The following is a 144,179-nucleotide window of genomic DNA, read 5'->3' as shown; positions in this document are numbered from 1 at the left end:
GAAATCCTGCCCGATGAAAAAATCTGAAAACATAATTGTTCGAATTCAGTACGAAAATTACATTTAAATTTAGTTTATTTAGTTCTTGTTAGTTCGGTTTTTTTTTGCCACTGTACTTGGTAAGGGCGGACGGACACACAGACAGATAGGGGGACACGACCGTCGCATTAGTTCTTACTGGTTAGTACCGAAAAGGAAGTAAAACAAAGGAACGAACATGACCTTGGTTAGAAGTAACAAACAAATTATATCTAAACCCACTCATATAAATATACAGAGAAAACTTGCCTTGGACATTTCAAACATCATCATAAATATCAACAAACTTGCTTTGATTTTCTAAGATCAATTTGCATTTACTTCTCGTGCACCGAAACGGAAATCTAAGACCCACCTATGAATCAGGTTTTGCAACCGTGAATGTTAAATTAAAAACGTTGAGTACACCAAGTCATGTTCAGGTTGCATTGTGGGAAGAAAACAAATGAATCCGAGGTTCATTTCGGATGCTGCATGCACGGTAGCTCCTTCAATTGCAGACGGCACAATTTGATGAAGGAATTATGGCGCCCCCTCCCGGTACCACCATTACTTATAGCTATAGGTACAGTGAGACTCAAGGAGGACTGCTTGATGTACGAGACGTGCATCTAATCTTTTTCCTTCGCTTACATTCCCGCACCATACGTGATCAAACACACACACGAACTTTTTTTTCCCTATCTAGCGCGACGTGTTAAGTTACGAAGCCTGCAAGAATTATGCATGTGTTTTGGCAAAATCATTCTTCATGTTGGTGGGTCTTGCTTCGGCAGTATGCTAGTCATAACTGGCTGGGCTACTTAATCAGTGTTGCCAGCTGTGGAAGACCGAAGTCGCCAAATCAAATTTATGTCCAGATAGGCTAAAAGGGAAAGGACCTACAGTTCAAAGTGGGATCGAAATAGTGTTGCCCACGAGACGAGACGGGACAGGCTTTTAAAAATTCGAAACGAGACGAGATTGATCATGCGTCCCGAGACAAACGAATATTTTCGAGACGAGACAGCATTTCACAGCATTTCCACGAGACAAGACAGGCCAAAGTCTCGTTTCGTGGGCAACACTAGATCGAAACCACCATGTGTCTCCTCCACTGGCTATCGAGCCCGGGACCTCTTGATCACAAAGAGACTACGTTACCACTACGCCATCGGGGAGGCCCTACTTACTCAGAAATGAAATAAGATAATATTCTGATTTTCTCTTTTCTCAATATTTATAGTTGTTTATATTCATTTTAACATACCAAAATTATTCGATTACAAACTCATTCCGATGACAAGTTCATTTTCGTATAAACCTTATATATATATATATATATACTTTATCCCGGGAATCTGTGAAGCAAGGCCGCGCATAGCGGCAGAGAAGGGGGGTCGAGTGGGCAGAGCGAAACAGTACACGCTGCTGCGAAGGCTGGTAAACGCAGTCACTTTTCCCCCTCCACGCAATCCCGTTCTTTCTCACGTGTTCTTGAGTCACTAATTGCGCACAGATTTGTTTTCGTTCGCTTGCTTCAGAGATACCCAAGACAGAGTATATATATATTTACAGGACCGCCAACTTTCACAGTGCATAAAATAAAGCCGTCGATTCAATTGTCATTGAAACAGAGTCTTTTTCAAAATTTTAAATTAAAAAATCCGTTGGTATTGCGTGTTCAATATAATATATCAAGGAAGATGTGAAAAATATGATGCATCTAAAGTATTAATCGCGCACGAATATGGTATACGAATACGGTACACGACCTTGGTATATGATTATGTGAATGTGAAGAGATGATATGTAAATTCTACTGATTAGTCGGTAAAGAGAACTTGCAAGCAGAAAATTATCTTGTCGTTTTTTGAGAATATCGTCTACAATCGGCATTACAAATCCACCAGATCTAGTGACTTTTGTCTGAAGTTGGCAGCTATGTATTTAACTGCAAAAGCTGGTTCTTGCCTCTGCTCCTCGCCTCTTCTACGTACACAAACACACGCACACACACGCAATAAACAGCACGTTACTCACATACTCCAAAGCGCAAACCTTACGCAATCCCATTAAGAAGAATACGTATCCCAACTCCATTGTATTTGTCCTGGTGTGCAGTTGTGGTAAGTTTTCGAGTGCCGCGCCGAAGTGAGGATTTTGCACTTCCTTGTTTTCTATTCTTCGCATCACTGTTGCCAGACTGTGCAAAAGAAAATCTTTTGTCTATGTCAATAAAATATCTTTGTAACAAGAATCCAGCGGGGAGTGGAAGGCAGTAGTGCTGAAAGTGGGAGGGAACGTGGGGAGATGCTATCCCCCCCAGTTAAGAAAATTCTCCTAAAGCATCTCCCACTTAGAATAATTTTTATAGGCATCCCCACATGAACTGCATTGTCTCCATGTTGATGCATACATGACCAATGATTTGTAAGTGTTCTATCACAGTTTCAGTAGGGCTATTAAATGGTAGCTTAATTTCATTTCTATTTGGAATAATATTTTTAATAAAGAAAATCAATTTTCAGTTCTAAAACATATATATATATATATATATACATATTAAATATCTCGATTTCGGTTATGGAAATTTCCATTAACTTTTATTTTAATTAACGAGTACAGTATGTGTTTTTAAATGTTTGTGTGTTTTGTGTATCACGAGTATTATTAAATCAGAATAATAAACATTTCAATATATATTTTTTTAACTGTTACTAGCCGAATTTTAAATTCTGCGGAGCTATGCTTGAGTGCGCCATATATTAGAATGTATTGCATATTTATTCATGTTGTTACTCGTGGAGCCCTCCGGCACAATAATTAATTATTTTTAATAATCTTGTATTATTTAATATATTAAATGTTTTAAGATCTTATTTCAAAATGTGTAGCTTTATCTTAGATGGATTCATGGCTTACTTAACTCTAATTTTAAAAACAAAATGGCTGCCCCCTAAAAAGGGGCTGGCGCTTGAATTATATTTTTTTCTACCCATGTTTATATGGAAACGATCTTGGTTTTGCACCCATGGATATTGAGAGAGTTTTTGTTTCAATTCTACTGTATCCACAGACAGGCTGATCGGGAGTGGGTCTACAGTTTAAAGTCTTATCTGAACCATTATGTGGATCCACCGGGCATCGAAACCCGATACCCCTTGATTACAAGGCAAAGGCGTTGCTACCAGGCCATCGGAGATGCCTTGGGCTATTGGGAAAGAACATGAGGACATCAAACGACCATAAGGCTCCGTAGAATACAACTGAAGATCGCATTGTTGCGAGTGTTTGCCCGCCCCGATCACGTACCAAGCCCCACCCTGATTATTTTTAGATGATTGTGTAAGTCGGACTAACCTCCTCGCGGTCACCTGACCTGAGGTCCAGTTTGCGCGCCGTTTATCTCGCCAATCCTTTTTCCCCTTTATCGCCCTGGTTGAGGTCATCTCGATCTGCCGACACGTGTGCATTCCAAATCAATCAGCCGCAGAGGAAACACACGGACCAAGGATTCGCGTATCGCCTTCGCAGGTCGTCAATCGCGCTCTACACAACCGCAACGGAGAAATAACTGTCCAGATTGGAAATTTGTAACGTGTGTCCGGTTGCCTACAACAGTACGAATGCATCTGCCGCTATGTTGACTGGAGTACAAGCACTCTTTCGTCAGCTTCTCTTATGTATAAGTAACTTGTTAGTTACATCAAATCTCATTCCTTGTCGAACAGTAACAAACGGTTCAACGCCCTCGAGTTCTCCTATGTCCATTAATATACTTGCTGTTATCACTTGAGTGAATTCTAACGCCTCCTTAACAGACGTTTCATTGCCAATCCCATAAAAACAGGTGTTCAAAGGAAGTGCATCCATCACCTGAAAGTTTCACATTTCTAATTTTTTTTTTAAAGGCAAGTTACAATACGGATATCATACGTTCGAGTTTTCTAGCACATTAATAGTGAAAAGGAAATATCACATCCCTGAATGGCTGTACAAAGACGTATATTGGACTCAGAACTTTGCTGACATTGCATAAAAACAAAACAGTGAAATTAGTAGCACAGTGTGAACAGGCACTGGTGACGCTCGCGGCGCTATACCGGCTGTTGACCTCCATGACTATTTATTTCTGCAATTCGTCTTAGGGTGGTGTGTCTCCTGGTGGGCCTGGAATCTCAGTTGCAAAGTAAAAACTCAAAGAGTAATCAGTTTTGCTTTTTATTCTTCTCTTTCTGTCTTGCACTTTCCATATTTCTCTATTATTTTTCTCTCTCTTCATGTCTCTTTCTTTCTCTTTCTCTCTTTTTTCTCTAATTCTCTACTTCCATTTTCTTTCTTTATTTGTTTCTGTATTTCTCTCTCTTTCTCCCTGTATTTCTTTATCTCTTTCCAACTCTTTCTTTCACTCCTCCCCTAGCTCCAGTATAAACAGGGGCGTAGCAAGAATTTTCGGGGGACCCAATTTCGTTCGTTCTGGAAATTTATTAGGGGTAAATAATACTGAAATACCAACTTGTAAAGTTTGTGTAGCTATGTACTTCAATTATGACTATTCATAAAATGTTACTTTTGCCAGACATTAACTCATTAGGATCTTGGCGCTGTTCTTCATAGAATGTGTGCAAAATTTGAAAATATGCGAACACTAGCAATCACGTAAAATGTAAAATTTGCATTATATCGCGACTTAGAAGGACTAAAAAAAATTTCAACTGTAATGTTATCCACTTGCATTGTGCTCAACAATTTACGTTTTTCAGTGTTGTTGCGATTTCGAAAATGAAGATTCTGACGAACAGAGAATAACTGTTATATTACATTTGCAGGTAGTTTTATTTTCATATTGTTGTGTAACATGTCAACAAGCAAGAGACAATCAACGACAAATAACGCCATTTCCCTAAAACTATTTTAAAATCGCTACCTTTGTCCGTGTTATTTTTGGAAAAATTTCGGAAAGGGCCCGAGCCCACCTCGCCCAGCCAGTGTCTGAAACATATGCTCTTTTCTTTCCTCAAATGTCCATCGAACCTGAACCAAACGGTTGACAAAGCACTGAACACGAAGAACGCGGGAAGTTTGAAATTAGCACATGACTAATACGCATGCGCACTAGCATCGATCACGTCCGCTGTTGCTGCCTTTCTGCCGGCAGATGTCAGCAGAAGCAAGAAGAGGCTCCTCAAGTTTCCTAGACTACCGTAGAGCGTCGCTCTGCTACAGTGCTTAGCTGTCTTATTTCCAGTAGCTGCAGCTCTGTGGGTACTGCGATGTTCAAACTCTCACAAAGAAAATTTTGTGGGATGCGTTTTAAAACTTATGGTATGATTGTGATTTCTAAACTCATTCATTCATGTAAATAAATGTGTTTTTAAAACAAAGTGCTATATTATTTAAAAACTTTCTTTGTTACTTCCCCTAATTATAGTTGTTAGTTTCTTGTAATTTTTTAAATGTTGTTGCTGTGTTAGTTTACGGCGATTAATATTCTATTCCTTTTACCGAATTGAACTACTTATTACAGAGACTTTGATCCTTCCCTAACTGCATATTTAACGTTCTTCTCTTATTAAGAGAGTTACCGGTTCTTTATTTGCATTTAATTGTTTTTATTTAGCGTCGCTTGTGAGTAATCGTAACGATGAGGATGAGGGATGATTAGATGAAATCGAGGAAGGTATTCACAAAGAACACTCAAGCCCACCCCAGGACTTGAACCCGAGAACTGCAGTGGCGTGATCGAAAGTCGACCACTTCACGCCATGGCAGGGTCCGAGTTGAGGCACGTTATAAATTGGTTCAGATTACAGGCACGTATCCAGAAGGGGGACTTAGGGGGCTCGAGCCCTCCCGAAAGTTTTAGGTTTACACTAGATAAAATGAGGTTTTTGGTTTCTTGTGGTGTGAAATAAAATAAATAAAATAAATAAATAAAATAAAATAAAATAAAATAAAATAATTTAAGGAGAGAAATAATTATCGAGGCAAGACGGAGAATGTTCCGTAACCCTGTTATTGATAATAGCACGTATCCAGGATGGGGCACAGGGAGCTCCACCCTCTCCCCAGGAAATTTTTCAGTTTACGTTAGATAAAATTAGGTTTTTGGCTTCTTGAATAATGTGAAAATAATGTAAGGAGAGAAATAATTATCGAGACAAGACGGAGAGTGTTCTATAACCTTATTATTGTCAATAGCACGTATCCAGGGTGGAAATCAGGAGGCTCGAAACCCCCTTCAGGAATTTTTTCTGTTTACACTAGATAAAATTAGGATTTTGGCTTCTTGAATAATGTGATGATAATTTTGGAGAAATAATTATCGAGACAAGATGGAGAATGTTCTATAACCCTGTTATTGTTAATAGCACATATCAAGGTGGGGTTGAGGTGGCTCGAGGCCCCCCCAGGAATTTTTTATTTTACACTAGATAAAATTAGGTTTTTGGCTTTTTGAATAATGTAACGATGATTTAAGGAGATAGACAATTGAAGGGCTCGGTGCAAGAAGGGGCTAACCCTCAAAAAGTTGTTTTCGAGATATTAGCATTTGAAAGTTTGAAAAAATCCATAAATCTGAATTTTGTTTGTATTGTCGTAGTTGATTTCAAAAGCATGTCTGAAGTTTCCAGTTTACATGGACATATTCAAATGTGGTACAATTATTGCAAAGATGATAAAATTATGTTTTTTTTTTAGTTCATTGTTTCCCATTGTTGGTTAGATCCTTATTGCATCACAATCTTCGGTGTCAGTTCTGTGGAATAACAAGAAACAGGAATGCATGACCATTATACTGTGAAAAAAAATATACATAAGAAAGAAAAATCAAAGTTAATTTCGTAGGGAGAAGAAAATGACATACAAGTTTAATTCATATGCAGTGTCAGCCGAAATATTCTCAGCACTGACACCAAATAGTGGCATATGAATGCAGGTCGCACAAACTATTCTGAATTCAACTGATCCAGGCCCTCCTAATGTATCAGTCATCAAGTCCATCCAGAATTTCTGCACTCTCCTCGGCAGCTACTTCTGTCGGAACAAGGCTGAGATAAAAATTATGGTACTTATATTGGAGGGATCCATTCCAACAGGGACATTATGTCTGAATATTTCCGAGCATCTATGGGAATCTGTTCCTTGTATTTGCATGGCAAATCACTTAGGGGTACCTCTGGCAGTGGATGGCCTCTTTTCTTTAAGGTGCACCTAGTCCATACTGGCGCTTCTTTCTGGTATGAATAACTCTCATGCAGAATATGGCGAGTAGCGGATTCCATCATGAACACCGCAGCCTCTTTAAACTTGAAAGGCTCCTTACCATCTGTGGTGGTTTTCTTGGTAATTGATGCCAGAAGTGGTGTGATCCTTGAAGTCGGTTTGCTGCATGCGTCTTACATGAAATTTCTCATTTCTGTTTGCTCTGCTGATCACATCTGCCCATTCATCTGTTGTATATTGTATATTATAGGAAAATGTGAATGACCTCCTGGAAGATTGTCCCTTTGTGTAGGAACGTTTCGTATTCTGAATTCTTGTGAAAAATGAACTCTGCATCCCCCTTAATTTTGTTCCAGCATTTCTTTGGACAAGTACATGGCTCACCTATCTTCCTGGCTGGAAGAACATCCTTTGTGTGCCCGGATGTGTACTGCTCCCATTTATTTCTTCTTCTCTTACGTTTCACTCTCTCCCAGTTATCTTTGTCGCATCGTCTCTGTCTGGCTGGAGGATGTTTCACAGGAGATCGCTCTGTCGTCCTTGTGATGTGAAGGTCATTCTGAAATGGATCAGAGTAACAAATTTATTTGAAAATGTAATCTAGCACTAAGCAATAACAGTCCAATCCACTCGACAAACAGAAATTTCCGAAACACATCATTTTTGCAAATGACAAAACAATTCTGATTATTTATCTTTACATTATTTCTACAATACCTTTCCTGTTGTTTGACTGATTGATTTGTTGTTTAAGTCTACTTTATGCACAGTAAGGCTAATCGGGACTGGACCTACAGTTTAAAGTGGAATCCGAACCACTATGTGCCTCCACCGGGAATTGCACCCGGGACCCCTTGATTACAAGGCGACGACGCTACCATCCCGGAGGCCACCTTTCCTATTCTATACGATTTATCGCAATGTCCTTGATGGTACGTTGTCAGAATTTGTCATTATTAGGGAACCATGTACGTGTATCATGTCGATTTCTTCGTGATTAATCATTTCAGCAATGTGGTGCTAACCTACATTCATTATGTTAGCAGCAGTTGTCATCAGAATAAGTTCATGATTTTACTGTACCAACTTGCAAGAGGCCTGACGAATGCACAGTGAGCTGATTTGCGCATTAACATGCACATCACGACGTACACTTACCAACCGTTTTCACCGTGCCCAAGTCCGAGACAATAAGGTGTTAACCAACATTTTCAAAAAATACCAAAAATAAAAACTTCTTTCTTACCTCAGAGTCGGTGATTTCGCTGCTCGACACTCCACACACATAGTCTGGGTCACCAAAGCTGTTGTCACCGCACAGAGGGCCATTTTCCTCATCAGAATCACAATTATATGAGGAGGTGCTATGCAGACCTTCCTCGTTATCCGACATTTTCCTGTGGCTTAACACCTTGTTGCACAGAACTTTCTGTTCGTACGTTCCTTTCGAAGAAGGGTACCACGTGATTGCGCGTGAATGTGACACAGCACCAGCACCACCTCTTGGTGAATGCAGCAGACGTTCATGCCGCACGTACTGAACGGTGTATCTCAATTTTGACAGAAGTGAGGGTTAGCTCCTTATTGCACCGAGCCCTTCAATTATCGAGGCAAGACGGAGAATGTTCTATAAACCTGTTGTCGATAATATTGCACGTAAACTTTTCTTGCACTTTCGGTGTTGTCGCAACGCACTTGAGCACTATGTAGAGACTTATCAGCATTTGGAAGCTGCACAACAAAGATAACGCCATACGTAGGGCAATTCGTTGTAATTTCTAATCTCTGGAAGGCGGGAGAGGGTACGTTCTTGAATGAGAGAAGGAGGTCAACTACTGGCAATATTAACGAATCGTTTTATCTGCGGAACGTTCTAGAATTTAATGAGGATATAAATATGCGGATTCAATTTTTCGGTTGATCTGTACAAAGAATCGATGGCCGAAGAGATCAAGGCGCGCCTCTCTCTCTCTCTCTCTCTCTCTCTCTCTCTCTCTCTCTCTCTCTCTCTCTCTCTCTCTCTCTCTCTCTCTCTATCTCAAGTGAATATTTCAGCAGTACCGGAATTGGAGTTGTTTATTAAAACAGAAATAAGCTGCATAGATCAACTGAAAATCAAAGTTTTGAGTGATGATTTAGTTTTGCCAGAACTAAATTTCGTATATGCAGTCAGAGAATTTTATGGTATAAAAAAATAATTTGGTTCAAGCCTACTGGGCTCGAAACACATTCAAACACTTAACTACCATAAAGAGACAGCCTAAAATTGTATGTATGTCGAGAAGAGAAAGCAAGAAGATGTTGCATATGTAGACATTTTAGGCGGAAATTGCAGGCTCTACTAGGACCCAAAGCAGGGCTCTACCAACTGAGCCACCTAGCCATCTTTGACTTCAAACGATTATTCGTTAAAATGTTTACAGGAGCATTCCCACCGGTTGAGGAGAATTTTTTTCTGTGGTCAACAAGAGCTACTACTTCGAGGTGACAATGACAGTGGCCTAATAAGGGAGATTTCACACCGTGTCGCCTGAAGATTAGGTTTCTGCGGCCTTTTGTGTTGCTACGGTGTGAAACGTTGCTGTTGATTGGCCCATTCCAATCGACATGTATCGCGTGTCCCTTCGGTCTGAAACCTTCCTAAGTCTTGAAAATCCAAGTCACAAGGATGGAAAATTAGGGCCTTGTTAAGTTTAGGTGTGAAGGCAGGCAGACGACAGCACCCTAAAGGATCATATCCAAACCTGCAGGAAGAATCGCATCTTACTTCAATCTCCAATACGGAATGATAAAAACTTCTGGTGAGTTGATTTTAAAAAATGTGTCCGGTCCGAGATAGAGAGAGGCGTGTCCAGGAATTTCGGAAGGTAGAGGGGTTACGCATACTATTTTTGGTGGTCAGTCCAGATTTTGCCATTTTTTTTTCCTGTCTTCGACGTTCCTCTTTTTTTTCTTTTTTTTAAAAGGAATACTGGGTCAAATGGGGTTATGACCTCACCAACCCTCCCTTGGGCAGGTCACTGGAGATAAATGAGTAAGCATTTGAACATACTGGGAGACGAAACATTAGATGTGTTGGGAACGGAAGGGGTTTTCACTGTGCATTAATTGTTTCGTGATACACCTGTATTCCAGAAGACTTCCTTTGTTTCGTGCCGATATATGACAAGACAGCGGAAACTGTGACAGACATTTTTGAACATTTGTGAGTGCTAAGGCCTGAATCTGAACAATTTGGTGGGTTTCGGCTTTTATAAGAGCTGCAAACATGGGAGGATAAGACACGTTAGTGGTGTTCAGGCTCGAATCGGAGAGAAATAATCGATAGCTGTCTGCGTCCAGTTCGCAGGCCACAATTTGAATGGAATTTGAGTGGATTGTCCATCCAGTGCATGTGTAACAGCTTCGTAAAAACACTCAAAGACACCATAGATGTTTTTATGGCTGATGACAAGAAATGGACAAACACACATACTGAGATGGTTCCGGCACACAATGTTAATGCATGGAAACAGAGGAGTCGAGTGGTAAAAAATGTTCCGATTTCACGTTCTCATTAAAATGACAGCACAGCCTTACAGTGGCGACGATTTAAGGGATAGTTGCTCCCCATTTTTTATTTTCTTGCCTCAACATTATGGCCTCTTAATGTTAAGCCTTGTCTAACAAGAGAAAGTAAACTTTCCTTGAAACGCCCTTCGCACCCCCCGCCGCACCCCCGTTTTGGAACCCAATTGCCACCACTGGTCTAGAACATATAATTGTGAGGTTCTTACTATACCCCTTTAAAAAATGGTGTTGAGTCCCCCCCCCCCGAAAGGAATTCCTGGATACGTGCCTGACCCACTAGTCCCTATAAAAGTGGAATTAAAAGAAACTTTGTACGAGAAATCAAAAGGAGATGTTTGTTAATCTCTTAACTTAAATTTGAATGCATTTTCGAGGACGAAATTATTTCAATTTTGAAGTCGCCATGGTTGTCTTGGGGAAATTCATACATTATTACTGTATTTTTCCATAGTTGAATCTTCCGGCTTAGTACTATTAATGTTATATAAAAATGTTTTGAGTCTTGCTCGCAACAATAAATGAATGCTTTTGCCTTATTTTTAATGAAAATTACACGTATATATTTTTTTATCATTAGCATAAATCTCATTGCATTTATGGTTATGGAAATGAGTGTGTGATTATTATGTATGTTTTAAGTTGTTTCTTTTAACAGTAAGAAAAAATATTGCTTTGCTTTGATATTTTGTGAGGATCTGAGCTATCATGCTAACGTTGCATTGGTCTCCAATGGCGCAGTTGTGACGTCGTCATCTTCATCGTCACTCCTCTTTCTACGTCGATATTCTGCCTCGGGGTTAATTGCGACGGTGAAGATGAACGATTCGATGGATGATAGGAGAAAGAAAATGATATATCCATACCTTACTGAAAGTTCGAACCTGTGACCTCTGGCTTTGTAGCCTATTAAACTGAACACGCTTTCAAGATGTTCGAGCCTCGAAGACACGTTGCCGAGTACTTCGCGTCCACAGCCCCAGTCTCGATTAGCATACCCCAGCATAAAGTAAACTTATGTTTTAACTTTGAAATATTGGGCTAAAACTGCCACTGTGGGCAGAGAAATGAAAATTGCGAAAATATAAAGGAAGTCAATCAATGGGTGACCAAAGCGTGAAGAACAATTTAGAAATATAATACTGGTTTTGCAGAGAGGTTCTATAATTAACACTCTTCTAGAATATATTCATATCAATGCTGATAAATCTCATTCGATAATATTAAATATTTAATTCTATATTATTTAATGCAAAAGAAATGTATGCTAAATGATGTGATGTTCCATAATGCCATTATTAACGTCAGTTTAAAACCAACGTAAGCTCAACAACCAAAGCTGATTTCCGCCATTGTCTCGTTAACAGACCAAATTTCTGTGGTATTTAGAAAGAAACTTGATCCTCTCCGATGGAGTAAGGTAACGTAAGGTACCCCTGTGCATGCCATGAAGGCATGGTGTGATGTGGAGGTATAGAGCTCCACATATTCTTGTTCTCGGCCGTAGTTGGGATGATGTGATCAGCATCACGCTTGGCCGCCTTTACCCCGCAGGGTCGCCCCCAGGTATCCATAGAGACGAGGCTGGGTGGGCCTCAGAGTCGCGCAGATAGAGGTAAATGACTGGAAAAATTTCTGGTCCAGATCACCTGTTCCGGGATTCGAACCCAGGTCTTCGGCGTGGTAACCAAATGCTCTACCAACTGATGGAGTAGACATGTTTTCCTACATTTAAAGTATGATGTATATGTGAGCATTTGCTTACAAGCACATGAAAGATAATTCTAAATAATTTTCGAAAATTGTTCGTTTTTCTTAAATATATTGATTCAAATACTCAAATCATATATATTTTCTTCCTTTCAGGATAATATGATGATATCATTGTTATTTTTACTTTGATGCAGGGGGCGGAAATTTGGGGGGGGGGTAGGAGGGCATCCCCCCACACACACGCACACCTTTTTGCTCCCTCACTGTGAAAACTTATGTTAAGCCTTGTATACAAGAGAAAGTAAACTGTCCTTGGCCCTTTTTCGCGGTTTTGGCATCCAATCGCCGCCACTGCTTTGATGTCGTTATTCTTTGTGCTTGTGAAGAACTGTTACAAATTCGCATGCATACTGCATGTGAAAATATTTATGTAAAGGCAAACGTGATGTAATTAAAACTTATTATTTTAGTTGTTAACCTTGAAACAAGTAAGCCTACATCTTCATCTGTTTTGTACTTCGAATTAGACTACTGTCAGGTAACAAAGAAATCCATAAGTTACAATAATCTCAAACCAGCCAATCTAATACAATAGAACCACCTGAACGACAAAATTGCCATACAATGTTACATAATTTAACCATGTGCAGGAACTGTTACAGGCGTGATATCATCATAGCCTCAAGCTGTGAAGAAAATTATGGAAATATTCCTTGCTATTAATAACCTGAATGGTTGAGCGAGGCTTCATTCTTGGACTGTAGCCTGAAGCACAACAACAATACAGCTTTGTTGGCAATGAAAGTGGGCAACTTTCTTACTCGCCGGTGAAGCACTTCGGCCACAGCGAAAAGTGGGAGACGCATGTTGACTTTAAAGTGTTTATATGTATATGAGAAATTGGAAGCACAAAATTAAATACATTTCCGAAAAGGGAGACAGGAAATATATTAAAGCAGCTCAGAACGAGGAAGGTATCGAAGGATCATAAGTGATTTACCGATTGAAAACTACGTTGATCAAATTTCGCATAGTAGATACTGCTCAAAGAAATCACTCTGCTGATTTATGCACCGAACGGTTGTTCATAGATAGTGTGTGTGTATGTTGAAATGGAAAGCATTAGCTGTTTTCTGTGCAGTGTATTATACCTCGTCATGAAGACACACTGGGTTGTGTAGGTAACAGCCAGTGATGTGCGTCTACGCGTAAACAACGATAGTCTACATTCTACACGTAAACTACTATATACACCAAGGTTATTAGAAGTATAGGTTGGGCCAATCTGTTGTTTACTCGTGGTGACGAAACGACGGTAAGAGGTGAATTTATCCATGAAATGAATTCCAAATCTATGCGCTAGTGTTGCACTATGCAGATAGGAAACTATGCCAGAAACTGGACACACGAAATCGAGTACACAAATGAGCATTTCCACCCATTTACATTTTGTGGCTTCAGACAAATTGAAAATAAATATCGATGGCTAGTTATTGTTATGCGGGACAGAATATTATTGATCGGAACGGTAATTGTTTTTAAATTCCGACATTCGGGACGGAAAATTTCCGAAATTTCCCGAGGCTCTGAAAATCTCAAATTCTACACGTCATTTTCACCTTAAGTGATTGTCTTTGCATATCTGGAATGAAAACTAACAATTTCCCATAAGTTCCAGACACTTGTAATGTAGAAAACGTCAAGAATTAATATCGTTTTAAAATGACCATTCGGTATTTCTCGACTGCTCGGGATCCAGAAAAGTAGGGAAGTCATTTGCTGAATTCGGGATCGGGACGGAATTTTTCTTTCCGATCCCGGTCCCGACTTTTCGAGACACCGCACACCACTTGTTATTATTATTTATTTTAGTTCAGCACAAGATACATCTTCCAAGTACGTTGAACATAATATGCTGTGCATACCAGAAAAGAAAAGTTCAAATGAGCATTTATGTACGCTATATTTACACTAGGCTATGCACTTGTATTTTTTCCTCAGTGCACAACATGTTTGTGCATGTTTATATTTTAACAAATGATGATACTTGCATTCCACTTATGTTTCTGACAAACTGTTAATTGTTATAAAATGTAAAATATATTCACATTCTCATCCTCTAATCATATATTTATGCCGTGCAAATAAGCAATAAATTTGATATTTCATAACTTGAACATTTGAAGCAATGATAGTATCATTCATTTGCATGTCAGAAGTTAAATTTAAGATGATACAAGGTATATTTATTTAAACTCATCCTCATACCTATGTGGGAATTATGAAGAAATTAATGAAAATGAATAGTAGTATTAATCGTGACAATAGATAGCGTGAATAATTAGCGATATGAAGTCTCGCAGCAGCGGTCCTTAACAATCATATGAAATATGAATTGGAGAAAGGTGGATGAATTGTGCTCTCCTAAGGATAATTACTCATAGTCGGGCATGTCATGGAGTTAGTTAAACGAATTGTAAAGAGTAAAGACACATAAATTTTGATTGGAATAATTTCAATCCGTCAATACTTTTTTCTTCAGGGCAGAAATGTAGTTTTCTTGAAACATTAATTTAAAACAAAATTAAAGGCGTACAGCCAACTACAAAGATTAATTCATTGAGTTCTATTCACTTGATCATATAAGTTTCACTATGATATGAGATATGTCAATAATATTAATGTCTAATTTTGAATAGAAGGAAATTAACCTATAGTCTAGTTTTATCTAATAAGTTAGTAAAAACAATAATACTTTAAGAAAGTTAAGAAGTAATGTAGTGTATTTTGTAATAATAAGAAAAAGTTTTAAAGTTAATGTCCATTAATGGAAAATATGACACAAATAATCTTCTATATAACAAATGTTACATTAGCAAGCTCCTTAGTGTGTTTCTAAATTTAGATGTATTTTTATTCTTGAAGAGATAGATAATAGTAGGCAAATTGTTCATCGTTATTTTCATATTTTTTTCTACATCCTGTGTTGTTTTAAATAATGGAAAGCAGATGTTGTCCTCTGCTTATTCCAATTTGTGATCACCAGATTGGGGAAAACAGACTGGAAGAAAATGTTGATGGGCAATTCGCCTACCATTTCTTTTGCCATTGGTGTACAATTCTCTCTCATTTTTCTCTACATATTCACATAAAGCAATAAAAATACAAACTGCTAATTTTTCATTCTATTTTGGTTATTTATTAAACTGTACGTGTTTGCATTTATATTTGATAAATTTACTTTGCTCTTCCGGCCATTGAAGTCAATTGAGATGATGAAGAAGTGATAAAATAGATGAATGTCCAATCACAGTTCCCCTTCCTTATAAGAGCGACTACAAGAAAAAGAACCTTCGTCGAAAAGTCCCCGCGTACGTTCCTCCTCTTCCGTTCAACTCGGGCTATAAGAGAGCTGCTCCACTCTCCCCTCCCCTCCACACTGGAGTACGGTGCACAGGAGTCGCGAGTCTGCACAGGTTTCTTTGCTTGTGGTTCCACTAACTATAATAGTAATATAAAAATGTACACTCACCTCACTTAGTTATCCGGCAGTTTGTTTCTTTATACATCATATTTGGAGAAGATACAATTCAATATATAGTTGTACACTGTATATAATACACCTTATTACTGACTTCCTTGACCCTGGATGTACAGGGACAAGGAATACAAAGAAAAGAACATAATTTTCTCTTCGGAGAAGATGTTGAACCTAAACCAAAAATAACACAAATAATGAACTCGACAATGTAAATTGATGAGATTTAGTAAATCATTTGATGAAGTGTACTAATCCTGAGTGGACTAATCGCAAAGGACATAATCAGCTCAGATCCTATTACTTCTTCATGGTATGTGACGTAAAGTTCCCGCCCAACCGTTTGACGGCGTTAGTGGTTATCGCATCTCCTTTTCCACAGCCTGTAGCATGCCTGTAGTACACATCCTCATCTAGACATTGTTCTTGTTCTGGTGTTTAATATCTGCATACTGCAGCACTGTCGTTCTGTCATTTCACGTGACTTCACATTGAAGTGATGCATTCACTTGGCCGGTCACACGTCATCGCACGCAGAAACTTCAACCGTTACCATGGTTTTGGGCCAGGGCTGATATACACGTAGATTACGTAATCTATGTAAACAACATGGCAAAAGGTGATAACTTACCAAAGGGCGCCGTGGAATTAGAAGATAATTATACTGCGCATCAGTTGCTGATGTGCGAGAAGAACTTTTCATACTCTTTCTTCCAAATTCGAACAATTTCTTACCTAGGAAGAAACCTAATATAGGAAATATTCTAGTGTTTTATGGGAAAAAGACCACTCTTGACTCACGACTGCCATCTGTTGTTGTTTTTTGCATACTATTTATCTTCGGCCATAGCTGATGATAGAAGAGAAGATACATTTTGTTGTAAAAAGGATTAATTTCATTTCGTTAGTAACCAATATAGTTGAAAATGTCACTTTCCTTTCATGAAACCCTTGAAAATTAATTTTAATGCACTTTAGATTGTCTACGTAGTCTATGTAAACTACAATCCAATGTAATCTACACGTAGATTACGAAGAAATATAAATATGCTGACCAAGGCAGTAATTTATTTTATTAAAAACATAAACTAAACGTAACGTTTCAACCTTCTAGCAAGGTCTTCATCAGACTCTGTATCAAGTACAAGACTTTTGTACTTGATACAGAGTCTGATGAAGACCTTGCTAGAAGGTTGAAACGTTACGTTTAGTTTATGTTTTTAATAAAATAAATTACTGCCTTGGTCAGCATATTTATATTTTTTCATAATCATGGAAACAAGGCTTAATGGTGTTATAACGTAGATTACGTGTAGACAACGCATGTAGACGTAAACTTATAGTCTACGGCACATCACTGGTAACAGCTCTACACATTCTCGATCTCTGTCATAGTGGAAGTGATGTGATCAGCACCACAGCCAAGGTAGCTTACAGCCATCCCACACATATAAAATACATGTTGCGTTATTTCGATATGTCGATATCCAGTCGATGTCCTAAAAATATCGACTTCGCTGATTTCTCGTTTCTCGATATTGATATTAACGTATCGCCAATATCAATATCGACGTCAATATTTTCGATACTCGATACATAGACTCGATATCGATATTTAACAGATATCAACCTTACATACAGTCCTATTCGATGATAAGCAACCCCCAGATCTGCTTTATGCGCGATATTAACGGAAAAGAAATATCCACCATGGGATTCGAATCCGAAGCAATATAACACATCCTTTAGTACAATACTGTTTTCCCCCATAACTGGTGGTTAACCTTATCGCCTTTTATTCAATCTTCGCTAAGGATTAATTCCCGATGAAGGAGCAGTTCAGTGATCAAAGATCTCACTTAGATCCACCCAGTCTTGATTATCCTATGTACGAGTATGTATCAAGTTTGGCAAAGAAACAAAAGTACTTTTGGGAGCCAAGTCACTCGTCAGTTCCTGGATATCTTGAAAACTGCTGCAACTGGAAAGATAAATTATCTTGACTGGTACGTTTGTATGCCTGCAAGCATGGGCGTATTTAAGGGGGGGTCCAACGGGTCCAACCCCCCCCCCTCCCCTTCGATTCAGTATAATTACCGGATTACCTGTTCTATCCGCAGAGACTTGTTCGTAAAAAATTCTTCAGACTTATTTTGTTCTCATAAATTACAAGCGTATAGAACGGGATACGGATGGGAAAGAAATTAATTTCACACACCAGATGGGACTGCAAAGCAAATGTCTGCAATTTCCTGATAGTTTCGGAATTTCTCTGGAAAATACTTAGAAAACTCCTGACATTTCACAAATTCTATAATGCCACATGTAATTTCTGCCGAAGTAGCTGCTTGTGAACTTACATTATAATTTTATTAGGAATTGCCCATATGGTTTGTTACCATTCAAGATTTAAGTATTCCTCAGGTTCTAATTTCTTGATACTTTGAAATTTCTGTTTGATAATCCCGAAAGTCGATAAACCATTTTCCAAACTCTAGATCGGAATGCCGGACCCTGTGGCCGAGTGGTTGGCACATCGCGCTGCGACGCCAAGGGTCCCGGGTTCGAATCCCGCTCGGGTTTGGTTGTTTGTGAATGTCCATTCATCAATTTCATCATTTCATCACTCATCCCCATCTTCGCAAATTAGCCAAGAGGCACAAAACGCGAAGTAAAATAAACTAAATCAATCAATCAATCTACATAGATCGGAATGGGAAACTTGTCCCTATTGGAGATTGTAACTGCATCTGGGTTAGCTTCAGCTATTAGTACTTCTACTCTCTCTAGGTTGAGTGGGTGTGGATTTTGAAAAAAAATAGGTGGTGAAGAATATGATGGTGCTGATGCAATGGGTGGTAGAATTAAGGGGGTGAGATAAGTAGATTATTTCAGAGAAGTGTCCAAAAGCATTGTACATTGTTCTGCACATATTTTAACCCTGGCTATTGCCCATTTTGTGGAATTTCTGCGATATTGAGACTGTCAAATCAGTTATATTTTTTTCCTCGAGTCTTCTCAAAGGAGCAACCCCCCGGGGTTAGTACATTCGTGGGTCCCGGGTTCGAAACCCGTCATGGGCGTTTGTGGGTGTCCATTCATCAATTTCATCATATCATCACTCATCCCGATCTTTGGAAATTAGCCAAAAGTGGCACAAAAAGCGAAGTAAAATAAAGCAAGTCAATCAATCAACAATTTACTGTTGTCAATTTTTGGACCATTTTGAACCCAAGTTTCTCTGAACACAGTCAACACATTGAAAAATTGCAACAACTTATTCCAATATGAAATGCCTATTCCTCATTCATTTGAACAGTGTGTCAAAATGTTGGATGGCCTGGTTGATATTTTTTACATTTTCAAATCTGAATGAAAAATGTGGCAAAGAGTAATTGAAAAGACATGTCAAGGGTCTGCATTGTAGGCAGTAGAAAATTGTGACAAGCTCTTGTACTCAAATATGCACAAATTGTTGGTGATCTTGTCTACACTGCCAGTTTCATCTTCAACACCCGAGAGGATGTGTTTAACATTAAGGAGGTTGAAATAATGTCCTCGCAATTCAACAGGATATCCTCGACTAATGAACCCTGTTCTGTTAAGTGTACATACGAATATTAAAATAACACCGATGATGTTATTTTCAATTTTGTAGCAAGGAGGAAAATACTAATTCTAACATTGTAATTCTTATTTAAAGAGAAGCTGGGATTCGCTTTTTCAAAAGCATTTTGTGGTCATTTTATGTGGATAAGTTAGAAGTTCGTAGATAGACTTAATTTAATAAATGTGTGACCTTTTATGTGGTGGCAGAGTGGATTTTGATAGCCAGATCATACCTAGGGACGCTATACGTCCCGGATTTTCAGGGACAATCCCGGAATGGTATAATTTGTCCCGGTGTTCCGAATAGTTTCTTCAGGATGCACTAATGTCTTGGAATCAGGTGGGAAAGAAGAAATGATTAAGACTATACTTTCCGGAACTTTTTTATATTTAAATGCGTGGACGTAATTTTAAGATGCTCATTTTACAAAATAATCTAACTCTACATTGAACCACTCCCTTTCCATAATACAAGAGTTAACGAGGTACAGACGATACTGCAAACATCTTTGACTTCACAATGGCGCCGCCGTCTGCTAGCAGTGCTGAATTTCAGTTACCATTCTCTTTCAATGTATAGTAACATGCTTACTATAAAGAGTCAGTGCTTGGGTGGCTATCTGTTCAGTCCGCAGTTTTCAAATAAAGTTCCCACGCAATGTGTGATGTAAATGACAGTTATGTTGTACATACATACATACAACTTTATTGGTTCCAGACCCCCCCGCTCTCTAACAAGCTACCGGTTAGTAGTGTCCCGGATTTTCACTTATGAAATATGGGAACCCTAATTGACCCAACAGTTGAACCCCTCCCCCTTACGTGAGCTATATATACGCCCATACCTGCAAGACAATGATATCTCACGAACTCTAGCAGTTATGGATTCTCTCTCCCTCTCTGAATCATTTTTCATCTTTCTCTCATTCTCATTCTCATTCTCTACAACTTCTTTCACGTGTCTTTTGACTCTTTTTAGGTATGGTACAGACAGAAAACTAAATGAATGATTTTTTTTTATCCACTAGAAACGCATCGATTGATGCACTAAAGTGTTTTCATTTTTTTTTTTGCCCTTTGCCAAGAATCGAATTTGCAGTTTGATGCATTTTTGTGAGTATGTCTTTCTATGTCGAGCTGCACTTTAATACATCAATTGATGCATTTCTTGATGCATCTTCTGGCAAATTTCTCGAGGATACTTAAACAATTGGTCTGAGCTACAGACTTAATCTATTTTTTTTTTGTTTCAGCTTAAGCATTTACTTCTCTGTTTGTATGGTTGTAAAGCTGCCGCCTTGCAATCTAGGAGTCCCGGATTCGATCACTGGTGGAGGCACACTGACAACTATTTGCTTAACTGGACATAAAGTTAACTTAAAACAAACTTTTCTCTCTGTCCCTCAAAACACTTCTCTCGGCCGATGATACATAAATACGATGTCAGTCTGTTTCTTTGATTGATATTTGTTATTTACGGCCTCCCAATGGCGTAGTGGTAACGTCGTCGCCTTTGTAATCAAGGGGTGGATACCCGGTGGAGGCACATAGTGGTTTGGATGGCACTTTAAACTGTGGGCCCAGTCTCGATTAGCCTTTCTCTTCATAGAGTGCACTTCAAACAATTAGCGTAGCTTTTCTGTCAATTTTGGCAAATCGCGACGATGAGAATAAGTGATGATATGATGAAATTGATGAAGGGACATTCACAAGGAACACCCATGTCCAGTCCGGGATTCGAACCCGGGACTCCTCGATGTCAGCACTTAAGAACACATGTTTTGACTCCAAATTAAAAATATTCTGTGGTGGATGCCTATAGATATGTACACATAATTCTAAGATCCATAGGTCTATCTTTCGTTCATTGGTTGATTTGGTTTATTCTACTTTACTTTCCTACCACTTTCGGTTATTCGCGATGAGGATGAGTGATGATGTGATGAATTTGATGACGAGATATTTACAAAGAACACCCAGGACGGGATTCGAACCAGGGACACCGGGCGTTGTAGGGTGCTGCGCTTAACCACTCCGCCACCGAGGTCAGCATCTATCTTCCGTTGAGAACAAGTACAGTTAGTATGCAACTGTTAGGTAACGAAATGACGAAGCGTGGTATAGAGTTCTCTCAAGCCTTTCTGTACGGAATTATCACAATCTAGATCATTCTTAGCTTTCAAGTAGCTTCGAACGAGTAGTGCAGGAACAGCGTTAGAAAAGAGTTTGGAGGAAAACGCATGCAATAACGAGAAAAGACATAAAATTAATGACTCGGATAGAGTGAGTGTGTGTGTGTGTGTTTGTACATACGTTCCTCGAGCGGCCAGTTGAATTTCTAATGAGTGGAACCTGATATCGTAACTTAAACATCTCCTGCGACCTGAATACGCCACGATGAAGACACATACGCGCGCATACACTCACTCGGCCGCAAACACACAAACACATGCTAATACGTAACGAAGGGCAACAACCATGCGCGCCGTTGTCCAGTGGAATTCCTAAAAGCTGGCCAAATAAATAACAGGAAAAAAAGATTGTTATGTAAAAGGGAAAACGAAAGTGACCATTAATTGCGTTTTGTGCGACACCTGTCCTCCTGTTCTAACGTAAGAGAACAAGAAATGCATACAAATTCTTCTTTGTGCCGTTGGAATTTCCCTTAACTAACTGGACATGCATAATTCTTGCATTTCCAGCAACAATTAATACTTATAAGTTGCATCATTGTTTTCTGTGCATGGTGAATAAAATTTTATTTCATGGTGGTTTTGAGTGCTGTTGGATTAAGTACCAGACGTAATAGTAATACTTCTTCTTGTTATTGTTATTATGTCCATTTCTGGGCCCACATAATTACATTTCATTCAGGGGCGGCGCGAAGGGGAAATCACCTGCTGCCCCACTTCGTCAAAATGCAATAGACAGATTACGTGAAAATAATATGAAAGTGCATAGGTAATGATAAATATGATGAAAGACCTCAGAAGATACGAACCCAGGATCTTTAATTTAGAAACTAGCTCTAGGCAGTGATGAACTTCGTATTGAACACGTGTCTTCTAAAAAAGTGTTTTTAAGCCTCGCTGACTGAATTCCAGTTGCTGGTAATATAATGTGGGCTATAATCTGTGGCGCAGGAAGGGGGGTACAGGGGTGCATTGTACTCCCTACGTTTTTGAAGGTGGTACAGTACCTCCTTAATCCGCAGATCTAAATTGTACCTTTTGAACCCCATCAAATAATTTGTCAGACGTAAGGCGCTGTTGCAAGATCGTATTATCTAATAGCTCAGCGCAAAACGTTTCTTGTATTTACAAACATTATCTTCCTTTCCAGAAGAATTCAAATCGTTGTAAACCTATGCTTCTATTAAGTTCACTTGATCTGTGCTCTTGAATTTTTTTTTTTCAGGAGATGAAAATTGTTTAAAATGTGTGTGAAACGGTTAGTTTAGTTTAGAAAAGTTTAGTTTGAGGATATAACGCTGCAAGCTAATGCCTCTTTGTATAGGGATGAAAACACTTTTCTAATAAGTAGTCGATTGGAAGATAAGATATAAATCTGCTTCAGAAGAGTATATAATCGACGTTCGTCGCATTTGAATTTTCCAAAGGGAATTTTCCGAAAGTAATTATCACCAAAAAAATTGTTGACATCTTTTACTACCTGTGAAATTTAAATCATAACTTTTCATATTCTATAACTGTAAGAAGAATTTTTATATTTCCCCCATTTATACATTAATAAATGTATCGAAATTTCATAATTTTATCAGATACATTAATTGCAGGTATTTCTGTTATCCTACACAGCCCACTATTTTTAACTCGGAATAATGAAAATGTCAGTTATGAGGGACGACCCTTTCTTAGGACTAAGTGCATCTCAAATTCACTGAAAATAATAGTATAATTTCTAGAATCGTAAAATAACAAAATGAAGGATTGAAATACTTCCATGTCGCAGTTTTTCAGAGAGAGGTCGTGCATTATTTTCATAACTTTGTCAGAGAGTGTTCGGGAAAACTATACCTGAACACATATACAGAGAGATTTTGTTGAAAATAAGGATGGCACTAAGACAAGTCTGTTTCCTCTCAAATTTCGAGAAAAGACCGAGATAAATCTATGTAAAAATCAAAACGAGACAATACTTGATCTCGTTCGAAACTTTGCTATCATATTCGAAGAACTTTCTTGAAATAATTTTGCATTACTGTGTGACTTATGCAGACATACGAGGCGGATATCTTGTTCATATTATCTAACAGTCGTATACTCGATCTTAATTGCAAAGTTAATACATTAGTGACAATTGTGAATCTGTGCTGCCTGTTTTCATATATTCGAGGTAAAATTCCTTATTTCGAGGATTTTAAGCGTCGAAGCAAGGAATCAAGCAGAAAAACGGTATTAAGGAAAGTTGTTTGCCTAAATAACATCTATACGTTGTGAAAGTTTGAGTGGTGGTAAGATGTATACATTACTTATACTAAATATTTCGCGGCTCAGGGCGAATTGATAGGATATCTCGCCATATAATCAAGTGGGTTCCACAATGCACAGTGCTTCGAATGCCACTTTAGTATAGATCTTGTCCCAATTAGTCTAACTGAGCACAAAGTGAATCTAGAATAAGTTTTGACAATTTTTTGAGTCGAGACCAAAACGAGAGCACACACGACAAGAACGAGAAGGACCTCAACACACAGAATACGAGACGAGGTTGTAGCAAGTCTCGACTTGTCTTATCTCAATACCATTCCTAGTTGAAATGTAGTAGCGGAGTTTCTTAGACATTAAGGGAGGGTACGATTTGTTATTTTCTGAAAGAGGAAATGAGCTTAGTGGGTTTGCTATCCTTATAAGCTTATAGATGTTTCCCAGTAGTTCCCCAGAAATAGAGGTCTCCATTAATTTAAAACTCACAAGCGTTGTCTTTTTAGCCTAAGGCACCTAAACCCAATATGGCCTAGTACCCAATATGGCCTATTTGCTGTTTCCAAGTAGTTGCAAGGTTAATTCAACAGTTGGCGTTAGTATGTCATTTAGACTGTCCGAATGACATGATTGAACCACAGACAAATGTATTAGGTTAATACATATACAAATACATTTGTCTGTGATTGAACCTTTTGGCTGTAACAAGTACAGTAACCTGAGGATAAAGAAGCAAAATAGCTGAAATTCGTGAATGTGTTCTACGTAATCTAATATTGCACAAGTAAGTTATTAGTACTTACTATATCTTCCAATTGATAGGTGTTTATATCTCTAGTCCATATTTTGATAGCTCATAATTTGTACTTTACAACAGTGTATTTAGTTTAGACTTTAATATAAAGTCCCGTTAATAAAGAAGGAAAAAATAACACTATGTAAGGTGGACTCAGTATGGCCTGCGTAGGAATATATCGTGAAAGACACGCGCAAATGTGACATTTGTTACTTTTATGTTCACTTAGAGTGTGTGAAACTTACTAAGGATGATACGGATCTTTCATTTTCCCAGACTGTGATGTGTAATCCATGGTCTTCTGGTAACAAATTGTGACGTCACTTCCTCGTTTATTTGTTTGTAAACAAAGTTATTTCTTATTTCTTTGTCCAAATCTCATATGTCATTATGTAAATAAAATGTAAGTGTATCAATATACTCATCTACCTATAAAAACGATATTGTGGTACTTTCTTTATAATCTGTTGCATATTTTGAAGTGAAAGAACAAAATACATGACTAGGCTATATTGGTACATATGTACCCAATATGGTCTAAACGCAACTTTTTAATAAAATCTTCCCTGCACCCATGTTATTATTTGGAATTGGCTCCAATTTCACTGTTCTACAAAGGTTTTATTTCTTATGTGAAAATAAGTTTTTCTGAAGGAATTTGGTATGGGAAATTCAAATGCGTAATTAGAATTTCGCTATCAGGGACAGTTTTTTAGTTATATGGAAATAAAGAGTCTTATTTTAATCAGATTCACCGTTCGTGATAAATGCAGTGAATTGTCAGATGAGCAGTTGGCAACATCTGCTTTTGTGCTTCTGTTTCAGATGTTGGCAGTTCTGTTACTAAGCTGCATGATGTACCTGCAAGTTATTGTCAAAATACTAAGCATTGTGTTTTCAGCTTTTGTTTAAGTTGATATACTTTGCCTCTCGAAATCAACCAGGTAGCTTCTGCTACATCTGTGGAGTGGAGAGTTGGCCTTCGCAAGGCAGAAGAAGAGGATTCGATCTATCATGAAGAATTACTACAAACATTACATTGAAATCGACCAATATAATCTCCACCCCAGCACAAACATTACTAAATTTAGGCAAACGAGCCTATTTTGAAACTGACCACCTACCGACTGATCGCAACGACATTAGTGGTTTAATCAACGTTCATACGTTCTTCTGACGTCACAAAGAAACCTGTGAGATATTAGAAGCTAACTAACTAACTCTCTAGCTTCTTAAGCCCAAAGGCTTATGGCTGCAGCAACACAAGCCTTCCATCTGTCCCTATCCTAGGCAAGATCTATCCAATATTTTCCATCCTTATCGATTTCCTTTAGGTCCAGGGATATGAGAAGAAATCCATGGAATATAATGGCATAAGTGGAAGATAATTGGCGACTTCAAGATAGTTGCAATGATATTGGTAATGCAACATGGTTACACAAAGTATACCTGCTTCCTCTGCAAGTCGTATACCCGTGACAGAAGAACCACTGCACAAAAGAGAATTGGTCTCAATGAAATTGTCAAGTGGGAGAAAAATTATACAGTGTGTGATGTTCCTATTTCCCCTCTTCACACTACGCTAGGCCTTACGAAACAATTTGTAAAGGCTATGGACACAACTGGAAGAAGATTTAAGTGCATTTCAAACAAATTGCCTCGTCTTTCACCAGCAAAGCGAAAGAAAGGTACTTTGCGGGACCTCAAATTAGAGAACTTCAGCAAATCCAGAGTTTGAAGCATGTCTAACAGACAAAGGAAAAAGAGCATGGATATAATGTTATATGCAATATAAATTGCAAAAAAAAATATTATATTTTTTGAAAATAAGTATTAGGCTATATAACAATTCTGTGTGCAAATATTGTGTCACATATCACATTTATAACTTCTAAACATAATATACTAGGTTTCGAGAAAGGATGATTAAATTATTCCATGAGTTCACTGAGTATTCACCTTAAAATTGCAAGAATTTTAGATAAAATTAAAATCACGATTACTCGTAAACTATCCCCGACAGAGAAAATCTAAATACAGAATTGAAATCAGCGCAAAATTTGCAATAGGAATCAGAACTTTTTTCTCCAGAAAAAAGAAAAAAGTTTTTTTTTTGTAGAACAGTGTTTTCAGTAAACGTCCAGAAATGTTCTCTCTTTTGAATCTTGCAATTAGTTTTGCCTTTTTGACTTTGTACGCCATTAGAAACAATCGCAAACCTTAGGTAGGTCATATTGACTTCAGATACCTTACATATTAGGTATGCTTATAATTGGACGCTAATTGCTCAAATCTTAATATTGATAGCCCTATCGAATGCAACACAAATCAACACCACTAAAGTCAAAATGTAAGAAAATTCCAGTTGAATGGATGAGATGAATGAGACTGTTACTCCAATTCGTTGATTTGCCAGTTGGTTTGTCAGGGACATTGTAATGCAATTTTCTTTGTTTGAAATGCTTACCTTACAAACTTATGATTTTCCGTTCCATTAAATTCCAAATGAATCCAGAACGAAGTCCAGAGATTCATGTGTTTCGGAATTGTTGCCTGCTCATAAAACCTGCTTTTAAAATAAATTATAAAGAAAATAAAACAAAAATGATTTATGCTAATTAGACTGTCATTTTTCAGATATTCACATTTCATAATATGAAACTGTTTGTATTTCAAACATTTAATGCCTTGCAATTATTCTACTTCATTTCACACATTGTTCACCTGGTAACCCTTAAATTACATGGAACTCTACAGGCAACTTACCAACTCCTTGTGGAAGTTGGGATGCCTAGTATAAAATGTCATTGTCCTGAAACTTTTGGTGAAAACGGTACAGTTTTAACAAAGATTTTTAAAAATCGAGCGAAAGTAAATAATTGAACCCATACTGATATGGAGCTCAAAGTGTGATTTTCAGCAGGTTTCTGTCCACCCCCCTTTGGTGTTTGGACTCGTCCAGTCATCTAGTATTTCAGGGGCTAGTGGTGAAAGTGGTTCAGGTTCTACCGGCACAGAATGAGAAATTCTGTTGCGTGTGCAAAGGGGTTAAACTTTAGTTATTATAAAGTTCCCTTGACAGATGAATCGGGTCTGGCTGTTTCTAGTTAAATTAGTCATGGCAGGAAAATCCAGGAACCTTGCCAGTGGGGAATAGGGGGGTGAGAATCCCTCAAGTGACCAGTTCGCCCCTCACTATCCCCATGTAAAGAAAATAAAGTAGATAAATAAATGCTGTTAATTCTCGATAACCTATAAAAACCCGTTGCTTTTAATAAATATGTCTTCCACTCTCCAGAAAACTTTTCCACCTTTCTGCCTCCTTAATCAGTTCCTTTCTCGTATAACATGAAAATTGTAAGATATATATTCGGAAAGTAAGTACCGAAGAGGTGTAAAAAAGAAAGTAAAATAGTTTCGTACCTTTTTTTATTTTCATTGCATTCTACAGACCTTAAACTGCTTTTCTACGTAGTTTCCACCATTGTTCAGGCATTTGTTGTAACGTGGCACAAGTTTTTGTATCCCATCATCATAGAATGTTCCCGCCTGTGATGAAAGCCATCCATGCACTGCTGCTTCGATCTTGAGCACAATTTTCGGTATTCCTGGCGATCTGTCACAATTTCGTAGAGGACTGTTCTTGAAATTTGTGGAAATTCCATTGAAAGCGAAGATATTGTGAAGCGTCTGTTTTCACGAATTTCCGCGTCGACCGCACGCACCAAATCCTCGGTCACAACAGATGACCGACCGCTCCTTGGTTCATCGTGAACTGTGTCAGACCCATTTCCTCACCATCCCTTCACTCATTGCACTCTCTCCATAGACCTCACACAGTTGACGGTGGATGTCTACCGGTTTCACGTTTCTTGCATTCAGAAAACGAATCACAGACCGGACTTCACAGTCGGCGGGCCAATGATTTTCGTGAACATTTCAAACCTTCAGAAAACTACGAGGAAAAAGCATGACCTGCTCCCACGAGTGCCTGTTGCTTACTAACGGATGAAGGACGTCAGTGAGAACGAACACGGTCACAACTGTAGCGTTACAGCGGCAATATTTGCAAACGGTACTTACTTTACGAATATGCCTCGTATTTGGATCTGATTTTGTACATTACGATTTATGATACGAATAAACACATGCATGTACGCATTATGAAAATGTTTAAAATATTAAGATATTTTTAGTTTATTACTCAAGAAAGGGTAATGATTTTCCCATAATGCCTATTTCTATATTAAATTATCCCAGGATCGTTATTCCAGGTTTTGTGAATGGTGACATGTTACTTTGTGATGTAACCATGTGTATGCGTTAACAGTGAGCTTATGCTGGCATTAGTGTTGCCCACGGGACGAGACGGGACAGACTTTTAAAAATTCGAGACGAGACGAGATTGATCATGTGTCCCGAGACAAACGAATATTTTCGAGACGAGACAGCATTTCACAGCATTTCCACGAGACGAGACAGGCCAAAGTCTCGTCTCGTGGGCAACACTAGCTGGCATATAATCATAGTCGGTACAAGATCGATGACTTTTGAAACAGTGAATAATCCCTGCTCTTCTTTCCTTTCTAGCCCGCTAATTCGTCTAGATTCAAAGCTATATGAATGTCGAAAATTTGAATTCTCAATGTAATTGAATCCGTGACAGTTGAAACGTTATATTATTTTTATTACAAAAAAAACAATTGATGTTGTCACATACGTCAAAGCAACAACAGCAACAAGATATTAACCTGTATTTTGTGAACACTTCGTAATACGTATATGTTATTTTAGTCAGATTTTAAAATATGTGTGTGCAAGTTGGTCAGTTATTGTATTTTACTTCAATTTTTTAAGTGTGTTATAATCATTCATGTTACACCATTTAACTTTAATGTAAAAAATATATGTACTGTTTCTTTTAATTGTCCAGATATGCAGGTGTTAAAGCAGTATAAGGCTTAACCTCGCTCTGTAGTAAATTAGTAAATGGAAATATTTTCTATTCTGTTCTATTTAATAGCCATAACAAAGAGTGTACACTTCAACAATATGAATTAATCAGTTAAATGCAGACATGTTGCTTATTCCTTTTATTCTCATAAGGATGATATTATACCTACAAACAGGAATCGAATGTGTATTTCGCTTCGAATCATTCTCCACCAATGTGTAAAAGATCTCTTTGCAGTAAGGTGTTAGAAACAAGCTATCCACTTAATTTGTTCATAATTTTCCGCAACAGACGGTAATGCTTCCACGTAGTGAGGTCTCCATTGAATTCCATGGTTTTCTTCAAATGGTTTCATCTTGTGCATAACGCTTCCACCGTGGTACTGGCGAATTATAGTCATGTATCTGGAAGCAATGAGAAAAACTGATAAATATAAATTACAGCACTGATAGAATATACATAAAATATCAACCTATATCTTATATATATGTATATATGTGTGTGGGGGGGTGTATGTGTGTTGAATGTAATTATAACAGAAACATCGTACAACAGCATGGATAGTCGTCCTGTTTGGACTAAACCTACGTTTGTCAACAACAGCTTTCTGACGATAGACAGTTTAGTGGTGGAAATTGTACCAAGTTAAAACTTCTGGCCTACACACTGCGATAACACTGATCGAGCGGGTGGCGTGGAATGTATGGTGCTACGTGGGACATACCTTAGCGGGGGTCAATAAACATAATATAGCTTATCAACATGGGCTTGAACAGAGAAAAGCCGCATGCGCACGTGCGTGTACTGTATAATAGTTATACCTGAAAGCTAGTTCATGTATATAATTAAAACTAACTTTAGCTGGCATAATTAGTTCAAGCTAGCTAACTTTCATGTCAAGCTCCAACTTAAACCTAACCAATATGAATGATTGATTTACTTTACTTCGTTTTTCTGCCACTTTTGTCCAATCGCGAAGATGAGGGTGAATGGTGATGAGAGTAAATGGATGAAAGGACAATCACAAACATCTATCGACAGTGCACAAGACATTGTTGGTCTGCAAAATACTTTGGGCAAGGTTCGATCCTTCAACCTTTCCCGCTATCGGAACGCCCTTGCTTATCAACTACAGAAAGAAAAAATCAGTATGATTGACCTTATGAAATGTCACATCCTGTATTGGGGGGATGTTACTCAAGAATAACCAGGAGATTGAATTTAGTTTGGAGTTGCTCAGAGAATTGCCAATTTGAAAAATAGAATGGCATGGTGCGTTCAACATCCAATTTGATACATTTGAAAATAGCTGGTATAGGCAAGTTGCTTCCCTCTTAAGGTACCCACATAAGTTACATCATTTCTGGCGTCATATCGAGAAGTATATATATGTATAAATATGTACACTGCTTTAATGTATTTTGGTCGCCTAGCATGACGTGTTTCTGGATTCAATTCTACGATCAATCAAGCCGACCTCCTACCAGCTTATTATTCTCAAATGACAACAATAAATAAGATTCCGCTTAGAGGAACCTTACGTCAAACCAGCGACGTCACTGTTTTGTGCGTGCCGGGCCCCGTGACTGAGAAAACTCGGAAGATAAAAGAAAGGAAAGAGAAAGAGATTCTATTTTGAACCTTCCCGCTTTCGAGCTCCGCGTATGTATCCGCTTGAATTGGCTGTGACGTCATCAAGAAAAGTTTCTGACGAAAAAAAAAAAGAAGCTGATCGATGAAGTAACGTTACGTAGTTCGATGTAATTCAATTTTCTAGACCAGTGGCACAAAAACTAGCTGTTTTTTCTCCTTTAAATTAGAGACATCCTTCGACGGTGCGATTCTAAATATACGCGGCAACAAAAACGTTTTCATGGTTGGGAAATCTTTTTGTTAGATTTCTCTAGCATCATTCTATTTATACGAAAAGACTGCGTTCTGTTAGAAATGTTTCTATATTCTAAGGAATCTATATGCGAATCTTCCCAAAGCGTAGGTGAGTTTCATGTATGCCTACACCAACGGTATTTCCTCAGTATTTTTTTTAGTGTAACCACAGCTACCAATGATAGTAAAGGTTATATAATCAGAGCTTCTATTTTTCTGGAACCTTGAAGGTCATAAGAAGCACAATTACAGTCCGTGTCCCATCATTTGTTATTTACATTTTTGATCCTTTTGGGATGCTGGTCATTATTTTCAAGTTTTTATTGCATTTTTATACTTCCCTTCCAGATTTATAACTTGATTTTTTCCCCATTTTGTGGAAGACAGACTAGTTAACATTATTTAACATCTCTCTCATTCACTCTCTGCCTCTCTATCTTTCTCTTTTTCTCTCTTTTCCTCTCAGTAACTAAAACCTCTCTCTCTCTCTCTCTCTCTCTCTCTGTATCCAATTGTCTTCTTCCTCTATACCCTCCCTCCTGTTTCTTTCACGCGTGTTTCGTCTCTTTCTCTTACTGTTGGTCTCTAACTTTGTAGACCTCCTCGATTTGATTTGATCTTTTGTTATTTAGCGTTGCTTTTCTGCCACTTTTGGCTAATCACGACGATAAGGAGGATATGATGAAACTGATGAAGGGGTACGAAGAACGCTCATGCCCAGACTGAGATTCGAACCTGGAACGCAGCGCGCTGTGCTAACCACTCCACCACGAAGGTCGGCTCGGCCTCCCCGATGGCGTAGTGGTAACCCCATCGCCTGGGTTCGATACCCGAACGAGGCACATAGTGGGTCGGGCCCCTCTTTAAACTGTAGGTCCAGTCCCGATTATCCTATGTATGTATAAAGTAGACTTAAAACAAAAAAATTAAACTCATTACAGAATTTCCACATGCATCGCACATATATAAGTTCTTGATATGTGATATCACCCTCCCACTCAAAATAGCTATCCCATTGCCCCTCCCCTTTCCCCATTCGCGTTTGCTAAAGAAACCCTCTATACAACTTACTTATCGCCCTCGTAATCCAGAGGAAATATTATTGGTTGAACGGATTTCGTCTTCGGCTTCAGTTGAAGGGGGTTTGTTTTTATTCGGGAGTTCTGACGATCAGCCTAAAAATAATGCATTGTCGGATCTATGTTCTTTTCACCCACACCGTAACAATCAATTTAGAGAGAAATGAATGATTTTTTTTTCTGACAATAGTATCGTCCTCTATTGGAGAATTAGATTTAGAATTGCTCTCTTGTTTCTCAAATAATGCGTCGGCGGTGGCAAATGAGAGAAGTTGTGGTGAGGGGTGATGCCAATTATTTTTGAGCGAGTGGTTTTATTTTCATTGTCATAAATGTACAGCTTTCTGCCACTTATTTTCTCTTCGTTTACAACCGAGAGCCGAGTTGACGCTCTTTCTATTTATAAAAGTTCCCAGGATAGATTCCAGACGTTTGATGTTTGGTTTTATTCGCGAGAGATATTTGATTCCTAACCAGCAGCTACAAAAGTAAAAATTAGTTTTAACAAGTAGGTAAGATGATCAATGCTTTCCAAAAATGTAATTGTTTGCTATTTTTAAAAAGATTGTTACAGTTCGAGATATACCGTGTACTAGAAGTAGTTGCCAGTGGAATTTTCGTAGTAATCCAATCAATGCATCTGATTTGGATAGGGGGTTACCTTTATATATGAAACTGGTAACAGGAGATTGACTTCGGGAGTTCACGTAAATTATATCTGTATTTCCGAGATAAACTAATACAAAGATTTAAAAAGGGAATTAGAATTAATTATTTTCATGACCAAGAAAGCTTCGAGAATCAAGCACTTTAAATACACTATCATTCTAAATTTCCTTCCTGTTCGGGATCCCAAAAATCGGGATATAATTCACTAAAATCGGAAAAAGAGGCGGGAAATTTTTTACCAGATGTCGGTAACAACCCTACAACAATTAGTTTGAAGCATACTGTCTAAAATTGTCTTCATATTTTCTGTTTTTAGTTAGAAAGACGTGTTTTCTTAATATACTGCAAACTATGTAATTTCGCGAAAGTGTAGGGCATTTACGTTTTCTTACAAATTCCTCCAAGATGCTGTACAGTAAAAAAAATGTAAGTCATGTCCAAAGTAAAAAAAAGATGTGTGGTAGCCGGATTGTCAGTTGCTTTCATTTGTAAAAATGGCGGCTCGTAACTGCCTACAAGAAAAATATACTCTTCTTTCCCCCACACCAGTAACCCGTGGTGCCAGTTGATGATTTTGCCGTTTCCTTTGAACGTCTCTTGAACGTTTGTTACCGTCAAACATTACAAAAATACCTTCTGAAATTTGACACGAGAAGCCGCCATCCTTGCAACTAACGCCACCTGGTGGTTAATGATGGAACTACATGCTTCAGTAATAACATCTGGAAAATCTTGCAAGTTTCTCTTTCGCGCTGTGTGCTCAAAAGATGCTGACCACGTCTCATTCCTTCCTCATTAAGTCGGAAACCGCAACTTATCTTCTTAAGGAAATGCTGCAGATTGGTGGTGAGGGGGGGTAACTATTTCCGAATGACGTCACGAACCAGTGGACTCGGTATTTTTCATTTAGTGTGGAGCAGCTATCAAGTTAGCCTCCACGGTTATGATGTAACTATTTGTGATAGCCTACTTTAGGCTAAACACTCTTTGTTATTGATTTTGTATGAGCTATTCAAGACACTGAAGAAGAGGCTAAAACATGTACGATAATTCTGGCTTGATGACAGGTAGTTCGACTACTCATCCCTTAATCTCATTGGTCAGAACTAGCCACTCGATGGAAATGCACAGAATTAAATAGTTATTCAGAAATCTTTCCACATAACTATTATTATTCATATAATGAGGAGAAAAGATATGACAGACGATGGAGGTACCAGGCTGTCTGATAATTTGAATGAAAGGGAGCAGCTTTTTACGGAGCACTTCAAAGGGTGAATCATTAATTCGTTTACCTCCCTTGCAGGTTCCTTGGCACAGACGCCTACGCCTCGAAAACAGTTTCTCTTGCCTCATTCGTCGGGAAATTTGAGGGCGGCTTGTCAGACAAACCCTGCGTGGGACGGTCGTTTCCTTGTTTCTCTTTTTTTTTTAAAGTTATTAGACACAATTTCAGCATGCAGGTATGATCTTAGGAATTGCTACTGATTCAGGGAGGTCGATGACAGACTGTTCGGTTTTTTTGTTTACTTTCATTAATTTATTATGACACCATTGTAACTTTAGCTTTTTCTGTACTCTTCTCTCTTTTTTTCATCATGTTTGTTTCTTGAATTTCCATTCTATTTTTATCATTTCTATTTTCATCTTTTTGTCTGTTGCCTCTTTTCCTTCTTTCCTCATTTTAACGTAATGGAGCCTATTTTTATTCACCTTCCCTTCCTTTAACTTTACTGAATTCTTTCTTTGTTTAAAATCGCTCTTTCCCTTTTGCTTTGCAACCTACTTGCTTTATTTCTCTCTCTCTCTCTCTCTCTCTTTTCGTTCTCTATTTCTCCTTGTCCTCTGTTCCTACTTCCTCTCACTTCTCTCTCTCTCTCTCACACACAAATAAATAAATAAATAAATATATGTACAAGGGCCTTCCCGATGGCATAGTGGTAACGTCGTTGTCTTGTCAGCAAAGAGTCTCGGGTTCGATACCCGGTGTAGGTACATTGCGCAGTGGTTCGGATAACACTTTCAATTGTAGGTCCAGTTCCGATTAGCCTATCTGTGCATATAGTGGACTTTAAACTACAATTCAAATAATATATGAATGGCTTATTGCAGAAAGGGACCTGAGTCACTTTTGCACAATTCTGAGAAAAACAATGAAAAATCGTATAATATTAATAGTGTAAGAAAGAAATGTGCCGTTGTTGGCTCAAATATTCAACATAATGAATAGTTAATTTTGCAACCCTCAATGCACCCCCCTGCAGTATGCTGCTAGACACAGTGGAGATGAAAAAATTAACTCCGATACCTCAAAAATGTGTCCCAGGTCCCTTTCTGCAATAAGCCATTCATATATATATATATATATATATATATATATATATATATATATATATATATATATATATATATATGTATGTATGTATGTATGTGTGGGTGTGGGTGTCCTGATTTGATCTGATTTTCATTTTTTTTATTCCTTTCTGAATGTTTTATTTATCATCTTTTCTTGGTTATTTTAATCTATTTTTTACTGTTATTCTCTTCTAGACCGTCTATTCTTCTTAGTTATCGCTCAGGATGTCTTGCGAATTCGTTGTATTACTTCGCTACTTACTTTACTTAAATTGTCGCAGCCTGCTAAATGTTCCAAATAATCACATTGGTATCAAACGTTCTCATGAGTAATCGTGCAAGTTGAGTGCTCCATTCATGATCTGAATTCGAGTTCTGGCCTCCGCATAGGTGTATCTTTCTGCGTGTTCCCTCGTTAGTTTCTTCAATACTCTAAAAATATATGGTACCGAGTTGCCACCAAAGACTTACTAACAACAACAATGCAAGACCTAATGGAGTGTTAAAGTGTCAATGTTTAACCTCAGTGGTGTTAAAATAACACACACAAATGGTTGTAAGGAACACCATTACAATAACTCTGTGTTTGTCGCAGTAGCCTGGTCCAAAATTTTGCAAAATCCCGGTTTTTTTTTTTTTAGAGGAAAGCAATTGATCTAAAAACACCCCACAACGTGTGAGATCCGAGCGAAATTTTTCAGCCGTGCCCCAAACGTTTATATTTTTCCCATAAGGATAATATGGTAACACTGTTAAGCCTTGCTTCCATGTTAATAAAACATTAAAATTCTGACCAATTCCTTTCCAGACGAAGATTCACAATAAATTGATGAAAGATCCAACCATCATCTTTCATCAATTTATTGTGAATCTTCGTCTGAAGAAGACCCTGTTAGAGGATGGAAACGTTACGTTTTCAGTGTATATTGTTTATACAATAAATGTTGCCTTGGTCAGAATTTTCATGTTTTATTAAGGATAACATGCCTAGAATGTAGGCATCTCCCAGCAAAGGGTGTGACCACTTTATTTTTTATTTTTTACTTGAACTCAAATGTATGCAGGATACACGTGACACACGCCCAACTATGGTAACCCATGGGCCCAACCTGTTTCTATCATGACCAAATGCACCAAGCATAGCTCCTTTACATTTTATAAGGGCTGTTAAAGGACTTTTGACTCACCCTGTACAAAGAATACTACTTTTAAGTGTGTGATATTAGGTATTTGCCTAACAATTGTTAGGTGACTTTAATTAGTTTTCCTAATGTTAAGCAAGTACTTAAGTTGTACTCTTTTTTCTTTAAACATAATATTATAATGTTGAATACAGAAAAATTTCTAATGTAAGGTTTCTGCAATCAATATGCATTCTGTGACTCTTCCATGGCCTTCTGAAATACATTTGAGTTCAAGTTTAAAAGAACATGAAAGTGATAACACCCTTTGAGGGTCATAGAACACGTTCGGCGATGATGTCTACATTCTAGGCATGTTATTTTTACGGGAAAAATAAAAAATGAGTGGGGCACGGTTGAAAAATGTCGCTCGGATCCTAAATCTCGTGTGAAGTGTTTTTAGGTCCAATGTCACCCAACTTGGGGATGACTTGCTAAATTTTCAGATTTTGGGAATTTTGGAGCAGGCTATTGTCCCAGCATCCATTACACGAGTTCATCATTCATTCTCGTCGTCGCGATTAATCCAAGAGATAGAAAAGCGACGTAAAATAACCGAAACAGAAAAACAAAGTCACCGGCTTGTCACCCAGTGACAATCCCGTTGGTAGATCCGTGGTCCTTAAAGGGCTGTTCTGCCACGGAGTTCAGTTTACTTTAAATGTAACGTTTCGTGTAATGCTGCTGCTGAACCTTACTGAGTGAGTGCCTTAGGCCTGTTTTAGACGAAAATATTTTCCTTATCATTTTTCTCAACATTTACGCCATGACCAAAATGCTACCGTGTAAAGTGAAAAATCTTATGGCATATTTCATGGCATTTCTCAAAGATAGGATCGACCGTATTTCCGTGGCATTTTTCGGAGGATAACCAATCAGAAGCGACTTCTAGGTCATGATTGCAGGTGTAATGGCGGCCGCGTTACATGTAAACAATGTATCACTTCACATTTTTAAAACACTATAACTATTCACCCGAGAGGAATATGGTTTCCTATTAAATTGTTTTAGGTACAAAACAATGGCACTGCTTAAATACATGCTTTATAGCGTTTACTGCACACGTATGGATGAAAATTTTAGTTGTTTCAATCGTAAACAACGTGAACTCACCATTGGTGTAACTCGACGTGCCGAGATTTTACATGAAATGCTTCCGTGTAAAGTACTAACTGCTGTAAGATTTTTGGAGGCATTTACGTAGCATTTGTGCTAGCAGAAATGTTAAAGGAAATGATTTCGTCTAAAGCGGGCCTTGAGTCCATTTTCCGAAACGTGCATCGTAAACGAATTCGTGACTCCTGTGTTATATTCGCCAGCAAGGAAGCACTCGAAGAGACTAAACAAAGGTGCGCGACCGAATTGTCTTCAGTTGTGATAAAACAGGAAGTGAAGTACGCCGCAATGCACGACGGGAAGAAGAAAAGAGACCTGCGCGAAGGTAAAAAAATATATATAGAAAAGAAAGCAAAAAAACCGCGAAGAAGATCCACTTTCTCCTCAACCTAGCAGATGCAGTCATAATCCGCATGACATGTACATTACTGGGACAACTTTGCTGTTGGTGAAAGTTTTTTCTTTTCTTTCTTCCCCTCGCCAAATCCGTCATGTATCGCATACATCACCTCGCCCACGACTGCCCGCTTGCGAAGTCGGTAGACTGATCAAACAAACTATAGACAAGAAGTAACTTGTCTAGTAGGTATGTGTGCTGTAGCCCCAGTGTTGCCAAATAAAGGTAAATCGAATAATTTTGTCAGAAATGGGAAAATATAAATTGTATGAGGAAATCTTAATATGTCTTGAAACAATCGTTTCCTTCTTGTTTAAAATATACTTTTCATTTCCTGTTGTTACCAAACAATTATCACATATACAGCTATTTAAAACAGTCCTCTTAGTCATCGAGACGACCTTACAAGTAATCGAGACGATTGATTGGTTGACTTAAAATTGTTGGGTGCGTCGGACCTAACTAGATTTAGTGTCTGGGGACTCACGGTCTTGTTATAGAGTGGTATGGTGTTGAAAATTTTACCTAAAACAAATTTACTTTACTATCCAAGTCGACCTGCTTAGTACAGCGTGCTACGACGCCAGAGATCCTGGATTCGAATCTCAGTCTGAGCTTTTGTGAGTGTCCCTTCATCATAGCATCATGTGCCAAAAGTGGCAGAAAAGCGAAGTAAAATTATTCAACCAACTTTACTAACCAACTACTTCACACATACAAAGTTACATATACCTGATTAATAATTGGAAAGTCATATATTTTGTTTGTAGTAATTTTTTTAAAAAAAATCAATAAATTGGTGCCAATTTGTTCGCCTGCGCCGCGAGTTTGCATATATATTCAGGATAAAATTAAGTTTTTTGAGGGTTCGTAGCGTAGAAATAAAAAACGTTATCAAGAAAAGTTGTTTGTCTTCATGGCCTATATGCGTTGCAAAGGTCTATGCAATGACACGCTGCAGACTCGAGAGGGGACCAGATGGATGTATTATAAATGGATACGAGACGGAGAACGACAAAGGAATTTAGAACTAGAAATGAGACTGACACTTGTCAAATCTCGTCTCGTTTCATTTCTATATCATCCCTAAGACATACACAATCCAAGAAGTGCACATTCTTCAGGTATTGTTTAATTACCTGCCTGAAAAACAAAGGAAATAGGGAGGAGTTCACAGAAGGAATGCAGATATGCTTGAAGTACTCCTCCGCATTTTGTCACCATTTCTACTTCTTTGGGTTAGAACTTTTCGCTTAACTAACTTGTATTGCAACCTTACTATGAATCAAGATGGATTGATTTAAATCAGGTGATTTTTTTAAAAAACAGATTTCAGTTTAAATAAATAATTTATAGAATAATGTACATAAGTAATTTGTAGTTATCAGAATTACTTCTGGTGAAAGTACATTAATCTTGTAATAATTTAATAGCATTTATTAGGCTCTAAGAAAGAAAAAGAAAGGAAACAAAATATATGTACTGATGGTGTGAAGCTCATACGAAAGGAATGTAATGTGCAAACTGTAAACACACTTACATTTCTCTTGATTTAAAAATCAATAATCTTAATGGGCAAAAATAGCAAACATTTTCTGTAGAAAAATATACAAAATACAAGTCATGTTAAACCGTAAATAGTGTCATTATCATTAAACTGTAAATAAAAATGGCAGCTGATATTTCGCAAACTATCATTTAAAAAAATGCCGAAATTCAGCTGCAAAGACTATAAAAATATTTTAAGTTACATTTGTAGAGCACATCCAGAATGTTTTATTTTCACAGGAAGAAGAGTTACTGAAATTATGATAGTTTCATTAACACACTCACTCAACAACATTTCCATAGTAGGTTCATATGTACAGTATCAGAAACAGAAAAATGTATATTTACATGTAATTTTCTTATTTGCTTTAATCAAACTGTTCAAATATTTTACAGGGCCAATTACTAGAAAAGCCGTTCTAAAGAAAAACTATATCTATTAGTATGGTGTCAAAAACCACAGGAGCAATTTTAAGCGTGGTTTTAAAAAAATTGATGTAAATTTAGAAAAACTGATTTAAATCTAAAAAATCATCAAAAATGATTTTTTAAAATAAAAATAATGAATTTTCATTCACCCTGCTATGAATGTAACGTGAGTTTAATTTTAAAATTTCTGCTTTTTGCATGTCCGGTTCATGTGAGCAAGTAAATGACTGTATTGTAATGGGGTATTTATGATTGCATTTCGGGGTTGGTAAAGTTCTTATTGTCGTGCTGATTGGTGTATTCTTTCGTCCGGACACTCAACAATTACATTAGGAATGCTGATATTAAAAACAGAGTAGTGCATTAGTAGGGCATTTCAAATTATAGGGATAGCATTATAGTCAACAGGCGATAACTAGGGGACGGATTAGGCTATACTCCAGTATATCTGGTTTACTTAACCAAAGCTTATGTTACTTTTACGCACACAATTTGCATAATTTGAATTTTTTTTTACACGAACATTATTGTGCAGTGGGTTTTATCTATGTGAATATTATCCTTACAAATACTAGCAAACGACATAAAATCTAAAAGCATGTTAAAATGTTAAAATAGTTAGAAAAATGAAACCAAGTGATGTTGTCCAGTCAAGATGTTCACTCTTAAATGTATAATATAATTGCACAGGAAGACGAAGCTCAGAGATTTATACGGATTTTTCTATCCAGGTAGGGGTGGAAAACTGTAACTCATGTAAGTATGTATTTAGAGGGTTACACGTTCTTTCAGTCAAAAAATCATGATTATTTAACTAAAATACAATATAAATGATCATATGAAGACTCGCAGCATTCACGTGATGCCTCTCTGGGCATGGGCAATATCTCTGTTCGTTCGTTGGTCAAAAAAATCAAAGTCAAGTTTTCACTAGGAGAAAAGAAATATATTTTACTTCTTAGCAAAATAATAATACTTATGTGAATAAATCAATTGAGATAACAGCATCTTACAATTCAGCATAACCACTTCTTATTTTATTTATTTACATTTTACTTGGGATTACCGCTAAGCAGTTTTTCCCATATCTATATAACCACTTCTTAAAACTCCAAACCCGAATTCTTCTTCTTCTTCTTCTTTTTGTCCCTGTCAACATTAACTTGTCGACTTTGGACATCGTTATTGTTTTTTATTTGTTTTAATGTTTTCTTCTAAAGTTGATAGTTAGTCTCACAAACCCGAAACTAAAGACAAAACACAGTCGTAATTCCCATGGCAACAGCTCATACAAGATATGTACATAAAGGTCAATCACTATCCTGACATTATCAGTGATAGGTTTAAATATTAAATACCACAAGAATCACAAAATGAATAACAGAGATTAATAACAATAAACATCTGTACAACGACAAAAGTAATTAGAAAAGAACAATAAACATTTGTACAAGAGAAAAGAACGTGTCAGGGTATTGATGATGTTTTGGGTGGGTGTTGGGGATGTGTGGATAAATCACTAAGTACACAACCATATTAATGTGTTGTTTGTCTTGTGGAAGTCTCTTTTTGGAATCTTGCACTTTTAAATTTTCCCAAGGGTCTTTTTACACCCCTCTTTTAAACTCTTAGGTAAGAATTTTAGATAAGGGGATATTTCCTCGTATGCATTCAAGGATACCAAATAGCCATATGTGTCGAAGCACCCAACAATTTTAATTCAATCAATCATTCATATATCACTGACTGAGCTGATGGAACTCTTTCTAGAAGTTCATATATACATGGAGAGCCAAAAAGATGTTACCACTGAAATGGGTATGTTGAAGATACGGTTAGTATATTTTTAGATATTTATTTTCACTGTAATTTACATATGGTTAGTATATTTTTAGATATTTATTTTCACTGTAATTTACATATGTGTATGTATGTGAATGGCACAAAGTGTATATCAAGGCTGCATTGCAGTTCAGTTCATTCAGTAAACATCACCTTCAAAGTGGACGCCATATAAGTGGTAACATCTTTTTGGCCCTCCCTGTATAAAAATATCATGCAAATGTTAATTTATTAAATAGAAATATATAAATATAAACATTATATAGTATATTCTGTAGACCGAGCAAATTAGTAATATAGTTTTGCAAAATGCTATAACAATTCTCGAAAAATGAAAACGCTGTACAATGAAGACGCAATGAAACAGTGAATGCACGTAAAAGCACTTTATGCTCAGATAGGCGAATCGGGTCTGGACCTACAGTAGGGTGTATCGAAAAAAACTTTTTTTCGAAATGTTAAGGTGGCTAGTGCGGAAAAGTGGCCATTTCTGACGAAAAACACGTCTGATTTTTTTAAGATTTTTTGGAGGTCGTTTAGGTGGCGCGCATCGACCTTGATAGTGATTTGGTTATGCAACACGCACAACAATTTCACAAAAAATGTCATTATTAGGCTATTTCATGTCTTATTTTCTGCATTATGGTCATTTATTGTTTTGTTTATGGCAAATATGTTACATTCGTGCCTTAGGGGTGGTTTCCTATGCTGTTTACGTATGATTTTGCTCAAAAATTGTCAATTTGAGGCTAAAAACTCCATTTTTTCTATTGATGGTTTCCAATTGGTTTCGACTGTGTTTTATTCGAAAGTTTTCCGATATAAAAGACTAAATAAAATATTTTGACTTTCTAATTGCTAAAAGTTCCTCAATTACTGTCCAGCGCTTCGCTTATTTTCATAGCTTATTATGCTTTGAAAATAACCCAGAGCTCACCACGAAGAGGTGGCTGGACTGCGAGCTCCACCCATGTTGGCAAACATAATTTTACTAAGGGGCAGGCCAAGATTTTCTTCTAGTTTTCTCCTTGAACTTTATAGTCACTTTTTGTTCGAAATGTCGGCATATGTTCTCTAGATTCCAATTTCGCTTTGATGTAGCCATCACGTGCGCTGGCGCCGAAAACGGAAGAAGCAGCCTCTGTGATAATTTTCACAAGTCGCTCCACTCCTTGTGTGTGGCAGGGGAAGTCTTGAATTTCCGCTATTTTTTTGTTTTTAATGCAGTCATCTACTTCTTCATTTGTAATATTATTGGTCAACGGAGGCTCGTGGAGGGAGCACGAAGCTCAATCAACCATGTCATAGTATTGGTCTGCATTAAAATTGATGGTTGGTAAAACAAAAGTGCGAATTCTTTTGCCTTTTTTCAATCCTCTTGCTTTCTTAATTCTTTGCCAACCAAGACTTCTTATTTCTGAGTTTTGGTCGGTTATTAAAGCTCCGTCAGTCAAATACTACACAATGAAGGTGTACGCACAGGTGTGGTTTGGGATCAAGAAGGAACCATCGATAACTGATGGAGCCCGACACCTCTAGAATTTTGATCTACTTGTCCCGATTTCTCCCACACCACTTGAGAGATCTGATTCATAGGGTCATTCAACAAAACGCATTCTTCGCCCATCCTGAAAATCTCCTGCTGGCTTTAATAACCGACCAAAACTCAGAAATAAGAAGTTTTGGCTGGCAAAGAATTAAGAAAGCAAGAGGATTGAAAAAAGGCAAAAGAATTCGCACTTTTGTTTTACCAACCATCAATTTTAATGCAGACCAATACTATGACATGGTTGATTGAGCTTCGTGCTCCCTCCACGAGCCTCCGTTGACCAATAATATTACAAATGAAGAAGTAGATGACTACATTAAAAACAAAAAAATAGCGGAAATTCAAGACTTCCCCTGCCACACACAAGGAGTGGAGCGACTTGTGAAAATTATCACAGAGGCTGCTTCTTCCGTTTTCGGCGCCAGCGCACGTGATGGCTACATCAAAGCGAAATTGTAATCTAGAGAACATATGCCGACATTTCGAACAAAAAGTGACTATAAAGTTCAAGGAGAAAACTAGAAGAAAATCTTGGCCTGCCCCTTAGTAAAATTATGTTTGCCAACATGGGTGGAGCTCGCAGTCCAGCCACCTCCTCGTGGTGAGCTCTGGGTTATTTTCAGAGCATAATAAGCTATGAAAATAAGCGAAGCGCTGGATAGTAATTGAGGAACTTTTAGCAATTAGAAAGTCAAAATATTTTATTTAGTCTTTATATCGGAAAACTTTCGAATAAAACACAGTCGAAACCAATTGGAAACCATCAATAGAAAAAATGGAGTTTTTAGCCTCAAATTGACAATTTTTGAGCAAAAGCATACGTAAACAGCATAGGAAACCACCCCTAAGGCACGAATGTAACATATTTGCCATAAACAAAACAATAAATGACCATAATGCAGAAAATAAGACATGAAATAGCCTAATAATGACATTTTTTGTGAAATTGTTGTGCGTGTTGCATAACCAAATCACTATCAAGGTCGATGCGCGCCACCTAAACGACCTCCAAAAAATCTTAAAAAAATCAGACGTGTTTTTCGTCAGAAATGGCCACTTTTCCGCACTAGCCACCTTAACATTTCGAAAAAAAGTTTTTTTCGATACACCCTAACCTACAGTTTATAAAGTGAGATCCAAAGTATTGTGCAACGTGCTTCCACCGGTACTGAAGCCAGGATTCCGTGATTGATTATAAGGCTACAACGCACTGCTCCATCGGGTAATATTTGTACGAGGAAACCAATATGAAGTTTTACATAAAATTTCGAAGTTTTTTCTAGTAACAGTTATTAACAGCAATAATAATAATAATTATTATTATTATCATCATCATCATCATCACATCATTGTTGTTATTATTATATGAACACTAGACAGAACATTGGGTGAGAAGAATTGTCACCTCCCCCACCCCCTCCAAAGCAAATGTTTAAATCTTATACCGGATTCAATGTTCTACACTACCTTTCTCTCAGAAAGCATTGTACAGTCATGGATACTTCTGGGTTGTAACGATTCCATTGAAAGTTAATGGAATTATTATAACCCAGAAGTGTCCGCGACTGTATCACGGCCAGGTTAGTTAATACTAGAAAGGAGGATATGATTGCGGCATTTTTAAAACATAGATTTTCACAAAATATATTATCAGTAAGAGCAACACGGCTATCTTACCTTCAAAGTCAGCCCATTTTCGGTGCCAAAGCGAAGGGAAGAACTCCCGAAAAGACTCCTCCAAGCAGGTCGAGCACATCTTCAAATGTTGCCTGGACTAAGATGGCCGATCCAGTGCGATATATTGATCGCCGGCAGATTTACAGGAAAAGATTCATTATTCATTCCTCTGCCTGTAAAATACAAGAGAAACATGAACATTTCCAGGCTCCAAAAAAACTATCATTATACTTCCACTCTAAAGATAATCCCACTCAAATTAGGATAATGAAAAGTTCGGGACAAGAGCAAAATATGACGTCACGGTCCCAATGTTTTCCTTTCTGACATCATATCTGCAGTGATGACGCCATAGCTGCCTGATCCAATCGACGACTGCAACGTCACGTCAGGTATGTGCTCTCCCCCTCTCCTCCGGAAGTTTTTTGTTTTTGTTCCAGCTCAAATGCAGTTGTTCACCTACGTACGGAAAATATACAAGATACTGGAATATGAGTCAATATTAAACGCCGAAACACACGTAGAGAGGAAACACACGCGTTTAATTAAATCACCTACACATTCTGCCCACACATTGCAGAGAAAGTGTAAATAACTTTACAGCATAAGTCTAGCTTGAAAAGAAAAGACACGTTCAGTAACCAATGTGAAGAGGTTCGACCCTAGGGCGCAGGAAGGAGCGGGAGGTGGCCCGTGGGGAAGTTACCCACTTAACGTCTTTGACGAAGTAGATAAAGTAATGCCCTCCTAGGCCAAATTTGCATTATTATAGTATTTAGATTTATATTAAATGTTATTATCTCCCCCGATCACAGTAAATATATTCCCCAGTCCCCTGCGGCTCATCGATCAAGTTTTACTGGTACAGAACCACCAAAAACTATTGTTTTTGGTACCACAGCAAATTTACTTGAAAAGTATTGAAATATTTGGAATGTTGCTCTCTCTAACCTCTACATGTGTCTTTGTGTATGTGTTCAGTGTTTCAAATCCAACAAGACAATAGACAAAATTATAATTTGCGATATCACTACACACACACACACACATATACAGATACATAGACCAAGGCGCGTTTGATTTCGCAACCGAAGTTGCGATTAGCCAGTAATGACAGAAAATCGACGCTGAATAACAAAAATACAACACATAATACTCGTACATGCATGTATATGTGTGTGAGGGAGAGAAACAGGAAATAGGAAATGTGATGGGGTCGGTTCACGGCCAGTCTATATCAGAAAATAAGGAATTAAAAAGAATGTTCAGCCGACTCCGGTTGATTCTGTAGCAATTCATATGCCCCTTCCTCACTAGCAACCCCGTAACACGTTAAAGTTAAGCGGGTTGCCAATATGTTAGGATATGACAAGTGCTTTGGAGGAAGGATAACGCGCATAGTTACTTCAATGCAGTTCAAACCGTTCTCCAATAATATCAGAACTAACTGTAGAAGTTGTGAATGTCAGTGTTCAATTTGAGCAATGTTCTATACCAGACACGTTTTATGTGTGAAGTTCTTAAACTCACACTGGTCTAAGACAAGCTAAGCATTTGCTATTGAATGCAAGACTATATAAGGGGACTATCACATTAATTTAGTTTATTTTACTTCAGTTTTCTACAACTTTTGCCTAATCGCGAAGATGAAAACCATAGATGATATGATGACCATCGATTAGGGGGACACTCACAAAGAACATGCTAAGGGCAGGATTCGAACCCGGAACCCTTAACGTCGTAGGGTGTTGATGGGGGCTTTTAGACCAAAGTGACACGCGACAAGTGACAAGTCTCGAGTGATACATATCACATCGTAACAAACCTACAGAAATAAATGCAACTTTTCGTACCGAATTGACAACAAAAGCTGCACGTGTCGCTTGTCACTTTCGTGTCTCTCGGATGGCCTGTTTTCTCAATAGCATTGTGTCGCCTCAGTATGCTGGTTACCCATTACTCGCAACTCCGCTAGGCGATATTTGTGTTGCCTAACTCTAAGGCGGTGATAGAAGTTGTCATTGAAAGTTTGCTATTACCACTATCTTTGTTGCTCTCTTCCTTTCTTTTCTCTCTCGCCCTTATTCTGTTTATTTCTTGCTGACACATTCTCTCCCTTTTTCTCTTTTGTTCCTTTCCCCCTTTCGTTCTATTTTTAATATTACTCTGTCTATCTTTCTATCTGTTTCTCTACCTCCTTCTTTCTATATTTTTCTGTACCTCTCCCTCTTTCCGTATCCTATTTCCTTTTTTCCATCTTTTCGGTTTCTTTCTCCTTCTCTCTATATTGTTCTGCTTCTGTCTGTCTTTCCTTCTTTCTATCTTTTCTGTTTCTTTACCTTCTTCCTTCTATATTTTCTGCTTCTCTCTTTCTCTTCCCTTCTTTTCTATTTATAACTTTCCCTCTTTCTATCTTTTATTTTTCTCTTTCTTCTTCTTTCTATATTTTTCTGCTTCTCTCTCTATTTCCTTCTGTTTCTATTTCTATCTTTCTTTCTTTCAATATTCTTTGGTTCAGTCGGTAAGGCGTCTGATTGCCACGTGGTAGACCCATGTTCGATTCCCGAGGTGCGTAGTTACAGGTGGGAATGTTACTTCATGGAACTATTTTGGGGTTTATCCAGAATCTAATGAATCAATTAAAATATTGTCAAAGCCCTGCGGGGGGGGGGGGTAAAGGGGAAAACGTGGTGCTGATCACATCACATCCACAAATGACCGAGATGGGGAACGTGTAGGGCTTTAACTCAACGTCCCCTCATATGCCTTCAAAACATATTGCAATCTGCTTTGCCTTGCCTCTCTCTTTCTTAATATCTCCTTTGTGTGCATCTGCCGCTTTACTATATATAATTTTGAAATTTTATCATTGATTGATTGATTGATTTTGCTTAATTTTATACTTCACTTTTCTGCCATTCTTGGCTAATCGCGAAGATGAGGATGAGTGATGATACCAAGAAATTGATGCAAGGAGACTCACAAAGCAAAGAACACCACTGCCCAAGTCGGGATTCAAACCTGGGATTCCTGGGAAATTTTATCATGCAGACTATTAGGATAGACAAGAAGGTGGATTTAGAATATTTCACTTGGAGGGGGGGGGGGCTGGATAACACTCTGTAACTATCACCACCTTCGCTATTATCGGAATAAATTTGGGTCGCAAAGAGCTTTGTAGACAAATAATAAACGTCCTTTTTGACAAAAGGAGCAATGATAGTGCGCCCAATGGATTATAATTGAAAATGCATTGAATGTTGCCACACTAATCAAGTAATATGTTTACGAAATGCATTTATTCCTCACGCAAAATCAGGCAAGTCGATAATTTTCAAACTCAATTATAAGGACTGCTCTGAGTGAGGAAACGAAGTTGTTCATGCCACCGGAAGTGAAGTTACGTCAGAAGCTTCGCTCTTCCGTCACTAACCAATCAGTGGTTCCTGCGATGCTAACGCACTCTGGGGTTAAAAAAGAAATACAAGCATATGATTCAACGTTAGCACGAATTCCGATTATAATTACAGTGAAATGGCTGTCAATAAGATAACGAAGCTATGCAACGGAAGTGTAGTTTTAACAGATGGCACAGGAAGTCTAGAGCGATGCTGTGATCAACGGAAAGGAAGTTTTTTTTTTTTGTTTTTTTTTGCTTCCATCTTTTAGCCTCTCCATGCTATTGTTTCTTCTTTCGTGAATGAAATATTTTTTTTGTATGTGGACAAATGAAGCAATAGGGGACGGAAATAAGGACATCCTCGATGACATAGCTGTAATACTGTTGTCTTGTTATCAAGGGGCCCTGGGCTCGTTCCTTGGTTGGGGTGGGGGACACATTACACGGTGGTTCAGATCTCACATTTATCTGTGCGCCCAATTTCGATTAGCCTATCTGAGCATGCACCTCGTCGTGCTTCAGATGGTAGCCAAATATTCGTAGTAAATGAAAGACCATTTTTCTTCATTATGAAGTTTCAAATTTCAAAATTAGAACTCAGGGTGTCTATCTACAATTTCATAAAAACAAAACTCCCAAATTTTTCCAGGTATCTTTTTTAGCAGTTCTCTGTCGCGTCCAGAATTTCGAGACAAGGCTAAGATATGCCTCGACTCGGTACCACCCCTTATGCATATCTTAGAAAATATGGTGCGACCGATGTTGGTGGTCTTGTTTTATTTACATTGGATTTTAGAATGTAGCTGTAAAAACTTCTCAATCAATCCAAATATATTTGTAAATTTTAAACTTTAAAGTTAAAAGTATTGTATCGATGCAAGTTTCCCCAAGGTGATTATAAAAAGTGAATAATATCTTACATGCAGGTGCTTGACATCAATAAATTAAAATGTGTGTCGAAATAAATAAATAGTTACTTATATTCGAATTGAAATAAATCAATTTCAACTTTGTAGATTAAAACAATAATTAATATGCCACTGCATTTCCATTGAAAAAAAAATGGCTGTTCGTTATTTCACCGTGGACAAGAGCAAAAGTTAATTGCTTAATAATATTAAATAACTTTTAAGAGGAAGAAAATTCACATTAAAATCAATTATTTAACTGGGTGGTATATTTATGAAAGGAATTGCCTACTTCGCACTTGCTTCCAGTGCCTCTAAAAAAACTGGACGTATCTGAACGACCTTTTAGGAGCATCTACGCAGATGATAATAAAAATCGTATATTCTCAGCATTACTCGCTAAAAACACCTACAGAAGACAGCACGATCGCTCGCTACTTCATAAATTTTGTTTCCAATTGCATTACAAAGCCACCAGCGACTTCACGTTCAAGTTGGCAACTATGCATACTCGAACTACATAGGTATCAACAAAGGCTAGTACGGCAGACACTAGTAAGTCCTTCTATGGTCAGAAAAGGAAGCTTAAAAATAACCTATGGTGATTTCGTCACGGTATTTCTTTTTGACGCTTTTCACAACCTCAGACACAACAATGTGACTCGTCGCCTTCCGCCGGAAGTGGCAAAGGAAGGAACATGATAAACGTCAGAATTCGACGGAAGGAAAAGGGTTAATAAAGATAACTTCTAGCTTTTAAATCCTATTAAGTGAGTCCACAAAACCAGGGAGAACCCCCTTACTCAAATCAAGCAAAATAGCTTTTAAGAAAGAAAAAACAATGTTCTACTGTAAACGGTTTGTTCAGAATCGTTCAATTTATACATAACTGTGACAAAATTAGCAACACAAAATTGTGTATCTAGTTCTGATCGCAGTTTCAAAACCTTCAGTATCATAAGCTGAACTACTATTCTGGAAGCCAATGTGTTTGTGTGTGATTAAAACTGGGAGTTCTTTATTTTATTACATCAGTTTAATTTGTCTTTCATCAATTGAAAGCTGTGCGAATCCAATTCATTCAATACAGGTCATATTGGGCTGAAAGTATTCTTAGGTTTATGAGCATTTATTCACCACCTCCATGCCTGAGGTTCCGGGTTCGAATCAATTTCATAATATCATCACTCATTCTTATCGTCGCAATTAGCCAAAAGTGGCAGAAAAGCGACCTAAAATAACATACTTCAATCAATCAATCAGTTTTTTTCAAAGCGATTTTGTGTTTTCCTGGGAGGCGCCATATTTTGTGGTTAAATATATCAAAATACGGGTTCCGAAAAATCAAGGTAGTGTGAATAGGTTAGTGAGAAATTTAACATTGTGTCGTAACAAATACACGATGTGTTTTGAACATGCTAACACACTACTGCTGAGCTATAAAAATGAACTTCCCCGATAGGTCATGGGTTCGTTTTATGCAAACAACATGGTCTCAGGTTCGATTCCTTCGTAAATGATCAAATATAAATGGCTCGGATATAACTTAATAACAGTTAAACCCTGCTACAGTTAATTTCTGTTGATGGACTTCAACACAACCACTTTTACTTAGCGAAGCATTTTATACCTTGTTCATTTATAAAAAAATAATTGAGTTCCAGAAAAGTAATAACCGAGAAATTATAATCATAGAAAAAGTTGTCGAATCCTCAATTTATTGAGGAAAAGTGGCGAAAAAAAATACATCTGTCAGGTGTGGGGTTCGAACCCACGCTCCCAACCGGGAACCAGAGCTTAAATCTGGCGCCTTAGACCGCTCGGCCAACCTGACTTGGAACGATCGACTAAGACAAATGCACTTTTACACATATCTAGCACTTTCCTGCACTAGGCATTCTAAAAAATATATATATACATGATCACAAGTTATTTATGCACCCTTCTTCTTCTTTACGTAGTTCAGTATAAACATATGGCCTTAACCTTCGTCATAAAAGAGAACTTTTAATACATGGTTTTGGTCTTCGGTGTTTGTGAATAAGGGATTTCAAGGGGCGATCATCCCCTCCTACTCGTTATTATAATGAATTAAAAATAATGTATATATCTCCCAATATAAGGCATCTCTTACAGAATATCTTAATTTATATTGTACAAACAGGTAGTTATTTGCCGTGAATGTGGTTTGTAGTGATTTTTTCCCCCCTCCTTGTTCAGAGGGTTATGTCCCTCTCTTCGGTAAGTGCAAGATACGTTTTGGCGGATGATAATAGCAAAACTGTTGGAGTTGCATGTACCTAGGTACTATGTACCCGCGATAAGCACCATGGGTACCGAGTATGTTGGTACATCTCTCTCTCCCTGTATATTGATTATAGATTTTTAACGAATTGCCCTTGAGGATAATTTACATTATAATTAATTGGAATTTGAATGCGAATTGACTACACAAAATTTTCCTACACAGCTAAACCGAACTAAAGTTCCATAAAAATGGCTATCTTATCGGATTGGTTTGGTTTGATTTGGTGTTTTAAGTCCACTTTATGCACAGTAAGGCTAATCGGGACTGGACCTACAGTTTAAAGTGGGATCCGAACCACTATGTGCCTCCACCGGGTATCGAACCCGGGACCCCTTGATTACAAGGCGACGACGCTACCACTGCGCCATCGGGGAGGCCCTGTATCTTATCGGAATTTTATCAACAAAATATCTACTTTTATTGCCTACGAGAATGTTCTCAATTTTTAACTCACATTGACGGACAGACGGACTGATCTAGCGTGATAATAAATAACCCACTAATCTAGCACTTGGTACTCTCTGAAATCCCGAGTTTATATCTTTGCACCCGTAGTCGTTTTTGAGTAATCGACAGATATAGAATGTTTGCATTGTCGATATTAACAAATTAACAGACTAATCGGGAAAAATTTCACGAAATAGGTTGACACCGTACGCATATATTTCTCTGACACTGTATATATATATCTCCTGGAACGCCTATTTACATGTTTGTAGCTTTATTTAGTCCTGAGCTATCGAAGGTTAAACATATATAGAGTGACTTTCGAATGTTTGACCACCATAGACAGACAGACGGCATGATTAGATCAAGAGGCGTTATATCACGTTAGGTTATTGTTAGGCAGATATTTCTGTCAGCCTAAGTTTATGTTTCTATCTTTTGTAGTTTCCGAGAAGTCTACAAGCATCAGTTGTTTCGATAGGACAGATAAGATGCACAAGATTCAGGGTTCCTTCGCCCCACGAAATTTCATATAGGTCGAATGGTTTCGGATATATCATGGCAATAAAAATATATTCATTGTTGCCTTTGACTTGTTTGACCCCCACAAACAGACGAACGAACAAATCGAATTAATTTAGGACTTCTTGGTGGAAATTTTAGATTTTCACATTTGCTAGTTTCCGAGATATCAACAAGTTTGATCGATTGTTGCGGACAGACTGATGAGTTGGTTTTTGCTTTGTTGAGCTGTTATTTGGTATGTCTTATCAGTTCACCAACTTTTGTATTTGCAGTTTCTGAGATAACCATAGTTGTCAGAAAGAACGGACAGGACTTTTTTGTCATATTTTGCCGATTAGTGCACTGAAACGAGTGGAGAAATGTGAAAATAGGAGAGCAGTGTTGTTTCCTTCAGGAATATGAGAGGATCTTTTTTTCTTATCTCCTATCAATATTGTTAAGTATTGAATGGATTTGTTGCGGCGCTGTCACGATGTGATTATCGTATCGAAAAAGCAGGGGTACACGTTCGAATCCTGATAAAGCATACCATCATCTATTCTTTCACCAGCCAACTCCGTGGCGGAGTGGTTAGCACAGCGCGCTGCGACGCCAGCGGTTCCTGTTTCGAATCCCGGTCTTCGTATGTTTCTTCTTTGTGAGTTTTCCTTCATCAAATTCGTCATATAATTACTCATCCACGTCGTCGCGATCAGCCAAAAGTGGATGAAAAGCGAGGCTAGAAGACTTTAATTCATATTCATCTTCGCGACTAACTGGGAGAGTTAGTGGGGTGACGTAAAATAGTGGTTATCGACGGAGATTTAGAAAACATTTGTTGAAGCTGTACGGACCATTAGTTAATTAAAATTACTCCATCCGCCAGCATTAATAACTAGCAATGAACGGATAGAAGCGAAAACTAAACAAAAACTATGACAGAACATCGTTCGTCCGGCAGTGCAATGGTTTCATTTCACTTTCAGTATTCTTGGTTTCAACTTTCACCCCACACGCACGTCAAGTTTGCATGTTATGGCTTATTTTGTCAAAAATTCAGCTACGAGAATGCACAATAAGATACGCGGCTATTAAAATCGCTGCGAGTGAAATAAAAAAACAAGAAATGCCCTATGTGACAATAAACGTTGACAACATCTGTACTGTCCGTGTTTACACTGGGAGCTTACAAATGCTTGCCGGTTGTTAAGCTCACAGCACGAAATGCTCGGGGCAAGAAAAATCAATACTTGTTACCCGCCCGCAATTGACAATGAATATGCATTTTAGCAACTTAAAGATGAAGAATATATAAAGTATTTCCACCTACCTATTCATTACGGTATTTTTTTCCTTGCTTGACTTTTGCTCTAGGCCTACGAATCTCACCGTGTGCCTAGCTGACAGGCTCTTCCCTACTATTTCCGTTTTAACGTACTGCGCATGCTCCACGTGAAACCTCGACCCCATCCACTCCGCACGCCGACGTTCAAGGTCAGAGCAGAAAAAATCAATAGAACTGCTTCACCTACATTGCTTCTTGCTCTCTCCTTCTCTTACCTGTCTATTTTTACTGTCCTTCAGAGGTGAGATTTCTTCTTCTTCCATTTCTTTGATTTTTAAAGCCATTCTTCTTCCAGTGCAACCGTACTGAGATATGGTTAAGGAAATAGAGTTTAAAAGCGACATATTTGATATTATTAGCTTATTCTGCTTCAATATCAGCGGTATTAATTTAATAGTGTAAATTAAATTATTGTTTGATAAAAGTGTCCGCACGGATAGTGCAAGTAGGTTACAAGCGCTGTAAGTATTGTCTGCAAAACAAATATGGCAATATTGTTTGCATATTTATTATAAGGTCGCTTTTCTTCCTCCCTAGGTTGATCGCGACCGTGAATTCAGCGATGAATTAGCTAAGGATCCAACAACAGGCAACATCCATGCACATTTCAGGATTCGAATCCAGGAACTCGGGCTTCGTAACGTAGCCACGTAAACCAGAAATGAATGGCATGAAACTAGTAAATAAAAGAGAAAGGAAAACCGTTTGCAAATATACAATTGCCGGTAAAGAAATTACATAAAAAGGCGATAGAGAGATGGAATTTCACATGTAGTGACAACTTTTTAATAATAAATCATGATATGGATAATTTTTGCACTAATGGCGATCATTTGGTCACAAATAGAAATAAAGAAAACCCACCTTGCATTTATCTTTCAGTTCACGCACCACTGCGCGCGTGTGAAAGTGTGTGTGTGTTTGTGTGAAGATAGGACAAAATATTTCAGACATAGTGCGAGGCAAGATTGACTGATTGGCGAGAAAGCGAATGATGTAGAGAAAGAGACAAGAAAGTGAATGAGGCGTCCGTGGTCTTCGTTAAACATACCACCCTGGCATTCGAATCTAGTGGGTAACGAAAACCGTGGACTAAACAGTTACGAGTATTGAAACCAGGACTTTCTGAACAATAGAATGTGCGAAGAAATATTGTAATAGAGAATATTTTCTTTTTTTTTAGCATGTCAGTGATACTTTTCCATCTTTCCACGTAATTCAACTTGGATTCTTTTCTCTCTGGTATATTTGGTTTCTAGACGAGGCGAGACTTGGTACGTATAATCCTATCTCGCTCCGTACTTGAGGAGACGTGTCTCTTTCTCGATCTCGCCTTCAGTTAATATACTCCTCTCTCGTTATCATCTCTGGCTCGAAATATGTAGTGTCCACAACACTGCACAAACATCCACAGCATCTAGAGATCATAAAATCAAACAACTTTCTGCAACAACGCGTTTAACGCCTCGTTTTGTGGCTATGAACCCTCGGGGGAAACTGCCTGAATGTATGCAACCACGCTATACATGTTCCCAAACTTTGCAGCTGTGATAAACAAAATGTATTTACAAATAATCAGGTAGATATCCGTTTGGCACATCTGAATAAGAAGCATTATAAAAAAAATTTGCCTCCAAGGAAACTAAAAGTCTTTCACACTTAGCCTCACCCTCATCTCGTATAGGCCTGTCTCGAAAAGTCCCTAAAGGGTTTGGCCACCGTTTTTTTTAAAAGGCTTTTTCGCGCACGTTATCAGAAACTAAAGCTCCGCCCCTGGTCCCAAGAACTGCTTGAATTGAAATTCTAGAATTGAACCTGTAACAGTCTTATTTCAATCAACTGTTGCCTACAACGATGAATGAAATGTATTGTAACTGAAATATAATTACATTTATGAAATGTGCCATTTTTGTCTGACATTCATTTCACACAGGCGGGGGGCTGTAACATTCCCCTCCCCACATGTGGACGCTTATACGAGGAACCATACCATAAAAACAGTTTACAAAAACAGTTTCCGATACCTCATTCACCCTTTACCACTTATGAAGCCGGCCTCATGACGATGTGATTACTAATTACTAATTACTAATCACTGATTAGTGCCACGCGGTACGAAACCAGCGAGATTACCGCTTGAAACCCATCATCCTTTTCATCATTCATCTTCATCTTTGCCTTTGATTCAGGAGGTAGAAAAGCGACATAAAGTGATACACACACACAGAGAAAGAGAAAGAGAGAGAGAGAGAAAATGTGTAGAGCAAAGTGACTTGGTGAATAAACTTTTAACATTACTTTCTCAAATGATACATAATTTGTTAATTAATCATAATGAAGTTTAATCTTTTTGAAGGAGATATTGTTAATAAGTTTTTCATTTCTAGAAAAGTTTAACTTAACCTCTTCGATTCTGGTGCTCCCTACAGGGAGAACTTCCATATTTTGCTGCTGTGTTCATCCATCATGAATCTTATTGGCAGAAATGTTTGAATTGATTATTTTTATTCCCAACGAGTTCATCACTAGATGGAAAAAAAAATTGCCTCTTGTTTCAGTTTGTTGTTCTTTTCTAGAAAAGTTTAACGTTATTTTATGTAACGAAATAGGTAACTTATTGAAATAGGTCTTTAAATAATGATAAGTACTGGTTTTCTTTAAGTTCTGCATAAGAACTCACTAAATGGTATGTGAAGCAATCGACCTGCTTTCGAAGCATTAGGTGCATTGCAGATAGTTTGACGAGACTGCCTCGTCGTCCGATCAAGAGATAAGGATATAGACATGTGCATACCACTTTGTCTGTCCGTACATCCATGGAAAATAACAAATAGGCAACAATGGATTAATCAGAGCCACTGTGGAAAGCAGAAGGTAATTTCGGAGACAACGCTATGGAACAATACTGTCCACAATACTCTTGTGCTGTTTGGCGAGGAAAGGGGCGACGCATTGTTAACGTTATGCGTACATATTTCAATTTCTCTGCCCATTTGCGAGGCGCTAGCTTAGACCACGCATACGTAACTCTTCTTCCCTTGTCCTATTTTTGTTCTGACTCTCTCCATCACACACAACGGAGCCAGCAACCGCGTGAGGCTTAAAACTGAAGTGAATACGCCGCGAATAAGGTAAGGATCGATAATTCTTCCACTCTGTGGCTAAGATTCATGACACTTGCGGTCTGCTTAGGTAAAGTGTTGGTTTCAAGAATAAAACGCAGTGGCCTACCCGTTGAGTAGAGATGGTAGGGAGGAAAGTCTCGTTCTCGTCTCGAATTGCAAGACGAGACCAGGACTTTTATTGCAAAAGTTCACTCGTGTCTTTCAAGTATTGTCAGTGCTTACCTATTGTCACATGTGACGGCTCCAGAGAGGGGGCAAGGGTAGAATACCCCCGTTGAACAGTCCGCCCCCTACAGGACATAAAAATAGATAAATAAATGCACTCTTAGCCGAAATGTGCATTATATACGATATTTGGTTGTCGACTGAATGTGACTATCTCCAAATATCCCCCTTTCTGCCTCCCCATTCATTTCTCTAGCGCCGTCACTGTAAAAACCACGGGCGTTATTAGCAAGGGGACTGAGGGTCCTCCAAGAAATAAGAAAATGTATTGTGTGTAATGTTGGGGTATTGCCCACCAGTCCCCGCAATTACTCAAAGGTAACAGCTCTAATGGTAAACACTGGTTGGGTTTTATGGGTTTATGGGTGACGCATACGTATGTATAGCGGGTTGCCCCAAAATGTTGAAATGGAAAAGTAATTGGGATCCTTGAATCGAACGCTGGAATGTAGACAACGGAAAGACATCCCCCTCCCCCTCCCCTCCTCCCTTCTGAAACTGCTACGTTTTCCAGCTGAACACAGCAGTTACGTGACGTTACATGGACTGATCTCATCGTATCCGGCTTAACATGAGGAGTTTCCCTCCTTGCCGTTACGAATCAGGCAAAACAATTGAGCATAGCTCACACCACATTCTTGTCCACGTGATTTTGCGGCAGTGTTTCCAATCTAGCCGTCGGAGAAGACTCCAACCTTGAACTGCAGTTGCATCGCTTCATGCTTCGATTGAACGTTAACTGCTCGGTGCGGTATCAAGATTCTTGCGTCTTAGTTGACGTCATTACTTCTCGTGTAACAGACGAATACGTGCTGCTGAGATGTCAACTCTTCAGTTACGTCGCGAACAGGTGAGTACACGGTACGAAGTAACCGAGTTCATTGCACACGTACAGGAACAGAAACTGTTCGGTGAGTAAATCCAGATATTCTATGGAAGAGAAAATGATACAATGACAAAAATCTGTAGGAACCACAAATGTAAGCATAAAAGAAGTAATACAATTCCAGGAGATTTGCATATCATAATGAGATTATGAAATAGAGCCGCGGTGGTGTAGTCGGTAGGGCGTCTGTCTGCCACGCGGGAGATACGGGTTCTTTTCCCGGAGTGGGTGATCGGCTCTGGGGCTCACCCAGCCTAAAGTCAATGGATGGGCGGTAAAGACGGCCGGAGCGTGATGTTGATCACATTACCTCCAAAATGGCTGAGATCGAGAACATATGGGTCCCTACCCCCCACATTGTCTAAATGTGCCTTCATGGCACTGTGCTACGATGTACGAGGGATTATGAAATTCCCAGTTGGTAAGCTCAAACCAATCTAAAGTAATACTGTTCTGCCACGTTTGTTAATGTTGCACGTTCTTGAAAATGCAAGGTTTTGACACTTCTATTTTGTTTTTCGATCATTACACAAGTACAAGATGACGAAGTGAATGAAAGGGCTCGATATTTATTACCCAGAATTCGAAATTAGGACAGCTACTTTACTATGCACCAAACTAACCTTTTTTTTACGTATATACAAGAGAAAAAGCCCCTGTCATATTCAAGAACAACTATCAGGAGTTTTATTGAGCACTAATGTATCTTCTGGGCCCTCCCCGATAGACTAGCGTCAGTACTGTTGCTTGGTAACCTGATCAAGACTTCCACCCGGTATCGAATTGACAAAATTTGTTGTTATTCCACTCCATACTTATCAAATCATTCCTGACTTGATCTACAGTTCTATGTAGGATGCAAATAACTGAAATGTGCCTTCAGCGGGGATCGAACAACGGACCCCTTATTTACAAGGTGCCAGCCTTGATTGGAAAAATCAAATTATGCGCTTTCGTAATAAATTATTATATTAATAATACAACGTTTTTAAAAACCAAGGAAAGTGATTCTGTACCTCGAACGATAAACCCCTATATTTTCACACCGAGGAAACGTTATGCTTGGTGCCTATATACCAGGCGGTAGATAGAACATTCATACATATGGAAATTTCGTTATGGAAGATACTGATATCTTCTATCCTCGAACTGAGGAAGTTGTCTTGCTTCGCTTTCGCTGGAAGGGAGAGACTGAGGAAGAAAGAAAGAGAGAGAGAGAGAGTTGAGTGGTGTTTTGAGTCCACTTTATGCACATTAAAGCTAATCGGTACTGGGCCTACAGTTTAAAGTGGGATCCGAACCACTATGTTACTCCACCGTGTATCGAATCCGGGATCCCTTGATTACAAGGCGGCGACGATACCACTACGCCATCAGGGAGGAGAGAGAGTTTGAGAAATAGAAGAGAAGTGAAAAGAAGAGAAGGTAAGAAACAGAACAGAAAAAAGGCAATAGAGGAGAAGAAAAATATGAAAAGAGAAGAGGAAAGGTGTAAAGGAAAGATAATAGAAAGGAAGAGAAGAGAGAAGGGAAGGGAAAATATAAGAATAGAAAATAAAAGAGAAGAGAAGATAAATCAACATAAACTGGAAAGATGTTTCAGGTCGAATCTGCCTTCTGTATGTTCAAATCCTGTATCGGTAATTTCATTGCAGGATTATTAGTCGGTCAGTCAACACGTTCGCTGATCGAGGGTGTTGAATTAGGCCCAGATTTACATGTGGTTATGTATTCTCGGGGAGAACAACAACGTGAGACCATCTATAAACATGTACATAAAGCCACGTTGTGTCACGTGTTTAGTTATTTCTTTTGTCTTGCGTCACGTTAGAATTTCCTCGTGTTCCAGCCATTTTCATAGCTATTTAACCCTTCTCCCAGTCAAGAACTCTTTGTAGATAGGTCTGTAGCTGCAGCCCCCTCTAAATCCAAGCCTAGTTTCACCTGATCGGCAAACGATGTCTTACGTCATAACTAATTGCGACGATAAGGGTGGGTGATAATTGGATGAAAGTGATGAAGGCTTACTCATCCCCTTCCCACGTCGTGACTCTAACCCGGCAACTTCGATGCGAGATCGATTATCAATCGATCATTTAATTGATTGATTGATAGATATCGTTTATTTTACTTGGCTTCCTCGGCCAATTTTTGCTAATCGCGAAGAAGATGATGACACATGATGGAATGAAATTACTGATAGGACAATCACGTGTACCACAGAGGATTATACTGGAGGTAAGTCCCGAAGCCAGAGCCTCGTTACTCTGCAATATGCAGTCCTGGGTGTACAACGCGGAAGGGAGGTTGACTATCGATTGTTTTTTTGTTTTTTTTCAGAACTGTCACTCTTTTCACCAGGGTGCGAAATCGTCGAAGACTGGTAGGTGAGGAGGATCTTATATTAATAATAATAATATATTGTTGTAGGTGTAGATCCGTTAATGGTCTCTTGAAGGAGTGAAAAAGAGATTGATTGATTTGGTTTCTTTTACTGCCAGATACCCAGTGGAGGCACATGGTGGTTCGGATCCACTTTAAACTGTAGGTCCAGTCCCGATTAGCTTTACTGTGCATACAGTGGACTTAAGACACCAATTCAATCAATCAATTTACTGCCACGTTTGACTAATCGCGAAGATGATGATAGGATGAAATTGATCAAAGGAGTAACAAACAACACCCATGCCCCGGCCGGGATTCGAACCCGATATTCTGGCGTCGCAGAGCGCTGTGATAACCACTCTTCCACGGAGACCGGCAAGTGAAACATTCACCGAAGCAAACTAATAAAGTATATTTGAAGTCAAAATCAATTGTTTATCTTTGTTGTTGCAACATCCTCCCTCTGCGAAATTTTTTGGTGGGGGGAATTTTTAGAACAAGATCGTTGATGGGGGGAATCCCCCTGTTCTCCCCAGGGTTTCGCACCTGTCTCACACCACTTAGCACACTCGGCTTCCATACTAGAATCTTCACTAGTTGCAGGTCGGGACGGGTCCTTCCCAATGGGGTAGCAATCGTTTGTCAGATGGAGACTGCATGTCTCGCTCATTTCCCTTCAAGATGGAAATTCATGGTTGCTACTAGCGGTCGATAAATGCCCAAGAACAGTGGCACTGTTTGTAGGATGGAATCCATGCGTAAAACCGCAGCGGCAGCTGCTATCCACCCTCTCTCCTCCTACGCGCTGAATTCTTCCTCAACCCACTGTCTCCGTCTCTCTCTTGTCCGCTAACGCTCTCTCTCGCACAGTGCACCTCTCCCCGCTACCCGGTCAGATCCGCGACGTCATAACTACGGCGTCACAACGGTGACGTCGCGGTAGGCACCCTCCAATGCCGGCGCGGGACGGAGATAGCCGCGCCGCCGATTGGCCGCCGAGTAACGATCTCGCTACAACCATCCACGTCTGTGACGTCACAGAACTCTGACGTCACTCGTGCCTCGTATCGGAGTTTATAGGCTATGGTCTCGAAGCCTTCGCCGGCAGTTGAATGGTGGATCGTGACGTGCTAGGGGGTTAGCATCGTAAGCAAGGTGGCATATACACAGGATCACACCGGCACACGGACGGTCGTGTGGACTGCAAGATAAATTTTCGACCCCCTATGAGGTTCTCGTGGGGTGACACTTTGGTCGTGCTGGATCGCAGACTTACGGACTCGATACCTGAAGACAACGGACACACAGCCTGCAAACCAGGGAGTCCCCAAGACAGCGAACGGGAGTCCCCACCGTCTTTCGTGGTACTACAAGAGACTTCAAACAGTTCAGGTGGGTGTGTGACAGTGTTTAGTTGGTGTTTGTAGACTGTTGTTGTACCCTCATTTAAAAAGAGATTGGAACCTTAATTTCTCGTGGATTTCTTTTTGCAAAAATCAAAGATTGTGTCTCGATTGTGATTGTGTTGGTCGGGAGCTACCAGTGACGGATCGAGGTTACGTGAACGAGATTGGCCACTTCAGTGTACTAACCGCGACGGTGCCAAAACACAGGAAGCATCATCATGCACCACACAAGGAAATGCGAACTCTTCATCCGCCAGTGAACAGACCAACAGGACGAGCTGAATACTATATCAACGCACCATTAAAGGCACACGTGTTCTGTAAGTGTTCTTTTTATATACATACATAGAAAATAATACGGTGGACGGGGTAGCCGTGTCAGAAATACCGTAAGGAACGTCAAAAGTTACCAGTACGAGTTTTTTTTTGTAATTAGTATAATTAGTGAAGTGATTCGGCTCTAAAAAAATCGCCAGTGTTAATTATAGTGAGGATGGTCAGGTCACCTAACCTCCTCCCGTCAGTATGTTTATTTTTTGCCGGAAATTTCATACTCCCAGAACAATCGGGGGTTGTCCTCAAAGTCTGTGCCAATCCCGTGCTCGATTGACGTAAAACGCGTTCCAAGTCGGGAGGCTGTGGACGCACGTGGTCCTTGGCTGCCGTCCCAAAAATCTGGCGGCAAGTCACAAGGTGGTCCCATGACCGGTTCGACCAGACGAATTGGGTAACAGGCACGTGGTTTTGCCTCCAGAATTAAACACCGGAAGATAAATATAAGGGAAAACGGCCACGGCGGGGCCCATTATAGCAGAAGCCTTCTATGTTGACCATGCCCTCGCATTCCCGCAGCCACGCGCTCCGCACCAGATGAGCGCGGATCGTAATCCGCTGACGTCAGCAACCAGTGACGTCACATTTGCGTCATTGCCGTGCGTGACGCCACCAGTCCGCAATTGATTTCGTGCTAGTTCCGATGACGCAACGGAAACAGCCGGAAACATCCCAGTAAAGGCGCGGCTCGTCTGCTTCTTCACCCTCGAGGCAAGGACCGATACTCGCTGTTTTTATGCTCCATTTCGGCATGTGCCGGTCTCCCTTGAAGCCGAGAGATACGTCTTTTCTGCACGTTCACCCCACGGAAGGGTTGAAGACGAGGAAACGTGCGTTCGGGACGGTTTTAAATTTATGCCCGTAACTGAGGAGACGGTCCCCAGAAACGTTTGACGTCATCATTACGTGCAGGGCTCGCGCGCACCGCGACAGGTGGCGAGGGAGAAGGAGGCTTGTGGGAACGTTTAGCAGACACACAGCGGCACATGACCAGCTTTAGCTCTCGGCAAATAAACACTGGTATTCTGAAGGAAAACATAGACTGGTGTAAATCCAACTCTCGCCGGCCATACGCTCCAGAAGGTGTGCTGAAAACCTTTGATCTGTTAGCGACCGTGGCGTTCCATACACCCAAGAGAGATAAATTCGGTGCAGGGCGTACAGTAACTTATTTATTTTGCCCAACTTCACAACTCTCATACAACCCAATTATTTAACGAAAAGGAATTTGTAGGTGATCTAATCAAGATTTGCAATGCTTCTGTATGCGCTGCTTACATTCTTTACGTAGAAATAACTGATTCATATCTTCATCTCTATCAGTCATTTTCGTGTCACTCTCCCGTACGATAAACACACCTTACTCAAAATTAGTAAGATTGTTGACTGTCTTAACATTGTTGTTTTCCATTGTCTTTTAATGAAATTTTGTAATTGTATTAAAATCTCACCACAGCGCATCTAGAAGCGGTTGACGTGGCCGTAAAACGATTTCGTGGTAGTCAATCGATTCTGCTAAGAATTCCAAGAGCCACAAAAGTTTTCAAAAGAAATTTCCCATAATGCACTGAAAGGCTACATGTTTGAGGAGTGTTCATTGAAACTGAAGGCAATTGTCCAAAACCAGTATTAGCCTTTGTTAATTTCACGAATACTGCATTCAGCATACATAATGTCAAACTAATGTTAGTATTTAAATATGACCGGAATAACATGTAGAGGGAGAGGTGATAGGATAGATACAGTGAATTGAATGCATCCAAGCACAACATGGTGCTGTTTTGACCATGCATATCTGCGACTGCGGGCGTGGAAGTCCTTGTACAGACTCGTAATGGCCAATCCTTCAAATCTTCACGGTTCGTGTGCCATTTCTTTCATCAATGTAACCATGAAGAAGGGTGTGAAGGAGTAGAGTCTCCAAAGGGAGGGTTGGTGGCCCACTCTTGACCCAGTATTATTATTATTATTATTAAAAAGAACGCCAAAGGCAGCAAAAGATGGCAAAATGAGGGCTGACTACTAAAAAAGTACACAGTGCCCTCCCTTTCGAAAATCTTGGGCATGCCACTGGTGTGAAGAGAATAAGTAATGACGTATGTTTAGGGAGAACACCAGCTCCGTGTATTTTGTTCCAGAATAATGTTAATACAGTATGCAATTTCAATTCATGATAATCGAACATTCCTATAAGTAAGGGCTTCTAATAAACAAACATATATGGGTAAAGTAGGATTTTATAGCATTTATTGAACACCTCGTGCCATACCATCGGCTATAAAGTCGTCATTTAGACGAAATATGATGATAAACACGAAGACAAGTGAATGCCATTGGCATTAAAGTAGGTGTCAACCAAGTGAAAAGTCATTTACTCGAGTTATTGTTTGAAATGATCAAGAATGTACTTTACACATTCCTAATTTCGATGATTACTAAATTTAAAGGAAACACATTTTCGTTGATATTCAAACAGCCTCAATTACTGTGGTTATCAACAATTGCATGTAACAATGGAATGCTTCGCCCCTGACAAAAGTTGAAGCATTATTATTATAAACCGTGTCCTTTTCCCAACCTGATAAGTATGAGTATGAGAAGTTAGACCTTAAAAGAATTTGACGAACGACCCAGTGGTGCATGCTTCTCTGTTTAATGGTGCAACAGCTCTACTGCTTCTCACTGGAATAGAGAATGTTAAGATTTAAAATACAAGTTGTTTAGTCTTTTATTTACAGTACCTATGTCCATACAATATTTTAATCGTAAGGAGCATAAACATGCAACAAATATATTGTGGACAAAACTGAATTCTACCTTAAATATGACATGCTACCCTTTAACACTAGCCTAAAGCATCTTGAATTAAATCTACTTCACATGCCAACATTATTTGTTTTTGTTTCTTTAAAAAAAAAACATTGAATATTGCTTCTTACGTTCGATGTAGTTTCTTAGTGAATAATTATTACTACTATATCTGTTGACTACTTGACACTTCTCTGTAGAATTATCGACGAGTTCTTTTCTCGGCTTTAGAATCTCAGTTCCACGTAGTTCGAACTTCCTCCACCAGGGCGCAGCACGACTCAGGCCTGGTTGTTGTGTCTGGGATGCGTTAGCGGCAGACAGAAAAGAAAAGTGTTACATAGTTAGGAATCCCGCTTTCTCTTTTGCATTCCCTTCAGAATGGAAGGAGAGGAAGGGGGGGGGGCGAATGAGACAGCATGGCACACACCCGCCTGTTTACATCATATATATTCGGTCCTCTTTTTCCACCAAGAGTCACAAGTTTTTCTCTCTCCGTTTGTTTTGTGCTAGAAAGTTATGAAACCCATTCCCATCCACCTCCTTTAAAGTACCGTTGCGGTTGACTTGGAGGTAGAAATGCCGGACGTAAAACAGCAAAGAAACATATTGAATTCCAAATATTCTTACTGTCAGACCTCAATTAATCGATTATTTTCTGTATAAGTTTTTATATTTAACATGTCCCGTTTGCTATGAAACAAGCTCGACTGCTGTTATAATAGACGCCATTATTCATGAAATAAAACACTACCAACATTGTACTTGTCAACTTGCTTCCATAACACTACCAACATTGTACTTGTCAACTTGCTTCCATACTCTTCCTCTATGCCTGAACTTCATAGTATTATCTTCAAGTAGATGTTAGCTGTATTACTTAATGTTAGAATATTAATTATTATTAACATATTTTTCTTCTTGAACATTTTGTCGTTCGGTTTACCCATGATCGATTTTGTTTATCTAATAATTCTTTCCCCTTCCAAGGTATTTACTAGCTTCCTTCAGTTTCATACCACTGGTTGTTCTCATATCATGGTTATATTATTCCCTTCTATCTTCATATCCGGTTTCGAATCTTGCCCCTTCGTAAATTTCATCATTCATGATTCAGTCATTCTCATCGTCGCGATTAGCTATAGAGATACATAAAACCTCTCTTTTCCTGCACATTGCAACATGCCATTGAGGTTCATATAATTTTAAATTTTGAGCAGCACACAATTATGCTCACGGTCGGTCGTTGTGAATGTGATGTGATAAGCACCATGCTCCGGGCGCTTTCACCCCCTCCGCCCTCAAAGTTATTCGCAAGTACTCATTTCCTTAGAGGCTGGGGGTAACTTATGCAGAGGCATAAATACGATGTCAATTAAGACAAATGAGTTATCTTTATTGTTGAAAAATTGCCATTTTATTCATTTATGTACAATTATGATTTGTACAAAAATTGAAGATCCACATTACCAATATAATCTTGAGTGTGTCCAGGGGAACGAATGCAATACATATTAGGTTGTTATGGAAATAAACCGACAGTGATATTCTCTACTTAATACCTGTTGACTAATTTTTCTTCTGAACAAATTCGCAATGATGGTTTGGGCTGATATTGTACTGTTTCAAGTGCCCAGTCTTGGATTCAAAGCCAGAATCTGCAGTTTCATAAAAGTTGCCAAGGTACTCTTGTACCAATTAGTCATTTGAAAATATATTAATCTGAACCGGATGTTTGATTCCGATAATGGACGAAGGTGTAAAATAATAGTTCATTCTGCAGTGTTAGAATATGTAAAGGAACAACTATCAAAAACGCACCCTAAGTCCGCCCATGGCGTGGTGCTAACGCTGCCACCCTGTAATCAAGGTGTCCCTATAGTTAAAACCCCAGTGTAGGCACATATTGGCCTGATTAGCCTATCTACGCATAAAGTTAACGAACAAGCAAGACCGATTTTACATACACCAGACTCAGGCATTCTAAGGATGCATCAACTTTATATAGATATGAATCGTCCAACTAAACTTAAATGCGTGTGGCACAGTTACCATATGCAAACATTTCCATACTTTATCCCTTTGCAATTACTTATTTAAAAAGAACAAGAAAAAAAATATATTTTGATGTATTCTAAATCTTTTCGTTTAAACCGCAACGCCACTAGAACTTAACTAAAGTTTATTTTAAAAAAGAAAGCGCCATCTGTACCTAGTTCTGCTTCCTGAAGGCACGTGCAAGCTAAAAATCGTGGATCGAGATGGTGTGATTAGCACCATCGCTGTGCATACCTTTACTTCCCTTTGCCAATTCTAATAGGTCTAACAACCTTCTTAACAATCCCAGAGCTTCTGGTACAGTAAAGATTGGTGGGAAATAGAAGCCGAATTAGAAATAATTCAAATTCAATTACAGTGAAAGATCCTGTCCCCTATAAGGTGGCACGTGTATGAACGATGCTGAGTCACATAAGACGTACAATTAATTGTAGTGGAGAAAGGAAGCGGACAATTTGTCGCAACAAAAGATACATTACCTACATGGGCGCCTGCAAGAGGTCAAGTTTGTTTCAGGAGGAAAAATCGTCTACTTAATACCTTCTCCCTTTAATTTGTAAAGAGAGGTTACTTTCGTAGCATCCCTGGCTGTAATGCATTAGTAACTTCGGAGCGAGTCTTTACTTCAGAATCCATCAATCAGCAAGCGAGCCGCTGACGTCATCTCAACCCAGGGCCTATCGCTAGCGTTCTTGCTTACGTTTTAGTCTGTTCATAGGCTCGCTAGCTAGCTAGAATCGTGCAGTGGGCTGGAGATGTAAGGACTATCTCGATTCTGTTTTTCCTTTCCCTTATCATCTTTCTAACTTTCCCCCTTCTTATCTCATTCTTAGTATCTCTCCGTTCGTGTTTACATCCTATTCTCTAAATCATTTATGATTCTAACTTTTCCTTTCCGTTTCTGTTTTCATTGTGAGCGTTCCTTCATTAATTTCATCATATTTTTCTCATTCTCATCGTTGCGATTAGCCAAAAGTGACAAAAAGCGACGCAAAATCAAAAAGTCAAAGCAAATCTATAGTCCTGCCCGTTTTCTCTTGTATTTTCTTCTTATTCTCTCTCTTCTCTCTCTCTTTCCTACTCTCTCTGTTCTTTACGTCTCAGTCTTTCTCACTTCTGAACCTCCTTTTTTAAGTCCTATTCCATTCTCCCATTCTCTGTCTGTCGCATCTTTCATGCTACTTTTCTCTCTGTTTTAAAATATATTGTTCATGATGAAAACCTTAACGTGACGTCAGTATATAAACTTCAGAACACTCTTTTCAATTTTACCCTCTTTTAAAAATTTTCTACGGGCGCCAAGACATAGATACAATTTGTAGATAGATATCGAGGGTATATCCCCAATCAGGGTTTAAATACAATTTCAAAAGATATGTTTAATTTTATGTTAGCCTTTTTCTAGACTCAATGGACAAGCTCTATCTCGACAGAAAATCTGAACGATATATCGATAATAATATAGACTTTAGGAACATGCTTGAAATGTATGTAAATGTTTTAAAGTGCTATTTTGCTTTGTAACATAGCACTGTTTCCTGCAGTTTGGGTAGATATATTCAGTTGCATGTGGTATACGGAAGGTCAATCCAATTGTATTGTAGAATAGATCTTATGGGTGCAAGTTGAAGCATGCTTTCTGGCTGACAAATGAGTTTGCGATTTCTCTTTTCCCGCGTGTTTCGTTGAAAAGTAAATAACTTTTCCCCCCGTTCCCGCCAAAAGCTTCCGCTAGACAGGCGGGGTCAGCGATACGAGGAACTCCGCTCGCCCTCAAGCAGTGGGGCTGGTCCGACACTCGCCCTGCTCTCCACCAATCCCGTTCCACGTAATGGTATTGCCGAGTCGAGACACATGGTGGAGGTTGCAATGCTATCTATAGTCTGTCTCTTCACAGCTTGTTATTTCATACGACCCACATTGCAAGGTAAGCATCGTTTAGAAGACACTGGTCTGAAACATAACTTGGCATATCTACATAACATTTCACCAGGTTTCTTCCTCACCCTCACCCCCCCCCTCTACGTTCATCCACGATTTGATAGTACTACTGACGTCATGTGAGCCCACACATTCTTTTCAAATTATGTGCCCGTATGTAACCTCATGAAACAGGATGATAATGTTTTTTCTAGTTTTTTGTTACTGTACTAAAAAGCCGTCTTTGTACATCATTATCCTATTTAATACTTAAACTGAAGAACATTTGTTTACGTTATGATACTAGTTCAAATTTGCTTGTTTATTATTTTTTTTAAATGTTACTATCCATACTTTAAGATTTAGTGTTTAGTTTTCGTACTGTTTATATTTTATGTGCTTTCCATTTTCATTTTAAAAGTTATTGTTGATATTTCCATGTGTGTATTTTCTTTTCTAAGTTATGTGTGGTAGGAAATAATTTATGTACTGTAACATAGTATTTTATTTTAACACTTAAAGAGCATTGGAACAGTGTTTGTGCAAATCTTTTCACCATATTTCAAATCTTTAAAATAAGAGAAGCGGGTTCAAGATTTGATATATTTATGTTAAATTGTGTCATATTGTGTGGTTCTTTTTATGCCTCCTCAAGGACATCGTAGGCATCGGATTATTTGATTTAGAAGAGTTAAACAAAATATTCATTTTTACCAGAGGTCATTGACCTCAGGAAAAGGTCATTGATCTTACATGCCGAAAGCCTCCCAAGTCGCGATTGTTAACATACTTTTGCAAGGCCCATTAAATTCTCAAGAAGATGTAAGTATCGTTTGTCATGAAGTCGTTCAGTCTTGGGGAACCAGTATGAACATTTAGGCTATAGCTATAGTATAAATAGAAACATTTCCTCTGAAATTACAGTTCTTAAAATTACCATTGTGTGATGGTGCAGTTAGTTTTGTTTTCTGTCCCACTTTTGAAGGTTATTACGTAGTGGGAATAATAAATTACAAACACAAACACACACACACACACACACATGTAATTTATTTTTATTTTGCTTGTGTCACATCTGGAATCTCTACTATTCACTAAATACAAATACAATATTTTTTTACCAGGAAGAATGAACAATGGTTTAGATACGAAAGTTATTGTAATACGAGAGCTAACATTTACATAATTGATTCACACAGTTCAGATTTAAATTTAACCCTTGAATCAAATGTTCTAACCAGTAGAAAACGCAATAACACTACCTTAGTTTAATATTTTGTTAAAGAAGCGAGGAACATCTGTTTGCGACGGTATACTCTAGAATGAAAGTATGACAGGGAAAGTGTCAGTATTTTGAAATGCTAATAATAACTCTGAATGCATAGGTGGTAGGGTGTACGTACAATCATATATGCAAGTAAACTAACAATTAATGGAATTTCAATTTCACACTATTGTATGCTTTGCATATTGTCGTATTTTTCTTATCCGCCCTGTAGCAATTTTGTAAGCTATGAAACATATTGCGGATAAAATACATAAAGTGACACTATATGTAATCAGATTAACGTTAACATTTTTCGAGATTGGACCAATATTTGGAAATTAACTTGACTTGAGCTGGATACATCATATTGAACGACACCACGTAGTGATAGAACAAGTTGTAATAATATATAATAATAATGTCATACTTGTACTTAAACTATTTCGCTTTAAAATTCCCCATTTTTCGTTAGTTGTTATAAAATTTTTTTTGATAATTTGAAACTAATAAATGCATTTCCATACAATAGATTTTGTTTCTACACTTGCCGCCACGGTATATAATTACTTTGGATATTGTATTAGCATGGTGTAGCACAGTGAGATTTCATCAAACAACACAACACATAAAAAGTTATTCACAGGTTAATGAGAACCACGGTTAACATGTCAACTTATTTTGCAATGCGTAATCTTATACTTCATGAACTCATATTGCTTTGGAGTAAACAGTTTTATCTCACATGCTTCTGAATTTCCGTGCAGAGCTTATATCAGTGGTTTCCAACTTCAAAAGGTCTGAGTGCCAAAATTATATCTAGCAGTTGACTGGCGGGCCGCATTTTTTTTTTTTTTTTTTTTTTTGAGGGGGATTAAAAATTACAAAAATTGTAAGTACTGAACTGCAAATATGTAGTACTTTCGCATGACCTAATTTTCTAAAATGCGGCAATAAGAACAATGGAATCACAAATCAAAATTGTATAATTACAATTTATTTCACAAAAAACAAAACAAAAAAAACAATACTTATGGATGAATTGAAAGAAATGAAAAACAGACCATACAAATGAGAATCCTTCATAGTAAGTGTTCAATGTGAAAATTGAGGCCGATAAGCTTCTCTTATTAAAGTTGGAATATCCGCTTCAATATCTGTATTTGAAAGTCTCAGAAGGTGAAGCAGTGAAGAATCTGCCAGTCGGCTTCTGTTGCGGTTCTTGATGAACTTAATTGAAGAACAAACACTTTCAAACGTTCATTCCGCATAGCGAAGGGGTTGAAATGCATGGTGTGAAAATAAAATAATAAAATACATAAAATTAATGTATTTTGCAAACTGGCTTCGCGGGCCGCAAAAGAAGGCATCGCGGGCCGCCAGTTGGAAACACCTGGCTTATATCATCTCTTTGAAGTTTTTTTAAAGTTAATATTCTGCTGCTATCTTTTACTGCCATGTAAGCACAGGTTAAAGAATTATTGTAGTATCAGTTGTCTTTTTTAGATTTAAAGTACTGTACTGTCCTTTGTTAACTGTTCTTTTAAGCCATATTAAGGCGTTATAAATGAAGTTTTTGCTACAACTCAATCCCTCGCTAGTGAACTGGCGATTGTCACTTAAAGTGACCAAAAAGTTAAATTATAAAATTAACAAAGTAAATATAATACTAATTTATAACTTCGGCCATTGAGACAATAGAGAGTATTGTTTAAAAAAAGTAATGCCACAAAGAATTACAAGAGTATACTTTGTGCATTCTTATGACAATTTTAGTCACTTTGCTGCTTCTGTATGTTTACCGAAATGAAATGGATGACACGAAAATATACGTTTGTGACTTAGCAGGGATTCGAACCGTGGATTGGAACTTCCCAGCGTTACGCTAACACCAGCCGCGGCGATAAAGCTCCCTTCCAACAATTAATTAATACCTCAATCATTAAAAAACCTTTGTTCTAACAGTTGGTAATTTTATAAGCGAACATTTAAATTATATAAATTTTTCAATTGATGAAGTTCACAAGTTATGATACTCGGTTTACATAGGGCCCCTTATCTCCGCCACTGGCCAACTTAATTTTCAGTGGTATACGAAACACCCAATATCCCTGATTATATCATTAAGGCATCGTGGAGACCCAAGTTAGACATAGGTACAATGGTTCAAATTTGATGTTTCACTTTTTCAAGCGATAAGTATTCAAATTCATTGATGAAGATGGTCTGAGGTTAGCTTACTATGTAATTGTTGTTAATGTACAGTTGTTACATTATTTTCCCACATAGTTTATGTCTTCACACCCTCTCCCCTCTTTGCTAGTCTCTTTAATACGTAACTCTGTAAGCTGAAAAAGAGGGTGGTGGAAAAAGATGCGTCGGTTGTGGCGATCGAAATGTTACTCATCTTTTTTTTATATTCTTCAATCTGGCCTAAGCGGAAAATAAAAATACAGTAACAACCAGTCAAAAATTCATTGTTGTTCGAAACGGAAGGGGGAGGGACCTCCCCCACCCCCCTCCAACCCTCCACAAGCTAATCTTGCTCCGCCTAATTCGGTTCTGGTCCATAAGCCACGCCGAGCTGAACACAAAGGAACCGCTGGAGTGCAGGAGCTTTCATTATGGCCCCCGACAATATTGAATTCCTCGGCTCGAAATACCACTGATGTAATACAGAGGGGCCTCGTGCCCCCGTGGGACAGCTTTGGTACGGCTATAAATTTGGCACTCGTTCCATCTTTTGCGTTCATTCTTGGTCCGGTGTCATCCCGATTGTTGTCGACGTCTCTACCACGTGGCTCAAAGGCCTCTGCGAGGTTCTAGGATTCGGACGAGTTTTGCCGTTCCTCGTCTGGTAGAAGTGCGTTGTGTAATTAGAGTCGACTGTGCTGTGTCTATTTTCCTCTAGGAATGCTAACTACACCAGAAAGCGGTTAGTATTGTTGTTGTCCTCCATTGCAAACGTTCCTTAATTGTTGTCATTATTTTTCTTCCATTGATTGATTTGGTATTATCGCGAAGATGTCAGTGAATGGATGGAGTTCTGGTTAGTTTTTGTATACAAAGTAACTATAAGCAAATTCAACAACTAAGTTAGAGGAGGTTGACATCATCTATAAAGCAAATCGAAAAAAAAAAAAATAGCCAGCCTCCGTGACGGAGTGGTTAGCACAGCGCGCTACGATGCAAGGGGTCCCGGGTTGGTTCGATTTCATATTTAACATTTCTGTTATTTGGAGTCGTTTTTCTGCCATTTTTGGCTACTTCTGACGGTGAGGATAAGTGATGATGTGAAATTGATGAAGGGACACTCACAAAGAACACCCATGTCCAAGTCGGGATTCGAACCCAGAACCTTCGTGGTGGAGTGGTTATCACAGCGCACTACGGCGCCAGGGTTCCTGGGTTCGAATCACGACCTGGGCATGGGTGTTCTTTGCAAGTGTCCCTTCATCAGTTTCATCTTATCACTCATCCTCATCCTCAACGAAAATTGGAAGGAAAGCGACGCTAAATAATATAAATTTTAAAAGATCAAATCGAACCAATTCGGGACCTCTGGCATCGTAGCGCGCTGTGCTGACCACTCCGTCACGGAGGCTTTTCCTTCGATTTGCTTTATAGAGGATGTCAAGATCCTCTAACTTAGAAGTTGTTGTTGTGTTTGTTCCTAGTAAAGTCTACTTTATGAACAAAACTTAACCTGTACTCCATATATTCACTGTAAAAAGTGCGGTGCAAGAGAGTTGCTTACATTTGATGCAACAGAAACACTCTTTTGGGTGCGAATGTGAAATTGGCATCGTTCTGCACTATCCTTGGTGTCTTGTTACGTCACTGAACTGTTAAACAACACCAAGTATAACTCTCTAATAGGCTTGTGGTGCACTAGTTACGGTTGCTAATAAGCAAACGATAGCAACTCGGTGCGATAGCGTGTGAAAGCTAGGAGTTGAATCCGGAACCCCTTGGTGTCAAGGCGAAGCTAGTTTTTGCCTCTTCTCTGCGTGTTTTCTGTTCATTTCTTCTTTTCTATGCGCGATTCATTTTGTCTCGGGATTGAATTAATTTTACATGTAAGTGCCTACTTTTATCTGTTTCTCTGATCTGGCATCACTGCAGCAACCTTCAAGAACTATTATGCAACTCAGACGCGATCCTGCAGAATTATTATTACCTTTTTTGCGCTTCTTGTTTTAATAATTCGCCCATTACCTTCATGAGAAGCAGTGTAAGGTCGTGATATCAGCGGGGTAAGATCACGCGCACGAAAATATGTGCCTATAGTCTGTATATAACCAAAGCATTGCTTGCGGTAAGTTCTAAAATATAGGCGCCGTAAAGAATTCTCGAGTGAGTGTATTGACTAACGCTGTCGCCTTGTAATCAAGGTCGTCCTGTGTTCGGGTGGAGGGACATTGCTTATGATTTGGTTTCCACTAGTATAAAATGGACTTTAAAAAAAACTGCTTTTACTTATAGCCTATTTTAAATAATTTTTAGTGGTTGGATTGAGGCGGCTCCGTTTGCTGTGATAACAATTCGAAATGCTTTTGTAGTCAAGATATCATGCCAAATGGTTTATAGTGACATTGCCCTCGTTTGAGCGTTTTTTAAAGGCGCTTCATCATACATTTTCTAACACTACATTTCAAGAGACACTCTTCTCTCGTCTTCAGATGAACGAATTTATATTTCCCGGTGGTGGGAGATTGAACCTGCACGGAGAAAAATAGTTTGTAACAGCCATAAAATAGTTTCTCGTTAAGAAATATCCAACAAATGATTCTTCGCAAGAACGAAATTATTTTTAGTGATCGTGCATTATTTACTTAGATTTATCAAAAATTTAGTTAACGCTACAATTTTTTTATTTTGTTTACAGTTACTACAAATATTAACTTAACAAATTTGAGCCGCAATAGCTCAGTCGTTATCGAGCTCCGTGGCGGAGTGTTTAGCATAACGCGCTACGACGCCAGGGGTTCCGGTTAAGACATTGATGTTTGTGTATCCTAAAATGCGAAAACCGATAATTGTGTAAAACTGGGAAACGGGGGAAGCTACCTTATATCTATATATATAAAGGTCGTTAGTACGTCTGACTACCATGCGAGAAACCCGGGTTCAATCCCCGGAGGAGGAGAACCGGGATTTTTACCACCTGTTCAAGCGGTTCCAGCGCTCATATAAAGGGGGTAGGTACCTGGAGGAAACTCTGGGGAAAGGGGGGGGTTAATGACGGCCAGGATCTTGGTGCTGATCACATTACCCCCACATTTGGCCCTGCGGGGCCCTAACTCCACACCCCCTATACGCCTTCATGGCGTGGTGCAAAACACAGGGGTAGGGGGCACTTTACTTTTCTTTTTTACTTTTATACAAATCTTAACCAAACGTGTTTATTGTTAATTCAAACAAGTCCATTTGTGTGTGTGTTCGGCGGGACCGTGCATTTTAGTATAATTCCTTTGTGCTAACCAAATGCAAAGGAGGACATGTTGGTGTCAAACTGAGGACTAAAAGTGGTAAACGTTGTAAGTGCCAAAAGCGAAAGTGTTGGGAAATCGCATCGTTCCGCACATCAGCCCGTAAGAACGTGCACACTAGTGATCTTGTTGCTAGCAGTCAGGCAAATATTGGTCAACAAGAGGCAATGATTCGAGACGTAAGATTTGAAATGCAATTGCATTGTTACATTAATATAATTGTATGCTGTAACAGAAGCTATTTAAAATGTACATGATTCGTTATTCATTTTTTTAATGACTGTTTCCTCCCCTTTCTCCGCGCAGCTCAAGAGGTTCCAAAGGAGGTGACGAGCTCTTCTGACCTAAGTTTGACCAGAGCTGGTGGCGTAGCACCGTTCACTGTCTCTTCAAGTATGCTTCTGCTTCAAACCCAGGTAAGTGTACTTAACATGTGTCCGAGTGAATGTGCCGTTCATTGATTACTTAACTGCGTACATCTTGATTTAAAAAAAACATGTTTACTATTCCGCTTATACTGCAGTCTGGCTTTTGGAGCTGTCTGCTTACTGTGGCTCATGATTTATTCCATCTTCTGTTACTTAGCAGTGCACTAAAGTGGTCATAGGTGGATAAAGCTCAGGGGGTGACAACACCCCTTGCTAAGTTACTCCTTTAGTTCAGCTTGCTAGTATCTGCTCATTGCAAGAACGATTTGATTTGATTTCTTATTTACCAATGCTTTTCTTCCACTTGTGGTTAATCGCGACGATGAGGATGATTGATGATATGATGAAATTGATGAAGGGACACTCGCAAAGAACACTCATGCCTAGGCCGGGATTCGAACCCGGGACTCCTGGCGTCGACACTGCAAGAATGAAATCAATGTAAATAAAACACATGGCTCGTGCAAAGGTATATAGTTGCTTTCCTATTGGTAATTTCTTAACTCAGCTTGTCCATAGTTTAATGCCGTAGGTGTAATATTCATAAAATATAACACCTTTGGACGAAATAAAATATCTCCCTTCTATTTTTCTTTGCCCTTGAACCGTACTCAGTAAATTTAGGTGATGCCACTGCGGAATGATAATTTGTGCACATTTCTAAAAATACCATTATTCAGGAGAAATATCTATAAAGTGGAAGGATATACCATAATGTTCTACATATATATAGAAAAATAGTATTTGTAGATGGTATATGTTTATTTATTGACTTTTTGTTAGTGTATTGCACGTCTTTCTGATCTATTTTTAAATTTATATGTTCAGCTAGAAGATACAAAGTTTAAATTGATTGCATTTTAAGGGTTACGTAATTAATGGACGGCTTATTATAGAAATTTAATATCTACATATTACTAATATTGACACTTGTTTTTATCTGTGCTTCTTAATTTTGCTAAACATGAAAAAACTCACCATCATTAAAATAAAGTATTTTGGTAAAACATGCCATTGTAATATTTAAATGACTTCAAGATCGGCAGAAAAATACAACGTGCACTTGTTCCTTGTATTATCATGCTAGACCAGTTATGTAACGTACTTTCTCTGATAACAAATAACAGCCAATCATGCTTCTTCCGTGCCACACAGTAATCAGTGTTATGTACTGAACGATTCCAAAGAGCTGTCAATTCCTATTGGATATTTAACCGAAGATATCTGCAAAGAAGGTTCGTTCAGGTTAAGTTGGCAAATAACTATCATTGACTTACGGGTGCTAATAATAAAGTTTTAATAGGTATAGCCTACATAAAACTAACAAGTTAATTACATTTTAGCGAGGGCTAAATTCATTTCTAGTACCAAGTCTGGATTTCTAACAATCAGTCAAACACACACGCACATACATATGTGTGTGAGTGTGTGTATTTCAAGTTTTTATTTGACACTTCTTTCCTAATGTGTCATAACAAGATATAGACTATTCCATTAAATTAGCTATTATTCGCTTATATTTTTGCTTTTTTCTTCCGTTGGTATTATTTATGTGCGCGAATATTACACAATTTCTAGATATTAAAATGAAGTCACCTACCTTAATTTTTCAAAATTGTTATATTACACCGAGTCTTAACTATTCCTAACACATAACTCTCTGACATCAACTACGTTATACATAAGATTTCTAACGTAGGTTATTCAATTATTTATTATTTTATCCATTGTTACAGGAGATTGTATGTTCCGTAACAAAAATGTGGTAATTGTTTGCAAAGTTTATCTGTACGCATACGTATTGCTTTTCAAGTAATATATAATTTAGAAAGCAGTGAAATTATTCAAGCTAATAATGTAGGGGAAATGCACATGGGATATATTCAATGTTATCGACCTACATTCTTGTACATGCAAGAAAAATCCAATCTGTTACAAGTTACAATGCCGTTGGATGTGTTCAACAATCATGCCCATTCTTGCATCAACACATCAAGTCTATATATTAAAAAAATAAGTAGAATCCACGCATTTTGTCTTTTGTGGTATAGCTCTTATAGGTCCAGTCTCCGTTGCAACAATTTGGATGATTCATGACAAATTCGTATTTGAAAATAAGTATGTTCAAGTAATCACCCTTCTGTACCTCCTAATGACGTAGTGATAATGTTGTCGCCTCGTAATCAAAGGGTCCAGGGTACAATATCCGGTGGGGGCACATAGTGGTTCGGATCCCACTTTGAACTGTAGGACCAGTCCCAATTAGCCTTTCTGTGCATAAAGTAGACCTAAGACAATAACTGAAGTAAATCACTCTATTCTGCAAGCATATTTTGTAACATAATCGTTGTGCTTCGCGTGGGTTAGAAAGAAAGAGAACATGCAATAACTACACCAATTAAAATAAGATACGCAATAAAAGTTTAAAACAAGAATGCAAGACAAACATAAGTATGAAATTAATTGATTTGCATTACTAATTGAAAGCAAAACTAAATAATGTTCAGAAATGACCGAGGAAAATTAGCTCGCGGCAAAATGGATTGTGTCTTGTCAAAAGTGTCTCTACTGGATGGGCGAGGATGGGCTCTAGCCCACCGTGAATTAATCCTACCCCATCCTTTTGCCCACCCAAATAGTGTATAGTTGAGAAATGTTCAGAATCATTTTCGGTAGAATCATACATGCCTTTAAGGATAAATACAGAGATTCAGAAATAAAGGGAGAGAGAAGTCGAAAATGGAAGAAAAAAGAAAAGAGATAGGGGAGAGAAATAGAGAAATGTAGAAAGACGTGTGTGTGCAGAGGAAAAGAAATAAATGGAGAGTGGGAGAAGAAAATACAGAGTCTAACCATACTTGTTTCATTGTTGTTTGAAAAATCTGAGCGTTACAGCTTAAATCCACTGGTATCTGGTTGTATGCCAACCTTACCTTACCTATTTAGTATTTCTTACACCTCTCTTCGAGAAACAACTGCATGAAAGCCTTAGTTCTATCAAGTAACGTTTTCCCACTAAGCACTTGAAGGCTACCATACTAATAAAAGAAGGTGATACTAAAGTATTTAGGTAACATAGGAACAATTGTACCCCATAACTCATTTAATCATGCCAAACAATAATATATAAATGTCACAAATGTGCGTGTGTGTCTAATTGCTAAATACATATTAGAATACTTAGCTCTTAGGCTGCTTATGGCGAAGCGTTCATTGTTAGGAAAGTGGTTTCAGACTTACAGAGCAAAAATGTATTAATATATATGTCATATTTAAATTGTGATCCTTCAGTTTTGTTTCTGTTGAAGTTACATTTGCATTCATACAAGCTAAGCAGCAGTTTGCTCTTGGTCGAAAATATAACTTAATGAAAATTCTAGCGTTGTTTTAAAAAAATAGATGACCATTAATTTTATTTCACAGTTCAATTAAATATAAATGTTTCATTGTCGTGAGCTATAAATAACGTTTTAACATTAACATTTTTAACAATATTAGAATATTTGGAAGCTGTGATTCCACGAAATCTTCACTCTCTCCAGTGTTACTGTTGCAGTGAATGTGTTTATTTTTGCGCTATACCTTGTTCTGCCGTACCGATACAGGTGGGAAAAATATCTACACCTTAGATTGGGTGTAGAAATGCAGTCACTTTAGACGATCACTAGTCGAATTTTCAACACTGTTCTTTACTTCAATCTGTTGTAAGAGTGAAGTTTGTTTTTGCTTCATGCTTTCTATGTGTCACTAGTTGTAGCCAATTTCAGCATGCTCTGGCTTATTTCGTTTCGGTGTTCGTATAGTTTTTAATGTTTACTTTGTGTCTGCATATACTGAATGTGTTGTGTGTAGTATATTTGTCATATTTCTTTTAACGTCAGGTGTCAGAATTTGTCCGGCATTCATAGTTTTCCCAGAATAAGTCTTACTTTTAAAATGTGACTATTAGGTAACTTATCCTTGTTTTCTTATTTTGAGGCAGATCAGTAAGTTCTGAGTTAAATCCTTTGTCTTATTCTCACCCCATCGGTCTCCAAGTGACTGGGCTTGTTCAGTGTTGAAGGCTTTCCAGAAAATCAGGCATTCTCAGTCATGAGGGTTGAATAATATATTCACCAAACTAAGATAGAAAAATTTTAATCAACGATCAATTAGTTTTTGTTTTATTTTGTATGCAAAATCTCAACTTATGGACCAATTCATCTGGGTAAGTGTTGGCTTAAGACCCGATTGAACATGAATCAACTTTAATGAATTAACTCTGTATAAAGAGAGCATATGCGTGAAATCCGATCTGCTGTATTATTCCACTGGCTACCCGTCATAAATTTTCTTTTTTACCGTGTCACACTGATGTGCAAATGTTGTTTCACAATCAGTTGAAATGTTTCTGCTCGTTTGACGTGTTAATTTACTGCGATGAAAGAAGAAATTCTATCTCGTCCCTTTTATTCAGTCTTCTCCTAGCTTGATTCTCCCCCTCCCATCCTTTCTCTACTCCAACCGCTTCGTGATGCTTCTTTGTTAGTCGGTGATTAATTAGTCACGCTTTGAACCACCATGGCCCTTGTCGCGCTACACAAGGGGGCGAGGAATGAACGTCTCTCTGGGGTCTATCTGGTCCGTCAGTGCCTCTCATCGCACACCCAGCTTTTCTGCACTTCATGAACAATCGGCTGAAAAAATTCCAAGAGGCAATTCGGGCAATTTTCCAAAAGATGATGCTACAAACTCGCGAAGCGATGGTTTCGTCCAGGTTTCCCGAAAAACCCTTCCGTTTCCGTTTACTTTTTCCTCGCCTTTTACATGCAATTTTCCATCTTTTCATCTTGCTGTATTTTTAACGGCGCACTCTCTCCCCTCTCTCTCACACACACAAGAACACACTTCTCTCCTCTAATTGTTTTGGTAGCGACCAAAAATAATCGCTCCCGGTATTTTTCGCTCCAGCGCTCCTGACATTTGGGGAGCGATGAGAAAGATGTCCCACCGGGCGTCATAACTGCTTTGCTACTTGCCCGTCCAAAACGACGCCATGCTGCACGGACGATGGCGCTCGACGCTCCCCAAAGATATTGCTCGGTTCTGTAAGATGACGAGATGGGTACCGTCGTGCGGCGGCGCTGATTGCTTTGTGGCTGTGGGAATTCTAGACAATTCAAGCTTTCTGATGGATGAATTCAAGCACTTTTTCTTTCTATCCTTTAAAAGCTATCGTCAAGAAGATTATTTCGAGAAGGGGGAGGTAGTACCTTGAATTTAATTAACGATGTAAGAACAACCCTCGACAAATGAGAATCGCTTCGTTTCGCACAAGTTTTATCAGGGTGAGTGTGATATGAGAGTCAAATTTCATGAGGGTGTTGAAACTTTTCTGAAATTAATTTTACTAATATCTATTAATCCTTTTTATTATACAATTTGTCAAGCAAGACAATACAGTTACATTTCTCGATGTTGTATTCAAAATACATGTTTCATCTCTGAAAGAAAGATCACCACTTGATACATTAGCTTGTCAGGAAAATACTAAACTCAGGCTCCACGGCGTACTGGTTAGCGTATCACTACTAAAACAGATCCCTTAGGTTCGAATCGTGGGTAAGCTGTGGTTGTTTCATCCTTTCCAATGTTTCGACAATTCACAATTCATCCTCATAGTCGCGATTAACCTAGAGGGGTATGAAAACAAAATTAACCAAAAATACAGGAATTTTTAAAAACATTTTGAAGTTAAGATCCTACCACGCTCATATGTGTAATCTCTGAGACTGACATGCACTTGAAGCACTGCAAAAAGTGTAGATGCTCCCTGCATTTCTCAATTTCAAAATGTCTTCCATATTTCTGGCATAAGTGCCTTATCGAGTCTGTTTTAATGACTTTGTTCCTTACATATTGTACCAAATATCTTAATCTGTTATCAGCTCATAACTCATAATGAAGCCAAACTATGTTCTGCTCACACTGATTACTATTGATCCTGCAAGTTCACAAATTGTAATCGCCCTCCATAACTTCACAGTGATGCTAGTGTGTGAGTTCACGTTGTTCAGTTGTTCCTCCAGTCAACAGCAAGGAATTGATTTGGAACTACCATCAATATTTGTCGAGCTACTATTATATACAATTTTTTTGCGTGCGGTACGGTGAAGTGTTGCATTAATCCTATGTAGTTTGTCTATTGTTAGTATTGAGTGTCAAATTGCAGTTGAATGGGCTTGCTTGTTTTCTTTTTTTGATTACCACACTTTAGTATGGAGAGCATACTCTTAGGTGACGGAGATATGAATGATTCAGTCAGTACTCCCCCGTCTGTTCCTTAGCCACTATGTTGAACATACAAGCATTCTCCCAGCTAAGCTCAAGTGTCCAGCAAACATCCCTCTAGAGCAGGGGTTCTCAATCTTTTTGGGCCTGTGCCCGTCTTTGCGTCCACAAATTAATCCACGCCCCTTCCCTCTAGGCGTAACGAATTATTGATGTACAAAAGTAATTCATGTATATATTTTTCATTGCTCACCACGCCTCCCCTAAAATTCTCCAACGCCTCCCCAGGGGGGCGCGCCCCCCAGGTTGAGAACCCCTGCTCTAGAGCCCGTCTACGTTGGACATGACCACTGACGCAGTGCGCAGGCGCTAACTGGACGAGTCCAGTAGTAAAATAAGTGACGGTACAAAGAGGAACACAGAGTGGAAGCAGGCTTTCTTGAAAATTGTCTTTCTTCCACTTGAAAAATGGCTTGTTACTAATTGTAACATTTAGTATAAGTCACAAATATAAAAAAGCTTGTAATAATGAGCCGAAGACATACAAACAAACTACTGATCTGGAACTCAGCGTAGCTTCGTACATCATGCTCTACGTACCCCCTCTTTAATATTTTGATTCGTCCATTCGAGCTAAGCACGTCATCAACTTCAAGCACCGGTTCATTTATTGTTGTGCATGGTTTAACTCGATCGATTATTGACCATTGTTGAGTTATTTCCTGGAAAGTGCTGTCTAACCCTCATAAGCATATGCAAGATAAAAACAGGGCAGTACAAGGATAGCATCTAACGATGGATACAGAATTTGAAGCCGAAATCGAATATTGTCTGCACATGGATTTAGCCAACAATGACCAAATGTACCAGGTATCAGATATTGTTTCCTGGAAGAGAACCTTTCTTTCTTATTTATCCTATTCAAAATCTGGTTGTTAGTGGAAACAGCAAAGTTTATATCTCTGATGCACGGCAGAGGTTTTTTAATTGTCACGATTGCATTTCAATATGAATTTCTTCTATGTTTGGCGAGATTTTCGAACGAATGAATACGACCATGATTGGATAAAGGGAAGACATGACCAAATTCATTATTTATGAATTATGTAGGCATTAAGAAGCAATGAGTGGAAAATGAGATACATAGTTCATATTCGGAGGAACATAAGAGTGGACATTGATAAATCATGCGTATAAGACAACAATGGAAAGAAATCATTTTTGAAGATGGTAGGACGGGCTTTAAAAAGGGAATTCTTATGAAAATAATGTACACAAGAACAGCTTCTTGACTTTCTAAGATCATATTTCCTCTTGTCCACACAATTCTAGTTTTTCTTTAAAGCATTTCCTTTATTTAAAATTTTAAGTTTGGCCTGTCATTTCTTCTTGTTATTTTTTCATTGCAGCGTAATTCACAGAAACATGTCTTCACAAACAACTACAGAACATCTGGAGTTCATTATGGGACCTTGGTAATTATTAATAACTTTTCCTCTACTCACAGAGTAAGCAAGGGATCTATGCTTTTCTTCAAACATTCTCCTGGGTTGTTTGCGGTGTGCATTCTGTCCTAACTTACTTAGTCTACTCACTCTATACTAACCAGCTACAACGTATCTTCCTTTCAGCACTTTCGATTTCTGTCCACACGTGGTGATTGTGTACATACATCTTTTAAAAAATAGCATTTCATGTAAAACGGTGTCCTGTTTTGTTGTTGTATAAATGTGGGGATGGTGTTCCTCCATCCAAATGTTGATGACCTTGTTTCTCTTTCTTTTGGACCCACTCTTTCTTCAGGATATACGGGATGTCTCGGGAAAGCGTGGAACATATTAGTGTCATAAGGAAGTCAGAAAGTACCAAAGCGGGAATTAAGACATTTGCATGGGTTGCCATCTGAGAATGCTGATATCCGTGATGGAAAGAGAAGATGACAGGCCTTCCGGTTCCGGAAGTAAACTTCCGGCTATAACAGAAGAGACTCGCAATTCTGAATCATCGTCGTCATCGTCTGCTGGGGAAGAACGCTCCTGCCGTCCCAAAATGGTAGGAGAAGGCGCCTCGGGAGTTGGTGGATCCGACCAAAAGAACCGCCGCGATCCAACGCTTATAGCTGCACGTACACTAGAGGAGAGAGACCAGCCACCTTCAGTTTCAAATCAGATACCTTTTTTTTCTTTCTCTCTATCTCTTGGCTACTTATTTTTTGTTTTTTTGTTTTTGCTTTAGAGCCTTATCCGAGATTGTCTCTGTGTTAGTTACTACCTTTGTTATTCCTAACCAAGAATCCATGTGTCTGGCGGATCTAGGTATGACACTTGGGAGGAGTGAATTTTAGTCTCACCGAACCGAACCATTGTTCTATATCAACATTAATTTTCCACATGTTCAACATCTTCTCCAAGATTTCATAAAAGCCTACGTTAAATTTACATTTCTAGCCCCTAAATTGTGATTACATTCCCTAGATTGAAAATTGTTCATGCATATGTGTATATAGGCACTGAGTTGACTTTAGTGGTCTGCAAATAGAACTGTGTCTAGTCCTCCGGGTGTGGTATGGATGTATACTTTCTTTACCATTGCCATTGTCATGATAAATCTAAAAACTAAACTAAATTATATGGTGCCATAGCCCTCTGAGGGCCAGTGCCTGACAGAGCGGCCTATTCATTTCGTGACGCGTGGTCAGCGCATCGAGTCCCATCGCCGCTGTTTTCTGGCTTTCGAGTCGGGAGCCCGCTATACTTCTTTTTCAAGTAGCTCACGACGCTGGGTGAATGCCAAAATTTTGAAGGCTCTCGACGGGAATCGAACCTGGGACTTCTCGCACCAAAGGTGAGAGCGCTAACAATTTGGCTACGCAGGGCTCCTTCATGTTAAATATGCTGCTATAAATAGGCGTTGTGAAACGAAAAAACTAATATACAGTCATTTGTTTTCGAGAATCATGACGCCATAACCTTGACATGTGAAAAAAGAACCATATAGCTCTTGAGTCACCAATGATACTAGACGTATTATATTTAAACAAAACTCTCCCATCGGATCCGCACTTCAACCACACCCAATCCCATAGTAGCTACAGAGCGCTTTCGGCTCTAGTTGCTAGGTCCGCTTGCTATGTTTGCTGTGCTAGGCTCAGTTGTGCAGTCTGAACATTGCTACTTCACTATCCTCGACTGCGAACCGAGTACTCGTTTTGCCTCTTGTCTTGGCTTCGCTGTGTGTGCTGTGCCTACTAATTGTCCTGAGTATGTGCCTGTGTGTGCCTTGGGCTGTGGATTTTGTGCGCTATCCGTTTGAGCTTTACGTGGCTAAAGTGTTTGTGTAGGACGGGTGCCAAATGTATACGGCATTGGCTTTTTACTCACCTGACTTTATCACGCTCCATGTACCCCAGTGAGAATGAAAACTGATTTGTGGCTTTATTCACAAAGCAGTGGGGTAGCCAGTGCCATATAGATTTGTCCGTTGGTATTGGACATTTTCGTCTTAACTTTTTTTCAATAATTGTGTTTGGTTACAATTCTATAGGACTCTTCGTCTGACCAGAAGTTTATCTCAATGCGTGGATCAACACTCTGTCTCAGTGATCTGTGGAGCAAGGCCACGCTCAACGGTAGAAAAGGAGAAAAAGCAGTGTGCGCTGCTGAAAACGGTTGCTAACGGCAGTCGCGTTTTCCCCTCCATGCACTAATTTCCCTTAATTAGTCACTACTTGCGCAAGACTTGTTTTCGTTCGCTTGCTCCAGAGATTACAGGGACAGAGTATAGTAAATATTTCTGCATATTTTTTCTGATCTTTATAGCCTATGTACGTTGACAGAATAATATGCATCTACAGGAACGCAAAGGCAAAACTTAAAAATTTGAGAAATTAGTTACGAAATTGTACTGAGATTTGAATAAATTTTACGCTGATTATTAAAACCAAGTTTGGATTTATCCATATAAATTATGCTTGTGACAGTTTGTGATGTCATAGGAACTCGCATATTTCATTTCAAGCTTCTATAGTATTCATATACTTTAACCCCCTCCCCCCGTCCGGCTTTAATACGATAGGAGTCTCTCGTAAATACGCTGCTTTTTAGTAAGGCTGGGGAAGGTATACGTAACTAACCCACCAATACGTTTTGTGAACATTTGAATGTGATCAATAAATTGAAACAAGAAGACGGAACAAGGAGATACTATACAACATTTTGAAACATTTGAATGTTCAATCTCTTGCCACAAAATGATTAATAATCATTTGTTAAAATGTTATTCTTCTTAAAGCCCCCTTTGTGTTCAAAGGCAAGTGGTATGTAATTATATGTGAAATACACTGCCGTTGGAAAAATAACTTGATTTTTTTTTGTTATTGCAATTATTTCGTTCTTGTCATAGACTAATTGAATCTTTGGAAGAAAGCTGACATAAAACCTAAATAACTAAAAAATATTGAGTTTTATGCAAAATAAAATATAAACGTGAATAAATGGACGAACACTGAAATATATTTGATTTCATTAACAATAAAGATAAAATAATAAATACATAATACCTTGCCTAATTAACATTATTGATTTAAAATATTTGACACAGATTACACGTATTTTAAGTTTTGTTCTGAAGTTATTCTTTTACTTTTATTTTCCATACACTGTATTTCACAACGAAAGTTCAATGTTCTCATATTTTCCTTTCCAGGGAAAGAGAGCACATTGATTTTCGGACGCCCTGTATAATCCTATTAAACAAATTAAAGAAAGGCGCGTTGGAAAATATGTATGAACTTCACATTGTAAGGAATCTTAGAAAATAAAGAGATACGTCACATCGATTTCAGTAACAACATTATTATTTATCTTTTCAATTATTTTTATAATTTTTTACCTTCGTGCTATAAGTGGCAGCTTTTGCTTTAATTTCAGTCTACCAGAAGCTTTGAAATTCTCTACGCACACGTATCAATACATATTTTTATCATTAAACGATCTTTGTTATGGTTGTGACGCAATAATAGTCATATTTAATTGGTTAAAAGTGGGAAGAAGGGAAGGCAAAATGTTAGAAAATATGTATTAATAACAATAATACCAAATGCTGTGCATATAAATGTTTACAATGTCCACTTTAAGATTTTTATGTTGCATCATCACTGAGAACAGAAGTTATAATCAACTAAATAAGTTTCAACGATAATACACACGCTGTATCAAAGTTAAATTTAATACAGATGAACAGATTGATATGGATCAAAATTGGAGAAGTTTACTTGTTCCTCTATTTACTAATTTACCCTATAACTTTAAAGCTTAATAGCTTGTCATCAGTATATTAATTGGACGTACTCCATAACCTCTTAGTGCCCAGAATGTATCAATGTGTGCAAAGAATTACTCATCTATGCACACGTGTATTGTATTTTATGTTTACACATCTGTATTATTATGCCACCTATTCTATATTTGCTGTATATACGCAAGTAATTGTTTTTTAATTGTACAGAAGTACCACTGAAGTGATTAATTTGGAAAGAGGAAAATAGAGGGAGGAATATTTTGAGATTTAGCAAAGAATCCGTATCGTCACATTCAATGAATTTATGACTTTTCTCTTTTCGAAAACATTAACCTAAAATTAAGAACTAATTGCTGGAACAAGAGTGTTGTTTGCATTATTTCTGACAATTTCTCAGGCAGACAAACTGAATTTAACGTCGAGAGCAGAAGATGTATTTTTATTGATATCTCGACCGAAACTCGTTCTTGGTTTGGTCTCGATGTTTTTTGAGATTTGGCAGAAGATTTGTCCTCTGTGCAGTTCCACTTAGGGTATAATATAGATTAAGGATATTCATGCGGTAAGGATAGTTAATAGAATCTCCAATAGATGGCCGTAGTGATGCTCATTAAATATTTCCCGCCTTTTCTCTCCCGAACAGACCACGTTTGGATCCAGCAGTTTCACCGACTTGCTGTCCGCCTCATACGGTCCTTCAGGAGCCTTCGGCGAGGAGAGCCTGTCCGGGAGTGGCCTGGCGGTCGGCTCCCCCGAAGAACCCTTCAAGCTTCCGTCCTTTGGATCTGCCGGGCAGCATCAGCACCTGGAGACGAGCGGAGAGACCACGACGTTCCCCGACGTTTTCCACCCGGAGTATCTTCTGAGCGGCGAGACGGGCGTCACCACATTCTCCGCCACGCCCACTTCTGGTTCCAGCTCTCCCGCGCATGCGAGCGAGTCCCCACTGCCAGCCTGTTCCTCGCCCGGGGTCCAGGCTCCTCCTCCAGGGCCCAGTACGTCCCCTCCGCAATCCGGCCCCGCCCCGTTACCTAGCTTCCAGGAGACATATTCGCCCAGATATCGCAGCGGTAGAGAACCCGTCCCGGACATCTTCTCGTTCAAGATGGACGAGAGCCGAGGCATGGAGTACATCTCTCATCCGCCACCCGCCCATCAACCCTACCCGGGCCCGGCCTCCCAGCAGGGACCCGCCCCGTACGAGTACCCCAGCCAATCTAGCACGGGAGCGCCCTTCTTTGCAAGGAAAGAGATTGGCTACGCTACGGGGTCGACCTCTTACGTAACGACCTCCACATCCCCTTCGCAGCAGGCCTACTCTCAACCCCCGGGCTCTCCCTACTATCCTCCGGGATTGCCCCAAAGTCCCGGGTTCGAACCAATGCAAATATCTCAAGAAACCTACAGCCTTCCTCCGTTCCCCTCAGAGATACAATCGTCGACGGCTTTGCCTTCGCCAGGGCCTCGTCAGCGGAGAGCATCTCTACCTGTCCAGAGATCAACGGAAGTAGCTAGGTAAGTCTTCACCTTGCGTTCTCTATGTAGTAGGGCAGATGCTTATTTAAGTATCTTGCCAGTAATTTGTGGTGTTTACGTAGCTAGATATTCCTTAAGCAAATGAAAACAAAAACCTGTTTTGTCACTTTCCTATAATTAGTTGCAGCGATCAAAATAGAACTGAATTATTTATTGGGGATGCATATAGCTATGCATATGTGATCACCACTCGAACACTGTTGCAACTTCAACCATCAGAAACAAGAGGGGTTGGTGTCAGCGATGCCCCTCTCTCTAATGGCCAGTTTCTTCTGGGAATAAAGAGAGAGGAAGACGAATGCAGAAAAATGACTAAATCTAGCACCAACTCCTACAAAATAGAAGAAATTTTTGTCACGCTACTGGCAACAATCCTTCAGTTACAATGTACTTTTCTGTTCTATTTATATAATCGTTTGGTGTCATAGAGAAATGATAAAAATAGGTTAGTGCTCACATAATATTTAATTTTATGCATTCATCCACCGCCCCTTTTAACAATTAGCATGATGATCGTATTAGGCCTTTTGTAAGTGTTGCGCTAACTACTACTTTGGCGTGTGTGGCTGTTCAGATTGATTGAAATATAAATTCATACGGAATTGAAACAAAATGACACGGAAAATAAATATATTTCTGTATTTCCGTTAGTAATTTTCCATCAAAAATATGTGATGTTTGTATCAAATGATGCAGTAGGCCATGACTTCAATTTAACAGCCAAATCTTTATTCTACTTTTATTCTCGAGTTTACGAATGGACATTTTCTTCTCCTTGAGTCTATTTCACAATCTTGACATGGACGGTTAGATTATAATCGGAACATCTCCAGCTGATTGCGCCTGACTAGTTAGTGAGCCTACGAACAGTGTACAGCAATAGGTGCTGGGGTTTAGATGACTTCAGCGGCTCACTTGTTGATTGCTAATTGCGGGAGTTACGATTCGTTCCCAAGCTACAAATACATAACAGCCACGGATATTATTGAATTAATCTCACTGTGTACAGAACTTACTCGTTCTTATCTCCTATAATATTTCTCCTCTGTAATAATTTCTCATTATTTCTTAAATTTCCCCATTTTCTCTCCCTTGCAATGTCAACGATACTTCGGATATAATTTCAAGAGGGCTTGCATTGCAGATTGCCTACTGATCAGGCGCACGTATTTCTGGGTCTTCCGTCATAGACTCTCATCTTTGCATTTGCTTTCAGAACGTGCTCATATTGCCTTTTCGCTGATCTCCAGAATTTCTGAAAGTAACTATCTTTCTTCGCCTTTGATATTCATTTCTTTCCATATACACCGAGAGAATTCTCATGGGGTTTAATTTTACCTACCTTTTGTAGTTCTGGTATTATGAACCAGTTATTTCCTTCTTTCCTATGTAACACTTATGCGGTATATTTTGGTCACTTTTATCTGAAGAAGCAACTTAGTAAATATTTTGTAATTTCACCTGAGCACTGAGAAATTATTGTTCCTTCGAACCATTCTTTGGAATTTACATTTACTGTACATCCTTGCGGTAAATATATACTGAGTTTTTATTTTAAGTCCACTTTATGCACTGATAGGTTAATGGGGATTGGACCTACAATTTAAAGTGGAATCCGAATGACGATGTGCCTCCACCAGTAAACAGATATAACCAGTGCTTATTTTGAAAGCTGGTACGAAGCTATTTTGACAACAGGAATTACCAGTGGCGGCGATTAGGGGGCGAGAGGGGTAGTTGCCCCCCCCCCACTTGTTGCCATTTTTGTTCCCACACTATGCTAAACCTTATGTATCAAGGAAAAGTAAAGTGTTCTTGTCGCCCAAGTTTTGGAACCCAATCGCCACGATTACTATGAATTCTTCCTGGTATTATGAGTTGCTGAACGGAGCGTTAGCCACTAATAATGCACATAGTAGTCATATGTACCAGAAGTAACAACAAGGTTTCTCTTTCTTTGCAGCAGCGAATCCAAGTTGAGATTGAGCACATCCTCGACCGCATCGACGTCCACCGTGGGAGCCACCCCGACGTCCTCATCAGCATCATCATCGCCAGGAGCCCCCGAGCCCTCGACCTCCAAACCGGCCCCCCAGTCCCCGTCCCAGCTGTGCGCAGTCTGCGGGGACACGGCGGCGTGCCAGCACTACGGGGTGCGGACCTGCGAGGGCTGCAAGGGCTTCTTCAAGCGGACGGTGCAGAAGGGCTCCAAGTACGTCTGCCTGGCGGACAAGAACTGCCCCGTGGACAAGCGGCGGAGGAACAGGTGCCAGTTCTGCCGGTTCCAGAAGTGCCTGATGGTGGGGATGGTCAAGGAGGTGGTGAGGACGGATTCGCTGAAGGGGCGGCGGGGGCGGTTGCCCTCCAAGCCCAAATCTCCTCAGGAGTCGCCGCCGTCCCCTCCCGTGTCCCTCATCACTGCCCTTGTCCGTGCGCACGTGGACACCACACCTGATCTCGCCAACCTCGACTACTCACAGGTAAATAGGCTTTCAAGTGAAGATTGAAGTTCAGTTTGAGTCAACTTAGTGCACATGTACTAGAGTACTGCACGGGACCACTTTCGCTCGCTCGTAATCGTTCTAGTCCCCACCCCTGAGCGTGCTACGATTGGGCGTAACTTGGAGGAGGCAAGGGGGGCACTTACCTTTCAAAAAATGTCATGGTTACTAAATTTAAAACTGACGGATAATTTCCTTAACTATCTGGGGCCTGAAGAGTAAAGTATTGAAGAGTGTGTGTGTATATATATATATATGCGCACAAGTCTAGGATTTTTTGGAAAATAGTACTGGATGCTATTTTTATGGAATGGAAAAATCTGTTCCCGTTAAGTTCACTTAAGTGAAGTTAAGTCCCAATTTTCATTCTGCCCCCAAAGTTAACTCCCAAGTTTTGTCCTTCCCACCGTGATTAGTTAGGTTCCAATTTACGCCCATGGGCGTGTGCAATAGATTATAATTTTAATGGGACAATAATCGTAGAAACATAATGTAGAATATTCAGCCCACAATCATCCATTTCATTTTCACATATCGCTGTGTTGCAGGCACGTATCCAGGAATTCCTTTCGGGGGGGGCTCAACGCCATTTTTAAGGGGTATAGTAAGAACCTCACAATTGTATATTTAAGACCAGTGGTAGCAATTGGGTTCCAAACCGGGGGGGGGGGGGGCGGAGGACGGTGCAAGGAAAGTTTACTTTCTCTTGGTAGACACAGCATAACATTAAGAGGCCATAATGTTAAGGCAAAAAAATTAGGAGCAACTATCCCTTAAATCGTCGCCACTGTAAGGCTGTCGTTTTAATCAGAACGTGAAATCGGAACATTTTTTACCACTCGACTCCTCTGTTTCCATGCATTAACATTGTGTGCCGGAACCTTCTCAGTATGTGTGTTTGTCCATTTCTTCTCATCAGGCATAAAAACATCTATGGTGTCTTTGAGTGTTTTACGAAGCTGTTACACATGCACGGGATGGACAATCCACTCGACAACGCGAGATTCAAATTGTGGGCTGCGAACTGGACGCAGACAGCTCTCGAATGTTTCTCGCTGATTCGAGCCTGAACACCACTAACGTGTCTTGTCCTCCCATGTTTGCAGCTCTGTTAAAAGCCGAAACCCATCAAATTGTTCAGATTCAGGCCTTAGCACTCACAAGTGTTCAAAAATGCCTGTCACAGCTTCCGCTGTCTTGTCATATATCGGCACGAAACAAAGGAAGTCTTCTCGAATACGGCTGGATCACGAAACAATTAATGCACAGTGAAAACCCTTCCGTTCCCAACACATCTAATGTTTCGTCTCCCAGTATGATCAAATGCTTACTCATTTATCTCCTGTGACGTGACCAAGGGAGGGTTGGTGAGGTCATAACCCCATTTGGCCCAGTATTACTTTTTTTTTAAAAAAAAAAAAAGAAGAACGTCAGAGACAGGAAATAAATGACAAAATCAGGACTGACCACCAAAAATAGTATGCGTAACCCCTCTCCCTTCCGAAAATCCTGGGCACGCCACTCTTTATCTTGGACACATTTTTTTTAAAATCAACTCGCCAGAAGTTTTATCATTCCGTATTGGAGATTAAGATGCGTTCTTCCAGCAGGTTTGGATATGATCCTTTAGGGTGTTGTCGTATGCCTGCCTTCACACCTAACCTTAACAAGGCCCTAATTTTCCATCCTTGTGACTTGGATTTTCAAGACTTAGGAAGGTTTCAGACCGAAGGACACGCGATACATGTCGATTGGAATGGGCCAATCAACAGCAACGTTTCACACCGTAGCGACACAAAAGGCTGCACAAACCTAATTCCGACTTGTGAAATCCTCAGGCGACACGGTGTGAAATCTCCCTTATTAGGCCACTGTCATTGTCAGCTCGAAGTAGTAACTCTTGTTGACCACATAAGAAAAAATTTCTCCTCAACCGGTGAGAATGCTCCTCAGTTTTCTTCTCTCCTATATTCTCTGTGCTTGTTCACTATACAAGCAACACCTTACAATTTGATATACACAGGACATGTACTATGTAGACATTTTAACGAAAAATCGGTTGAAGTCAAGGATGGCTAGGTGGCTCAGTTGGTAGAGTCCTGATTCTGGTCCTGGTAGAGCCTGCAATTTCCGCCTAAAATGTCTACATATGCAACACCTTCCTTTCTCTTCTCGACATTCATAAAATTTTCGGCTGTCTCTTTATGGTAGTTAAGTGTTTGAACGTGTTTCGAACCCAGTAGGCTTAAACAAAAGTATTTTTTTTATACCATGAAATTCTCGCATTGCATATACGAAATTTAGTTCTGGCAAAACTAAATCATCACTGAAAACTTTGATTTTCAGTTGATCTATGCAGCTTATTTCTGTTGTAATAAACCACTCCAATATCCGGTACTGCTGAAATATTCCCGAGAGAGAGAGAGAGGCCTTGATCTCTTCGGCCCTCGACCCGAACTAGCACTACACTGAGGCCACGGAAGTTCTACTGTCGTCAGTGTCTTCATTTTCGAATCACTATATCTTATAAAGCAACCAGAGGACGCTGACTGATCACTAATCGACTGTATGAATTGTCACACTTACCTCTGAAATCTCATTAACCGATTCTTTGTACAGATCAACCGAAATATTGAATTCGCGTATTTATATCCTCATTATATTCTAGAACGTTCCGCAGATAAAACGATTCGTTAATATTGCCAGTAGTGGACTCCTTCTCTCATTCAAGAACGTACCCTCTCCCACCTTCCAGAGATTAGAAATTACAACGAATCGCCCTACATGTGGCGCTACTTTTGTCGTGCAGCTTCCAAATGCTGACAAGTCTCTATAGTGCTCAAGTGCGCTGCGACAACACCGAAAGAGCAAGAAAAGTTTACGTTCAATATTATCAACACTCCGTCTTGTCTCGATAATTGTCTATCTCCTTAAATCATCGTCACATTATTCAAAAAGAAACACGTAATTTTATCTAGTGTAAAATAAAAAAAATCCTGGGGGGGGGACTCGAGCCACCTCAACCCCACCTTGGATACATGCTATTAACAATAACATGGTTATAGAACACTCTCCGTCTTGTCTCGATAATTATTTCTCTCAGATTTATAAATTTATTATCTTCACATTATTCAAGACGTCAAAAATCTAATTTTATCTAGTGTAAATTGAAAAATTTCCTGAGGGGGGGGGGCCCTCGAGCAACCTCATCCCTACCTTGGATACGTTCTATTAACAATGACAGGGGTATAAAACATTCTCCATCTTGCCTCGATCATTATTTCTCTCCTTAAATTATTTTCACATTATTCAAGAAGCCAAAAACCTAATTTTATCTAACGTTAACTGAAAAATTTCCTGGGGAGAAGGTTGAGCCCCCTGTGCCCCATCTTGGATACGTGCTATTATCAATAACAGGGTTACGGAAGTTTCTCCGTCTTGCCTCGATAATTATTTCTCTCCTTAAATTATTGACACATTATTTTATTTCACACCACAAGAAACAAAAAACCTCATTTTATCTAGTGTAAACCTAAAACTTTCGGGGGGGGCTCGAGCCCCCTAAGCCCCCCTCTGGATACGTGCCTGCTGTGTTGGTAAGATAGACTAAATTACATTTTAACATGAAGATATAATGACTGTGTTAATTTAAGTTCGTCTTTCACTTCACGATCCATATTCGAGGGCCCACTGCCACAGACAAATGACGGTTAAACGTGTACTACTGGGCTTCGCAGTGAATGCCGCTCGTTTTGCCTGGTCGAGCGTCATTCACTCGTGACGTCATGGCGAGCGAGGAGCTCTCTCTACGCTATCTAGCGTCGTCCGCGCGAACTATTACGCGCTCGCTCTTGCTGCAGCACTTTAACATACCTGCAGTTTAATGTAGGAAATGAACCAGTTTGTGGCTTCACCAGTTATCGAACCCGCCACCTCTTCTTTACAAGGGTTACCACTATACGACAGTTGTTTATTTAAATTTGAATACTTTATCATTCGTAAAGATAGATAATGATTATTAATTATGTTTAATATATTTTTAGCGATTGAGTCATTAAAGTTACATTAATTAGTGGAACTACCTAATGGCCGTTATTACTTCATAAAACGGGTATGGTCATTTTTACGGCAGTTGAAAGGTAACCGAAATTGACGGTCTTATACCGTCATCTCCCAATCAACTTTTTACAGTGTGGCGTTGGCTTAATGTTACATTGATTGTTTGAAATGGGTTACTTTATGTTGCTTTTTTGCCACCTTTGGATAATTGCAACGATGATGATAAATGGTGATGGGATGAGATGGATGAATACACATGGTCGAAACACCATGAAAGTCCTGCAGAAGATTATCCTGAATATAGAACCCAGACACCTGCAAAATGCAGTCCAGAGTGAGATCCTGACATTTGGGTGTTTTCAGAAACGATCACCCATTACACCCCGCGTGGAGATACGTCCAGCTACTTTATATGTACCGTTAGAAATTATAGAGAAATGCAATTTTATTGATTTCTACGTTTTTAAAGTTCCAATTAGACAATAATGATAATTATTATTTTCTTTACAGTACCGTGAACCCACTCCTAACGAGTCACCAATGAGCGAAGCGGAGAAAATTCAGCAGTTCTACAATTTGCTCACGACATCCGTTGACGTCATCAAGTCGTTCGCAGAGAAGATCCCTGGATTCTCAGATCTCTCCAGAGAAGATCAGGATTTATTGTTCCAGTCAGCATCTCTGGAGCTCTTCGTGCTGAGGCTAGCCTATAGGTACGCTATCATAGTCTTTGTGCTAAGGGTTTTGAATCCTCTCAAAATTCAATTCACAATCCGTGGTACTTTTGAGGGACGTAGGAATTCGTAACATCATTTTGAAGATGTTTGAACCATTCATTTGCAAGTAGGGAATTATCCAAAATTTACCATCGACGGGATAGGGGGGTGGGGTTAAATATAAATTTATAGCCAAAATAACAATAAATTTGGCTTTTGGAATAAAAATTAGGTAGGAGGTTGGGGGAAACATGGGAGCATGTTCAGGTGGTGATTTGTTGTTGATTTTTGTTACTTAGCATCACTTTTCTTCCACTTTGCCTAATCGCGACCATGAGGATGAATGATGATTGATTGAATTATGTTATTTACGTCGCTTTTCTGCTACTTTTGCCTAATCGCGAGTTTGAGTTATGATATGATTAAATTGATGAAGGGACACTCACAAAGAACACCTTTGCCCTGTCGTCGTAGCGCGCTGTGCTAACCACTTCGCCACATATGATATGTGTGAGTAAATCACTGTTTGTAAGTTTGGTAATAATACCAAAACACTGGTCACTCTTTATAAATTATAACGAAAGAGACTTCAATATGAAGTTTCACTTGCAGAATCTTCCAGCCATTTTTCATGTTGTGCTGTCCGTGGTTGTATTTGAAAAATAATTACTGTGTGAAAAAATTATTATTACTCCACCTTGTGAAACTTTAGTATCTTGAGGAATAATTCTCATAATAACCTGACCTACGAATTTTCCTTGTTTATCTTAAAAATGCTTGGCTCTCGGGTTAATATAGTAGCTGGTTTCATCATAACTTACCAATCAGTTCACATAACGACCCAAACCCTCCTTCAAGTCATGATGCTTTTATGAAGGGAAAAATGACCAACTTTCCTCATGCTTTATGAAGCATTTTGAGACTCTTCAAAGCTATCAATATTTTAAAGACACACACGCAAGCTTAAATTGAAAACTGAAGAATATACGTCAATTGGAAAGCGTTGGATGCGAAGATAATTGGTCACTCACGCAAAGTGAAATATTTATTAGAGTTTTGTGAGCCTCACGGACGACTTAGGGGAAACATTGGTGCTCTTATTCATTATTAATGTACGTTTCATCACGTGACCTCCAGTAGATAGTCCCTACGTCTTTCTGCAAAGCAAATTTAAGATGGTCTGGAGATCTTGATTAAACTATTTCTCAACTTGTATTTGCAACAAAATACAAACTTGAAGTTTCCATAATGAAATATTACAACAACGAAGTTTGCTTCGATTTAGAGCGAACTTTTACTAATCGCTAGGGAAAGTGTTGATAAATAAGCAAACACTTGTATTAACTTCCTTGATTTTTTCATCCACTGTAATTACCCTCGAAAAAGTAGCTCATAAGTTTAGTTTTTTGTTGCGCACTATTTTCTTTGTTTGGAGACTGGGCCAAACACGTAGTTCGTTTTTTGTAGTGCCTGATATAAGTTGCCACAATAAAATAAATCGTGATCAAAACACGAACAACGATAACTATCTGAATTCCTGTATTGAAATCAAATCTACTTCGCAGATGATTTATAAGTTAGCAATATGATTTCGAGTATGTACATACATCGAAATTTATTTTAGTTTAGCTAGTGTAGAAGATAGCAACATTTTGATAACTTCACATGAAGAATAGCATCGAATTATTTAGACAAACTAGACAAAACTAGGAGAAAAGCAACGTAAATTTATACAGTGTATAAGTATGAGACTATCTGGTGTAATATTGTGCCACACTTGACTGGAGCCCTCTAGTTACTCCACATTACTCAAAGTTATTGTAAATAGTAATTGCCTAACGTGTTAGTTATTGTAACCTAACTGAATTTTAAATGTGTTAAATTAATTACGCACAACATAGCCTAATATATTATGGAGCTGCATAAGTGTTTTGTCTTAGAGAGTTCCATTTCGTTATAAACAATTTGATCAACAGGTTAAGTTGGAAAAGTTTTGAAACGATGAGATAGATAGAATCCTACGTACACATATTATACAATTATGTAAATTAAGGTACAACAACAACATTGATGACATAACTTCTTGAGGGATGGTAGTTTGTACAATAAATACACTTTCGATTGTGTTGAGATGCGTGTTTTGAAGTTTATGATAATTGTAATTTCAGAATCAAGCCAGACGATACGAAGTTAACCTTCTGCAACGGTGTGGTCTTGGACAAACAGCAGTGTCAAAGGAGTTTTGGCGACTGGCTCCACGCTATTCTGGAGTTCTGCCACTCTCTACACGCCATGGAGATTGACATCTCCGCCTTCGCCTGTCTCTGTGCTCTCACACTCATCACAGGTGAGTCAGTGTTATGTGCAACAAAACTATAGTTTAGTTATATCATCACTATATCAACTATATTTAGTTTCCAAAGGAAATGGAGACGCTTATGGTGGAGTCTGAACCCATGACCGTATGATTATACACCGATCTCAAGGTGTAGAACACGAACATGTGTACGTCCAGAATGTTGTCAGTAACGATGTGTGTGTTTGTGTGTGTGTATGTGTGTGTCCATCCTTTACCCACGTTGAACGAAACTCAGAGAATTTACAGGATACCTCTTAGCTGGTATTTATTTCCTTCTTACGTCGCTTTGCTGTCTCTTTTGGCTAATCACTTTAATCACTACGATGAAGATGCTTGGTGATAGGAGCAAGACATAATTAGCCTCGTTTCCTGGAAGAATGTAGTGTCTGGTGTACGACGTTGATATTTGAGTGTGTTCTAATATATCTTAGTTTACACTTCTACCTTTTACATAGAATAGATGTTTAGTTTAGAGACATGACAGCCATATTTAAATTTTGCGATCAAGATAACTGGCGCAAATTTAGAAATATTAGGGGATTTTTAAAGTTGCTATTTATATTTGTTGACATGTCTGGTATTGTATTAAATTAATTTGATTGAAAAGTTTCAAGATGGCGAATGTTCCATATTTGTTTACTAGAAATAGAACGACGACTTGATGAGCATTTCTACAACCAAAATCTGAACTGAACACTAGTAACAACTTATAGTAACAACGGTGCTGTATTAGCATGCAATCATTATTTTTAACCAATTATCCAATGTTGTATTTTTTGCCTACTTCTCAATTGGATACCTGCGTGTAAATTGAGCTACTTTTATACATGATTTTGAGTTGGCATTAAGATAGTCATATGAACCTGTTTAAGTGATTACATCAATTAATAATTGAATCCGCTGTTTTTCTTATTGCAGAAAGGCACGGGTTGAAGGATCCGAAGAAAGTGGAACAACTTCAAATGAAAATAATAGGTTCTTTGAGGGATCACGTGACCTACAATGCAGAGGCGCAGAAGAAGCCTCACTACTTCTCCCGTCTCCTTGGAAAGCTGCCGGAACTCCGGTCCCTCAGCGTCCAGGGTCTGCAGAGGATATTCTACCTGAAGCTCGAGGACCTCGTTCCGGCACCACCTCTAATAGAAAACATGTTTGTCGCCAGCTTACCTTTCTAAAGCGAAAGCATAAGAAGTGCCATCGTAATCCTGAACTTCCCATAACAAAGAAAAAAACTCATTTTTTAAGTTGGCTGTGCAAGTGAAAGAGTGTATATAGTGTTGTCGGGGTACGTTATTCGTGAACTAAGCCCTTCGCATCACTGAAGCCCCCCACCACGATGTCCTATTACTGAGTATTATTCTCTGCCAAAAGTAGCAATAGTAGTTTCTATTACTTGCTATTACTACTATTGTTATATCTTGCCTGACTTTACTGAAGTAGCGGTGGTGTCAAGGGCTTATCTAGAGAAGACTGAAAGATTTAAAATTATGACAGTTGGAACTGTTCTACAAGTGCTAGTCAAGGTAGATACATTTTTATTTCCCCCCTTTATTTTTACGAGTAAAAAATAATATATATTTGTATATACGTACATATAGATATTAGTTATGTAAGAAATTGTAAATATTAAAAAAAATCGTTGAAGAGTTAAGAAAGGGAACTAATGATGAGGCTGATGCAACGTATGTGACTTACAGTGAAGATGTGTACATATGTTTATTTTTAGGTATGTGATTATTGCGCTTAGAAACTGATACGTCCCATCTCTTGTTGAGAGAATGTCCTTCGGTACAGGGCAATTAGCAGCCGGCGTTCTGGTGGTATACATGACAAATGTGTCTGCAAGAAGAAGGCACTAAAACTTTATAAGATTAATTTGATACTTATATCCTGTTTGCTAAAGTGAAGAGTATAGAGTATAACATGAATTTCGTAATCAGAATTTGCCAAAGAATTTAACATTAATTAAAAGGTTTTTAAATAAAAGAAATCACTTTAGCAAAATCTATTCTGCATTTGTTTGATCTGAATAGATGGTTTCCTCGACTGTGTTCGTGCGTAGGGCACACAAAACGAACACTTTCATTGCTAGCCCGTTCTTATGCACGTGTCGTCGTTAGAAGCATTGTTAGGATAGTCACAACAATGAAGAAACTGCTTTCAAAATAATGACAATGGATCATGATAAGTGACGTCATGCGCTGAAGAATAAAAAAAAGACGTATGATTCTGCAGGTCAGAGCGTATTCTATGAAGAATAACTACATCATCATTACACAAATGCAAAGTTTGAACAGTGAACAAGCATGTTCGGTAAATTTCCTTCTATTTTTACATTTTGACAACTTGTGTAGACATCGTTGTGTGATTGTGTATATTTCTGTTTCTGGAGAGGTGTTATTAACACATTCAGTATCAACACTATTCACCATGAACTGGCTGCTTTGCACAAATAATTTTGAAAACAAACAGAATTTTTTAAAAAATAACTTTATAGGTGCTTCGTGACATTTCTCATGTTCTTTGTTGAGAGCACGTCACGTGATTTGTTATTTGCTCTGAGGTGTTAAGAAACCTTCTCGAAGAGTTCGCTGAAATATATATTTTGGCTATGAAGTTGAGAAGTAAAAATACAGATATATATATAGATAGATATAGGTATAAACTTTAAACTTTACTATGCTGCCAGTGCGTGTTTGTTGATTGGAATGTGTGTCCAGCAGAAGTAATGATAATATAGTTATTATTCTTACAAAATATTATTTCCATATCTTCATCATATCATCATTGAAAGTGGAAACTGTGTTTCGGAAGCTGCCTTTTTTAAATATTCATAAATTGTTGGTATGTGCCATTAAGACATCTATGAAATGAGAGGGTACATATTGTTAAAATTTCATACGTGTCACATGAGAAGTGCATATAAGAAAAAAGAAGAAAATATAGATTTGTGTGTGTGAATTCTTCTTCATTTTAATTTTCAAGTCGGTTTGGTGTTTCGTCTTAGTGTTGTGGAAAAATCTTTAAATTAATAGCTATAATTTATGTCATATTTTAATGTACGTGCAAGAGAGAAATTTCTGATAAACCACATTGCTTTTATTGTCATTGTTTATGATATAATACTGTTGTTTCTGTGTAATTTGGTAAGTCTGCACATGTAAAAGAGAAAGAAATGCACGCTCAGTATACAACAGAATGAGATATCCCATGATTTATGTATGTTAACGATATAGCCATGTAATGTGATCTCGAAATGCTTAATCAATTTGAACAATGAAACGCCTGTGTGTACAACTTATATAGAAGAATTTATTTATTTATTATTTGATAGGGATATTATAAATTATCATGTAGGAATATCATTAGAAACGTGAGAAAATCATAAATGAAATATTACATAATGACAAGTGTGTATTTATCCATGATAAATATTTTTTGCATTGGTACTTGATGGTTTTAAGTTAAATTTAATACACTAAAACTATTTCCAATATTTATTCTAAGTTATTTAAATAATCAAAGTCTTTTCACACAAATAAAATTCATCAAGTTTTTACTTTCTAATAAGCAGCAACAAGTCTAGAAATTGATATCAAGTGCATTTCATCATGTTCCGAATTATTATTATTATTTGAATAATGAAAATAGCAGCAAATTTCCCTCCTATTAGCTGCCATTCTGAGTGCCATATTTCTTCAAATGTCTTCACATTAGAAATGCAGATATTAATTACTACTATATTATTTTATAAACTACCAACCAGTTTAGTATTTTTACTTTTGTACTTAATTGTGGCACTGCACATCATGCATTCAACATAATGATGTTATTTTATACTCTATTTTCTGTTCGAAAGGCTTTCTAGGAAACAACTGCTTGCTTTATATTATGTATGTATGGATATGTGTATGTGTGTGTGTGTGTGTGTGTGTGTGTGTAAATATTGTAGTACTGTCGTGTAATATACATATATATATATATATATTGATGGAAATAATTCTCCCCATGTTCCTGTGAAAAATATACACGTACATATAGACAGATAGCATGTGCACAAACCAGCACTTTAAAATATTTGGTGTTGAAGAAACCACGAATTTTATATGAAAATATCAATGGCTTTTTCCCTCGAAAAATTATCTTTTCATTTTTCTACCTGTGTAATGTGTACAAATACAGTAGTTTTTTGCACTTAGATAAAAGAAAGTACATAATTTTACCATTATTGTACGGGTGTTTTACGGAATACTTTTGTGAGTTAGTTCGAAGCAAGTTATTTTGATTATCGTAAATGCAAACAGATTTACCACGAAGGTAAAATGTTTGATATCATGGTAAACACTGTTATTTTATCTCGAATGTGTTCTGTTTTATTTTAATTTTCTACCAATTTATGTACCGGTCATAACTCTGTTTAACACAACAGAAACAATGTCTTCTTTGCACATTCTGTATTTTAGTGCTTCTGTGATAATCATTGTCCTTGTGAGATGTGTCATTGTCCAAGTAAATTGTCCTTTATGACATTTTTTAATATACCAAAGATATGTATAGCGTTTTGTCTGTGTGTGTTTTTCCACTTTATTTGTCGGTCAAAAACAGTAAGTACGTGTAGATTGTAAGACTTAACTCAGTATAATTTATTCTCTTACTATGTAATATAAAATGGGAAGTATTATTTCTTTGAACTTTTGGTCACCATTTTTCTATAGATACATGGGTATTCAAAAACAGTTGGTCGGTCATGTTTTCAACAGTAACAAGATATACAGAATGTCATGCATATATATATGATATATATTTATATGATTAATAATGTTCTTATATACTATTTTACAAACGTGTAGTAGCGTTACTACACATTGTCTCTATACCCTACATGAATGTTCGACTCTTGTTAAGAAAAATAAATAAATAAAAGAGCTTTACATTATGTTAATGATTCTTTTCTTTATACACCTTAAATGTAACACTAGCACTGCTTTATTAAAATTGAAGGTGGGTGTATTTCTGTCGCGTATAGATGATATTGGTTTGGTTTGATTTGGTGTTTTAAGTCCACTTTATGCACAGTAAGGCTAATCGGGACTGGACCTACAGTTTAAAGTGGGATCCGAACCACTTGTGCCTCCACCGGGTATCGAACCCGGGACCCCTCGTATAGATGATATATAGTAAACCAAGTCTTATACCATAACTTTTTATTGCATTATATTTCTCTCCTTTGAGGGTTAAGTCCTATCAAGCAGGTTTCATTCTGTGATCAGCGCATCGACTCCCATTGCCGCTGTTTTCTGGCATACGAGATGGGTGCCAGCACCTTTTCTTTTCTAGTAACTCTCCAGTTTTCTCCCCACACAGAACTCTAAATGCATCAAATTAAAACGTATGCACTTTTGCTGCATCAATTGGCACAGTTAAACGTGTCATTTTCGTTTCTTGGAAATTATTGTCTCTGATCTTCCCAAATGATGCATTTTAGTGCATCACAAGGAAGAGCAGATTATAAAAGTACCCTTTGATGCATTTCTGTGTGTATTAATGAATTTTTGGCAGTTAATGCAGTTTAATATACTACTGCAGTCAACATATTTGTGTCAATTGACATGTTTTGACGCCGATTTTATTTAGCCCCCATCAAGATCCAACCCGTCAGCTTTTGCACTGAAGACGGCGGATCCTATGAAAGAAGTAATTTTTCTATGTTTGTAATAAACATCACCTTGAAGGAACTTAGTTTCGGCGCTATAAGCGCTAGAATCCTAACGTCTATACCAGTGGCATGCGGTGACATTTTTCGTTGGGGAAGCAGATCCCGAAGAATTAAGAAAACCAAGAATTCATTGCTGCTACATGGTACGTTATAATGAAAAAAATAGCACTCTACCTGATACTGTTTCCATAACGTCTAAGGCAGTAGCGGCTTCTGCCTATTCGAACATTCGCACGTGCGCACCCAAATAAATCTGTAATGCAAATCATTATTATTATACTTATTTATTGAACTCTATCTCCTTCGAAACATCAAGTGTTCCCACGCCGCTCCACCAAGAGAGATGGTGGAGATGTCTGTGATCCATGATATCAACACCCGCGTAGGCCAGGCCGCGATCGGGGCACACAATGGTAGTTTCGCTCCCTATGACGCTGTTGCAGCAGTCGCGTAGAGGACGCTGATTGGGTGCTTTGGCTTGAGCGCCGTGTGAGGGGAGGTTGCATCATTTAGGAAGGCTGTGAACGCAGCGATCTGTGTGCGAGGAAATGTAGTGTTGCAAACCCATTCCATTGGAGATCGTGTGACGGAGTCGATGCAACCCATACATCATCGCAAATTAAGGGATTTTCTTTTTATGAAAGGAAAATTTCGATGGTATATTGTCTCGAGCATAACAGGGGAAGAAAAGGAGGAGAGGGCAACTGAAACCAAAACGGGTGTTTTAAGAATGCCTTTGCTTCGTGCATCTTGGTTAAAATAAATGGCATCTGTGGCGCAGTAGCCGAATTATCAACCCGCGATGAGGGAGCGTGCATCAAATAGTCAGCTGTTTCGCATTGTGTGGCTGTTACTGCGTTACAAAATTATTTAACGCTGTCAAAAGGTCTTTCTTGTTTCAGTGCAAAGTGTTTGATTTCATGATTAATAGGAAAACTGTACATAGCGAAAGCAGAATTAACGTTATTGAATTTTTGGAGGGAAGTTAGCTACAAAGCCTGTAGCAACTCCAGTAATATATGGATACGGCGGAAGGGAAGGAAAATTCTGAAGTATGATTACGAAGCAGCGCAGTGTGAACTTAATGAGTACTGTTATTTGCTTTAACATTTATTATTATCTTGGTTTCGCTTGATTTTCTTGGTTTGATCAGTCTGTCATTAGAAATAAACAATAGCTAGATATATTACAACTGATTTCCTCCATGTGGTACTTGGATCGGCTTCTTTGGCATACGCCAATGTTATATTCTCCTTGTTCATTAATATCAACAGAGCGGGGGAAACGTTTTTACGAAATATTTTGCACATCGACATTAGTATTGATATTGTAGATCGGTATCTCTATGTTTTGAGGGATTTTGTCTCAGGTTATCGAATGCTGAATTACATACTGCCCAATAACATCGCTCTTCTCGTGATTTTCTGGATAATTTCCGAAATATTTGAAATTTGTAAAGAAATTCGTGTGAAAAAAATCATGAAATTCGTATAACTCTGTCATAACCCCATTTTCAGTGAAAGGTGATCAAATCTTGGGTTGGCAATATAAGCTTCATTATGTACGCAAAAACGGGTGTGAGTATTTCACAGGGGTGGTATAACACTTCTGAACGATAGACTGCAGTGCACACCCATAGAGCCAGACCACGAGCCGCCACTGGTCTAAGGGAAAGATGAATGTCCTGGCGCAGTTGTTCATTTTTTGGAATTTCAGTTGGTCTGTTGTCAAACGTATTTAATGCAACAGACGATCGCGGATGAGTGAAACAATATTCAAGATTTTCACACATTGCAATATTCACAAATCTACTTTGGCACCACGTAGTTCTTTCCGTAATAAATAGTAAACAATGTCAACACTAAAGTTTTTGAAGCAAACAAATGGAAATTCACCCGCCTGAAAAACAGTAACTTTTAACATCGCAAAGCGCTTGAATAAGTGTGACCGCGGACAGCAAGTTTTACCAACTCTATTTGCGGATGTGCCCATGGACACGTTAGCTGTCTTACTAGACCGAACGCTCAGAAACGTTTATCTTCACATAGAATATATCATCCGTATGTCAGCAGTCATATTTTTGTGTTTCTCCTGTGTTTTGAAACTTTATAGTTTATTTATGAATATAAATTTTAACTAGCTTGGCTTGGTGGATTTGCATCATCGATGACAGCATACAGTACACTTGGACACTTAATCTTGCAGTTCGCAACACTGAGGACATCAGCAGGCTGACCGATGGCACACTCTGCTTTCTTCCAGCCAGGCCCGTACCCAGGGGAGGGGTCACGGGGGCCATGCCCCCCCCTCTAGCTATGATTTTTTTAAAATGTGAACCTATAAAAAGCTAAGAAAATAACATCGACGATTTTTCAAACTTGTAATAATTTCAATTTTGTCCTTGCATAAATGAATGTGTTTCTTGTGTAGAAAGGCAGTCTCCAGAAGTTTGCAGTCTGCAATACTGGGTACTTTTACTTTTATAACCATTGATGCAAGGCTACCAGCAGTGGCGGCGATTGGAGGGCATGGGGACAGTTGCCCCTCTCCACTTTTGCTCCTGCACTATGACCTATTAATGCTAAGCATTGTCTTCCCAGACCCGGTGGAGTCACATAGTGGTCCGGATTCCACTTTAAACTGTTAATCCAGTCCCAATTAGTCTATATGTGAATAAAACTGGACCTAAAACAAAAACCCAAACTCAAACTTGTCTACTAATAGAAATAAAATTGTCCTTGTCCCCATTCTTGGCATCCAATCGCCGCTACTGGCTACCAGGTGAAAATCTATCTCTCTCTCTTTTTCTCTCTCTCTCCTTTTTGGTTAACATTTAGAATTCTTTATTGTAATAATAATTTATAATGCGTATAATTCAATTCATTAATATATTATTTTCTAGACATAGAATTATCGTGGCTGTTCAATGGTTCTGTTATAAGAAAATAAAGGAAATTTGAAAATTTTTTTAATTTTGCGAAACTCAGAACTATCCGAAAACTTATGACCAGTATCGGCGATTCGGTGACAAAACTGGGGAAGGGGAGAGGAGGCAAGGAGAGTTATTTTATCTTTAACGTCGTCGCCTTGTAATCAAGGAGTCCCGGGTTCAATACCCGCTGGGGGGACATAGTGGTTCGGATCCCATTTTAAACCGATTACTCTACGAGTATCTGTGCATAAAGTGGACTTAAAACAAAACTCGAGAATCTATCTCGACTGAGGAGTGTCCTGGAGCCACCCAGGTTGTCGTGTACGTTGGGTGGTCGATTCAGATCATAAAATCAACACAGAAGTTTGCGGATTCGAATCCATGCCTGACTTCTGCTTATCTCTGTACATCAATTTCACGTAAACATAATTATTCGTCATCGTTGCGACAGAAATGCGATGCCAAATACAGATTACAAATACAGGTACTTAGTTGAGTTGAGTTGGTGTTTTAAGTCCACTTTATCGGGACTGGACCTACATTTTAAAGTGGGATCCGAACCACTATGTGCCTCCACCGGGTATCGAACCCAGGAACCCTTGATTACGAGGCCACGACGCTACCACTGCGCCATCTGTTAGGCCCTGCAGGTACTTAGAACTGGCGTGGTACGTAATAGTATTCCCACACCGGAACCTTTTCTCATGTACTTGAAATAAAACTAACAATCCTTGGATAAAAGAAAGGAATGTAGAGAAAAATAGGAAAAAGTATAGGATTATTTATGAATACAAAACAGCCCTATGAGGGCCAGGGTCTGTGAAACAGCATTTTAATTGGGTGATGCGTGGTCAGCGCATCGAGTCCTATCGTCGCTGTTCTTTGGGTTTGGACCTCAGAGCCCGCTCTCCTTCTTATTTTGAAGTAGATTCCTCACGATCCCAAGTCAACAACGAAATGTTGGTGTCCTCACCGAGCATACAACCCGAGACGAGAGCGCTAACCATTTAGCTACGTGGGAGACCTCTAGTACTGTTAAGAAAATCAAACCGAACGCTGTGCATCACTAAAAGTGAAAACAAAGTGTATACCATACAACCTATCATGTTAACAAATAAAGTTAACTCAAAACACAAGTCATTAAGAAAATATCAATGGCACATAATGATTTTTATTTGAGAATTGGTTTTCTTCGCTGTAACAAACCTGCATGTTTAAGGTTTTATGTGTTTCAATTGTTAAGATTTCTTAACTGTTATTACTTCGAAAAATATTAACTATGTCATAGACAATTTTAATTAGAAAATCCGTTTAGTGAACTTATCAGAGTTTTCAATCTCCAAAGAGTGTCACAACCTCCTACCGATGACGTCACATTCCTAACCCGCCAGGCTTAGTGAATGGACTAACCTAGATATTCCAACCTAAAGACGGGTAGTATCTAGGAGCCGAGAATCAATAAGAAGTTTTTGGTTTGCGTTTCTTATTTTTGACAATACGCCAAAGGACAGGACTAATTGCGCACAGAAACTTTCGTGATTTTCGTACGAAATGAATGTTCTTGTGATTTAGTTATTGTGATTGAAATGTTTAAAAAATGTTATTTCTTTCTCTCCAGGCTTTCACTGGCTAAACTTAAGAAACGTTTATATATATCTGCATGATGATTGTAAACTCATTCAAAACTAATAAAAAACAATATATCGCATAAGATAATTTTGAGTTTCTGTTTAAAGTCCACTTTTATGCACAGATAAGCTAATTGGGACTGGACCTACAGTTTATAGTGGGATCCGAACCGCCATGTGCCTCCACCGGGTATGGAACCCTGGACCCCTTGATTGCAAGGCGCGACGTTACCACTACGCCATCAGGGAGGCCCCTATATCTCGCATAAGGTTCCCACGTCCAATGTACTTTAGTACGTTCTCGATCTGATGTAGATCTTCTTCTATTTTTCTTGTTAGTTTATGATTTATCTTGACCAGTCAATTGATTAATTTTATAAACTGTTTTTGAGATAATCTAAAATTCTGCAAAAAAGAATAAATAAATTGGAGATTAAGTCTTGTTCATTCAGCAACCTTTTCTTGGGTGTAGATAAATACCATTTGTCGGTTCCTTTAAACAATATGCAATAGGATCCTAATATAAAATAAGAGAACCGTAACCCTTAAAAGATCGGAACTGCATACGATCCATGAATATATCTTCACTCTAAATTAACGTTTACTGTCGTTATTGACAAAGAAAAAAGTTATTCTTAAAAATTGTTGGGTTCATTATTAGAAAGGGTAGAAGATTTAGAAATACGAGTTTTTAAAGCCTAAGTTATTGTATAATATTATAATGCGCACGAATCTTAAAATTGGTTGTGTCATTAAAAACAGAAATTCTGAAACTTGCTACAGAATTTAGAACTAGTGCTGCCAAAAATGTCCAAACACATGAAATGCGAACTATAAGGAGCTTACTTCAGATTCGTTCTGTGTAGTAATTTAATTCAACAATTCACAGTCTTGATCATAGAAAGTTCCCTGGGTGAGCCTCAGCTACCGGCCGGGTCGCAGGTGGCGGATAGCGAACGGCCACTAGATATGGTGGTTAGCTGCGAATAAGGCAATGTCAAATAAGCAGTCCCGGACCGAGGCGGAAGTGTTACAAGGGTTTGGGGAGGATGATCTCTGGCAGGGCCATCCTCATTAACACCCATAAAAGCTCAATGACAGCACTGTGACATAATGTTCCGCCATCAAATAAGCACTGCCTCTGCTGCCTTGCAGGGAGGGGAGGGATCCCCGAAGGCTAAGGAAAGGATACACTGACAGAAAACCAAAGGGGCAGAGAGGGCTCCGAAGTCGTAGCGAAGCCAGCCTCCCTAGGGGAGTAAAGCGCAACGAAAATGCCTGGGCTTCCAAGCTTGGGGTTTTGGCGTGGGACTGACCATTCTTCCCAGTAAAAAGAAAAGCAGTTGAGAAGTTTTCAAATCAGAGAGCCGGACTGGAATATGCAAGACGAACAGGCAGAAAAAAGGTTATGAGATTAGGAACATTATCTCTATACAGAACTTGAACAACACTAAAAAACCGTATCGAAGAGTTCAATAAATAAAAAGCTTGCTTTACAGGAAGTAAGGTGGACTGGGAAGGATGTGTAGGAGCAGAAAGACACAGCAATATACTATAGCTGTGGAGAGAGACATGAATTTGGAACAGAGTTTTTAATAAAGAAGTAGAAAAATCTTGTAATGGATTTTAAGGCGATAGATGACAGAACCTGTATTTTAAGAGTTAGAAGAGAATTCCATAACTAGAGCTTGGTAACAACCCACGCACCAGATAAACCTGAAGATGAAAAATGATGCCCACTATGATAAATTGGAGAGGGGCTATGATTCCTGCCCTCTATATGATATTAGAATAATTCTCTGAGATCTTAATGCAAAGGTAGGCCAGGAGGGAATCTGACATCACACATACGTTAATATACTTAGTAGAAGAGGAGCCTAAAAAAGTGCGCTGTAGAGTATAACTATGAAACCAGCTGACTGAAGAATTTGAAACCAAACAAGGATTACATCAAGGGGATGCTTTGTCATGTATGCTATTCAATGTTGCATTAGAAGAAGCTGTCGGGGAAGCAGGCATAGAATCTAGTGGAACCATAATAAACAAATCAGTGCAAATTATGGCATATGCAGATGATATAGCCAGAACAAGAAGAGCATTACGTGAAGCTGTAACTAACCTTCTCACTACAGGAAAAAAATGGGCTCGCAACAAATGCAGCTAAAAAAAAGTGTCTACTAACTAATACTGTAACTTTTGAAGTTAACGGGCTCTCTTTTGAGAGTTCAGGAATTTAAACATGTTGACGCATATCGTATAACGGGAAAGGGAGATATTTTTACAGATATTAAAAACAGCATAAGTATGGAAAATAGAAGTTATTTTGGACTCAGACAACATTTGAAGTCCCAGAACAGCAGAACAAAAGTGAAACTATACAAAACGTTAATAAGACTTATTTTAATGTATAAATATTAAACATGGATAATATCCAAGAAAGCTTAGTAAGTGATCGGAAGTTTTGAAAAGAAGATTCCGAGGAGGATCTATGGTCCGATATATGAAAATGGATTATGGAGAAGAAGATGTAATAAGGAACTGTAGTAGCTTTATCAGATATAGAAATTGTGAAGGAAATTAAACTTGCATGGCTAAGGTGGTTAGGGCATATGTATACCGAATGCCAGATAACATGTGTGTAAAAAATATCACATTTACGAATATGGATGGCAGGGGAAAAGTAGGAAGACCAACTTTAAGGTGGGTTGTTTCGGTAGAAGAAGACCTGAGTTTGCTTGGAATTAGGAGCTGGAGAAGGAAGGCTGTGAATAGAGATGGATGGTGGAAGATTCTGAAAGGCGCCAGGGTCTTGGATGGACTGTAGTGCCACCACCACCTGATATGCACGCAACCAACCATGCTTTATTGAGTTTTGGGAAGCCTAACAGTTCAGGATAAACCGGTGCCTTGCATGATTGCATCTCTATAATTCTGGCAGCTTCACAATCGGTATTTCTGCCTTTGTTGGTTGGCTACGTCCTTTCAGAATGTTTAAAACTACAGAACAATCGAACAGAAATGTTGCGTAGAGCAAATTAGTGAATGGACAGTTGAAATTGGAAGTCTCTTTCTTAAGTTTAAATTGCTATTATTTAAAAAGCCGTGTGTCATGAATGTTCGTACAATAATGTTTTTTGGAGCAAAGTAAAGTAACGTGCCTCCCTCTGCTTTGCACCACGTCTTGAAGGGGGTGTAGAGATATGACCCCAAACTTTCTTGATCACGGCCGAAGGCGCCCCTGGCCGTCTTTATCCCCCAGAGTTTCCTACAGGTACCCACTTTATACCACGCTGGGTGGGAGCCGGAGCCGCTTGAAAATGTGAAAAAAAAATCCCTGTTCTCCCCCGCCGGGGATCGAACCCGGGTCTCTCACATGGTAGTCATACACCCTAACGACTGAACTACCGCGGCTATGTTTTTGAAGTTAACTTGTAATTGTTCATATTGCTACTTTGAGCCTGAGTTTTGTTTTACGTCCATTTTTGCACAGATAGGTTAATTGGAAATGGGCGTACATATAGAAGAAAAATCTGAATCACTAGGTGCCTCCATCTGGTATCGAACACTGGACACCTTATTTAGAAGACAACGACGTTACCACTACTCCACAGGGAAGTCCATAATACTGGTGTACAAATCTAAAGCGTTTGGATTTGCTTATCTCGCACTGTTTATGTTGTCGATTTTTGATGGATTGATTTGGTTTCTTTTACTTCGATTTTCTTACACTTTAGACTAATCGCGAAGATCAGGATGATGAAATTTATGATCGTACACTCCCAAAAAAACTCGAAACCGGTACACATGGCGTCGTAGTGCACTGTGTTAACCACTCCGCCACGGAAGTCGGCGGTAGTTGATTTCAATTAGGGAAACTGTGATGTTATCATAATTCCTTACTTGCTGTTTGTCTGCAAGGTCTGAGTTCCACGCTCACTAGAGAAAATTCTTTGATCTTCTCGGCTACTTGGAAACGGTTTGTGACCTGAAGTTACAAAATGACTGAAAATTAAACCCTTCGCTTATCCTTGTCTATCAGCGTTTTTTTCTAAGTACAATTCTGTCTAGGAGAATGGGAGAATGGAACCTTGAATATGAGGCCGTTATTCGATAAAAAAGATTGCTATATGCTGAAGAAACCGTTAATGTGTAATTGTAATAAATACAAATCAGTTTTTACATAAATTTTCCTGCGGATGTTTTGATAAAATATCATATTTCTACTATTATTTCTGTGGACATTATGAAAGTCTCAGGGGTGGGAATAGTTGAAGTACGAGTTTGCACGTTATGTGGATTCTATCCAAAATATCTGCCTTCTGCCGCTTAATTTCCAAGGATATCTTCACGGGTTCTAAAACCTTATTCTTCGTACTCTGCAAAAAGTAATCAATGTAATTTTTACAAAACCGCAATGGTCTTCTGAATGACAGTTGTGTATGAATCTTGCGAGTAGAATTATAGTGTATGCGATAAAACAGGACTGCACATTGACGAGTAAATCATTGTGAGCATATTCAGTTTGTAGCGGTGACCCAATTCCTGTATTCTTCCATTGAGAAAACACTTGGTGAGGAAGGTAGGAGAGGAAGGGATGAATTCCTAGGGTGCAGAAACTTGTGTGATTAATCATATTCGACCGCTGCTCGACCCATTACAGATCAAAGGTTATGTATACCTTGTGGTCCATTTCACACACTTCTACAGGAAGTGATGCATGGTCAGGGGAACTAGGAGGCCCATGGAGGAAACTCATGTTGTGCAGACCAGCAAATCTGATCCTGTGTTGAAGTAATATTGACAAACTATTTTTCAAAATTTGGAGATAAAATTATCAAATTAGTTAAAGTTAAGTGAGGTTTTTTAGTTTCATCTGCAGCTGAGAAAGAGCCCACTACATATCCTATGAAGGTCTTAATTTTCTCTTAGTTTTTGCATGAAACATAATCTATTTTTTTTCCTTTACAATGAACAGAAAACTTTGACTTTGAAAATTCCTTTCTTGCTGTCTGGTCTTTTGAATGACAGTTGTGTATGAATCTTGCGAGTAGGATTATAGTGTATGCGATAAAGTCATACAACTCAACGTAGCTTCTGTATTGAAGTTGTAGTATCTTATATTACGAGCTGTACTATATTCGTGGGCAAAGTAATACAAAGAAAATATCTATATCTCATAAGTCAATTGGTTTTGTTTACATTTACTTCGTTCTTATAGTGGATGGAAAATAGTCAATGAAACAGGAATTTCCAGCACAACCGTGTTGTAGCAAGAATTCATTTTATCTGTTTCATATTCATCTTATCTTTCAACAGTAACAATTTAGCATTAGCCATGAAGCACCCAGACTGGTAAAATTTATATCAATGAATTGCTCTTTGCACCTTGATTATAAAGCGACGGTGTTACCACTACGTCATCGTAGCATGTGTACTTATGAACACACATGCAGCCGACCTCCGTGGCAGAGTGCTTATCACTGCGCGCTACGGTGCCATTGGTTGCGGGTTCGAATCCTGGAGTAGGCGTGAGTGTTCCTTCAATTTCATCACGTCATCACTCACTCCTCCTCACTTCCACACAGTACACCCCGGTAATCGCAGGTTAACAAGCTTCTAGTCTCAGTTGTTGTCCTGTGTTTTGTCTTCATGCGTGCCGAGTGCCTCTTTAGGGCCTCAGGATTTAACGTAGGTAAGGAGACTTTAGTCCTTAGAGACACGTTTTGATTTTAGTTATGTTAGGGAGGTTAAATGTTGCAGGGGCAAATAGCCTAAGTGCCGACACACCCAAGAGTCTTCATTTCAATCGAATCAATCAAGCAAACCACACTCATCCTGCTGATCGCCGTGGCGTAGCGATTGGCACAGGAACTTGGGATGCAAGGTGTTCCGGGTTCGAATCCCAGCCTCGGAATGAGTGTTCTTTATGAGCGTTACTGCATCAATATCATCCTATAATCACTGATCTTTACCGCTAGCCAAAAGTTGCAGAAAAGCGACGTAAAATAACGTCAATCAATCAATCGATACATACATAAGCAAATATGGCAAAAATATAGGACCGACGTCTAAAGAAAGATCCCCTCCCATGGGTCATTATGAGAATCGAAGGCACGCCACTGAACTCTTCGGAGTCAATGCTCCTTAACAGCAAACCACAACCCTTTTTATCATCATTTTTTTCTTTGTTACCGAGCGCCATTAGGCAGACACTAATTAGTTCCCGGACCGTCCCACAGAGGGCTATTTTTCAGAAGTCTTTCACCGCAAGGCCGAGAGCTTAGGAAGATTGGCTGGGAATCCCTTGATGGCCGTTACGTTCCACGCTAGATGGCTCTGTATGCTGCTCTATTGGATACTCGATAGTCGGGAACAGTGGCGCCCTTATTTTTGTTAGCGTGCAGGGGAACATCGGGGAGACATTACGGAAACGCTGTAATGGGGAAGGGGGCTGCAGGAAATGAAGCGTTCACTAAATCCATTTTTCTTTTTCTTTATTTATTGTTTGAAATTTCATTCAGTATGCGCTTTGAGGTGGCAAATGCAGTTGTTTCAGCTTTTGTAATGCACAACAAAGATCCTCAGTCTTAAAGGTCAAATTTAATTATTTTTTATTTGAAATTTGCTGAAAGATTAGTGCGACTGGATTCAGTATAAAATTAGTGTATGATCAGGATGACCATTCACCGGGAATTCGACCACTGCTCGACCCATTACATATCAAAGGTTATGTATACCTTGTAGTTCATAAGATCATTAATGGAAACCTAAGATGCAGCATCGCACTCCACGAACTCTCCCTCAGAGTGCCCAGACACAAAACACGGAGCAAGGAAACTTTCCACACTGCAACTCCAAGTCTCTCACTCATTCAACGTTCACTATTTCATAGGCTGCCAAATCAGTTCAATGTCATCTCAGCTGAACCTCACGCAAACTTTAAGAACGGGAAATTACACCCACAGATGAATTTCGGGAACGTCCCAAGTGCTCAGCCTGCAGAAACACATAGGCGTTGGCGAGCAAGAACCTTGACACTCGTGAGCGGTTTTAAGTGCGCTGTAGATACACATTCTACAGTCGAATTTTACAGCACCTCGTTTTTATTGTTTAGTCCAGCGTGTACTTGTATTGTAGACATTAAATATATGTATATATCGTCTTTGTGCGTCTGTTTCTTAACCAGACACCGTGCAGGAACCGATGAATTTCGGATAATTCGGGTCAGGGTGAAGTTCAGCCAGTTAGCCAAAGTAGAGGGGGGCTTTCTTTATACTGACACTCAATACAATCCATCACAAGTTTCTTGAGTATTCAAAGTTAAATAGTTAAAGGTCTAATTGTAAAACTAACGCCAAAATACATTTTTATGGTGACTCTATGGTATTTATTATGTATAATACGTATTCCTGTGGATGGTTTTTAAACATCACGAACATTCTGAGGACCACAAAACATCATCTGTAGCAGGGGCAAATTATTCTAAGCGTGGGACGTTAGTGACAACGCTAATTAATGATATACATTCAAAGGTGATTCAAGATTTGGTTGGTTGGTTGACTGTTTTTTAAGTTCACTTTATGCACAGTAAGGCTAATGGGGACTGCACCTACAGTTTGCAGTGCCACCACGGAGTATCGAACCCGGGACCAAAGGTGATCCAAGAGAATCAACACTAGATGTCAGTTGTTGTGGATGCATCGCTGTATCTTACTATTCAGGGACTTAATTTTCGAGATGAGTCTGTGGCAAACCTTAACAAAGGGAATTTCTTCAAAATGAGGGGATATTATTCGGAAAAGTATTGACCTTGAACCTAAAATGCAAATTACACTTGCAACTGTCCCCAGTGTGGAGCAATTTGTTGCAATATTTTAAATAAAATTAACTTTCAAATGTTACTTATCACATTAGTATATTAACCAATTTCTACAGTCACTATAGTAACGAATAACAAACAAAATAACATCAACATTGAATAGAGTAGCACAACAGAATTTTCTTCATTCTTTTCAGATTATGCTCAAACCTAAATAACAAAATATGATTGTAAAAATGTCTTTGAATTAAAGAACTGTTGCAATAGCCTCCTCCTCCGGTTGAAAACCTTGACATCATACTTTGATGTAGAAATACGTATATTTTTCAAACTTAACATCTTCAATATATCATCTTCACTTCTTCTTCTACTACTTCTTTGGCAGCAATCTCATTCTTTTTCACATCTTCTTTACAGCCATCTTCAGTAGATTTCTTCTTTACTGCAATCTCATTACCATTACTATTTCATAACCATCTTATATCCATTTAAAGGGTTATATTCTTCATGAGTGCACTTCTTCCCTTTGAAGCTATATGTGCAAATGAAGTCCTTCATTATAATGGCATACCATATTACATTCATTTTATCCTACATTACATATATTCCTTCTTATCGTTCTTCCAGCGAGACACTTTGTATATTTTTTTCTTGGCGCTTTCTGCTTTTATTCGTGTCAAACACTTGTCTTCGATACATTGAAATAAGTCAGACAGTTGTGAGAGGAGAAGCCAAACATAAGTTCTTCCATAAAAGACAATATGATGATCAGCAGAACATAAATAAACAGAACAAATACAATAAATTCATGCTGTTTTACACACGATAATAAGAAACAATGCACTTTCTTGTAACAGCGATGATCAACTCACTGTTCAAATAAACTCACCTAACCTTTCAGATGAAACAGGATTATCCGTTCTAGCATCCGAGTAATTTATCGAATTACGAGAATTATTATAAACATTGTCACTATTCTGATTAGTATTACAATTAAGTGAATACTGACCACTGATATAAGATGATTGTTCATCAACATTTGCATTTCTTCTAACACCAGCACTTCCATTATTATTAGATCTGGATGGATAATCTTCACGTCTGAAGTTAGAATTATTCACGTTATTATTAGCTCTTTCAGACCTTACAAACTGCCTTCTTGAGGGATTGCGTTCAAATCTTCTGGGAAATGGGCGATTATTTACATTGATTCCTGCATTTTCAGTCTGTGTTGTAGAATCATAAGAATTCCGCTCAACATTTACTTGCCTGACGAAGTATTTTGGTCTGTCGAAACTTCTCTTCTTATTAGCCCTGTCATCAGAATCTGTATTATCACCGGGCAAAGATAAACTTTTATTCTTATCACTCGAATACAAATCAATAGTCCTTAATTTCTGCGTCAGTTGCTTAAGATCTGTAATGTTATGGCAGCCCACATTCTTTGAAATTGACTCAGGTAGCTGTTTCAAAATCATTCGTATTACTTCAACTTTGTTTGGAGTTTCCACAAGGTTACAATAAGCAGAGTACGTTTTTAAAGCGTATCCTTCCAATGACAAACCTGAAGCTGGGTTGTATTTTCTAGATCGTAACAATGTCAACTGACTTTCTAATAACTCATTAGATGCAAACTGATCAAGAAATTTATGTACAAAGTCCTCATAAGAAATGAAACTCTTCTTTTCACTGTTGAACCAGTAAGCGCCTACATTATAAAAACACTTACGAATTATACATAATTTATACTTGGAAGGAACACCAATTATGTTTAACATTGTAGTTAGTTGTTCGATAAATTCTCTAGCAGACTGTTTTGAAACATCTCCTCCAAAACGTGGCAATTGACTGAGTTCACTAACTCGTGAAAATCTATTAGAGCATTTATCAGACTGATTATAAGAATTCCATGTAGAATCATTATTAAGCCACATCGGGTTATAAGTACAGTTTGTTCTAGTACAAGGACAATGATTTACATTTAAGTCATCAGGAAACTGATCATGGATTAAGGAATGACATGTACTTTGACGTTGGCAACCACATACTGAAGTTCCAAGACCTGTGAAATTTTGTTTATTATCACAAGCAACATAAGTTCTAGAAGGTATGGAATTTCTGTTAGCTGTAGAACAAATTTGCTTTGATGTGTCTGTAGCACATAAAGAACTAGGTGCATTATTTTCAATATCACAAGTATGTACGTGCTCATTATCATGCAGCAAAGAGTTGTTCGACGAAGAAAGACATGAATGGTTATTTAGTAAACATGTACAATGGATTTTGTCAACAGTAGGATTGCTATTAGTAAATTCAGTATTATCTAGAACACAATGCCGCAATGCATATGTATTTTTGCCTTGTGAAGTGGAAGCTTTACCAAATTTATTTCTACTTTTATTGTGAGCAGATTTGCCCTTGCACAATTTGGTTACATTTTCCTTTGCAGAATTCAGTTCAGCATCAGATGTATCATAGCCAGAAGAACCTGTATGAAATGTTTCGCATTTATTGTGTTCACTAAAAACAACATGCTTTAATTTATAATTTAATCTTGTATCAGTTTGGCATGCTATGTGCCTATGTTCATTAATAAGTGCATCAACATTACTTAATTCTTTATCTGGTTGTAGAACGTCTCTAACCATACTATTACAAATAACATCGCTTTGCTCTAAGCTAATGCATTTCTCATTTAAATCCTTAAGCATAGAATCAAATTCTTGCAACTTTACCTGCGTAGTATTCATATTTGTTTGTAGTGTACTTATAGAAGTTTCATGTTGGCACAACTGGTTTGATAAGTGTTGTTTTAACTCATCATCATGATGGTCTAGTTTTGATTCCAGATCACTGACTTTCGAATTTAATAAAGTTACTTCATCATTTATACGTTCATTTAGTAACCTATTAGCTGATTGACAAGCATCAGAAACCTGCTGCAACTTATTTTCTACATGTTGGAGCCTTTCATTCAGTTTTTCAGTACTTTGCTGCAAACTAACCAATTTTGTGCCCCAAACTTCACAGTTTGTTTGTAAACTTTCGTGCAGCGTTTCAGTGTTCTGATCAAGTCTATCTTGTAACCTATTCTCCAAAGCTTCAGTGTTCTGAAGTAACTTCTCTTGCAACCTATTCTCCAGAGTTTCGGTATTCTGGAGCAACTTCTCTTGCAACCTATTCTCCAGAGTTTCGGTATTCTGGAGCAACTTGTCTTGCAACCTATTCTCCAGAGCTTCAGTATTCTGAAGTAACCTATTCTCCAGCGTTTCGGTATTCTGAAGCAACTTGTCTTGCAACCTATTCTCATGTTGGGCCAAACTCAAGTGAAAAGCAGATAAAATTTGGTCAATATTGGGATTTACTGTATCCAAGTATGATTTTAAAGTGAATGGATTGAATTTTGGATTGCATGTCTTACAGTAATAGTCTTCTTTCATAGAGCTGAATATTACCCAGTGAATAACTGTAAGACCTCTACAATTTACATGTTCCCATTTCTTGCATGACGTGCATTCAATCATGCGAGTGTCAGAAAATCTGTCCTTACAACAGATTAAATCCTCCATTTGCTTACCAGAAATGTCCTCTTCGTTGCTTACTTCAACATCATCACTAAGATCCGGTTGAAGACACACGCTACTTCGAAGGACGTAAGGCACTTCTCTTTTCTTCATTATTGCATTATCAGTTCAGTTCTTATCAACTCACAATTTTCGAATCCTGGCTCTAGGTCGCCAATTTATTGCAACTGTCCCCAGTGTGGAGCAATTTGTTGCAATATTTTAAATAAAATTAACTTTCAAATGTTACTTATCACATTAGTATATTAACCAATTTCTACAGTCACTATAGTAACGAATAACAAACAAAATAACATCAACATTGAATAGAGTAGCACAACAGAATTTTCTTCATTCTTTTCAGATTATGCTCAAACCTAAATAACAAAATATGATTGTAAAAATGTCTTTGAATTAAAGAACTGTTGCACACTCAAAATTCGATTCAAAACAAAATAATCTACGTAATACCCACACTTGTTCTCAGCAAAATAAACCAGGAAGTGGAAGAGGCGAAAGTATTCGCACAGATGTCAGATGAAACAAAAGACATTGAGAGAAAGGAACAGGACAGATATTTGTATCGCAGGCAGGTAAAATAACGCGTTTTTAGGATTTGCTACTCTTCAATCATTAGATGCAGGTTCGCTCTTTCTCGTATACGTATATCGAAATCGAAGAACTTCTTTCCAAGAACTCCATAGGTGCCTGTAATTGTGTAGCACAAACATACTTTGGAGTGGTAGAGTGAGAGGTGCACCAGGATCAGAATATTTCTTGAATTATGGGGAAACTGTTCCATTTTTCAAATTTTTATTCCTGTGATATTTCCATGAAAGGTGAAACGCAGAGTTTGTCCAAAACTCTTCAGCGTTACGAAGATGGAACTAAAGTTGTCAACTTAATGGATTTCTTCGAAATCATAGTAAAGCATAAATTGGCAATTTGGCATTTCACCAGGTTCACATTCTAGTTGTACTCTGTATAACAATTCCAGTTTCCAATGAAGCGTGTAAAAAAAACATTTCGTCTTTGAAACCTTTGAAAAGTATTGCTCGAAACAGGATGCTGGCTGCCAGCTGCCTCATTTGGCTGTCCTTGTTATTTAGAAGAAATGTGAAGCCCTGGACGTACCGAAGGTGGACAATGTATGCTCCAAAGCACATACAGCAGAATTCCCCTACAGGGGAATTGCACTTCACTACATCTTTCGTTGTTTCTAATACTTAAGAAGATTAATTTCTTGCAACGTCATGTTTATTTTGCAAGAAAATTTAAAAAAATATTTTGTCGCCCCCTTCCGCCCCCCCCCTCCCAGTTACTTTTTCCTGGCGCCGTCACTATTTATATTTTTATGTTATAACTTGAATATTTATAGTAGTTTCATCCCAAGAAAGACGATGAATTGTAAAATTATAAATATCTTCCAATGGTGAATTAGGCCACTAGAAGGAACGCAACTTGCGGCAGTTCCCACGAATAAAAAAGAGAATTAATACCTTTAATTAAAGCAAATCATATGGAGATAAACGCGTAATCAAGAAGTAAATTTTGGCAGTAAACGTCCATTCTGAATAACGGACAAACACAAAACACCATACACGAATATAATGATAATAATTACAGTTATTATATATACGTATGTGTGTAGTGTTTTCGGGCATTTTAATGTGACTGCCCCACAACAATATTTTGTCGCCCCCTTCCGCCCCCCCTCCCAATCACTTTTCCCTGGCGCCGTCACTGTTTGCACTTTTTGAAGATGTCGCCAGATCATCTGATAGGTCGGAGTCGACAAAATCGCAATAATCGAAATGTGGAAAGATAAGTGCTTGGACGAGTTTGATTTTAATGCGTATGGGTAGGAAATGTTTAAGCCGGACAAAAGCATGTAAGGCCCCGTTGCTGAAACCCATAATTCAACACATACATAACGTAAGCCGTGGCTATACACCTCTCCTCTAGCCTCTACCTAGCAGTCGTCCATGCGAGCTAATTGCCGCTCTAGGGATAGACGCTCATTACCAGCACTCTAGTACAGTCATGTCAAACTCGCGGGCCGCAGGCCGCATGCCAGCCCCAGCATCCCTTAATGCGGCCCGCCTTGGCCCTGCTTACATATCATGCATGCAGGACTATCTATGCATATGCAGTTGTCATGCTTTTCCTTTTCTCATTAAATGAGCCTTGACTCGTCCGAATTTCACCAGATTTATATATTTTCCCTACTCTTGCATTCCACTTTCTGTCACCTACGAGTCTTGTTTCTTGATTGTGAAAGAGTTTGCCTTGAAGGAAAGTCTGTTTCTGGAAAAGTTTGATAACCTAACCGTGTCGCTGCCTAAGAATTGTGGGAGTAAGAAAAGGACTATAAAAAGCTAAATATGGAATTTTTCAAGTTAAATGGGAGATTGCCTCTTTTCGCTGTGAAATAAAGAGTGAAACGCTTGGAAATGTTGTGCCCTGATAAAGTGAATTCATTCAGAAATATTTATTTGTCACGAAATACAGTTGCCGGCCTCCGTGGCGGAGTGGTTATTACTGTGGTCATCGAATCCAGCCCTTTCAATTGGTGTTCTGTGTCGGTGTCCCTTCATCAGTTTCATTTTATATCTCATGCTCATCGTCGTGATTAGCCAAAAGTGGCTGAAAACCGACGCTAAATAACAAAAATCAAAACAAAGTCCAAGTTCAAAAATCAGAAATACAGTTGAAGAGAAGATTGACGAACAATTGAAAGTAAAAATTGCTGGTTTTGTTACCCTTTCGCTTGCAATAGAACGTAGGGACGTCTGTGGGGTAATTAAGATAGCTTTTATTCATTCGCGAACAATTCTCGTTTCAATGTGACAGAACTCCTTGACATAATTCCTCTCCGTGACAGAACTACAGGAGAAGATATTTTGAAGGAAGTGGAAGCCATTTTGCAAAGGTACAGAAGTTATAATTTTAGTCATTTTCCAACTTTTCTGCAATAACAAAGTTCAATCTGTGAACCCGATTTAAGACTATACTGGTCCAAAGTAAAAATACTGCTTGATGAATTTGAAAACAGGTTTCAAAACTTCAAAGAGTGCGAAGGTTAATTTTCTTGTTCGGTGTCCCCTTTCCTTTTGAAGTCCCAACATTCAAATGGAATTTAGTGACTTACAATGCGACTCAATATTGAAAGAGAAATATCACAATGTGGATGTTCCTGCATTTTTTTTTTTTACACCTCCCAGAGTAGTATCCTCGGATAAGCTATTTTGCTACTGGAATTTTAGCCTTGTTGGGTAGCCCTTAACTTTGTGAACAGCTGTTCTCCATTATGAAGAATAATAAAACATCCCAAGTATCAGAAATGACTGACAGCCGGCCTCCTTGGCTGAACGCGCTACGATGCCAAGGTTCCCTGGTTCGAATCCCGGATTGAGCATGACTATTCCTTGCGAGTATCCCTTCATCAATTTCATCATGTCATCACTCATCCTCATCGTTACGATTAGCAAAAATGCCAGAAAGGCGATGCAAAATAACAAACAGCAAGGTAAAGAATGACTGACAAACACTGACAAATGTTTTCATTAAGAGTTTCCTGCTCACAAAAACATAATGCGGACATTGAGAAGTTGGTTTCTAAAAAATGAAATGTGTCATAATATCTGGGAAACGAAACTAGAATTGTCCATATTCGGGTTTCTTGCCAAAATGTTTGCACAGATGTAACCAATTTATTCTTGAAACAAACATGTAAAATAGTATCCCTGCCTATGAAGAATATTTGTTTTATTTAATTTCAGTAAAACATATGAGCATTATAATTAAACTATTTTCATTGCTGTTATGCACATATGCAATCGTGTAAACTTTCAGTTCTAAGTAAGGTTGTATGTAAAGGGGGTGAGGAGAACTATTGCATCCCATTCCGTTTGCTAAGTTTTGGCACTTGCTCTCTATATAATTTATGTAATTTATGATACTATAAGTCTAATCACTGGAATTTTAGTTTTGGACTTCAAGAAGTTGGGGTTTCGATATGTGCGGCCCGGAGAGTTTTCTTATTATCGTTATGCGGCCCTACTTACGAATTGAGTTTGACATGGCACCCAACGGGAAAGTAAATAGTAGGCGAATTGTTCACCGCCCTTTTAATTCAGTCTGTTTTCCACGATGATGAATGATGATCATGAATTAAAATAAAAACGCCAATAAGCTGGGAACAATATCTGCTTCGCATTAACAGAATTCCATACATTAAAACAACAAAGGATATATAGTCCTGCGGCGGGCGCTGGGGGACTTTCACCCCACAACCACATTTTTTTGCCGTGTCGAGACATGACTGGCGCCACTCTGCCATCCGCTCTTGTATTCTTCCATTGGAGTTTCTGCTACCGACAGAGGAAGGCGCCGTTCTTCTGTTTACCTATCTCTACATACCAGAGGCTTTTTTTCATATCTTTGCATTCTTGTGGTGACTGAGTCACTAACTAACTAACTAAAATTTGAATTATTATTATAATGTTTTATGCTTGCGTTTACATCTATTATTAGTTTTATCCCCGATCACTATTATAGCAATAAAGTTTGATTGTTATTTAATATTTATATCGATTTATCAGGCCATTTATGGGATAAGCAACAACTTCTTATTGTATACGTGAAAATAAATAAAAATACACATTTATATATATTTGTAAACTCAAAGACACAAACATTGTGCGTAAGAACCTTATTATTGTACAAGAGAAAATAAACAAATATAATTAAAATATTTAAACTGAAAGATAAAAATATATTATATAAGAACAACAACTTGTTATTGTATGAGTGCAAAGAATGAAAAAATTAAACATTTGTAAACATTTGTAAACTCAAAGACACAAATAAAGTTTGCAATAATCTTATTGTTTTACATGCGAAAATAAATAAATATCATAAATATGTATAAACTCAAAGATACATATATATTATATGAGAACAACTTTTCATTGTATGGGTGAAAGTAAATATACAAATAAATAAAAAATAAATATTTGTGCATTCAAGGATACAAATAAAGAATGTAAGAACATGTCTAAATAAAGTTATTCAACTATAAATGTAAAACAAGCAAATTTTTAAACGAAAAACGGCTGGGGTGACAAAGTCACCTGCTCGTGTTATAAAAAATAGCGCGCCCGCCGAAGGGATAGGCGGCTGTACAGAATTGCGCTGGTACCACATGTGAGAAAAGCAAAGCGAGAGCGGGACAAAAATCACTGGTTCCCGCGCACGGACGGCGACAGGGGTGGGCAAGGGTGGGCAAGCGCCCACCCAAAAATTCCTGTGCCTACCCGATTGCCCACCCAATCAAATTCAATAAGTACATATACTCTGGGATATATGAATGATTAAATATTTAAGTGTAACCTGGTGTTCATAACATGTATATTTTACTTGTGAATATTATCTATGCTGGAAATGTTCACATATTATTATCAACCCCTAAAAAGCCACTTTTGTCATTGTTGAAACAAAAACTGTGATCAAATGAATACTTCCATGTTTAAAAGCAGCTAGTGGGCTTAGGAGGCTCAAAATTATGCAGGGTATGATCAAGATTAAATCAGAATTGAGGGTGAACTTGAGGGGTGCAGCTCCGGGCCTCCACTACGTATATACGTATATATTCCGGCCTGGCTATGGTTAAAATAATCTCCAAATAAACAAATCTAACCATCATCTTAGCGTTACTTCCTCCAGCAACACAATAAATTATTTCGACTTTTTAATTATTATTATTAGAATAATTTAATCAAGAAGACTTAGTTAGAAGGACAGGCCATGTGAAACGAATGGCAGAGGAAAGAATAGTTTACAGGATTCTTGTTGGGAAACCTGATGGTAAGGGACCAGTAGGAAGGCTAAGACGAGGATGGAGGATAACGTTGAGATGGACCTAAAATAAATTGGTAAGGATGGGAAAGATTGGATTGATCTTGCCCAGGATAGGGACAGATGGAAGGCTTGTGTTGGTGCAGGCATAAACCTTCGGGTTTAAGTATGCTATAGAGCTATTGAAGTTGGACATGCCTGCTATAGAGTATAATATAATTTTAGTTAGCTTTGCATTGAAATTCCAGAAGTGTCCCTTTTTTTCATTACAATTTGTATATACCTGTCATCTTCAAATATCAATATGGTATACGAAATATCAACTTTATATTCGTTCTACTAATAGAAGGAATCACAACAATCACTACAAAACCGAAGTGAATAAATTTTAATAAATCAGTTATATATGGAAAAAGCTACAGAATTATTCAATTGCTAATGAGTGGCTTATCCTATTTAGAAATCCTCGTTCGAGACATAAATTTTGTCGCATGAATCAGCCGAAAATGTCAACAGAATCTGGAGATGCAGCTGAAGTGAAGAAAAAAGTATATAGAAGACGATTTTGTTAGTTTGTTTCTAAGCCCACTTTCATGCTCAGATAGGCTAATCGGGACTAAACCTACAGTTTAACGTGTAGTCCGAACCAGTGATCATTGAACTTCCACCAGAGGAGGGGGGAGTCGAACACATGACCTCTTCATTACAATGCGACAGCGTTATGCCATTGGGGAAAAATATACAGAAAGAACTCGCACCAAACGTGGCATTTTATTACCACAGAAGATGCATCTATTTTAAGAGGGTGATTACCTGAGACAAATATTTGAGGCTTTCGGAAAACAACGTCATTGTTCACGGAATTAGCTGCCTTGATCCACTAATGAAACGCTGTGCGATTGAAATTACCACCTCAACTTTCTAAGAGGTATAAACTAATGAAACTCCATTTTTGGAAGAGTAAGTTCTGGCTGATTTGTTTTATTGTAAGTATTTTTTTTGCTAATTTTAATAATGACGACGTTATAAGGTTCAATAGCGATTAGATGAAAGTAAAGAAGGGCCGAAAACAAACACATGCTGACACTCAAAATACAAACCCTCATAAATTATTACTTTGACAGTGGTTCCAGGCGCCAGGGACTCATTGCCCTGAAAGAATAAAGTTTCCAGGGTATGCTGCACAGGATAGAGGTTGACATTCTAGTGTGTTCGAAATGGTCACACCATACAACCCAGTGAAAAATAGATGAATTATTACTGGTACGATGATCAACTTCGATGAATTCCTTGTGTCCTAAATCATTTTGTTACCTCAAAAAATATGTTCATGTAACCATACGTGTATTGCTTCTCCCGCATTAGTAATATGACAGTTCTTCAGAAAACGAATAGCAACTTAGCTAATAATCTCTTAAATTCTGAACAGATTTCTCAATCCTACTTGTTTATTACTAATGACGCGTGATATTTTGTCAAAATAGCCTTTCATTAGCCTAGGGATACTTAATGGACAATGAACAAATAATTTGTTTTCCGTGTGTGTTTCAAATCATTCCTAATAAGACGTTCATTTTAATCCAAACATTCAGTGGCCGATTAGGAGGAGCAGGAAGTGGGGGATGCAGTTCCCCAGCCACATTTTGCCACTTTTTGCCCCCGCACTATGGCCTCTTTATGCTAAGCCTTTTCTACCAAGAAAACGTATATTCAGGGGTGCCCACAGGGGTAGATTATGGCGCAGGCTGCGCCATCGAGATTCTTTGGGGGATTTTTTTCCCTTGAAATAATGTAAAATTGAACATTTATATATTTTTCCAAAATACAGGTAAAAATTTTACACCTTAAATTCACCATATTCAATCCATTAGATGAAGAAAAGAAAGCGTTTAAGGTCATTATTGAAGGTGAGAGGGGGGATAAATATCCAACTCTTATATATTAGGCCTTAATTGACTCGTGGGTTCGGGGGGGGAATTCTATATTAAACGTTGGCGGGGACAGTATTCAACTCTAAGTCTTAGATTATGGCAGGTATTTTAGTTAGAGGGTCATTGAGCATTAAGGTATCCAATTCTTGTGTATTACTATTGTCTTAGAATGTTGCAGAAATTCTGGTGTGGAGACTGAGACTTAATTTGTTGGAGGAGGCAATATCCAGTCTTCAATATCAACAGTAAGTATAAAATTGGCATGGACATTTTTGTGGTAGGATTGAGTATTACATTTAAAGGGGGAGATAGGAAGCTCTTGATAAAGTGTTAAATCTTAGACTGTCTAGGGATTTCAGTAGTGAAGAGAGAGTTTGAACATTAAATTTTGGAGACTGTATTTAGCGATATGGTATCCACACGTTTTCGACCCCGAACGTGCCAAAACAGAAGTTGGAAAATACTAAATATCCCGGGATCCTAAGAAAGTATTGACACCCCGTTAAATTAATATTCTTGAAAGCCTGCAAAGAAATGGATGTAAAAATGTTCTTGCTTGCTTCGCTCGCAATAATGTGTTTGTTACAACAATGCGTGTTTGGCGCTTTACTGAGGTGGATGTGAATTTTTATGCTATAGCTTCATTACAAGCCATGAGCGATATTCTCCATATTCATGAGTAACATCACTTCTTAAAATATAGTGCTTAGTGGTGGTATACTGCTTATTTTAAAGCAGGTGCATCATTTGTAACAAAAAGCTAAGAAGAAAGTTACTTTCGGTGTAGGGATTAGGATATAGTTTCAGGGCGCAAATGATATGATTTGGGTGGGAAGGGACGGATGACATGGACATGATTTTTGTGGGAATACGCCATTGGCCTGGGGGGTGGGGGGATGGTTATCCCTGCGTATATTGTCCTTACCCCGTTGGCACCCAATCGCTGCTACTACAAACATTCAGATAGATTTGTCAGTTGTACAAACCTTGTAAGCTAAGAAAAGTAACCCCCAAGGAGTAAGAAAACTCTTTCAGTCAAAAACTCATTCGATGAAAATACTATGCTCAGGAACATGCATTTAAGTTACGAGAAACTTCACGATTGTCTACCATCGCATTTTCTATCATTGTCGCCGAATACATAAAATCAAGTATGTGCCTTGTATTTGCAACACAAGCTTAAACCTAATTCACATTTATTTCACTGTATTAACATGCATGAGAGAATGTGATTAGAATTCTGGGGTATGGCTGCGCATGTGTAAACACTTCCTTGAAATAATTGTGTCCATCAGAGACAAAACGAAAGGAAATGGAACAAGATGCGAGAATAGATTAGAAAATAATAAAGAGGAAAACAAGGAAAGGGAAAAGAAGTAAGAGGAAAATCGGGAGTGTGAGAGAGAGGGGGATATATACGTCTTACATACACATACATGGTCTTACATTTATACTGCCCACCCCAATCTATCGCTATGGAGCTTCTGCCCACCCGGTCGAAAATTTCTGGCGCCGCCCCTGGCACTGTGTGACAACGTCAATCAGGCTGCGTTGCCTAGTTCGAGCGTCAGACCGAGCTCTCTCCGAGGCATGCAGTTGTCATCCTTTATCTTTCGAGCAAATAACGTCAGTTTTTCTCACATGAATTACAAAGACCAACTCTACAACGAGATCTTTCATTCTCTTAAACCTTGGAACACACGGGTTTTGCTCCGACGTGGCAACAGCGCAAACTTCTGCCAATAGCCTCATTTCATGGCCGTGCGTGTAATTAACTTGTGTGTAATTGTTTTATGTTATTTGATTTTTTGTTGTTATTCTGTCCCAGATTATTTAAAAGCATTCATAAGTTTTTGATCAATACAGAAATATACACTTAACTCATTATTAGTATTATTACATATTATTATTATTCTGACTTTGTGAAACTTCGGTCATATATTGAGTGATAATGATTGTGTTCATAATTCGCAAATATTTTTCACTATTTTGTTAACAGATATTGTGAACGCAGTCTAAGATAATATTTCAAATGTTATTTTTCCGACGAAATGTCGAATTCGAAATTGCTTTTTCCGTCTTTGAACTTCTTAAGAAAATTTTTATGCTCTATATTGTCACAGATTTTGTTAACGAAGAGAAGATCTAATTTATTGTTTTGGGTGTTCAGTTAATTCAATAAGGTCTAAATTACAATAGAGAATGATTTGGGTTTAGTCTTTTTAGACAGGGTTCAATCTTTGCCCTGGGATTTGCTGCAACATTATAGCAATTAAATTTTGACATTCAGATTGCATAGATACAGATTTCTGGTTTATTAGTATTGGGAAACATCGTAAGATGCGCTGTGCAAGTGACTTCATACTATGTCAGATGAGCATCGGCAGAGAGCATGTAAGTAGATGCAATGACAAGTAAACTTGAATTGAAGTCTACGAATATTTCTAAAATATAATACGTTGGCATGGACTTCCAGAAAGAGGGCAAGGAAAGTTGTAGGTGAAGATGTTGAATTTTCTTTATCCTCACTGGCTTAGAAGGGGCTATAGAAACAAAGTTTATACGCCTAGTTCCATGAAATACACGGAAACATACAGTTCGTATTACGTTCAGCGTTTTTCTTGCACGGAAAACTAAAGTTTATTAAGTTTTTAGGGGAAAAGTCTGGAAATATAAGAAGCTGCACTGCAATTGCCTGTTCAAAAATCTGACAGTGTTCTAGAAGATGAAGGGAGCTTTCAGAACAAAGCGACAAGCTGGACGTGTAGCTTGTCGCTTGTGTGTCGCTCTGAATGGGCAGGTTTCCCAATACCGTGCACCGTGTTGCCTCATCTACTGAGTTAAGTCCACTTTATTCACAGTAAGGCTAGTCGGGACTACGTGCCTCCACCGGGTATCGAACCCGAGACCTACTTTGATTACGAGGCGACGACGTTAATACTACGTCATCGGAGAGGCCCTCGCCTCGCCTTTTTTCGCGCATGCACATTGAATGTTTTGCTTTAGACTAAAGTGAAATATGTCTCTTGCCGCTTCGGTGTGAAATCACCATGTCGATTGTGGCCTGTTGCCTGCCGCTTCAGTCTGAAAGCTCCCGACAATTGTGGTGATCTTGTTGATATTCACTTAGAAGAATTCTTCCTGGTAGAAGTCAGGAGATAAAAGTATAAGAAAATGGTTTTGGTTAATATGATAACAGTTGTAGAAATACAGACATTATGTACATTTGTTTTACGTGAAATACTACAAAATTATTGTTTAATTATATACAGATATTACAACTTGAAAATATTTTTTCAAGAAACGTCATTCGAATATTTAGAATATGTAATAACATAACCACCCGAGGTTCGACAGCCCTAGAAGGGCCTAGGCCTATCTCCCGACTGCCAGTCTCCCTCACACAATCCTACCTAAAGGTGTGGAGATCTTCAACCGGTAATGGGGTGACGTGGGGTCAACACGTCGAACCCCTAGCCGTTATAGGAGATTTCCCAGACCGGGTTACGCTACTTACTCGTAGCTCCCCGATTGTCTCACGATGGTCGGTTGCCACCGGTCATACACAGGCCGAAAACCTACAGAGACTGAACCCAGGCAGACTCAAACCAAGGGCGTATCCAGGGTGTCGGACCCCCCCCCCAAAATTTCTTTCATCTTTTTGAAAATATTCAGCATATTTCCCGATGAGACACTGATGTAGCAGATATGGAAAAAAAATCTCTGTGTGCACGGTTTGTGGGGAAGGGCGCCCCTGGTTGGACTCCCTTCAAATTTTATTTCTGGATGCGCCCCTGACTCAAACTCATGCTGTCCCGCAGTCGGATTGCAAAGCATAGCGCCTTAGACGGCACGGCCATGGAGGAGGACATTTAGAATAGGTACACCTCTAGTTTAATAGGAAATGAGGACCTCAAGTTATCTTACAAATAGAGTTTCGCTCTTGCAAAATGGGGTGAGGAAGAACGTGAATTTTCTCCCTCCTCTAGCACCTAAACGGCACATCTTAGAAGAAAAATGCACAGAACAATTTTTGTAGATAATTTTATGTAGATTATTTTTTGTCATAACCTATTTTGCTGTAAAGTGCTTCTCAAGCGAGATATTTGCGAAAAACTGATTTTGGGCGCCATTTTTCAAAGATGGCGGCCAAAGCAGGGGCGTTGCAGGGGAGCAAAATTAATATGTTGTTAAAAGCAATTTTACGAAGATAATAAAAAATGTTTGAGCTTTCCCGGATTTTGTTCCTTATTGGACCCCAAAAACATCCCTTGTTGACTGGCCTAAACGACTTGCATCGCTTCAGCTGCTACAGCGAGGACAGCATGTGTTTCTGTTTCCCTCAACCCTACTGTGAGGTCGCCTGTTGCTACGTCACTTCACTTCCGTGAAGCTGAGCGGTCAGCTGTATTAATGAATACGGATTGTTTACTTCCAATGACAGGGGCTCACAGTAAGCAACAATGTACCGGATAGTTAGGTAGAGATCAGGGAGAAAACCGTAGCCTTGGAGTCAGGTCCGGATTAAGGTGGGTGCTATTGATGCTGCAGCATTAGGCCCATTCCTGAAATAGGCCCAGATTAAAATAGACGAGAATTTTCCGAAAGCTGAACAGTTTTCTTTTGCTATATTAACCTGAAAATAAATCTTAGAATGAAATTTAGAGCCACAATTTCGGACGCCTAGACACAGCGTTACTTATTATACAGTTACTATTATTCTTTGACGTAACTATAACGTCGTTGTGTTTATTGTTCACCGAAGATTTCAAACATCAGGCCCAATTTCGTTTTAATCCGGCCCTGCTTGGAATGAGTTTACTTTCATTTATCTTTCTATTATTTTAAAAATGGTGCTACAAGCTGCTGTGACGATTTTCTACGCAAACATGATTTTCAAGTATAATATTAAATTCTGCGTCGAATATCCTCACATCTCTCCTCATACATTCCGGTACGCTTCGCGTCAGTGTTTTCAATTCTACTTAATTGACTGACCGATAGAGGTCACTAGTGGCTTTCCCTGCTTCACGAACTCGATCGACGAAAACGGCAGTTCCGATTCAGCTCGCGAGTCGCGAGGGATTTCTTGGTGTGACGTCATGTACTACGAGAGAAGTAGCGGCTCGTGGAACTCAGTACTTCTCTCTCTCGTCGATCGCATTTTGTAACACGGCCCAAACTAAGTTCTTCGAACATTACGAGGAAACGTTGCATTGCTCACGTATAGTGCTAGTACGGCGGAGAGTTGTTGGAATCCTTTGGAAAACAAACGTCAAAATACAAGGATGGTAATTTGGAACTCAGCTGACCATTGACCATTTTGACTGAACATAACTTTCCGTGGTTCATCTGGCGCAACTCAAAATATGAAGGATGGATTGACCAGTTGGTGAGAAGGAAGGACACGAGGGAAACGAGGACAATACCGTTCAACGTGCTTGAAAGCGACCAATTCGATGACGTTCCTCTGTTTCTGTAGATGCCGAGGATTTGCCCAAGTTAACTGATGCGAACAGTTATCTAACGAACTGACGTATGTACTCTACGTCTCCCTTTTTATTAGTGAACTGTGAATGCGTGTTTTTTTGGACAAGAACGTTACTCTCCCCCGTTTTTCTTCTCTTTTACGGTGGCGTAATAATTGAATCAAGAAAGTAACGCACGACGTACGCAAGAAAGAATTGAACGTAAACAATTATCGATTCAGTTTTCTATGGTTGGACGTTGTAGTGTCTCGGTCGATGTAGCGGAGAAAGAAAGCGACGCTTGGTCATCCCCCCCCCCCTTTGTGTAAAAGAGAAAAGAGACAAGCCACTCAATTAGAATTACGTAATCACAAGCTGGGGAATACGATTATCATTACTGCAAACTAAACCGCGAGCTGAGATAACTTTAGCGAAGCGTATCGGATGGGTCTAATAAGAGCATCAAATAAATTAATATGTCAAATGGGCGATTTTTTGGATGGTTAGAATTAATGAATGAGTTGTGCTAAAATGCAATTGTAGATTGACCCTAACGTATTTTAATTAATTGCATATTGTGTCATTTGTAGTTGCCGGATGTGTTCTAGTTTTATTCTCTTGTTATTTTTGCCGGTGACGAAGAATTGTTGATCCACCTTCAAGTTATTTATGGTTACATGTTGAAGGAAATAATTTGTTACGAATAATATCATGTACATGTTGTTCTTGGGAACGCCAGCCATTCTCCGTTGCGAGGTTTTGGCGTAATAAATTTCGACTAGTGTCGCAAAATTAAACTAAGTGTACGTAATTATCCCTTATAACACAAAACTAGAGTGTTAGTTTAATTTTGACAATACGGAACGAGAATTCATGCTCAGAAGGGCAAGAGGTTACATTTATTGATTTGAGAAAAGAGTTAATTCGACTTCAGCTTTTTTACGTGTATTGTTCCGACCACGTTTACTTTTGTCAAGTTGGTTCTCAGTAGAGACTGAGGTGACAGTTCAAAATACTGTCATTAGCCTCAACAAAACCCCTGACTATTGTAACTGATTGGTTTTTTTTTTTGTTATCGTGCGAGTAATTGAATTTCCACGGACCTTTACGCATTCCTTCCAAATCTTGACTACTTTGTTACGCACGCAACCATCAGGTTACAAAGTTTTTGGCAGCAGATCTGGTTCTATATACATACATATTCTCCGTTTTACGTGTTAAAAGTAAGAAAAGTTTGGATTCACCCCTTTTTTTTAACACAAATTTTTTTCCCCCACCCCCCCCTTCCAGAAATTTTTTTTTTTCTCTCTCTTTCTTTCCTTTATCTAGGGCTTCTGGTTTTGCAATATTTGCGAGGGCTGGTTGGTTTCACAGAAGTCTGCTGTTGATTATATATTTTTTTTCTCCTTAATATCTATATATCCTTATGTTGCAGTTCCGTATATTGCTTACGTATGTGATAGTGGCAGTTACCCTTTTGCTTTGGTTATTTACCCTTTGGACTTTGGGAAAAAATTTTCGTGTGGTTTCCATAATGTCAGCCCCTCTACACGGCCATTCGTATGGCTCGTCGACTTTCCCATTCCCGCCTGTGAATATACAACCTTCCCCCTTTTTGCAGACCCCACACCTTCGTACACCCAGAGAACTTTTCTTACCCCCCGATTATTCGCATGTTACAAACCACATTAGATATTCGGCAGCAATATAACTTTTACAAGCTTTACCGCATACTGATGGCTCAGACCCCGACCAATTCTTTCATTTTTTGTTAACTATATACAAAACCTTCAAGCTTAATCTTTTGGATTTAGAATCCTTATTGTTAATGGCGTTTTCATCCACTACGGGATTACTTCGGGAGGTTTGGTATAATTCACTTATCGAGAAATTTCCATGGCCAATGTTCACACGAGTTATCGCTTGGTTCCCTTTCCCAAATTGCAGATCTTACTGAACAAATATCTAACGCGTCCTCAGAGAACCGATGAATTCCTTTCCAGCTATTTACATGAAATTTTTGACGCTTTTCATATATTACCCATTGATTGGCCCGAATCAAGTCTTTTGGAATCGGTCCTGCTGAACTTACAGGACGCCACCCGTCTACTTTTAGGGCCTCCCCGATGGCGCAGTGGTAGCGTCTTCGCCTTGTAATCAAGGGGTCGCGGGTTCGATACCCGGCGGAGGCACAAGTGGTTCGGATCCCACTTTAAACTGTAGGTCCAGTCCCGATTAGCCTTACTGTGCATAAAGTGGACTTAAGACACCAAATCAACCGTCTACTTTTAATGGGTTTTAATCGACCCACTTCTATAGTCAATTTTATAAGTTTGTCAAGAGAAATATGGCCCATGGAATTACGCCGCGTAGAGCAACAAGCGGAGGAATACACCTCACACTCAGTTGCTTCACCGTCAACCCAGTTGCTTGTTCCTGTGGAACATCCACTACCGACCCGACTTGCATTTCCTTCTCCTACCCCCCTTTTGGAAACCTTTGATACGTCGGACGATTCTCCTTCTTATGCTGTTCCACAGATTAGTGTTAATTTACCGAATCCCATGTCTTTACATTTGGGCACGCAACAAGTTTCGGTACCAGCGGCTACCACCTTAACGCATATTGAGCACCCATTGACTATTACTGAGACAGCGGTACCGATTATCAATGCCATCTTAAATTCTACACAGAGTCGTATTCTTCTCGATTCAGGAAGTTCTGTGTCCTTGATTGCGAGGGGATTTTTGGCCAGCTTACGCCCCAGACCCCCCGTTCGTAAAGACACTACTCGTACATTACAAACGGTCAATAGTCAGGCTATACGCCTTGACACGAGTGTTGTATTGACCTTGAAGTTACAGGGTTTGTCCTGGAAATGGAATTTTTGGATTTCAGAGAATTTACCCTTTCCGGTCATCCTCGGATCAGATTTTTTTTCTCATTCCAGGGGAACTATTTTCTTTGAACATTTGATCGTTTCTTTTCCTTATTCTACTGATCCAATTCCTTTCGCCTCGTCCGTACCTCGCACCACGCTACACCAGGCACGGTCTCAGGAAGACGATGGTCCTCCTCCTTTGATTGAGGTTCCCTCTACCATAACAAGTTTATTACATGAATATGATGATGTGGTTACAGAACGTGTCGGCAGTTGTACACTGGAACCAGTTTCTATTCCTTTAATCACTAATGTTCCCTTTCGTTCTAAGCCTTTTCAGTTAAACCCTACACAAACGGCCATTCTACGTCAACAAATTCAGGAGTTGATGGATCAGAATATCATAGAGGCGTGCGCCTCTCTTTATGCATCCCCTTGTTTCCTTGTTGATAAGAAGGATAGTGGCCATCGCCTTGTATGTAGTTATAAGCATCTAAATAGACTCATCGCCTATGACAATTTTCCGCAAAGCCGTATTGATTTGATATTTCAACATTTACAATCGGCTAGAGTATTTTCTTGCTTGGATCTCTGTCAAAGTTTCCATCAGATACGGTTGGATGAGCCCAGTAAAGACTTAACGGCGTTTGCCACCTCTTTCGGTCAATACCGGTATACCAGGGTTCCCTTTGGTATTAATCTGGGTACTCAACTTTTGACACGTGCTCTAGATAAAATTTTGGGTCCATTTAAATTTAAATTCCTGGTCACCTACGCTGACGACGTCTTGATCTTTAGTCCTGATGAGGAAACTCACCTGCAACATCTTCAATTGGTTCTCCAGGCCTTTCGAGAAGCGGGGTTAACTGTTAATCCCATTAAGTCCAAATGGATGCAAAAAGAAGTCAAATACTTAGGATATATCTTACGTGAGGGACAGCTTGTTTTAGACCCCGACCGCATCTCAGCGATTCAGGACATACCCCCCCTAGGAACCTTAAAGTGGTTCAGCGTATTCTTGGATTATTGGGGTACTATTCCCGCTTCATTCCATCATATTCGGAGCTGACTTCCTTTCTTACAGATAAAAAGAAAAAGGGCATAGCCTTCATATGGTCCGAGAGTGACCAACAACAATTTGATCACCTTAAGCAGGTTTTTCTTGAACATACGGTTTTAGCTTTACCGGACTTTTCTAAAGAATTCGTCCTCCAATGTGATGCTTCGGGATTGGCATTAGGGGCTACACTCAATCAACGTATGCCTGACGGGTCTTTACGCCCTATTGCTTTTGCTTCCCGTAAGCGGACCGACATGGAACGTCGACAATCCATATACGAGGCCGAATGTTGCGCGATCGTTTATGGATTCAAAAAGTTCGAGACTTATCTAACTGAGAAGCATTTTACTCTTCAGACTGATAATCAGGCTCTTTCCTGGCTTCTACGACACCCTGAGCAATATGGCAAATTTGGGCGATGGTTGCTGTATTTGTCTCGATTTTCGTATTCTGTCGAGCATATCGCCTCTCGACTTAATCCTGTTGCCGATTGTTTGTCACGAATGTACTCACCTGATGAATTCCAGGTTTCTCCCTTACCTGTTACCTCTCTTGCTTGTGCTGCACCTAAATTCCAAATTATCCCCTTTAGTATATCCGACATTCTTGATCTTCAACAAAAAGATTCTAACTTGCTCCCAATAGTAGAACAATTACGTGCAGGACAAAAACATAAACATTATGCTCTGTATCATGACTTACTTGTTTGGCAACCCCCACGCTCTACAGCTTCCTTAGTGGTTGTACCCCACACTCTTCAACATCTGATTTGTCGCTATTATCACGATACGCCTATGGGAGGTTCACATTTGGGTATTCAAAAATGTACTAAGAAAATAATGTCAGTTTTTTGGTGGCCATCCTGTGTTCAAGATATTAAAGCCTATGTCAAGTCTTGTGATACGTGTCAAAAGGCCAAGTTGGCCATACGAAAGCCTCCGGGGTTCTTGTCATCTGAGATCATAAAACATCCTTGGCGACGTTTATATATTGATCTTGTTGGTCCCCTGGTGCGTTCGTCAAAGGGTCACTCTTATATTCTAGTAGTGGTGGATGCCTTTTCCAAATGGGTTTCTCTTTATCCTCTTCGGGGACCCACGTCAAATCAGATAGTGGACAAGCTGCGCTCTTTATTTCTTGTGTTTGGGGCTCCTTGCGAACTGGTGTCGGATAATGCTTCCTATTTTCGATCCCGTCACTTTAATTCCTTTTTGTTTGAATCTCGGGTGAAACATATTTATACCAGCTCCTATTACCCTAATCCTTCATTGGCAGAAATATTTATTCGCAATCTCAAGGCTTCCTTGATAGCGTATCATTCGGATGACCATACAAAATGGGACGCCCATTTACATGCTATTTCCTTTGCGTTTAATACCGCAGTACAGGATAGCATTCAAACCACACCTTCACAAATAATGTTCGGACGAGACATTGATGGTCCCATGAACTTTTTCTGGGAATTCCAATCTGATTCCGATTTGGCCGGTCCTCCTTCGGCCGACCGTGCGAAATGCTGGGCTCAAGCTTTTCATCACTTACAAAAGTCTTGGGCTACACGGCGGGATAGATATGACCCTAAAAGGCAGCCTTCTTCATTTAAAGTAGGAGATATGGTTCTCTATAAAACCTTCCCCCAGAGTAAGGCCTTCCAGAACATCACCGCAAAACTCCAACAACGATGGTCAGGTCCTGCCAAAGTGTTTAAGCTTTTAGGTCCAGTAACGGTTCTCCTAGTCGATCCCGAAACTGAGGTTTTTCTTCGCAAGATTCACATATCACATCTTAAACCTTATTATATTCGGGATGATCCTCCACCTGATATTGAATTGTCCGATACACAACTAGCTTCTCTCTTGCATCCTATGGAAGGAAGGAATTTAAATCGCCCCCTGCGTCAACCTCAGTCTCTATACTGCAATTTTTGCCACAGAAGTGGACACTCCAAGTTTCACTGCCGCCGTCGTCCCTCTCAGCATGATTACCATTCTCGTACTCCGGCTGTTCCAAGGTAACTGATGCATTCACATTCACATGTCTGGTATGGTATTAAAGTGTTTATATGTACTAGAATGTTAATGTTTTCTATGGATTTGTACTATTTATATCTTGCTTATTTACATGTGTTTATTTACTGTTTTGATATTATTACTTGGGGTTTGTTATAAACATTTATTCATTGATCTTCATGAAAGTAAAACAAACTATGATTCATTACGTAAGTTACAATTTAACTTCATTTAGTAATTTTGGATATCTATCTATATACCTGTTTGACAGTATATGTATATTTTTGGGATGGTTTGTTTCAAATATCTTGTAATTGGTGCTCTTATTCCTCGCTGTATTCCCTTCCTCCTTTTGGTTTCCTCTCCTCTTTCCTATCCTTTTGTTTTTTCTTCTATTTTTCTCTTCTAATACATTCCTTTCTTTTCTTTTCATGGTTTATGAGGAACCTCACAATTATATACCATCTCGGAATAAGTGGAATTGAGGCATCATATGGATGATTACTTATCCCCGTGCAACAATATCTATATATATATATATATATATATATATTCTCGTCTACTTCGCAATATTTCGACCTGTTAGTGCATATCCGATCGTTTTTTTCCCAGTGTCAGCCCCCCTCAAAAATTAAGTGCTACGTATCACATATCCCTATTCTTATTTTGCAGCATACAAATTTGTGCGCCTAATTATAGACTTTATTGGCGCCTATTGTTATTAGGTGTTGTAAAAAATTTGATATTATGTATAATCTCATTCTTAAATTGTTAAATGTTTTATACGATTTGTTCGCTCCCATTTTTTAGATTGCAATCGATCATTCACTTTCATTTTGCATCTTCTTCATTGTATTATTGATGGTATTTATCTAATGTATTTCAATTTGTTGCACTTTCTTAATCTGTATGTCGTTGACTTGCCTTTTCAGAGAATAACAAGTTTATTAGGTAATAATTCCTTTAGGCAGTCATTTGTTGTAACATAATTGAGTGTGTCTTGACTTATTTATTGTCAGGTTTAAATGTTTTTTCAACAAGGTCAATATGGGTTATTTCATATATATATATGCTTTAATTGCTAGGGGTTAGTTTTAAATGGTGCTCTTGCGATACATCGTAATAAGTAATAATGTAATGGTTGTGTGCTCCTTGGGCGTCCTTCTCATTTTTTTGCCAGGCAGGGGAGTTTGTGACGATTTTCTACGCAAACATGATTTTCAAGTATAATATTAAATTCTGCGTCGAATATCCTCACATCTCTCCTCATACATTCCGGTACGCTTCGCGTCAGTGTTTTCAATTCTACTTAATTGACTGACCGATAGAGGTCACTAGTGGCTTTCCCTGCTTCACGAACTCGATCGACGAAAACGGCAGTTCCGTTTCAGCTCGCGAGTCGCGAGGGATTTCTTGGTGTGACGTCATGTACTACGAGAGAAGTAGCGGCTCGTGGAACTCAGTACTTCTCTCTCTCGTCGATCGCATTTTGTAACACGGCCCAAACTAAGTTCTTCGAACATTACGAGGAAACGTTGCATTGCTCACGTATAGTGCTAGTACGGCGGAGAGTTGTTGGAATCCTTTGGAAAACAAACGTCAAAATACAAGGATGGTAATTTGGAACTCAGCTGACCATTGACCATTTTGACTGAACATAACTTTCCGTGGTTCATCTGGCGCAACTCAAAATATGAAGGATGGATTGACCAGTTGGTGAGAAGGAAGGACACGAGGGAAACGAGGACAATACCGTTCAACGTGCTTGAAAGCGACCAATTCGATGACGTTCCTCTGTTTCTGTAGATGCCGAGGATTTGCCCAAGTTAACTGATGCGAACAGTTATCTAACGAACTGAGGTATGTACTCTACGTCTCCCTTTTTATTAGTGAACTGTGAATGCGTGTTTTTTTGGACAAGAACGTTACTCTCCCCCGTTTTTCTTCTCTTTTACGGTGGCGTAATAATTGAATCAAGAAAGTAACGCACGACGTACGCAAGAAAGAATTGAACGTAAACAATTATCGATTCAGTTTTCTATGGTTGGACGTTGTAGTGTCTCGGTCGATGTAGCGGAGAAAGAAAGCGACGCTTGGTCATCCCCCCCCCCCCTTTGTGTAAAAGAGAAAAGAGACAAGCCACTCAATTAGAATTACGTAATCACAAGCTGGGGAATACGATTATCATTACTGCAAACTAAACCGCGAGCTGAGATAACTTTAGCGAAGCGTATCGGATGGGTCTAATAAGAGCATCAAATAAATTAATATGTCAAATGGGCGATTTTTTGGATGGTTAGAATTAATGAATGAGTTGTGCTAAAATGCAATTGTAGATTGACCCTAACGTATTTTAATTAATTGCATATTGTGTCATTTGTAGTTGCCGGGTGTGTTCTAGTTTTATTCTCTTGTTATTTTTGCCGGTGACGAAGAATTGTTGATCCACCTTCAAGTTATTTATGGTTACATGTTGAAGGAAATAATTTGTTACGAATAATATCATGTACATGTTGTTCTTGGGAACGCCAGCCATTCTCCGTTGCGAGGTTTTGGCGTAATAAATTTCGACTAGTGTCGCAAAATTAAACTAAGTGTACGTAATTATCCCTTATAACACAAAACTAGAGTGTTAGTTTAATTTTGACAATACGGAACGAGAATTCATGCTCAGAAGGGCAAGAGGTTACATTTATTGATTTGAGAAAAGAGTTAATTCGACTTCAGCTTTTTTACGTGTATTGTTCCGACCACGTTTACTTTTGTCAAGTTGGTTCTCAGTAGAGACTGAAGTGACAGTCCAAAATACTGTCATTAGCCTCAACAAAACCCCTGACTATTGTAACTGATTGGGTTTTTTTTTTTTTTTTGTTATCGTGCGAGTAATTGAATTTCCACGGACCTTTACGCATTCCTTCCAAATCTTGACTACTTTGTTACGCACGCAACCATCAGGTTACACTGCCTAACACAAGTTGACAAATGTGAAGCACCACTATTTGCAGTGGAAGAAAGGAAATTAAAATTTCTAAGGAAATATTACAATGAAAAAAAGGTATCTCTTGGCGCTGAAACCTACAATTTCTCGAGAATAATGAAATATTTTCTTCAGATGTGATAGAACAATTCGAAAATATATTTAAATGTTTCGGCAGTTGAATTATTAATACGTACTGTAGGGTTCGCAACTCTTGCAGACACCCACGCTCGGACGAAAGGCATGACTTCATCTTAAGAAGTTTCGTGCTTGATGTTGAAATTCATAGGGCCGGGAAGTTTTCAAGCCTTGGAATAGACAGGAAAGGAGTGCGTTGCCTAATTTATCCTAGCTGAGGGAATGCTGCCTCACTTCGAATACTACGTATATTCAATGCGTAGGGGAGAGTCGTCCAAAATGGGGACGGTGGGTCAAATGAGGGCATTCGGTTTCTCACTGAGTAATGCTGCTATCTGGGACCAACGCGGTACTACCATTCCTGGCAGGCTATATGTTTGATTCGAGTAGTGAACGCGGGAACCCAACCTTCTTTTTTTCCATTTTGCCACTATACTCTGTTGGTTCTTATCACGCCACTTTAACATTCAATTTTGATAAGTATGCATCGATTCTTCCAGTTTTACGTTAGATTTTGAATACTGCTTGATAGGTGTGTGAAGAGACGCCATGTTTTCTACCGTCCGTCACTATCTGCTAAAACGGGGACGTTGAGGGTAGCCCAAATCCGAAACGGGC

The 144,179-nt window shown here is 38.7% G+C and overlaps 1 protein-coding gene, 1 long non-coding RNA gene and 1 other non-coding gene across 9 annotated transcripts; 1 reads left to right on the top strand and 2 right to left on the bottom strand.

The window, feature by feature from the left end:
• Nucleotides 1-29,943: 29,943 nt before the first annotated feature.
• On the bottom strand, nucleotides 29,944-54,596 carry LOC145988053 (uncharacterized). Of its 2 annotated transcripts, none has more exons than XR_014441700.1 (3): nucleotides 54,497-54,596; nucleotides 45,600-45,772; nucleotides 29,944-30,274 (listed from the first exon to the last, which is right to left on the bottom strand). It is a non-coding gene; the product is annotated as an uncharacterized LOC145988053 (long non-coding RNA). The 2 variants fall into 2 exon arrangements; XR_014441701.1 differs by lacking the exon at nucleotides 29,944-30,274 and adding an exon at nucleotides 40,703-41,461.
• On the bottom strand, nucleotides 51,658-51,741 carry TRNAL-UAA (transfer RNA leucine (anticodon UAA)). Its single transcript has one exon. It is a non-coding gene; the product is annotated as a tRNA-Leu (tRNA).
• Nucleotides 54,597-58,715: 4,119 nt separating the features above from the next.
• On the top strand, nucleotides 58,716-104,504 carry LOC146000507 (putative nuclear hormone receptor HR38). 6 transcript variants are annotated; one of them, XM_083138276.1, is made up of 8 exons: nucleotides 58,716-58,772; nucleotides 76,720-76,829; nucleotides 84,521-84,586; nucleotides 89,053-89,924; nucleotides 91,909-92,425; nucleotides 97,016-97,218; nucleotides 99,390-99,568; nucleotides 100,499-104,504. In XM_083138276.1, exons 2-8 carry the CDS (start codon nucleotides 76,809-76,811, stop codon nucleotides 100,753-100,755), a joined length of 2,115 nt encoding a protein of 704 aa, XP_082994402.1. In that variant the 5' UTR covers nucleotides 58,716-58,772; nucleotides 76,720-76,808; the 3' UTR covers nucleotides 100,756-104,504. The 6 variants fall into 6 exon arrangements, with proteins under 6 accessions (XP_082994402.1, XP_082994378.1, XP_082994369.1 ...); XM_083138252.1 differs by lacking the exon at nucleotides 58,716-58,772 and adding an exon at nucleotides 62,253-62,524 and having other exon boundaries at nucleotides 91,912-92,425; XM_083138243.1 differs by lacking the exon at nucleotides 58,716-58,772 and adding an exon at nucleotides 62,253-62,524.
• The last annotated feature ends 39,675 nt before the right edge of the window (nucleotides 104,505-144,179 follow it).

This window comes from Lepisma saccharinum, chromosome 1 (assembly GCF_977018435.1).
Source record: "Lepisma saccharinum chromosome 1, izLepSacc3.1, whole genome shotgun sequence".
Classification (NCBI taxonomy): domain Eukaryota; kingdom Metazoa; phylum Arthropoda; class Insecta; order Zygentoma; family Lepismatidae; genus Lepisma; species Lepisma saccharinum.
This window is presented reverse-complemented; position numbering and strand designations above follow the sequence as displayed.

What these genes read in the sequence shown, in the direction of transcription:
- LOC146000507 (XM_083138243.1), top strand. Translation starts at nt 62,359, where the DNA reads ATGAGGTTCTCGTGGGGTGACACTTTGGTCGTGCTGGATCGCAGACTT. An exon ending in TGCTTCTGCTTCAAACCCAG is followed by an intron (nt 76,830 to 84,520) that starts GTAAGTGTACTT and finishes TTTTCATTGCAG; the next exon opens with CGTAATTCACAGAAACATGT. An exon ending in GTGCTGAGGCTAGCCTATAG is followed by an intron (nt 97,219 to 99,389) that starts GTACGCTATCAT and finishes TTGTAATTTCAG; the next exon opens with AATCAAGCCAGACGATACGA.